The 121,896-nt window shown below is 36.0% G+C and overlaps 4 protein-coding genes and 2 long non-coding RNA genes across 14 annotated transcripts; 2 read left to right on the top strand and 4 right to left on the bottom strand.

Moving 5' to 3' along the window:
• Positions 1–239: 239 nt before the first annotated feature.
• On the bottom strand, positions 240–14,118 carry mmaa (metabolism of cobalamin associated A). Of its 3 annotated transcripts, none has more exon segments than NM_001105112.1 (7): positions 240–790; positions 6,712–6,861; positions 7,308–7,393; positions 7,497–7,667; positions 10,617–10,739; positions 10,835–11,258; positions 13,938–14,118. In NM_001105112.1, coding segments are annotated over 6 exon segments (1,212 nt in total). In that variant the 5' UTR covers positions 11,229–11,258; positions 13,938–14,118; the 3' UTR covers positions 240–502.
• Positions 14,119–14,720: 602 nt separating this feature from the next.
• Positions 14,721–18,040, top strand: LOC137490024 (uncharacterized). Of its 4 annotated transcripts, none has more exons than XR_012407177.1 (9): positions 14,721–14,929; positions 15,099–15,262; positions 15,607–15,659; positions 15,762–16,113; positions 16,212–16,304; positions 16,432–17,395; positions 17,504–17,564; positions 17,674–17,755; positions 17,830–18,040. It is a non-coding gene; the product is annotated as an uncharacterized lncRNA (long non-coding RNA). The 4 variants fall into 4 exon arrangements; XR_012407181.1 differs by having other exon boundaries at positions 15,607–15,668; XR_012407176.1 differs by having other exon boundaries at positions 14,721–14,982.
• Positions 18,041–19,614: 1,574 nt separating this feature from the next.
• On the bottom strand, positions 19,615–21,239 carry tceanc (transcription elongation factor A N-terminal and central domain containing). The gene has a single exon (XM_005159976.6). The coding sequence runs from the start codon at positions 20,992–20,994 to the stop codon at positions 19,789–19,791; it is 1,206 nt and encodes a 401-aa protein (XP_005160033.2). The 5' UTR covers positions 20,995–21,239; the 3' UTR covers positions 19,615–19,788.
• A 13,405-nt stretch (positions 21,240–34,644) lies between these two features.
• Positions 34,645–36,157, bottom strand: LOC141386119 (uncharacterized). Its single transcript, XR_012407172.1, has 2 exons — positions 35,943–36,157; positions 34,645–35,344 (listed from the first exon to the last, which is right to left on the bottom strand). It is a non-coding gene; the product is annotated as an uncharacterized lncRNA (long non-coding RNA).
• A 1,456-nt stretch (positions 36,158–37,613) lies between these two features.
• On the top strand, positions 37,614–72,818 carry smad1 (SMAD family member 1). Its single transcript, NM_131356.2, is given in 7 exon segments — positions 37,614–37,701; positions 50,674–51,255; positions 61,246–61,524; positions 61,937–62,053; positions 66,626–66,847; positions 67,459–67,715; positions 71,292–72,818. Coding segments are annotated over 6 exon segments (1,419 nt in total). The 5' UTR covers positions 37,614–37,701; positions 50,674–50,855; the 3' UTR covers positions 71,436–72,818.
• A 21,763-nt stretch (positions 72,819–94,581) lies between these two features.
• Positions 94,582–101,990, bottom strand: si:ch211-194g2.4. 4 transcript variants are annotated; one of them, XM_021471219.3, is made up of 7 exons: positions 101,829–101,990; positions 100,618–100,749; positions 100,319–100,411; positions 98,340–98,462; positions 98,024–98,143; positions 96,551–96,685; positions 94,582–94,951 (listed from the first exon to the last, which is right to left on the bottom strand). In XM_021471219.3, the coding sequence occupies exons 2-7, from the start codon at positions 100,661–100,663 to the stop codon at positions 94,713–94,715; spliced, it is 756 nt and encodes a 251-aa protein (XP_021326894.2). In that variant the 5' UTR covers positions 100,664–100,749; positions 101,829–101,990; the 3' UTR covers positions 94,582–94,712. The 4 variants fall into 4 exon arrangements, with proteins under 4 accessions (XP_021326894.2, XP_073808656.1, XP_073808670.1 ...); XM_073952555.1 differs by having other exon boundaries at positions 94,583–94,951; positions 100,618–100,721; XM_073952569.1 differs by lacking the exon at positions 98,340–98,462 and having other exon boundaries at positions 94,583–94,951.
• Positions 101,991–121,896: the final 19,906 nt, after the last annotated feature.

Here is a 121,896-nt window from a genome sequence, read left to right as displayed (position 1 = left end):
ATGGCCTTTTCTTTTAGCTTCTATTATTAATTTATTACCATATATTAGGAAAACGTTTTTAATAGAAAATATTTAATAATTTTAAAATATTGATATTTCTAAAACAATCAATAAAAAAACTAAAAATATATAATTATGCTAATTGTCATGCTATAAGATATTCTTTCAAGCTTTTTTTTACTTAATCTTATCACTGTTGATGATGGTAGGCAACAAAATATCAAGAAATGAAAAAAATAATCAGAAGAAAATTACATTTTATTGTCAAGTCCCAAAATGTACATATTCCTCAAAAAATCCAACACATATTAGTCATTTAATCTCATCTACAGGACAAGATAACACTAAGACAATATTAGAACATAATCATCAAAAGTCACCAGTAATTAAAATCCTTTAAAATCAAGTGAAGCAACATTTGTAAGATTCAATCTTGCAATGATTTTTCCATTCAAGTAATCCCTAAAACAACCAGTTTTTCCCCCATAAAGCAGCCCCTCCATCACTGTGTGTCTGTGAAAACTTTGAGCAGCAGGTCAGCAGCGAGTCCAGGTGAGATTTCTCCACACGTGACTCTGCTCTCCAGCTCTGGGAGCTCTGCACGCACCGCTGGATGCTGTTGGAAGTGGCGGAGAGCATTCTCCTGGATCAGACTCCACATCCACACCTTCTGCTGAGTCTGCCGTCGGACTTGGAGCTCCCCGCTGCTCAGCATCTCCTCCCGGAAGTGCAGCATGGTTTCCCAAAGCTCCGGCACACCCTGCCCCGTCTGAGAGGATATGCGCACCACCTGACCACATGTGAAGAGAGCCAGAAAAAGGACGAATATAAATGTGTTGACAAGAGATCACCATCTGAAGCAGTGTTGATTGATTATCACTGACATACTGATGTTTATTAATAGATTAAATAGTTGTTTTAAATGTTTTAGTGATTTAGTTATTAAAATTCCACTATATTGCATTATTTTATTACATTTTATTCCCCAGTTAATGTTAAGGCACAATAAAAACCAGTTGTTTTTTGTTTACATTCTTATATGGCCCTCTCATAAAAAAATATTTCAAGGGCCATTTTTTTTTAAACCCTTTAAGGGACATTTTGTACATGCTTGCATGTTTTATTACTTTTCAGTTTTCCCAGCTAACATTAGATTAGAAGTTTACATTTGAGTGCTAGTAAACTATAATAAAAAGCTAAGGAGATATTTATAATTTTTTTATATGACTATATTTCATTATTATAGCCGTTTTTTTCAGTTAATCAAAAACAGCAACTATTATTTAGTTTAAAGCATTTATGATAAAACTTTAAAGGATTTCTTATTTATTAATTTTGCATGCCTACATATTTTAATATTTTTATTTCAGTTTTCAACAGTTCATGTTAAGCATAGCAAAAAAAGAAGTTGCTAGTCAACGATGATTAAATGGAATTTATTACATTTGTATTTGACTATAAACATTTTAGTATTATTTCAATTTTATTTTCAGTTAAATGTGAAAAAGAAAATGAATGATTTAAATTTTAACATTTTAGTGTCAATTTACTACATTATTCCTGCTCTAAAACAAATCAATCATTATCAATGTGTAATATAATATAAGAGCGATATCACTCGTGGCAGTGTGATTTGGTTGTATATCGGCACTGATGGGAGACGTGTGTTGCCTTAGTGTCACACAAGTGACAATATACAGCCCTATCGCACTGCTACGAGTGTGATATTGCATTTATACAACAGTTCCACGGCATAGTCGTGTATAAAAAAAGAAGATCAAACACAGAGAATCTAAAAACCCTTTTGTATGAGGAACTACTTTCTTTCTTGTGCAGTTGACGTCAGAACAGCAGAAACCATTGCTACATCACCAACATCACTGTAGAGCTAGTGCTTGAATGATTCTCTAGCGTAATGTCTAAAGTGAAGACAAAACAGCTGATTTTGCTCACAGTTTAAGATTATAGGGCTGAACGGCATGAAATGCCATCAGTCTACAGACATTTCTCAGTATTTCTCTGTTGCATTAGAAATTTCGCAATAATCATCCCCAAAAAAGTTAAAGCCACGCAAACACTTCCAGATTACTGTTGTGTTTGCGATAAGTAAAAATGCTAAACGCATGCGGGCATTTCTTCTTTCTTTTTTTTACTTAACTAGTCTGCAGTAACGAAAACAGGGGACGCATTAGAAACAAACAGATGGCTAACCAAAAAGTGATTCAAGGTTATGCAAAGAGTGGCCAACACAAAGTACATACATTACTGATATGTCAGTCCCATCTCACACTCAATACACCACAATTACTATGGTATAAATACAGCACTTTAACATTCAAAAAAGAGAGACAGAGTTTTATGATGTTTCGATCAGCTGTAGTTAGACATTGCGCTGAGTTTTTCTCTTCTAAGGGCTAACCATGTGTTCTCTGTTGCCATCTTGTGGATAGACAATGTCAACCGTCTTTGCTCAGTACGACTAATGGTTGCTTGCTCGCAGTATCTCTTAAATTATAAATATTTAAAATAGGCACTGTCTTTATAAATTAACTGCATAGTTGCTATTTAAACAACTACATTCTAACCTAAAAAGCCTCAAAAGTACATTATGTTGTCCAACAGCAGCAATATCTGTCAAACTGTAGTGAGTTTAATGATCTGCTGTCACTCTATGTGGGCGGAGTAATACACAAGAGTGAAAAGACTGTACGAGTTCTGATATTGCAGAATATTGCGTGGCTATCAGCCCATCAGATTCGAGAATCAGACAGAACTGTTGTATATAATATAATATTAAATATTTTGTTAAAATAGTTTTTTGTTGTGCTTTTGTGTATATACACATTACAATGCAGTGCAAACCCAATATAAAAATGCTGGGTTCTACACAATTCCACCATGTTGTAACAACACATCTTAAGTGGATTAAACAAAACAATTAAGTTGTCCCTCTAAAAAACCTAACAAATTGTGGTGTTTCAAATAATTTTAAATGAATAGTTTGAACAAGCAGCAAAGGTAATTTTTGAGCGCATTTTAAGATCTTATATTCATCTTGTTTTGAGGGAAAAAAAGAATGGAAGCAGGCAGTAGCTTTACATCCGAACAGCAAGAATGCAGAAATGTAAAGAGTGTTCGCCCACACATGTCACTCCATCCTTGGTTTTAGTAGACCTTTATACTGGAAAGTCTTTAGGGAGGGCAAAAAAAAAAAAAAAAATCAATATGACCGTCGCATCCTCCAGTACAGGAATGAAGCTCAGAAATCATGCTGCTAAGAGGAGACAAAGACTTTAGCGCTTCTCATCCATGTGGGTGGCCTCTAATCAGTGAAATGCATGAGGCAGCATTTGGCCATTCAAAGGGCTGCCTATGTTGGCTCTGTGCCCTGCGGGTAGAAGTAATACTGGGACTGAGGAGACAAAGAGGAAGAACTTGACAACGTAGAGCAGAGCATGATGGGAAATGACAGTAAAGACGACTTCACTGGACAGGATGGCTCTTCTAAACAAATAATAAAGGTATAGAATTAAAACGCTTTTAAAATAAGCCCCTATTATGCATTAAAAAGGGTTTTATTTAGGTTTTGGGGGTCTCCAACAACAGGCTGATATGCATGCAAGGTCAAAAAACATTTTCATTGTCTTATAATATGTATTTATTTTTACCTAATTATACCAGCGACTCCTATATGATTCGTTCAGCGATTTATTTGTTCCCAAACTTCTCCTCAGCACAACTGGTTTGATGACTCAGTCTGTTGTGATTTGTCTACTACGTTTAGCGCGAGACAGAGATAAATGCCAACCACGGCTCATCAACAATTTTGTTGTAGTCAGTGTGCAGAGTGTATGTGTGAGCATACCTGCCAACACTCCCGTATTTCAGACCCATCTCCCGCCACCCTCCCATTTTGTTGTTTCTCCTGGAAAACTCAAGTAAATTCTTCCCCCTCAAGCTCTGCAAAGTCCCATATAGTCTTTTCTGATCCTTTCTTTAACAAATGGCTGACAAATCACCTGTTGTAAGCATGTAGATTCTTGAAGCACTCGTCAAAAAAATGACGAGAACACAGCACAATGCTGGGGCTACAATGCAGAGGTATTTTTGCATAAATAAACTTCAACCACTGACTCTTTACAGCCTCATCTTTGGGTAGGAAAAATAACACAAATTTTCGCTCACACTTCAGAGCACAGCGTCTTTGCGACATGATTCAACCAGGGTCTGCAACAGTGCTTGTCTTCTTATTTTTAAAACTTTTTCAATCCTTTTAAACATGGTGCACTTTCATATTTAAGCCTTAGCTGGATATTTTACTTTTCACTTAAAGCTCTGTTACTGCATGAAAGGTCATTTTCAAAAACCCATAATAGAGGCTGTTTATTACTTATATGAAAGGGTGGCAAAGAAGAAAAAAGTTAAAATGAGGACAAAGATATATAAACACTGTTGATTTTTGAATGATAACAATTTAATGTTAATAAAATAATGAAAAAATATACATTAAATTATTATCAAATTAAATAGAGTCCCTCCAGACCGGTGGAAGTCATCTTACATTTTATACAGTTTATGGGTGATGAACATGATGCAAGTGAGTAACTGACTGCATGATGGAGCCTATAGAATGCTGTCGTATGAGCCTAAATTCAAGATACTGAAGTCAAAACGGCCTTAATCTTGCCAACAAAAATATTAAGTCAGAGCAGAAGTGCATCTCTAATACACTCTAAACCAGGCATGTCCAAACGAGGTCCTGGAGGGCCGGTGTCCTGCAAAGTTTAGTTCCAACCTCAATCAGACACACCTGGGCTAGCTAATCAAGCTCTTACAAGGCTATCTAAAAACATCTGTGCAGGTGTGTTGAGGCAAGTTGGAGCAAAAACCTGCAGGACACCAGCCCTCCAGGACCGAGTTTGGACATCCCTGCTCTAAACACTTAAATAAATGAAAGAAAATACAAGTATATAAATTAAACCAACAGATTTGTTCATTTGCAGATTAATCCCTTTTGAATCATTTAATTTCTATTCATACTCATTTTCTTAATTCCTGAATGAATCAGCATTTTGAATGAATCAAATGAATAAATGAAAAAAAAAAATCTTGACATTCTAATATAAAATACAAATCTTTTGTAACTATTCAAAATCACTAACTTTTCACTTTTTCACTTATATATACGGTGGTCCCTTGTTAATTGCGGAAATTGCATTCTAAAAATAGCCCACAATAGGTGAAATCCCTGAAGTAGTCCACTATTTTTTACTATTATAGGTGTTTTAAGGTTGTAAAACCCATCACTACACTATTGTCTCAGATAGGCATTAACATTTTCACACTATTCTCTACTTTTAACTTCTACCTTCCTTTAGCATGTTCAGAAGTCCAACTTTTTGTGTTATGGTTAGCATCTTCCTCTGCCTTTTGGGTGCTACTGTAGGTGCCTTTGACAGTGAAATGTTTTGTTGTTTTGTTGACATGGGGTTTGTTGGGAAGAAAACTTGCAAACATACAGTACAGAACTTCAGAGTTACACTACTAGCGAGCAAAGATTTATGCATTTGTTTAAATGCATTCTGTATTGTACAGGATACACGGCATGGAGATTGATTAACAATGGTCTACAGCCAATCAGGATGCAGAACACAATGCGCTAATCAGTAGGGATGTACAGATCCAATCACGTGATCGGAAATCGGACCTGATCAAGTGGTTTCAGACTCGATTGGAATCAGACGTTACCTCTTGATCAGGACTTGAATATATATGTTTACCATATATATTCTCACTATTTATAACACATCCATAGTAATGCAGTGGCACAGAGTTAGACCTCGTTCTCGCCTTCACACAGAAACAGCAACACGTGCGGCATGACATCACTTTGTTACAGAGACGCTATTGGTTAAATGCTGGCAAAGTAGAACACGGAAGCAGCTTGAAGCGGAAAGGGCGAGTATGTCTGTGGTCTGGAAGTATTATGAAGTTGATGACGTTAACATTGCCTAAGCAAACTGTGAGATATGTAAACTTGGGATTGCCTGTCGGGTATTTTAAGTTGAGGTACTCATTTACTCATTTACAGTTGCACTAAAGTCTAAATGTGAAGAATTTATTTTTTATTTATTTATTTATTACTCGATTGTTTAAGCTACCTCACAAAAGTGCTCTGTTTGTTAACAGAGTTGCTGAATATAAAAATAAGGTATATTAAATACAAAATAAGGAACATCTCGGATCTGTTTTTTCACTCTTCTTTATTCTTTTTTATTTATTATAGGAGTATTGGACCGGGTTTTGGTATTGGTAGATACTCAAAATTCAAATAACTTGGACTCAAAGCCAAAAAACTTGATCGGGACATCCCTACTAATCAGGGTGCAGAACAAAATGCGTTGTAAAAAAGCATGTCAAATTGTACTAAAAACATTTGCAAAAATGCGAGACCATGAAAGGTGAACCGCATCATGCGAGGGACCACTGTATGTACATATTAGAGAGAGAATCTACCAAAATCTGCTTGCTGTATGTTCAGCAATAAAATTAGCAACTATTTAATGATTCTTTAATGGACTAATATTTAAAAGAAATAGATCTGATGATAATGGTATAGTTCACTACAAAATGTGTACAATTAATTCTATGTGTTTTCTTGTACTTCATGTACATCATGGGTATTTAAACCATGATAATAATGTAACATACCTTTGGTTTCCAGACTTTGGACTTCTTTCGAAGCAGCTTCAGAGCACTGGTGTATTCTGCTTGTATCTTCCGTGCTGGAACAACCAATTCGCCATCTGATTTTGTAACCACCACCAAGTCAGCCATCTCAATAATTCCTCTTTTGATTCCCTTTTTGAAAATATCATTCATTCCATTATCAGCAAGACTGTTAGGAAGTGATGATCTTCACAATATAAGACTCAGATTCAGTTCTATGACAGACATTATCAATTTATTTGACTCTGTGGCAGAATTATTGTACATTTTCCAATTAATATTTTATAAAATAATTATATTTTACTCAAAATATCCACCAAATAAAATGTAGGGCTTCGAATAATTAATCAAATGTGCATTCATTCTAAAATTCCTATTGTAAGTGTTTAAGGATTTTTATAAAAGTCCAAGACACTTCTAGGTCTATGAATCAGACTTTTAAAACTCACATTTAAATCTACATTTTATTTGAAGTAATCTTGAAGCCGCTTTAGAAGTTTGCAGAGGGTATTAGTGGGAACCGGTCCCCATGTTAGGAGCAGCTGTCCTATGACAATAGATCAAGTAAATGTGCATACCTGTAGTTCATCGCCCCCTGCTGGTGGAATTAGAAGAACGAACATATCCACCATGTCAGCCACAGCAAACTCAGACTGACCAACACCTGTGTAGAGATTCAGACTTAGGGGACACGTACATTGCATACACAGAAGGTCAGTTATCAGACCTAAATACATAATTTAACAAAATCTAGAACAAAGTCCTACCTACTGTTTCCACTAAAACAATGTCATAGCCTGCACCCTCACAAAGAACGATGGCTTCGTTGGTGGTTCTCGTCACACCGCCAAGGGTTCCCGATGTGGGAGAAGGTCGGATGTAAGCGTTCATGTCTCTGGAGAGCTCCGTCATCCGTGTTTTGTCCCCCATCAGTGAACCTGCATTCAGAGTAACCTATTATTATGAGTTTAACTAATAAATGTCAAGATTATATATACAGTATTCAAGTTTATACCTCAAAAGTCTGTCGTAAATGAGTGATTTTATATGTATATACAATCATGTTAGGAATCATCTGATTGGTGTATCATGTGTTGGCTAATACGGGACCAGTCATGGTCAATCATAAGCACGTGATCCTCTCGAAATTAGTTTATAAATAAACTTCACAAAGTCTTATGAGTTTAAAGTCACAGTCACAGGTGAGTGAGAAAAAAGTGGAATAAAACAATGAAAGAAAGTGGAATAAAACAATAGCAATTTGAGTAAAATGGGATGAAACAAGATGATGTGACACTGATAAAATGAGCGATTGCTCCGTATTTAAATTTCTGTACAGAGAGGTCATGTTTTGATTGGCTTCTATTGGTTGCACATCATCTCACATATACAAATCACCAAATGCACAAACCTGAACTTTGGAATGCAGCAACATTCAAAACTTGTTGGCAAGGGCCCCCACAGAACTGCTTCAGAGAACAGTACTAGCAGGGGGCCCAACATTCAATTATTCATTCAAAGGGCTCAAAATTGCTTATAGTGGCCTTGCTTGTCACAAAAGCTTGCCTCCATGCAACCACATTCGCATGTGTACGAATTATTGAATTAATTAATACGCTGTGTAATGAATTAGAATAAGAATAAATGTGATTGCTGTTAATGCAGGATGGTCTGGTCTAAGTATTGCAGAATATCTCTATCCCAGTCAATGCAGTTTGTGGGAAAAAAATGCCTGTTAATACCTGAGGTCAGAAAAGAATGGATCGATGGCTGATAGGAAAGAGTAAAAAAGTTTTTTGGTTTAAGTCCCAGCTAGACCAAGAGGCCTTTCTGTGTTGAGTTTGTATGTTCTCCTCAAGTCTGGGTGGGTTACCTCCTGGTGCTTCGGTTTCCCTCACAGTCCACAAACATGTGGTATGGGTGTATTTTATCAACTAAATTGGCCATAGTTTGTGAATGGGAGAGTATGTGGCTCTTTCCCAGCACTGAGGGTTGTACTCTAGTGCTAACCACACATAGACTTTACTTGAGCGGGCCGCCCAGGTATATTAACGTTAACGGCCACCCAAGAATATTTAAAGACATGTTTTTTACTATTATTATTATCCTTTTACACTTTTGTATGCAACTATTTTCGTCTGGCCGGGGTTTCTAAATCTCCTAAAGTGCCTGCGATTCGACTTTCGCTTTCTAAAGCTGTGATTAATCGTATGTGTTTTTGCATTATCTTTTTACTCAAGCCCACATTCGCATGGCTGCGCAGCGAGAGCAAGAGAAACATCTAATAATTCATTCTTGAATCTAAACGACTCTATATATACTACATACTATACTATACTATATATATATATATATATATATATATATATATATATATATATATATATATATATATATATATATTCATTCTAAAATGTACATAATTAGTAATGGTTAATCAACGCATTTGCCTTATTTAATCTACATGTTTTAATCTTGTAATTATTATCATTTTTAGAGATGTTGTCTGTTTTTATTTCTTTTTCTGTCATTTATTTCATATTTGCTTTATATTTTATTTATTTGATGATGTCATTAGGCTATATTACATAAGCTATTATATATGCATATTTAAAATGCTTTGGCATACAAGTTTGCTTTGAAAGAGAGAGAAGCAGATTTGACCAGTCAGTGGGTGCACATGGCTCCTAAACAGCATAAAGATAAGATAAATGGTGTTTTTATTTTAATTCAACAGTCTTTTTTATTTAACCCATTAAAAGAAACAGTGTGTAACAGTGTCATAATAAATAAAATGATTGTCAAAAATGTAATAATGTTTTGTTTGACGCATATAGTTATAGTTATAGCTATTTATGTGATGTGGGTAAATGTTGTTTCAATCCGGCTATTAACATAAGTATATATCAAACCTATTGGAAGCACTGTATCACTGTACTGCTGAGTTGCAGCTGGAAGGGCATCCGCTGTGTAAAGCAATTGCTAGAGCAATTGACCTGATAAAGCACGAAATAAACCGAAAAAAAATGAGGATTTATCAATTGTGCATCTTATGACATGCATCAAAAGTCAAAGTTCAGCCAAGAACATAAATTCAACATCTACCCAAAGTCAGTGATTTGCATTAAGGCTGGTTTAGTTTGGATTGTTTAATGATGGACTTATGTGATTTTTTAAGCTCTAAAAAAGGCCACTACCCAACTACCACTACATTATACACCATGAAATAGCCAGGATAAAATCTTACAACTGCTCCAACTGTGCTCGACTGAAAGAAGAAAATTATATACACCGAAGAAGGCTTAAGGGTGAATAAATTATAGGGTCATTTTTATTTTTAAGTAAGCTACGACATTTATAATTTTGTGACCCTGGTCTTTTCACTTCACAGATATAGTTTAGGCAATACTTTAAAAAACATTATATGGGTCAAAAACTATTTATTTATTCCTTCCATTAATTCATTTAGTATATTTTCTTCTGTACATATATCAAAACATATTTTCATGCAATATGCACTGTTTAGAACCTAAATTGAACAAACTTAAAAAGGTAATAGTTAATAGTCTCAATAGTTAAGTTTTTCAAATCTTCAGAGATTCAGATTTTATTTTTGCCCCATCCTAACAAACAATTCATCAATGGAAAGCTAATTTATTCAGAATGATGTAAAAATCTCAATTTCAGAAAAAAAGACACTTATGACTTTGGTTTTGGCTTTTTGGTCCAGGGTCACATTTACAGATTTCTACTGCTAAACAATAACTGCTGTTCTTTTGTTTATTCTCTATATCACAGAAACCTAAAAAATAACTATGTTTAACATCAAGTACTAAAACAAAACCGACACCATCATATTTAGATGACAATTTGATTGGTCTGTTCACCTCCAGTTGTACAAGAAGATGGATCCACAGCAAGTACTGACACTTTGTGTCCTTTTCCTGTCAGCATCTTCCCGATGACTTCAATAAATGAAGACTTTCCAGCACCAGGAGGACCAGACAGTCCTGAAGTCACACATACGGAGAGGCAATATAAGGACTGAGGAGGACATTCACACAAACAGCAACCTCACTCCTATTGTTCACATCACCTTACTGACCAACTCTGAAGGCCACTGGCTTTCCACCGCTGCGTCTCTCCTGCTCCTGACGGAAGGCCAGCACTCTTTGAAGCAGAACCTGGGCTAACTCTTTCTTCCTCGGATGCTGGGTCTCTACAAGGGTTATAGATTCAGCAAGAGCTGCCCTTCGACCCCCAATAAGTCCATCATAAAGTTTAGTTAGTAGTCTTTTCTCCCTGTCAGTCAGGTCTGAAATGTGATGGCTTATGGCGGTCTCTGTTGAAAGAGATCTGGTCTGTTGGATGGTGCAGAGGGAGGCATAGCGCAGATTTACAGAAGGCTTACAAAGGGAATGTCTTAATGCCGTTGTACTGTGTATAGAAGAAAAAGCAGCAACATGGTGAAGAATTGAAAAAACTCTAGATGGACGCATCTTTCTTTTTTTCTGTTCTTAGCAGAACTTCTGTAAAAAAAAAAATAAAAGACAAAAGTCAATTTAAAATATATTAAGGAAAATATAGAATTAAGAAATATTACAGCACTTTCAATGAATACCATATAAAGTGGTGCTTACTGTAGAGTTAATCACACAACTAGAGCATGAAGATGTACCATTTATTTTCATTCATACATATTTCACACATACTTTCTCAATAAATCTTTACAAAAAGACTTAATTTCTCAAAATCAATTGGACTTTTAGGTAATTTTAGGTTAAAATGTTTTTTTCTCATTTCATAACTAACTAATAACTAATAAAGTTCAGCTGTACTCTTCAACTAATATTAACAGTACTTCTTTAACAAATGTAGCTGCTTCTCTAGTGACATAAGTTAATGCATTAACTAATGTTTACTAATGAGACCTTACTGTAAAGGACAACCTATTGAACATCCTTTTCCAGCTTGTTTTTTTTCTGATTTGTCGTTTGTTTTGAGTCTTAATGATGCTATTAATACTTCTAACTATGATCTCTAAACATCAGTCTACAAATTGTGAATTAATAAAAAACACATTGACCCTTGTGCACTGTTTAAACTCACCACTTTTTTGTTATGTTAGGGATGAAAACATCCACTGAATTAAACTGCAGTAAAAATGCATCAGACACTTTTGTTTTTGCATAAATCTGTTAATCAACCTTACTCCTGATCAAAACTACTAAATTGTTTAGAAAAAACAGGATTTTAAATCTTTATTTGCCATGTTCCTGATTTGGTGGGGAAAAAAACACAAAATGACATTTTCAATACAAAAAGTAATTGTGGACTGGATATTTTTACGTTTTATCACAGTCTTGGACATGTCAAAGATTAGTAACAACATTGGCTTTGATGCATTGTTAGATTTTTTTCACCCTAGTTTACTGTTGGTGGCTGTTTTTGCCCCATTAGCTTCTATTATAACCACATTTGATGGCGAATAAAAACACACAGTCTTTGTTTTTATTTACTCCATGTAGATCTGAGAGCTGAGATAGATATTTTTATTTTCTTAGACACTCTTTTCACAGGTCACTCTCACAGACACACACTCACTGACACACATATAAACACTTTAATTTGCTTTTATACTCTATTTAAAATCCAGAAACTAAGCTTTTTTGTTTGTTTTTTTGCACATGCCTATCTAAAGAGATAATGGTGCCGACTGATGATCAACAGTAAAAATTACAAGTTTTATCACTTGCCAACAGGAAAAACCATCAATAATAAAAAATGCATAATTATAAGGTTGTCATGGTTTTGTAATCAAAAAGATGTGGTTAAAATGAAAGTCAATGGGGCAAAAACCGCCACCATGAGAAAATATCTGGAAAAAGTAAAAATTAATCAAAAACAATGCATCAAAGGCAATGTTGCTTCACATGTACAAGACTGTGGTAAAAGGTTGAAAGAAATGCAGTTTCCAATTTCTTTTTTATATAGAAAATATGTTATTTTGTGTGTTTTTTCACCAAATCAGTAACATTGTTTATGAATTTGAAAATTAAGGAGTTAAAATCCTATAGTTTTCTAAACAATTTAGTAGTTTTGCTCAGGACTGTGGTTGATTAGCAGATTTGAACCAAAAAATGTATCTGATGCATTTTTACAGCAGTTTAATTCAATTGATGTTTTCATCCCGAACATAACAAAGGGTAGTAAATTTGCCCAGAGTGTATTGTTGAGTTTTGTTTTGTTTTTTTATTCAAAGCATTTTCTTAAAATATGTCTAAAAATAGATTTGTCACCAAAAATCATTCTGCTAGCTGAAACACAGGAAAGGTTATGGCTAAATTAAGACACAAAATCATCCCAGAGTGGATGAAAACATCCCCAACAGTACATAAGGGTTAAGAGCCTTGGGTACATATGAGCACATAAGTAAACACACAATTCTCCATTTCAAATGACCACAATGAATAGTCTGAAAGTAGAATACATAAAATAAAACAGATTAAGGCTTTTGAAAATAAACATTTAACTGACTGTATTTGAGAAAGAAAATAATAATATTGAAATAATATTTTTTTGCTATTCCCAGTTATTGTCAATTTTATATTGTAATAATAGTCAATCAGACAAAAGAGTAGGAAATAGATTACATTGTTGTAAATTACAATGTCTCTAGTTTGAGAACAAATGTTTGTAGTTAATGAAAAATAGATTTTCTGCAGTAAATCTTTCAGAGAATACAAAAAACTTATTTATTTGTTATTATATTTGTTAGGTTGCTTAAATTGACTTCAGTCCAACATTCTAGTAAATACCATAAAATAGCACTTTAATTAATTGAATTACTAGCTCTTTAAAAGAAGTCAATCAATACAAAAAAAATCAAAGTATAGGGGACTTAAAAGTTACCATACTTGCTTATAATTATTAACCATACAATAAACTTGCAATAATAATTTACTAACGTGCCAGCGGTAAAACTACACTTCTGATTCTCTTGGTTTTTAACAATTTCGAAATACCTTTAGTTCGTTATATATAGTTTACGCCGTTAAGAAAAACTCCCAAATATTATGGTGGAAAATAATAATTTCGACAACATCAGTTCATAACATGTAAACATTGCAGAAATGAAAGCGTGTTCAAGTCGTGTAAGACAAAACGACAGACAATCTGGAATAAAAACAATAACAGTCAAATCTCACCAACTTTTCTGACACCATATCTTAACCTTAATTCCATCTACACTCCAGGTTCTATCTTCATTTAGCGATATTGCTGAATTTGAGAAATCTTTAGTCATGTATCTCATGTGGTTTCTCCATGTCAGCTGTGACACCAGCGCTGCTGCTGAGGTCGTGTAAGCGGATGCCAATTTTTTTAAAAATAAAAGTTTTCTCTCTCCAAAGTTAAAGTCCCTTGTCGAAAATGGGAATTATAATAATATAATAATAATAACAATATATAAAAATATAATAATTACCTACCCGATTATTATTATTATTTTTTTAAATAATCCTAATGAATAAAGATGCTAACTTCTATGTTTTTGGTCAGATGCTCAGTTCTGTTTGCTTAAGTTCCACACTCTTTATGAAATAAATGAAATACGTATTTTGACGAAATCTATATGAAAATAAGTAAAATAAGTGATCCTTTTAAATTGTATTCTATTTTAACTTATCAAAAACATTTAAACAATTAACAATTGGAAAAAAATCTGTGGCATAAACATTTTGATAAAAACCTTTGGTAGATAGATTAAAAAATAGTTAGATTTATTTACAGTTTACACACAGTTTATCATGATTAATATGTGATTAATAACTACAAACAAATAATTTAATTCCATTTATTTTTAGAAGGAGCAGAAATAAATACAAAAATAAATGGGAAATTTTAGATTGTTACTGTCGGCACTGTTCAGATAACGTGATGTTTGGCGCCCTCAAGAGGTTGTAAAATGAGATGCAACCATAAAGAAAATCGCATCAAAAGAATCCCCTCCAGCTTGATGAGAGCTGTCCTGTTAGTGAGGAGGGTGCTAGAAGAGACCAGGAGGTAAGGAGACCGGGAGAAGTGGCGAAAGAAAAGGAGATTTTGGAAGAAGCTGGTCTGTTTCTCCTTTCTTCGCCCAAAACCTGGTAAAGAAAGCTCAGGGTGAGAATGGGGAGCAGCAGAGTGAGAGAAAGAAAAGGTAAAGCAGGAGGCGGAGGCAGAGGCAGAACCTTCTACTTGTTGTAACGTTATGTCAGTAACTAAAGTAATATAAATGATCGTCATAGCTTTAAACATTATTGTGTCTGTAAACATATGTATTATTAATAGCGTTGACGTGTTTTTGTGTGTGTTTTTCTTTTAAATAGTGATTTGTCAATTTCCCTCTTTGGATCAAACCATTGTACGATAACACATGCACTGTCGAGGATTGTGTCCACCAGAAAGGCACTTCATCAGTAGACCAGCAGATTCAGGAGCAGAGTGAGGAGGTGACGCAGGACGTACGCTGAGGCAGAACCTTCCACTAACGGTAAATCTCTTTATTTTTTGCATGACTGGACTTAATCACGAAAAAAGAAAACAAAATCAATATAGCTTTAAGCATTTGAAGAGTTCAGATGCAGTTTTCTCTGAAAATGTCATCAGAAATGTTCTTCTAAAATCTGAATTTTTCTTGGTCTCATTAGTTAGTTATCTGCCTAACTAACTATATTTATGTGTTATACTTTGTCTCATTTAACATAATTCAAGTTCTTATTTAAACGGTCAGACTAATCAAACATGCTAAAAATTCATGAATGAAATTTCAATTCTGAAAGGATTAATGTTCTGAAATAATATGCAAACTGTCACAAATTGTGTTCTGTTGATCAGGTGTTGGTCAAGTTTGCCTGGAAAATAGAGGGCATGGAATCTCCAGATTTTAAGTAGACTGTGTACTATATGTGATCTCTTTCTTTATCAATGTTAATCATAGACTGAAAATTATTTCTCAATAAACAAATCATAAACATTTTCCTGTTCCTCAGGAAATCAGCCTGACACTCAAAGCCAATGAAGGTCTCAGCTCATCCAACATCATCAAGTTGCTGGACTGGTAGAAGCTCTCTGACCATTATATTATGGTCTTGCTGCACCCCTTGTCGTAACAATGTCTCTTTGACTTTTTGGAGAGCTATAGGAGCATCTCAGTTGAAGCGTTTGCATGGCATGTGATGCGGCAGGTCATTGAGGCAGCTGAGACCTGCTGTAGACGAGGAGTTCTCCATAGAGACATTAAAATGGAGAACCTATTAGTGAACATAGACAACATGAATGTGAAACTGAATGATTTCAGCTGTGGCTGCCTGTTGGATGAAAAGCTATATTACACCTTTAGTGGTATGTACTGTAATAAAACGGTAGTCTGGGACATTAAATTTAGTTATATTATGCACAAACTAGTGCAAGTATTATGGATGGCTATCTGTATTTTCCAGACCACATTGATTTGGACAAGATTACAAACTGGCTGTGGTACAGTATCTGCCATCCTTGTCGAAAGATGAGATCTTTAAAAAATTTCAACAAATGTAATTGTAAATTGTACAAAAGAAGTAATTGTATCTTACAAAGCCATATGGCTCAGACATCTAAAATGCTGTCATTAGGTGTAAAGAATGTTTAAACTAATTATCAATTGTTATTCCCGTCTTTCAGAATCATCCTGATCCCGAAGAGAGGACTCCTCTTGACCAGATTCTTCTCCAGGACTAGTTCAGGATACCTGAGATAAGCAAAAACACTGAGAGTAATTTTGTTGACATAAACGAAAACAAACAGACTTCTAATGACAGCTGCGTGATGCTTTAATTTTTTTTAAGATTGAATGTTTTTGCATTATGTACTGTCATGTAATGATTTTAGGTATCAATTAACGTTATTATTATACATCACACGTTGTCTTAGTTATGGCATTAAAAATTATATAAAATTCTAATAAAGTTTTACCTTTACATTGTAGAAAATGATGAATCTGTCTCTAAAACTATATATTTTACCAGACATGTGCTCGAACTACAAGAAACTGAGGAAAGGAGTTGTTTATGCTGGAGTTCGTGCCAAGGATGGTCTTCCACTATATTTATATATATATATTGCATTATCTGCCTAACTAACTATTTTTATGTCTTACACAATCAAATTTCAATTTTCAAAATATGATTGACCTAAAGTAATATGCTAACTGTCAAAAATTGTGTTTTGTTGATCAGGTGGCAATCAAGTTTGCCTGGAAATTTATTTGTCTGCAAATTATTTCTCAATAAACTAATCTTAAAGGTTTTCCACTAGCCTGACCATCCGGAACCTGTTCCTCTGGAAATTGGCCTGACACTCCTGGCCAATGGGGGTCTCAGCTCACCTAACATCATCGAGTTGATGGACTGGCAGGACCTCTCTCACCATTATTTCATGGTCTTGCAGTGCCCCTCACAGTGCCAGAGTCTCTTCGAGAGTGATGCGGCAGTTCATTAAGGCAGCTGAGACTTGCTGTAGATGAGGAGTTCTCCATAGAGACATAAAAATGGAGAACCTATTAGTGAATATGGACACTATGCATGTGCCACTGATTGATTTCGGCTGCGCAGCCTGTTGTATGAAACACCATACAACACCTTTATTAGTATGTTCTCTAATAAAATGGAAGTCTTGAGTTTCATAACCCACAAGCTTCTGGATACTGAAGAAACTCGCTGTAGAAAATCAAACATTCAAATCTCTTTCCTTTCAGGCACAAAGGCATATGCCTTCCCGATACCATTGGCTGTGGTATCTGCCTTCCTTGTTGATTGGTGAGATCTTTAGAAATTGCAATAAATATAATTGTAAATTGTACTAAACAAGTTTTTTTTTCAAGTTTTAAGTAATAGTCCATCATTATTCCCACCTTTCACAATTCAGCCATTTGATCAAAGCCTGCATACATCCAGATCCCAAGGAGAGGATTCCTCTTGACAGGATTCTTCTCCACGACTTTCAAAAGGCAAGACATGTGTTATACAAAGGTCAAAGTCTGTTTTTTAGATAGTAAACTTGATTTTGTTTGTTTTTCTTTAGATCATTTAAGTTGTGGAGGCTGGAGCACCTTGTGCCGACCACCCAGGAGGTTCTCTTTAGTCATCTTACCAATGGCTAGCTAACACCAGTGGCCTCTCCATCCCTCCAATCCTTTGCGTCTTGCAAGGATTACAAACTCAGGTAGCGTCTGGTGTCTAGGGATGTATAGTTGTACATAGATTTCATTTAACAAAAATGTATTGTTGAATTGAATGTTTTGTTGGTGTCATTTTTGTACAATTATTAGTCTCCCCAATAGGTCGAGTTCAAATCATCTGTACAGCTGTATATATATTCATTCATTCATTTTCTTGTCGACTTACTCCCTTTATTAATCCGGGGTCGCCCCCGCCAACATATCCAGCATGTTTTTACACAGCGGATGCCCTTCCAGCCGCAACCCATTTCTGGGAAACATCCACACTCTGTGGGGGAAACCGGAGCACCCGGAGAAAACCCACGCGAATGCAGGGAGAACATGCAAACTCCTCACAGAACAGCCAACTAAGCCAAGTTTCGAACCAGCGACATTCTTTCTGTGAGGCGACAGCACTACCTACTGTGCCACTGCATCTATATATATATATATATATATATATATATATATATATATATATATATATATATATATATATATATATATATATATATATATATATATATATATATATATATAATAAGGGTATAAGCTGAATTCAGCTGAATTGCATTTATTCTATTTGATGAGGTTACATCTGTAATTCATTACAGACATTACAGATTAGCAGCATGACCTCTCTATAAAACACATACAGTCATGTCATTTCATTACAAACATATGCAAGAAATCAACTCGATGTAACAACTGATTAGTAAGACAACTAAGCACTTAAGATGTTTTATTATTATTATTCCAAGCAATCATAAAGCAACTACACATGCTTTCTGGATGTGGCACACTTTCCGTCACATTTGCTAAGCTTAGACACAAGATCAAATTTGAGCTGTTTCCTTTGTGTTATCCGAATGTAGCATGTTCATGTTTATGAATGTGATTACTGTCATTACAGAACATCACAGTTATACAGGGGTTCCCACTCTTTCATTAACAGCAGATTCAAGGACTTTCAACGACTTTTAAAACTGCCACCACCATGAAACTTCTTACTGTACTCAACAGTTCACTTACACTTAAAATTAACAATAATACTGTGTGCATAATGATGAGTTTTTTGAATGAAGAATTTTATTTTAAATAGCCATGTTCAAAAACTTTAATAAAATTTGTCGAATTCGATACTAATTAAGAATTTACCTCTTTTTTACAATTGTTTTTACAATTGTGGAAATAACAGCATAATCGAATTTCATTTAAAATTTAATTCACAAACCTTAAGGACCTGTTTGTTTTTAAGTACCTTCTAAAAGTGTGGGAAGCTTGTTTTAGTAAAAAAAAAAAAAAAAAAAACTGCAACAAATAGATGACGTGTAATGTACAAAACAATTTGATGTGAGAAGAGTTTAAGAAAAAAAGTTTAAAAACCAGTAAATACGTATTATAATAATAAATTATAAATGTATGTTTACAGCAGTTCAATAGTTATTCGTTTCCATATTTACAGACTTAACAGTGACTTATGGAAAATAATCTAAATATATACTTTACATAAGTTTTTGGAGGACAAATAAAACATCTAAAGTCAACATAAAAAAGTGTGTCTAGCCATACTGATACTTAGATTAAAACAGACATTAATTACCTTTTTAATGGTTACATGCATCTAAAACCAGTTTTTAGAGATTATATTTATTATTCTTGGTGTATTCATCTCTTCCAAAACAGACATGAATGCGCATTATACGGTTCACTGCACCAAATTGAAGACTACATAATTGACAATCTTAACATCATTGTGAACAAAAACTTCAATAGTACAGATCAAATAATACAGAACAATGTTGCTATCTTTACGCACTTGCTCAAAGGCAAACCCAATTACTGTGGTACCACTGTTCTCCACAATTAGCACAGGTCATAAAAGTCATAGAATCATTATCTGCACTGCCACTCTGCACCCAGGATGGCAAGAAAAGAGTCCCTCGTGAGATTTGAGTCACCCTGCAATCCATACTGTCACATTGCCTGCAGCGAACTTTATTGGTAGGGGTGCCTTCAACTGTTTCTGGCAACTGATGCTCACTGATGGCCAAATTAGTGTAAGTTTCTCTGAGCTGTCGAAGTTTCTCACCTGCCATTTCCTCTACAGACATCTGGGCAAATGCATCTGGAGTCAGTTGTCCTGAAATAAGGCCTTGGCGTAGGTGGGGGTTGTTTGGGTTCTTTAGGTTGGCAACCTTGCTCCTAATATGAAACTTGAACTTATGCTGGTTTCGTCCATGAAGAGCATGAACATGCAACTCAATGTTCTCAGCAAGGGCTTTGAGCTTGTTCATATGACCTGGGTCTGTTTGTTGGTTTGTGCCAAGAGCCTGAAGAATCAGATGGACACATTTGGATCTCAGTGCTGTAGAGTCACAGTTAGTTGTGTGCTGATTTGTGTTTTGAGGAACTGAGGTTTGAGCACCTTCCTCTGCATCAGATCTATTTGATTCCACGGCTGGAGTGAGGCTCTCTTGCTCAAGCTGTGGCTGGAGAGATTCTGCAGATTCAGTTGCTATACAAAGTTTTTTAGAAGATGCATTAAAGCATACATTATTACATTTTCCCTGGTTTGCATCCTTTGTTATATCAAGCTGCTTTGTGTTACATGCTTGACTCTCGTTCACTTTTTCATGTAAGGGCTGAAATCCATTGGTTAAAAATGGAAATCCCAATGGTAACTCAACATTAGACATGTTATGCGTCTCTGACTCTCTGTTTGGCGTCTCTAATTCCTTGTCCTCCCGTGTGTTTTTGTCATTATTTTTGAGTAATATTGCATGTGACAAATTGTACAACTTCTTCCATTTTGTCAGCAAGCTTTTTGCTTTTGTTTTAGCACTCAAAACAGGACAGGACTTAAGCAGTCTGTAAAGAACTTTTACAATATCTGTTGTCTGAATCTGCTCTAACGTGACAGAAGTGATGTCGAGTTCAGTCAGTAATGATATAACATCTTCATAACTGCCGTCCTCGTGCAACCTTTCGATTTGTGTAGCATAATATATGATCTCTCTAGTATGCATGACGTCTTCGAAATTAAGGAAAATTAAGGAGTAGCGTTACACCTGGAAAATACTGTTCTTGAAGAATCCGAAGCGTTAGCTTAGTTTTCAAGCGTAATAAAAATATGTCCGCTAACGTTATCTGAATTGCAGACAAACACGTATCTTCTTTATTAACTAAGCAGTAAAACATTTTTTACAAAGTCGCTACTTCTACAGCCATGTATTTCATCAACGCAATGCAGTTGTTGTTGTTGTTCTTCTTCTTCTTCTTGCAAACTTTGGCAGCTTTACTGAATTTCCGCCACCTAGTGGGGAGGAGGGTGAGGGGTTGATATAGAAAGGAATACAGAAATAGACCAAAGCAAAGAAATGGGGGGAAAAGAAAATGGTAAGCTATTTAATCAAATACATAAATTAAACTTGTCTAAGTAACAATGTCTTTTAAGATACTTTAGGTATACTTTAGTTTTTATTAAATTAACATCTTTAGTTATTAAATTTATTAATTCATTCACTAATTTTCCTTCAGCTTAGTCCTATTATTCATCTGGGCTTGACACAGCAGAATGAACTGCCAACTTATCCAATATATGTTTTACACAGCTAATACAGCACCTATACACCTCATAGCTTATACACCAAGTGCATGTCTTTTTCTGTGGGACAAAACTGAAGCACTCGGAGGAAACCCACGCCAACACAGGAAATACATGAAAACTCCACACAGAAATGCCAACGGACTCGAACTGGGACTCAAACCAGTGACCTTCTTGCAAGGAGGCGACTGTGCTACCCGCTGCGCCACCGAGTTGCCCGTTTATTTATTTAGTTATTCAATTTATTACTTCTTTAGTGTTAGATTTAAACTTCCTGCATTCTTCATTTCCTCCATAAGCTGAGATCTTTCCTCATTATAACTATGACAATTAAAATAACACGCTCAACTAATTTTGGATTTCCACATATACTCCACATACCTGTATCGTGTTTGCCAATTTCAAACAGTGATTGGTTTAATGCAGTGAGCCCAATTCGGAGGCATGAGATTGTCATCCCTTCTTTTGTCACAAACCTGTCATACCCAACTTACCTCATTATTTGATACAATTGTCTTCCCCTTTCTTCCTGAGTCCATGTCTGTCGCCATCTTTTTTTTACTGACTTTAATTAAACCCTACATTTCAGATTTGCCCAATGGGACATTAACATTTTAGAGAGTATACTTTAGTGCTTTCTTTGCCAACTCGCACACTATTTCATACTTTATACTTTAACTCCCAAGTGATATATTCTGTACAGAGTCTGGAATATTTCAATAAGAATGTCCTGTCTTGCTAGATACTTTTTTCTTTTTCTTTTTAATTAACAATGCTTAAACAATAACAGAAAAGCTTTAATACTTTTTTTTTTTTTAATTTACACAAAAAGACTGAGATGACAATCAATTTGCATTCACAATCTTTTCATTCACAATCTTTTCATTCACATTAATAATAACAATACACCATAAATAAATAAATAAATGAATGAATGAATAAATAAATAAATAACAAAAGTTAACAAACAAAATAAATAATTGAAAAAGTAGCAGGGGAGATGAAGTACTCAAATTCTAAAACCAATATGCTATCACATATTCATCTTTAAATACCACCAAAAATTAAATTTTATGAATATAGAATTGTAATAATGTCAACAAGTTATTTAATATAAAGTGCTCAGCATACACCCCTCACAAATTTATCTTTTAAATTCACATTTTTAATATGAAGCTATAAAATATCATATTTGTGCATATACATTAGATTAGTCAGCACTGAAGCCAAATCTTTAGCTTATCTAACAAAATAACTTACGATAACGTTCCAAAAACTAGTACACCCAAATTGATATGATATAGAAAAATATTAAAAACAAATTTTAAAAATGAGATATCAAGAAATTGAAAGTTTTTGTTGAAATTTTGTAGGTTGAATTTTTTTATTTAATTTATTATTATTATTATTATTATTATTATTATTATTTTGCAATATTTGGCTTGAATTTAAATGTATTATCTTTTACTTTCTAAATATGTTTTATGACTTAATCCTTTAAAGCATCTGTTTAATAAATCTGTTTTGTTTAAATGCACCAAAATACATTGCCTGAGAAATTCACTGAGAAATGGATACAAATATTCATTTTCAAAATAACTTTTTATCCTTACTATTAAATCAAACTTAAGAATTTTGCATGAGAAGATGAGTCTAAAAAGGATGAAGATGAAATTTTATGTTGTATCCAAACTAATTATCATACCAAAATGTTTGTACCAGATTACATTGGAAAAACAAATGATTAATTGTTATATCCAAATTACAAAACTGGCATACATTTAAGTCCCCAGTATTGAAATGTAACCTATAAATATGATTGACATGATTGTATAGTTGAATTCAATTATGGTTGTCATTTAATTGACAAACAGTGATGCTTGTGCACTCAAAGTTTTGCTGGTATATATATATATATATATTTTTTTTTCTAAACATTCAGTTTAACCAGTCAATAACAGATTATTAATATGTAATCAAACATTTCACTAAGCTTATACCTGTGCTTAGTACATAATGCTTTTGAATGTAATAAAATTTCTACTGCTAAAAATATTAGAATAAGAACTGTTCAATAACAATGTTTTTACTAACATGGTTTAATTACATTAATAAGACTCTCCATTTATGTAAACAAAGTTTATTGTCTTGACAATCAGTTTCTTTCTTTATAATACAGGCAGTTCTGTTATACTATAGACTAATTTAAATACATTATGAACACTAAACTAATGGATACAGATTTATTTCAATGCATTTTTGCAGAGCTGAGGAAGAATATTGAACCATACAGTTCAAATATAGGAACTAAATTATCATTTCATATCTGCAGAGGGAGCTGTTCGCACACTTTTAATGGTTAACTTTCCAACGTGATGCTGTAAATGTAATGTTTGTATTGTGCATTTTCCTTAGTCCCACATTCGCCACAGCAGAATGAACCGCAAACTTATCTAGCATATGTTTTATGCAGTGGATGCAATTTTAGCTGCAACCCAGTACTGGAAATCACCCATACAAACTCATTCACACACATACACTATACGGTCAATTTAGTTTATTCAATTCACTCATACTTGTAGGGGAAAGTGGAGCACCTGGAGGAAACCCACACGATCATAGGGAGAGCAGGCAAAGTCATCACAAAAATGCCTACTGACCCAGCCGGGACTCGAACCAGCAACCTTCTTGCTGTGAGGCGCAAGTTAAAATAGTAATCCATATGGTGTAGATATTATATATGAATAAAAAGTATTAGCAAGTGCATGATTACCAATTTGTATTTAATCTTTTGGTTCTTTTGAATTATAGACTCTTCTTTTTACCATTTTATGAGTATACATTGCATACCAAATTTTTGAAAGGCATTTCACAGCATAGACAAACTTTAGGTACACTGTAAAAAATAAAAAGTTGAGTTAGCTTAAAATTTAAAAGCAACCAGCTGCAAATAAATTTTAAGTTTATTAAGCTTCAGTGGTTGAAGTTGTGCCAAATAATTTTTAAGTTACTGAGAAGGCTATTAAGTCAAGTATACTTATACTAATTTGGCACAAGTTCATCCACTGAAGCTTAATAAACTCAAAATTTATTTGCACCTGGTTGTATTAAAATTTTAAGTTAACTCAGCTTTTTTATTTTATACAGTGCAAGTCAAATGAAGAAATCAAAAATCAAAGTCTCCTCAACTGATTTTTTTACTTTCATTGAACAAACAGTTCCAAACATGAGTAAACTGAACTCTGAGCTTAAAATATGTCCACCTTACCTACAATTTTAATCTGAGTAAACAATTTGTGAGTTGCATTTTTTAGGATTGAATTTTTATTTTAGATGGAATACTTATATAAAAAAAAATAAGCTGCTAGATTATTGATAATGATTGATTTTCTTATTTTATGATTATGATTGGCTCTAGTTTGCCAATGGTGAGCCATTCAGAAACATCTTTTTAATTTTTATTTAATTCACTTTTATTCATTTTAATTTAATTTTAATTCACTGTTTTTTTTAATTATTTTAAATTTCATTTATTACATTGCATATTGATCGTATAAATAACTTTGAATTAAAAATGTTATAATTGATATAAACCTTAGAAAAAACTTGTAATAAAAATGTTATAGAATGTCATAAGCATAAATAATTTATGTTATGGCAGCGAGTTTAAAATTTTTATTTGTAATGCCTCTTGACTAAAAAATAATCAAAATAAAAAGTGGCTATTATTATTTCAAAAGTGGTCATGATGGAGTATATGATAGTTTGTACAAGACATATTTACATAACACCCTATACAAGTTATGAAAGCAGTATTTTTCCTCTGTAACACTTTCGATTTTTTTTTAGCATGAATGTAATATTACTGGTTAAACTAAGTGGTTCATATTGTTGTTATTAAGGTACAATGGGAAAATTAAGTATTTTTTTATTAAGTAGTTCTCAGAAAGCATATTTCTGATGATGATAGCAACTAAAGAAATCCATATATGCAAAGAAATCAAATCCAATGAGCTTACAAATTTAGTTATGCGTAATAAAATGAAATGAAGTAGGGGAAAAGTATTGAACACCCTTCATCAGTGTAAATTGGACATTTCAGCAAGACAGTGATCCAAAACACAGCCAAGGAAACTCTCAAATGCTTTCAGAGAAAGTAAATCAAGCTGTAGAATGGCCCAGCCAATCACCTGACTTGAATCCAATAGAGAAATACAAAATAAAGATCGGATTTGATGAACGAGACCCACAGAACCATCACAATTTTTACACTCTGTTGAAGTGGGTGAAGAAAAACTTACACTTGAGCATTTCATTCTTCATATGAGATGTGTCTTTAAGCTGCCATCACCAACAAAACTTTTATATAAAGTATTAAATACATTTTAGTACTTTCTACTTGTCATTTCATTCTTATTACACACATTTTTTTTGTTTTTTAGATTTTTGTTTTGTTTTGTTTGTGTTGTTTGGGTTTTTACAAAAATCTGGTTCAATTCCATGTCAACAGCTCATTCAGAAATATTATTCAGGAAAAAAACATAATGTGTTCAATACTTATTTTCCCCACTGTATGTTCTGTAGTGGCATTACAATTGTTTATCATATTTAGCTTACCACTATTGGCAAATAACACAACATTTCAGCATAAATGGAAGCAGACTGTGCAGAGGTTATCATCAGAGAGGTTACTGGTTGGTTGTATTTGCTGTTGTGTTTTGTTTCAGTGTTTTCTACGTTCTGTGGTTAATTGCCACTGATTGAATGAAGGATGGAGAGAGAGAGAGAGAGAGGAGGACTGGAAGAGAAAGGCAGCTTCAACATCAATAAAGTGGGGTGGGGGTGCATAGTAAAACCTGATACCTACAAGCCCTCCCATAAATTCAATTGCTGGGCTATCTCTGTGACCTTTAACCCCACGCTGCTACAGTTACAGCACTGTAGCCATGGCAACGACAATCAATGAAGGGACAAATGTGACATCATTGAGCACAATGTCTTGCTCTCAGCTGATGATTCAAAGGAAAACCTTGCAGCTAGGATAGCTGAATTCACTTTTAAGCTGCGTAAAACATATGCTGGATATGTTGGCAGTTCATTACAGTGTGGGGACCCTTGATTTATAAAGGGACTAAGCTGAAAAGAAAATGAATGAATAAATGATGATTCATCTATAAACGATATCGGAGGAATTGGAGATCACGGTTGTTCAGTTTAGGATTGCCCACTTGTCCTTTACGCATTAAAATACCTCCAGATTCCTAAAATCTTTTAACTATATGCACTGTTGAAGATGAAAATTAGATGTCTTTCTATCTTTTTTGAGGAACATTATTTTTTAAAAATTTCAATAATTTTCTCACGTATTTGTTGGCAAACTGGCGATCATCAGCCCATCTTTGCTCCTATCACATTAACTCAGCAATTTTCATCCGTTTAGACACCATGGTATCCTAAAATATGACCATTCTGACACTGATGATGAAATTATATATGGATTTATGCAGTTTCTTGGTGACATATGTGAAAGAAAATTTATATATGAATCTTAAATGTCTATATGCAAAAAATATTTCTATTAAATAAGATTTCTATTTAGCTATTATATATACGGTGTATATATATATACAGTATATATATATATATATATATATATATATATATATATATATATATATATATATATATATATATATATATATATATAGCTAAATAGAAATCTTATTTAATACAAATTTAATACAAATATATATATACTATTGTACGGTTTGATTCAATATTATACACTATTTGTTATTTTTTATCATATTTTTAATCTATTTACTTTATTATTTCACTAACTCACTTCACTTTCTATAAACTTTCCTGCTGACATCCTATAGCAGTTTGAAAATTGTAGCTTTTTGAATAAAAAAATGCTGTTCATTGATTGTTCATTTTAGCTGAGGTCTGTTAAATAATAACATTTTAAAGATAAAACTTAATATTACACATTTTTGTTCTTTTGTAGTAAAATGATTTGGTAATTCATTCATTGACAGGCCATCCAAGATGTACATTCTTCACCTTAAAATTAAATTATAATTGGGGCTCAACCGTTTTTGATGATCCATAATATATATTTAAACAATTCTTTAAACAATCGTTTCATTTTTTTATTTTTTGAGTGAGCAAACAGTATTCCTTTAATTACAGTAACATGGAATTTCATTATAAGGTGTAACCTGCAGTTTCCAACAATTATCCCCATTTTAAAAGGCCTGGTATCTCTTGCTGGTTTCAGCTCAGGCTTACCTTGCATATATTTACATTTGCAGGCTGTAAATGTGTTTAACATGCTATGCGGATGGAATTGAGTTTAGGGTGGGTCTGGTTTTTGTTGTAATAGAAGCTTCATTGTGTAAATGCTGAGTTCTTCTCTTGCTGACTGTTGTAGTCTTCCCTCCTATGTTTTCTTTGGCGTTATAGCGCATGCACATACTATTATTCCTTTCTAAGAAAAGCAGATCAGACATGGAAGCTTTGTTTACAGCCAGAGCTATTTTCACCACACAGAGCTCTGTTTAGAATACTCCACAGGAAGGGATGATGTCAGTGGACTATCGCTTACAATATCTCCAGATGGACACTGCACCAGGGCTCTGTCTCATGGGAAATGATCTTACAATGTGGAATTGAAGGAACATCTGCGAGAGTGGAATAAAAATATCATTTCGTCTTCAAAGCTGCATGCTTGATGTAGGACAGGAGTTATATTTGCTGACAGTACCACCAACACCTGTCAAATAAACAGACAGAGCAGCTTTGCTGATGTGACTTAATATGTTTTCCTATTAATAGCTGACAATATTATGATTTCTGCGGGAGGTCGGTTAGCTGGTTGTGCAAGTTTGCTCTACTATCTGACGTCTTCTCATTATACCAGCAAAAATATCATTGTCAGTACACTCTCAGATATAAAGGTCACAGGGGCAGTACCTTTTCTAAAGATATTTGTCCCTGAAGGGTCTATAATGGTACCTTAAAGGTACTTTTTAGGTATATTTGGGCTCTAAAACGCACCTTCGAGGTACCACTGTGGACTCTTTTGAGTACAAATATGCATTTTTTGAAAAGGTTCTGCCCCAGTAACAGCTCTTGTACCTTTTTTTTCTGAGAGTGTGAAAGGTGAATATGACAACTGCTCAATTAAATTTGTGTGTAGAAGTAAAGCAGACGTTTAAACAATCACCACATTGTCAGCATTCAAGTGACCTCTATTTAACTGATGGAACAACTAAACCATAAGTTATCAATTTAACAATTTTATTGCAAAATTAATACTTTTTCTTCCCAAATTTAAGATGTAATAATACCACTTCTTTTTATTAAAAAGACAAATCACCATTAGTGTATTGTGCCGGTATAAGATTTTGACAATATGATAACCTCGGATTAAATATCATGGTTTCGCGGTGTTACAGTATTGTGATTACTGCTTCAAAAGACAGTACGTCTTGGTAAAATTCTAAATCTTTTTCCCCAATGAACACAATTTATTTTATTTTAAGCAACTTTTAGAGTATTTTGAATCTGTAAACATGTCAGGCAAAATAAATAATTAAAATAAATCATTGACTTCTCCTGTCTCCGTTAGTTGAAAAACACAGATTTCTTTACAACTTAAAAAGGCATCTTTGGATATCTTTTTTCTCTTTGGATATAAAGTAAGCAAGTTTAGTATGGGGGGCAGGGCAGTGGTGCAGTGGGTAGTGCTGTCGCCGCACAGCAAGAAGGTAGCTGGGTCGCTGGTTCGATCCTCGGCTCAGTTGGCGTTTCTGTGTGGAGTTTGCAATGTCTCCCTGCGTTCGCGTGGGTTTCCTCCGGGTGCTCCGGTTTCCCCCACAGTCCAAAGACATGCGGTACAGGTGAATTAGGTAGGCTTAATTGTCCGGACTGTCTGTGTGGATGTTTCCCAGGGATGGGTTGTGGCTGGAAGGGCATCCGCTGCATCAAATCTTGCTGGATAAGTTGGCGGTTCGTTCCGCTGTGGCGACCCCGGACTAATAAAGGGACTAAGGCGACAAGAAAATGAATGAATGAGAGTTTTGCATGCTGGGATGTTGGTGTATAAGTGATTTGATTTTAAAAATGTTGCTGAATCATGGGATGTTATATGGATACTTCTTTTCTGCTAGAGATTTTGTTGTCCTAAATCGCTGAATAAAATTTTTGTTTAAAAAAACAAAAAAAGTACTTGTACTATACAATCCCAGAAATAAATGTACGCAAGCTGTCACTAGGTTGGTACCTTTTCAAAAGGCATTTGTACCTGAAGGGTCCATTTTGGTACCTCAAAAGTAGTACCTAAAAATTTTAAAAGGAACACTTTTGTACTTTTTAGGAACTAATTTGTACCAGTGCAGTATTAATAAGGACCTTTTAGGTACAAAATTGTACCTTTCGAAAAAGGTACCACCCCAGTTAAGATCGTGTACCTTTATTTCTGAGAGTGTAGGAACGGTAGAACAGAACATTTGAATGGTTTTAAACCTTGACTTTTTTCCAACCACGGTAAACCTTGAAACTGATTATCGTTCCATAATCACCATGTAATTGCACAAATCACCACAGCTGTATTAACCTTATTCTGCAATGTTTTTGTAATTGTTTTAGTAATTTTAATTCAGTTGCCTATGGGAGAAATGACCAAAACCAAAGAAAACGGCCAAACTACTTGCTCTACAAACAAATGTTTGCATGACTATATAGACAAAGTGAAATAATATAATAAAAAAATAATCAACATCAAGCAGAACGAGCTGTTATTAACTTCTAAATATGACTGTAAGTGAATGAACCTGGAAGTCTCAGGCCAAAAAGATTCAAATGGGTGCATCCGCTCGTTCACAAAGAAGGTGAATAGTATAGTGCCAGTACAACTGCCAATGAGAAATGAGGACACTTAAAACACACAATAGGAGTCCTGGTTTGAGAATGTTAAATCATGGTTATTTTGTACAGTAGCTGTACAGATCTCCATATACTATAGTATATAGGCCTATTAACTAGTTTAGCATGCATCTTGTCACATTCGCTATAAGTAGATGTGCAAAAACAGCTCAATATGTCAAATGTATGTATGTATGTGTGTGTTGTGTGTGTATAGCACACAGCAATCTTTGAAACAGCGTTTACAACCCAGACTCATTCTGAAAATGTTCTGCTATATACATTTCTGGAGAGCGCCAAATATGTCTCAGGAGCTACGCTTTTTTGCAGTTTTTGTTTTCGCGAATCCACCAGAAGCCGCTGTGTACGCTTTTTGAGATCTCAAATATCTCTCGCAAGTGCCACTCGCACCTGCTGTTCTTGTGTAAATCCACCAGAGGCCGCTGTGTTTGCCTTTTGAGATCTCAAATATCTATCGCAAGTGCCACTTGCAGCTGCTGTTCTTGTGTAAATCCACCAGAGGCCGCTGTGTATGCCTTTTGAGATCTCAAATATCTATCGCAAGTGCCACTTGCAGCTGCTGTTCTTGTGTAAATCCACCAGAAGCCGCTGTCAACTGACTGTGATCGACTGAGCCATCCTCCTTCCCCAAACCCACCAAATAGTGTTCTCATAAGCACTGATTGACCCTCCCACCCACTTCCCTAAACCCAACGAACAGTTTTAAATAGCAATTAAAAAAATAGAAAAGCCCCTGCCTGATTTTTACCACGTTTCCAGATTTTACCACATTCTCACCCTGTTATTTACCTGTTTATTTTATTTTTTGTCTTACCCGCTTTCTGGAACCATTCTACGCTGGACTCGAATCCCGTCATTGTGGTCAGCACCTCTCTCCGTCTCAAGTCCGCTGACGTACATGACGAGCTAATTGGACTAACTGGCAACAGTGAGAAAGCTGTCCATACTGAGGTAAACGGTCAGCTGGCAATTGTGAAAAGGAACAGCGTCATACTGCCCCGTAGTGTTCGTTTTAAATACGAAAGCAGCCATATATACTCCTGGCTACATGATTCGCGATATCCAGAAATGTACATAGGGCTATGTTTTCAGAATGAGCCTATGTTGAGCATTTGTGTGCTCATTCATCATTGCGAAAAACCTGAAAAGTAATCCACAACTACATCTAATAACCATCCAGAAAGTTCCATGGTTTGTTGTTAATATGGTATTTGTGACAGTGGGTGTCTGCTTCTTTAGTGTCTAATGATTTGCTGTCATTGCTGCCATCAATGTGTTGTGTTTACTTTATTTGAACAGTGCGTGAACAGAGACAAGACACACTGTAAAACCCAACCGTCAACTTTATCAAATAAAATGAGTGTAGTTAACTCAAAATTGACTGAAAGTTAATTCTACTCATCTAAACAGAGTTTTGAACTGAGTGTTGAAGGCAATGAGTTAAATTAATACCTCATTACTTCAGCTTAAATGGAGTAAGTTCACAGTACTCATTTAGTTTTTTTTTTTAACTCAAATGGTTTGTTGCAATCGGTTTCATCAAACGGTTTGAGTTGATTTAACTTTTTGAGTTTAACAGCACTCAGTTGGTTTGAGTTCTCTTCATTTATTGAGTTTTACTGTTTCCTCAAATTGCTTCTTTTACTCAAATGGATTTGCTGTGTAAATATGATTTTAAACACAACAATTCATCCAGAAACATAACAAAACGTTAATTTCTGTACCTGGAAATTAATTTATTGAATACATGCTTGTACTGTATCTACAGTTACAAATTATATGATATGTCACCTTTTACTAGAAAAAATACATTTAAGTGTTTTTAAATGACATATAACATATACATACCAAATATAACAATTAACTAGCAGATCACAAATTTAAAGTTTTCACTGTTTGTGTTTTAATATAAACATGCATAGTTAAATAATTTAAAAACATATATCACAATATTTAAACACTTTCATGCACAAAACTATGTCCAATGTGCTTTTTATCACCTAAATACCACAGATGACCTTGGCAAATGCTTACACTAGCGTGGTCTTCAGTATGCAAGCCCTCCACCAAGTGACCATGGCAGCTGTTCCAGCCTCTTGAGCTTTATGCAAAGCCCCACAATTGTCCTCTTATTCCTCTCTCCACCTCGGGGTAAGGCAGACCACCCTCCTAGCAGCCATAGGGATTGGTGATGATGGGGAAAGGGGTTAACTCTAGCTAGGCCAGGGTTATGGGGTGTGTGTGACCGGGGGGTGGGGGGTATGGTCATCTTACATGCCGCTCATTTACAAATAACATATTGTCTATTTGAACAAATGCCAGTCAGCAAAGTTGTTATCCTATCAGGGAGGAAAATAGGAGGCTCAGTCAGCTGTCAAGACTGCTGTGCTCTCTCTCTCTCTCTTCTTTTACCCACATACCTCCAGAGCTACTGGTGTTCGTGTTCTCTAGGGATTAAAAACTGTGCTTTTTATTGTACAGTTATGGCATTCAGAGAACATCAGAGAAAAGGAATATTATAGTAGCTAAATCCACAAAAAAACAAAATAAAAAAATCCACAAAATATTGCTTTTGAAATAAAAAAAACATGATACAATACTATAAAAAAATCAAATGGGATATTTGTAAAGTTAAAACATATTGCTTCACTAACCACAATACATACATACTGTATATATATATATATATATATATATATATATATATATATATATATATATATATATATATATATATATATATATATATATATATATATATATATATATATATATACACTGTATATAAGCCCTGAATTTTGAGATCTTAAAGAGCAGGTTAGACTATAGCAAGACAGTGAGTTGGTTTGATAAACAGGAGCTAGATTATTTAAAGCTTTATAAGAAGCAATATTTTAAAATCAATACGAAATTTAAGAGGCAGCCAGTGTAAGGAGAATAAATTTGAGGTGATATGATCATATTTTCTAGACCAAGAACTCTGACTAGTACTGGGTTGGACCCACTTTTACCTTCAGAACTGCCTTAATCCATCATGGCAGAGATTTAACAAGGTACTGGAAATTCCTCAAAGATTTTGGTCCACATTGACATGATAGCATCACACAGTTGCTGCATATTTGTTGGCTGCACATCCATGATGTGAATCTCCTGTTCCTTTACATCCCAAATGTGCTCTATTGGATAGAGATCTGGTTACTGTAAAGGTCATTTGTCTACATGAACTTATTGTCATGTTGAAGAAACCAGTCTGAGATAATTCAAGCTTTATTACATGGTGTGTTATCATGCTGGAATTAGCGATCAGAAGATGGGTACACTGTAGTCATAAATGAATAGACATGGTCAGCAACAATACCCAGGTAGGCTGTGGTTTTGACACAATTCTCATTTGGCCCTAATGGGCCAAAGTGTGCCAAGAAAATATCCCCGACACCATTACATCGCCATCACCAGCCTGAACCTGTGATACAAGGCAGGATGGATCTATGCTTTCATGTTGACGATGCCAAATTCTGACCCTACCATCCGAATGTAGCAGCAAAAATTGAGACTCATCAAACCAGGTAACATTTTTCCAATCCTCTATTGTCTAATTTTGGTGAACCTGTGTGAACTGTAGCCTCGGTTTCATGTTGTTAGCTGACAGGAGTGGCACCTGGTGTGGTCTTCTGCTGCTGAAGCCCATCTGCCTCAAGGTTTGACATCTTGTGCGTTCAGAGATGCTCTTTTGCATACTGTAGTAACGAGTGGTTATTTGAGTTACCGTTGCCTTTTTATCAGCTGGAACCAGTCTAGGCATTCTCCTTTGACCTCCGGCATCAACAAGGCATTTGCACTCACAAAACTGCCGCTCACTGGATATTTTCTCTGTAAAATCGAGAGATGGTTGTGTGTGAAAATTCCAGTAGATCAGCAGTTTCTAAGATACTTAAACCAGCCCATCTGGCACCAACAAGCATGCCACGCTCAAAGTAACTTAAATCACCTTTCTTCCCTATTCTGATGCTGGGTTTGAACTGCAGCAGATCGCTTTGACCGTGTCTGCATGCCTAAATGCATTGAGTTGCCATATGATTGTCAAATTAGAAATTTGCATTAACGAGCAGTTGGACAGGTGTACATAATAAAGTGTATATTATGGCATTTTAAAAAATGAATGTGAAAGAACCATTTTTACAACACTGTCATCTCTACTCTAAACTTTTCATAAATTTGTATTTATTTTTTTAAGCACCTCATTGTTAGACTGCCCTAAAATGTATCTGTAATCCCAAAAAACAAACAGAGCATCATCATTATCAAATACTGGTGTGGCCCTTTTCTGCTTTGCAAGCCCATTTCTAATAATTAGAGGCTCTTGTGCCCCTCAGTGTCTATGTTAGTTACTGCGCTGACATACGAAGGTCTACTACAGCATAAATAAAAAGCCCTTGGAGACAGTATTTAAATATTACCACTCCAGACATTATTTCTAGAAGAGCAGGAGCACAGTGTCAATGGAGGCGCCTGTTTGAAATGCGAGCTGCCTGATTCTCTGCCATCATACTTAGCATTACTGAAAACACCAGTGCTGTGCCAAAAACCGCTGATGGCACCGAAGCACAAATGAGTCACATATGTAAGCAAACGCACAGCTTGGCACCCCTCAAAGAAATGAAAATACCACTGATTTTAAGTTTGAGTCTATCCTTCGATCAGTTCAGAGAGCTTTTCAGCACATGCGTCCGGCTCCATTGTGATGAGGGTGAATGAAGGCTCAGTGGCAGAGGTGAAAGGCTCTTCCACGACCTCTCCTCCCTCCTCAGCAGTGGGTGATACTGCTAAGACAAATGGACTCAAATTGAAAGTGCACCTGACAGCAGCTCAGTGGGACACCAGATGAGCATTGTAGTTTGCTCGCTCATTAAGAGGCGACATTATCTTTAAACTTTCAGTTGTGCATCATCCAGCATAACAACTTTCTTAAGGCATTGATTGGTGTTTGAAAATATGTTAATGTCTGTGATATATTTTTGTAGATCGTAAAGTTTAAATATGCTCAGCACAGCTGCCACTACTGAAAGTAATGATTTAACCCATAAGCACAGTTTGTTGGTGTTAATAGGCTGTGATTAGATTCATTCAGTTATATTACATATTAATTGGACTTAAAATCAGTTCATTAGATTGCAAAACTTCCTTTTATATAAAGCTGTTATTAAATTTAATAGCATGTTGTGCTTGCTAAGCTTTAACTATATTGCTTTGAGTACATGCTGAAAAACGTCCCACATTTTTACTCAAAAAAAGTCTGGTGATGTGAAGCCATGCAATGAAAAGAATAGAGTAAGATGCAGCATGTTTGCAGATCAGAAATAAAGGGGAAATAGGCTATAAATTGAAGGACAGATAATGGTCTGAAACTAAATATCTTACCATAATATAGTTAATATACGACCAATTTCTGACATATTCTAGCAGTTTGGCAATTCTGCACACTTCTTGAAACGCACTCTCAGCTCGCAGTGTTTTCCCAGATTTCACATTCACGTGCAGCTTACTCGCGCCTCACTCAGACATTCTGTCGCCAACCGCGTGACGTAATCCGCGCGAGCAGCACTTCTACTGTCGATGGTCTCCTTCCGCCGCCAAAAGATAATATAGTTCTATAAGCTCCAGCATTCATAACAAACATTAGATAACTTACAGGACTACTGATGAAACAGAATTTCAAAAAAATATATGTAGTTATACATCTAATTAAGCTGATTTTTACATTAACTTTCAACATAGTATCAAGGAGTTGGCTGATCACTGCCATGATACATTTATGCAGAAATGTATTTATTTATTTATTTTCATGATAATAGAATGTGGCATTGTCAGTTTTCCTTTCTAGTTGCTTCATAAAAAGCCCATGTTGCTTCATGAAGGTTTGTTCATCTGTTTTCTGTATTTTTCAATTGAAAAATAAACGAAAAATAATGTCATAATTTAGCTGTTTGATTATTATTAACAAAATAAAGAATTCTCATATTTTTAATGAACTTAAAGGTGGAAAAGTGAATTAAAATTGTGTTTTTTTCTTGGTAGTTGTGAAACGTATTAGGACAATTATAGGGGGCATTGTCTAATAATTTGTAAAAAAAAAATGTTTTAAAATATACAAATATAAATGGAATCAATATTGTCCTGTCAGTGGGATAAACTAAGCGTTGAATTTTAGAAATTTAGGAATTACCACCTACCTTACTTTACTGCACAGTAATAAATGACTTCAAAGATAAACCTCAAGCCTACAGTTTGCATTGAAATAAATAAATAAATATGTGTTTTCATTGTGTACAAATCTAATTAGACCAACTAGACTAATTCAAAATATACTCAAAAAATTGTTTGCTGTTTATTCAAACTACTTATTTAAAATGAGCTGAAATAACACAATTCTTAAGTTAACTTAATTAAGTTAACAACTTAATTGTTTTATGTTCAATGCACTTAAATTTGTAAAAACTAATATCTTAGTTCTCTTCTGTGTGGAACCCATCATTTTTACACAGTAATATTGCCTTGATTTACTTTCTTCTTTACTCCTTTTAAACCTATTTTAACACATTTTAAATCAGTTTAAAATTTATCTAATTTTTAATGTTTATTTTCTTACTTATTGTACTCTTTTAATATTTTTGTTTATGGATTAACTTTGAATTACCCTATAATTATGTATGTACTACTGTTTATAAATGATCTATAAACTTGCCTTGCATAATATCCTTAAAACCTTTCCAATCATGCTATAAAAACATGCACTCTAGCCTTAGAAACTGTCACATCTAAATTTAATTGCATCTGCTCAAAGTAAAAAAAAAAGATTGACAAAGAATCAGTTATCCCATTGTCCTGCCTAGGCCAGCACCATGATAGATCACATTCTAGCCTCCTTGGTCCCAGATTGAGTTGGCTACAGTGTAACAGTGTTGCATAATTTATCCCACAGTACTTTGAAAACGATGAATGTGTAAAAAAGTAGGACTTGTTAGAACTTGCGCGCCGCCCCTCGCTCACTCCATCCCGCGGCGTGATATGGGCTGAGTGCGGAGGGTGCGGCGGCCCGCGACACACTGACGCCAGGCGAGAGCACAGCGAGTCTGCTTGTATGAATGCTGTGAAGGATCGCGTCGAGGTGGCGCACAAGGTACAGTAAACTTTACTTTACTCTATTTAAACGCGTCAACAACCTGTGAGATTACTACTGACACGTTTGTGAATGGCTCTCAGAGGAACGCGCAGTTTACAACTTATTTCCAAGTGATTATCCTGTAATAAGAGCTGTAATGAAGCATCCAACTTGGCTGTTCTTCATAACAATTACAGAGAGTAAATCATTCAGGATCTGCTATATGGCTCATGTGGAGTGTCTGCACAACAGCTAGTTTTTCCTCATAGTTATGCTTTTTGTAAGGCATACATTATTGTCATTATTTATTTAGTTGTCACATGATGTGATTGTTGATGTTTTGTTTTCCAGTATAGGGTCAGCCAGCTTCAATAGTATAAATGTTTTGTTTTCATATTGTTTTATTTACTTCTTTGATTCTCACCTTTACTATTGAATCCACACAGATGTGCTTTATTCTTTGTTAGTTTTTTATTGTACATAATTTTAGTCCTTATCTCGTGCATTACCGGTTAATTTTGTTTATTATTGTGCAGTTGGAGGGGATTTAATTTTTTTGCTTGCTCAGAAATGCCAATAAATAAAGCACAACACTTACAGCGAATATTTGCCCTGTACATGATGCATGCAGAGCCTGTGAGACCTGAGCCAGATTTCCTGACATCATTGAAGATGACATATCAGATTACTCAAAGGACAAGAATTTGTCCTTGTCCATGATTTGCTTGGATTGTTTTATTCTCACTCATTGTGTGTGTGTTTGTATACGTGTGTGTGACATACAGAGAAAAAGACTGCCTGCAATTTTCTTATATCAGCATTAAACTTACCATTTTGTTTGGATGAGTTGTCTGCGGATGTAGACTCCTTAGTGGACATAGTGGACAGAGATGAGCAGTGACGGTATAGAATTGTGTGCTGGATTTTAAGGGTGGCCTACAAGTATATTATGTGTGCATTGATCATTATAGAATGTAGTCAATGTACAGAGACATTATATGTACATTATATTTTACTTTTAGGTAGGTGGGGCAATGAAGTATATAGCATATATAAGTACACCCCTCACATATATCATATTTTAATAGAAAGCTGTACAATATTATATGTTTATATACATTAGATTAGTCAGTACTAAAGCAAAATCTGGAGCTTATTTAACAAAATAACTTACGATAAAGTTAAAAAATTTGTACACCCAAATTTTTATGTCACAGAAAATATAAAATACAAATTTAAAAAAGCAAAAAGCAAAAAAAAAATAATAATAATGATTGCAATATTTTGCTTGAGTTTAATTGTATTATCTTCAAATTTCTATTAGATTAAATATTGTTAACAGTGTGCCTTTTATGCAATAAAAAAAAAAAAAAAATTGACATCATACAATAATTGCATTCCCCAAATTTTAACGCGATTTTGGAGAGTATTTGCATTTTGAGACTTGTTTGTATCTGCAAAAACTGCTTAAATACGTAAGGAGATAGACCTGTCATCATTTAATCACCATTAACTTGTTTCAAACCTTTATGACTTTATCCTTCTGTAGAACACAAAAGATGTTTTGAAAAATGCTGGAAATCTGTAACCATTCACTTCTATACTATTTGTTTTTTCCTACTAGAAAGTCAATGGGTACATGTTTTCTGCTTTCTCCAAATTATCTTTGTGTTTAACAGAAAAAAAGGAAACTCATTAAGGATTGGTACCAGCTAAATGTTAGTAAATAATGAGGAAATGTAATTATTTGGTGAAGACTATTTTAATATTTTAAATACTTTCATTATTTTTATCATTATATTATTGTTGGTAGTTGATATTTTTAACTTTAAGTGATTTTCTTTCACATAAAAAAGTTTTTATTTACCATTTTGCTAAATTCCAAAGCATATGATCATATTTTATATTCCTCCACAGTTCATAAAAGTGTAATTCCTCATATGAATGTAAACTCACACCCACTTCAAGACATAATGGAGGTGTCACATTCCAAATCCTTTTCAGTTAACCTGTGGAAACATTTCGTATATCACCCTGAACGATTCATTTTTGGATCATTGAACTTCATCTGTTCTTGAGCAAATGATTTAATGATTTAATTAATCAAATGACATTTCAAGATTCAAACAGATCCAAGGATGGGATATCCTCTGGTCCTTGTAGCTCCTTAAAGGATTCTGGGAAAAGTTAGTAATTAATGTAAAATATTAAATTAATATTTGAAACTTGAAATATTTAATATGTTTTTTGTTATCAGATGTTTTTAAACTAAATCTGCTGTGAAAGCTTGAGTTGTAAAAGACCATTGTAAGAAATGCTTTAATAAGACTATGTCTGTATTTGTGTATTTAAATCAGTAAGGGGTTCGTTTTATTTAAAAAAAAATAAATAAATAAAAATTATTCATGCTTCTTTCCCACAGATTTGGTAAATAAATATTAGATATAAAACTTGAATATTTGCATATCAATCATGTTTAAATGCTTTTTTTGTAACACTTAAAGTAACACCTGTTTTTATATTATTTATATTTATATTTTAGATACATTTTGTATCTTTCATCAATCAGTACTTTTTAATTTTAATTCTTTAGCATTATAATCATTTTTTGTTTGTTGTTATTGTTATAATATTGTTGTTATATATTATTGTTATTATATTAGTTATTGATGTTCTAGCTAAAAATAGCTAACAATAAAAAGGATGATCATCAACATCCCACCTTTGCACTCAATAAATAAGACATTGGACTGACATTGTTCACAGAACTAAAAAAGGTATTTTCATTTTCATTATTATTCTTAGTATTACTATAAGTAGTAGTAGTAGTAGTTGTTGTTGTAGTAGTAAGTAGCAGTAATGGTAGTGGTTGTAATAATAATGAGGAGGCAGATATCCAGTAAGAATAATAATACAACAAAACAAAAAAAAATACATTTTTACCTATCTGCTATGACTGGAATATTGCAATGACAGGAAACATTCATTCATTCATTCATTCATTCATTCATTTATTCATTCATTCATTCATTCATTCATTCATTCATTCACATTCTTCCTCTTATCTGGGGCCGGGTCACGGGGGCAGCAGTCTCAGGAGAGAACCCGCGACTTCACTCTTCCTAGACAGTTCCTCCGGCTTCTCCAGGGGTATCCCGAGGAATTCCCAGGAAAGCAGAGAGACATAGTTCCTTCAATGTGTCCTGGGTTTTCCCCAGGGCCTCATCCTGGTGGGACAAGACTGGACCACTTTCCTCGGTAGGCATCCAGGTGGCATCTGAAACAGATGCCCAAACTACCTCAGCTAGCTTCTTTCCATGTGGAGGAGCAGCGGTTACACTTCAAGCTCCTCCTGTGAGACAGAGCTTTGAGGGTGTGCCCTGCTACCTTGCGAAGAAAGCTCATTTTGGTCACTTGTACCCAAGATTTTGTTCTTTTGCTCATGACCCGATGTTCAGGACCATGGATGAAAGTAGGAACTGGATTTACAGACAAATCTCCTTTCAGCTCAGCTCCTTTTTTACTCCAACGGACCAATACATCAACGCATTAATGCTAGCACTGCACTGACCACACCCACCCTTTTGGCGGTGGAAACGCAAGCTTGATAAAGTTGACCCGTACCGTACCATACTGTACCTCTTAGTGGAAACAGGCTATAAGAGTTATCCCCTGGTTGGGTCTCTCAAGGCAAGGTTCAAAAACCCCTTCTGAGTAATAAAACATAGAGAACTGCAATGTCCCTTGTATGATGCAGCTGGGACCCGAAACAAGAGGTAGGCCTGGTGTTGGGGATCATATGCAAGTACCTGGTGGCTGGGTTTTTTTCAATGGAACCCAGCTGGGCTCAGCTCAAAGTTGCGATGTGGTACCATCTTTATTCAGGCCCACTACTTGTAGAAGCCGTAAGGGGCCGGGTGCATTGTCAAACAGGCAGGGGTCGAAGGTCAGGACCACAATAATTTATTTGTCAGACAGGAAATCTTCAAAAAGGAAATTTATTCAAATCACTGTAGTGTCCTTGTTTACAGTAATCATATTTGTTATAGATAGTAAATGTGTTCGTCACATGCTCAGGTCTGTACTGTATATGGACATATCACAAGGAGTGTTTTATAGTAATTTCATTTATAATAATCTAATGATCTAAATATGTCGTAATTGATGATAATGTAATAATATAAATATCTACAACCACCTTTGTTTGTCTGGTGCAAAGTTTCCCTGAAGCTCCACAGTCTCTCTTCAACATACTGAGAACATATGATTAGCTGATGCGCATCTTGTGTTTGGTATAAATATGGCATCATGTGGAATTTAAAGTGCATTTGTTCATGGCCTGAGTGTCTGTTTCTTTCACTCTTGCTATCTTTTCAACCCTTCTACATTTGTTCAACCCCCAACCTTTGTTTTTTTTTTATTAGAGAACATCGCAATTGAGCTGGTGCTTAATGGAGGCCTCAGATCCAGCCCTTGATAAATAATGTAAGTTCTTTATAATGCAGAGTCTCCTGGGAGGCCAGAGAGAGCATCATTACTGCCTCCTAAATTGATTAACGGCACTGAACCAGCGCAAAATGATACATGGAGATGATGCGGGGGGTCAAGGCTGTCAAAGTTGCGTGATGGGAGCCACATTAGCTCTGCCCGCTGCACCAGCCCTCAAGCTGATGCTAATATTTACATGCACTCAGGCCTGGAAAGCACTAGCAGAAATGCCCAATGATTGCATTTTAATGGCTGCCCTGCATTGCAAATGTGGAAACGAAACTGCCGCTTTGAACAATTTGTGCAATTTTTCAAGCAGCAAGTGCTCACTCCTGGTTCACCGACAAGACCCCTCTGTGCTCATCTTACAATAATTTTGTCTCCTCCAAATTTTTCATCCCAGGTCCATGCACTAGACATTTATCCCCTATAGTGAGCTTGCTTCTAAGCATCAGTTGTTTTGACTGGGCTCCAGGCAGCCCAAACTAACATTGTCTGAGTCAATACAATGGAATATTGACCTTTCATGTAAGTGTGTGGTCAGACTAGTGGTCAGATTTTATGAATCCTCAATAATATGTATCAATTCCCATCAGTCCAACGGGCTTAGTATGTCTTTAAAGTTCGGATGGTGGAATTGCTCTCAAAATGCCATTGAATTGAATTAAACAAGGCAGCTGGACAGCACATCTGAGGGCCTGTTTATAACTGATAGTAAGGTGCATTTTCATCTTTACAATCACACATGGACAATGCTTTAGACAGGTGTAAATAGGATTAAGATGTTTAAAAAATTGATTACTTTCAATTATTTCCAGAGTTAATGGTCAAAGGCATTTTAGTAGCATTTTACCTACTAATTTATGCTTTTGCTTGGATCTTGTCTGCTGGAAAGGGCGTTTAATGTACCAAAAATCTGAATTATTTTGTCATATTACTTACCATTGCTACTTAAGTATTTAGTTTGAAAATTTTTATTTGAACAGTTTAAAATGTATTTTTAAATATTATTAAAAGGTTTTAAATTGCAATTATAAATATAATGTTTATTAAATGTATATTATAATGTATATAAAATATTTTGAATGAAAATATGAAATTTTGGTATATACAGTACTACAGTGCAAATAGTTTTGAACAGGAAAAACACAAATATTTCAGGAATCTGGAAATAAATCTGTAAAACTTGTAAAAACTGTAGCCTTTGTCATTTATTAGGCAAATAACAAATTGGCAAGCATATTTGCTCTTTTAGCCGTCATCTAAATAATAATAATAATAATAATAATAATAATAATAATAATAATAATAATAAGACAGTATAATAGTATTCAAAAATAGTGTTAATAATAATCTGGCTTGATGATTTCTCCTGGTGTTCTTGAAAAAAAGTACATTTGAGAATCTATCTATAACAAAAATAGTCTCATTTTATTTTAGTGTAAAATGGACCTGACACTTTTTATTGGTCATTTTGTGTTCCATGTATAAAGTTCAAAGTTAAGAATGCTACTTGCAAAACATTTTTCTCTATTTAACATTTAAATAAAAGATGACCTCCTATACATTAGATCATTTCTAGGTATATTGCACATTTTGTTGATTAGCTGGATGTAAGACTCGTGAAATACTTAATTGCATTTGCTCAAACTGATTTGTTGAAAGTTTAATGGTGAACAGCAAGTGTTGTAGGCATGGGAAGATAACCGTTTTCAAAGTATACTGCAGTTTGGAAAAGGTTTGAAAATCGCCAAAAATGTTGTATGAAAAAGTTAATACCGTTCCTACGGTGTGTAAGAATTTTATTTTTTTTTGTGTGTGTGTTTTTTAGAACAAAAGTATCTCCAGCAGAAAAGATATCCAAAGATGCTGTTTAAAATTGTAAAGACATCTGTGTTTTTGAAACTAATGAAGACAGCAGAAGTCAATAATTCATTTTAATGATTTAGCCTGACATGTTTACTTTTTATTTTTCAAAATAAAAGTATATTGTGTTCAAAGGGGTAACTAGTTTTTGTATTTTACCCAGTCATTTTAAAAGAGCATATTTTATAGCAGCGATCACAACCATGAAACCATTATAATTTTTTCAAAGTTATCTTACCGTCAGAATTTTATACTGGCCCATGCCTAGTCACTTGCTGTTGAGCTGGAGCAAGCAGCCGGTAATGGATTCTGCTTGGTCCTAAAACCTTCTTTGAACTGCTTTTTTTTACCCCCCAATTTTTGATGGTATAGCAGTCAAAACAGCACAAGGGTGCTCGTATGGACCAAAAAAATGGACAAATCCTGGCATTGGTGATTGGTCTTTCCAAAATCCTGAACCCCTCTGACTACTGGCCTGTAGCACGATTGCTCATACAATCTAAAAGATCATACAAAACAAAAAAAAAAAAAAAAGATAAATTATAGTAAAAAAAAATTTATAGAAAAACTTAATAAAACCTGAACACAAAACACATTTGAATGCATGGTAATTGCAGGTGGAAATGGCAATGCATATCGACTTGTGATAGCTAAAAACATGTTGTCAGGCGGAAACAAGGCAGGAGACTTGTCATGACTCTAACTGAACCCACAAGAAGAGCTTAGGTCTTGGTGTGAGAACAGCATCAAGGGATGTTCAAGCAACACCTGCTGTGGGAATTCCCAATCTGTAGGTTGTTTGGGTTTAGGAAGGGTGTTTTCTGCTTTCAACATGTATGACAGCTTCCCATAAGGGAACAGCTGCAAGTGTGTTTGAGCTTGCAGTGGCCTAGAGGCCTTAACAATGAGAAGCTCAGGCTGCCTGTGATACAAGAAGATAAAGAGGCTTTAGTCTTGATGTGTCAAGGAGAAACCCGTAACGATCACATGGAAGAGTTTCTATGCCCTGACAAAGCTTTAGACCTCCTTTACAAATATAGCATTTTAATATGTTTCTGTTTTCAATGATCCAGTCAGGTGCTTTTAAATTTGTCTTTCATAAGCACTTATATTTGGATTTAGTTTTGACCCTTTCCTTTTATTATGTCACACTCTGCATCATGTTTTCTATAGTGCTTAGTGTGAGGCACAACAACTATTGAATAAAGCCAAGTTATGCAGCTCAAAATCAAGTAAAGCTAGTGAACTGGAAGCTTGTGGATTGTTTTGATTACAATCATTGTTTTTTGATACAGTAAAATGATGAAAACACCTTGTATTGGTTGGCTGTCTCACACAAGTGCTATAATGATCACGCAATAGGTCCGTAGGCAGATAATTGGTGGTCTTTTTTGGCTGTTTGTGGCACATTACATCACATACAAGTTTAAACTTTGAATTTTTTTTTTCCAGTGGATAAACTCAAAGCAATTTAATACTTGTAATCAGTTTCCTAAAATGATAATGATGCCTATTTGAATAGCACAAAAGTTTGATTCCCACAGCTACTATTCATTTTTGCCACCAACCAAATTTTTGGAAATTACTTTTAGGTAAAAAAAAAACAAAAACAAATTGCACTGTTAGTAATGTTATAGTTTTGTTTATTAGGCCTGTAAAGATTACGCCAAATCTGAAATATGTGGTGATGAGTTGAAAGAACTAACAGTTAAGTTAAATTGCATAAAAGAATAGTTCACCCATGATAAAAATTCTATCAACTAGGGCTGTGTGATTAATTGTAATCAAATTTCAATCGTGAATTAGCTAATCACAAGAGGCTGCGATATGTAATATGGGTATTATTTCATTTCCCAAACCCAAAGCAAATGCATGACTGCTGTCTGTGTGTGAAAGTCTTACTAGCCAGTTGAGTGAACACACTTTTATTCTGCCAATCAGAACTTTTCAATCTGCCTCTTATCAGCTTTGTTAGTTTGCTAAGTGTCCTTTATTTTTATAATTATTATTTTTGTTTGTATAATAAGTTTCATTATCTCCCTAATTTAAGTGGAACTTATTTGCACCAGGTAAGATAATTTTATTTGTGCTTACTGTTTGCTCTAGAGAAAAAATAGTTTAATTTCTGAATATTTAAAAACAATTTTGAATAAATGTTGGAGTTAGTTAATATCTTTTCAGTTTCTTTTTTTTAAGTAACACTTCCAGCATTTTAGTAGTAAGAAGTTATGATGCAGGTTATTGAGCTGAATGTTGGCTACAAAATTAAATCGCAAATCATATCACAATCTCAACATCTGTCAAAAAAATTGAAATTAGATATTTTCCCCAAATCGCACAGCCCTACTATCATCATTTAATCACCCTTTACTTGTTTCAAACTTGTTTTACTTTTATTTTGTTCTGTTAAAAAGTAGCTGTTTTAAAGAAAGCTGAAAATTTGTAACCATTTACTTGAATAATATAGGTTTTGCTAGTATGGAAGTCAGTAGTTTTAGTTTAGTTTTAGCTGCTTTTTTCAAAATATTTTCTTTACTTTGCAACAAAATAAAGAAACTCATAAAAGTTTGGATTGGAACAACTCAAGGGTGAGTAAATGGTAAGTCAATTTTCATTTTTGGGTGAACTTTCCTTTTAAAAAAACTTTATAGCAGATGCATCCACACATATTTGACTCATTGACAGATCTTCCATGGCAAGAAGTCTTTGCATGCTCACCTGTTCCTTATTCCGCAAGAAAAAAAATGAAAAATTCCCCACACATTCTTCTTTAACCCATCTGTTATATCCCATCGCTTGTCCTAAGAAGAAGCTCTGAGAAAAAAAAAGGGAAAAAAAAGAAAACAACATGAATTTGTGCTGAAAATTTTTAATATTTATTTAAAAAACAACATAAATTAGATCCCTTGTGTCAATTAACGTGAGCCCAAAACCAATCAGAATAAATGAGTAAATAAATCAAATCTATCTTGTAGGTTAGTTGTTGATGCACTTCCTACCCTTTGGTCATCTCCTCCCTGACAACAACCGGAGGTCCCAGGCTTTTAAATGAGCTTTTGGCTGCAAGATCACGCTAAAAATAGGAGCTGCTTTTTTGCCTCCCTGTTGCTGTGGTCCATGACAAAAAATACTACTTACTCCTTCCCAGTTAATAAACAGCACCTGTTTTCAATGAATGATTCCATCTCTGATGTGCAAAGTTCATGCTAGTTTAGACGGAAAATACATTTATTGTTGTTTTTGTTGCTAAGAACATGATAATTTTTTTTACATGAAAGACTTGAGTTAGAATATTATTGTGGAAAACTTTGTTTAAGTTTTTGTGTGTGTGTGTGTGTGTTGTGAATTTTTACACCTGATTGTAGCCTACATCAGACAAGCTTTCTGAAGTGAAACAGTAGCTAAGGGCAGTCACACTCACCGAGGACAACATTATTCTTAGCACTCAGCATAGTTCAAATAGCTGCTCTCTGATGTCACCTTGCTTATCTGGTGTTGATGGGCCAGAACAGAGTCAATGGATAACACTTACCTGCCATTCTGACTCTCATACAATGGTATTCATATCAATCACAAGAAATGAAACATAGATTTTTACAATGTGATGGTTCAGTTATCCTATTTGATGTGAAAGTGTCTAGCTATATAAGTGTATTTCAGTCCTCTTGCTTTATTTAAACAGGAATGCTATGCTGAATCATCTGAAATTCAACTTGAAAAGAAGGGTAAAGTCTTGCATTGTCACTCTTATTTCCCTTCTCATGATCGTGAATGCTGGCTATTGAAAAGCTGCCTTGGGAACTTTCTGAATGGTCACTTTTATCCTTCTCCCAAATGCATTTCCTCTCTATTCCCAGAATGTGGACAGGCCCCAATTGTTACATTTTTAAACTTTTTTTTACTCTGTTATAATCAGCTGTGTTCCAAAGCCTATATGGCGGCCTACTGCATGGCATCCTGTTATAAACTGTTGCATCTTTACGCATGAGGAAACTGATATGAGTCAGGACATTGTTCAGGGATATACAGCATCACTCAGCAGTGTGTCATGCCAGTATCATTTAGCGTCCCGTATGAACACATCCCACTTCGCATATGCTGAAACCATTTCGAGAACTTACCGTAAAGCAGATATAACCGGAATGTCTGCACTGTGACTCCATCGGCAGCCATTCCGAGAAGCCAAAACAGAATGATGTCATCATCACAGTGTTTTCAGGGTAATTTATTGCGTCATTGGTTATAGATTTGCAGGGCTAATGTTGGATACACTATACAATTTGTAAAAATTAAACCAGATAAACTTTGCAGTAAAAGGTATAATGACTGTAGTGTAGAGTGTAGAATGTTTTTTTTTAAATTATATTAACTGCATAGTCAGCAATAGGGATCAGTTACCATGTTTAAACAGATATGGGTTTAAAATCCATCCATAAAATAAACTTTATTAATGATGGATTTTTTGTTTTGATAGAGTATTCCAAGGCACAATGTCTAAAGGCTCTACCCTCCTCTGGTGAGGGGTGGGGAGCAGGAGCTTATTTGCATTTAAAGAGACACACCCAAACCGGAGTTGTTGCTTTCACTAAGCTATACTTACTTTAAAAAATGATTGACATCTTGTTAGACATAAATATAGATACTGCCACTTGCAGGTATTGAAAGATACATCTTCTCATACATTCTTGATTCAGTTGGCTGATGTTTGTTTGGTGTGTTCATGCACAGCATCTTGGTACAGATAGGACCGGATGCAGCTAACGTGGGATGAAAATGCAGTCGGTTCTTTAACGTTGGCTTGACGTTATAGTCTGTTCACATCATACACACCATGTCAGCAAAAATTGTGTCTAGTCTATGATTGTATTGAAAAAAGTCAGACTTTTTATTATTTTACAAATCCAATTTCTTTTGCATATAGGTAGCAAAAATATGTGTATGTCTCCCTTTGTATACTTTATAATGTAAAAGTTTAGATTTTGGCAATTAACTAAATAAAATATTAAATGAAGAGATACAGTGACACTGATAGCTTGTTTCCACCGAGTGGTACGGTATGGTTTGATATACTTTTATGTGAGTTTCCATTGTGAAAAGGTACAAAAAAAAGAATCAAACAACAACACTTTGGTATTGTTTCCAAAGAAACAGGTGCCAAAGGGTGGAGCTAGACACACAGCTGACTGCTATTGGTTTACAGAGAAACATCACTAGTGCATGCACAAGCAAGGAAAATGAAAATAAAGGAAGCTCCATTTTTAAATACACAGTCGAGACATAACACCGTAATAATATATACATATAATTGTGAGCCATGGTCAACCTGAGCTCAAACATTCCTCCATTATCTTAATGAACTGCCGCAAAGCCAAGAAGAAGCACAGAGTCTGTCATGTGTCTTGTTTTTAATTACAAGGTTGCCTAAAAGCTTGAGCGTTTTTACTTTCTCCAGAGAGCTCTATTTGCGTGCACTCGCCGCACATCTTAATTTGAAATAAACTTCTTGAGTTGATAATGATAACGTGCGCGTGATTATTGATGTGCTTCTGACATCCGATCCTTTCAGAAACAGACAGATGTGAGAGTGACATACAAAAAAACAAAGTAGAAGCCGAAAAAAACAAAGCAAATGATTTTTTCAGCAACCTAAAACAATGAACAAACTGTCATGTTTAACTATGATCATCACCTTTTGGTCTATTATGAACTCAGAATTACGGAATTACTTTTTACCAAGTTGTAAAGCATCTAATCTAAAGGCTATTACATGTGCTGATGAAAAATAAGAAATGAGTTGTTTGAGCTGACTGTATACCCAAACATGAGTACTTTCTGGGTATTTTTGTTTTTTTAATTGGTAACATTTCAGAACCTGTAGGACTCTGTATGTTCTTATATATGTTTTATTTAATTTTTTTATTTTATGTAATTGCAGACGTTACAGTACAATTTCACATTATTATTAATCTGCAGCTAACATCTAATCATGTTCATTGGAAAGGTTAGTAATTAACAATCATACACAAGTAGGCCTATTTGTGTGTAAAGACCATCTTTTTTGTATATGATTTGTAAATGTGCCATAAAGCTTTACTTGCAAGAATGACGTCGGCTGCAACTTTCTTGCGTACACCACATCCACCAAAAGGGTAGCATTGGTACCATTTGGCAGTGGAGACACAAGCCTAATAAAGGTGACCTGTGCCGTACCATACCGTACCATACTGAATGGAACCAAATCATTTAGTGGAAAGGAGGCATAACATGTATTGTTCCTTAACTCCCAGAGATTTCATTTAAAATTTAATTGAATAAATTTTATTTAATAAATTTAAATCATTGTTAAATAATGATCGGATGAATGTCTTCTGTTGATGTTTTGTATTTTCATTTATTTCTTCTATTTGAATTATTATGTGGAATAACCTGTTACTGATTAAAACAACCTGTGCCTATTTAATTTTTGTTGTTGTTTATTTATTGTATTGTCATTCTTTTGTTACCTTTCAATAAAAAGTTTGTTAAGAACAGAGTAGAATTGATGTAGTGTTGTTTCAGCCTTTAGTTTTGGTGTTGGAATATTTTGAACGGATCTTGCAGTATGTGGTTCTGACTGACCTCTCTGTGTCTTTGCAGGTACATTTGACAACCTGTCCAAACTAAGGAACAATAAAAGTTTCAGCAAATACCCCAGTTCATGTGCAACTGTGGCAGATTTTTTTATTTTTTGAGGAGGCACAGCAGAAATTACCTGTTCTAGTGAGCTGAATCTGACGGAGTAACTGAGACTGTGTTGACTGGGCGCACGTGGCGCCACAATGAATGTCACCTCACTCTTTTCCTTCACCAGCCCGGCGGTCAAACGACTGCTGGGCTGGAAGCAAGGGGATGAAGAAGAGAAGTGGGCAGAGAAGGCGGTGGATGCACTGGTCAAGAAGTTGAAGAAGAAGAAGGGCGCTATGGAGGAACTAGAGAGGGCACTCAGCTGCCCCGGTCAGCCAAGCAATTGTGTCACTATCCCACGCTCACTGGATGGGAGGCTTCAGGTATCACACCGAAAGGGGCTTCCTCACGTCATCTACTGCCGTGTGTGGCGATGGCCCGACCTGCAATCGCACCATGAGCTCAAGGCCCTAGAGTGCTGTGAGTTTCCTTTTGGATCCAAGCAGAAGGATGTGTGCATCAACCCTTACCACTACAAAAGGGTGGACAGTCCAGGTGAGCGTGGCTAAATTGTTAAATAAAAAGATCAATGTGCACTAATGATGTGGATTTTGACTAGTCTCAGTATCGCAAAATGTTTGAATCTATTTACCAAATATAATCATTCAAATTAATCCATACATTAACTCACACATTTACCCATTTACTTAAACAAAAGACTTGAAGGCATCATAGATTGAAAAAAATCTTATTTATTCTACTTATTACCAATTTTCTTATTTAGAGTTTTTGTCTATTTTCTAGTCAAAGTATCTAAATGTTCTAATATCAAGAAGCTTTTTCTAGAGAAAAAAAATGTCTTGTTTTCAGAAAGAATAAGTCAAAAATAAATGAGTTGTTTTCTTTTATATAAATATAATAAATATAAAGCTGATATAAGGGCACCCCCCCCCCCCTCAAATAACTGATTTATTTAATCTTTGCCCTGATGATTTTCAAGACACTACTGTACAGCTTAATGTGACATTTAAAGGCTTAATAGGTTAATTATGTTACCTAGGTAGGTTACCTGTATAATAATGGTTTGTTCTGTAGACTAAAAAATATATATATATAGCTTAAAGGGGCTAATCATTTTGAACTAAAATGTTTTTTAAAAAATTCAAAACTTTTTTTAATCTTGCTGAAATAAAACAAATAAGACTTTCTCCAGAAGAAAAAATATTATAAGACATACTATGAAAAATTCTTTGCTCTGGTAAACATCATTTGAAAAATATATATTTATATATATATATATATATATATATATATATATATATATATATATATATATATATATATATATATATATATATATATATATATATATATAAATATATATATATATATAAAAGATCAAAGGGGGCTACTAATTCTAACTTCATTTGTTTATGTGCGTGCATGTTTATGTGCATTTATTTGTATACTTTTCTAGTTTATTTGTCTATATATACAAATTTTTGTGCTTGTAAAAATGATCGTTGAGTTTACCTTATGTTCAATTTAATATTTTAGTATTGTTTAGATATTCTAAAGAGTCATGAGACCATAGTATTCAAAAGAAACTTCAGACACAAATGATCACTGTTACCCTGACGAAGGCAAGTCTTTGCCGAAATGCGTAGGCGCAGTTTTAAGGAATAACCAGGCCAAAAAAGGCTTTTAAATATTTGGTCCCACTTTATATTAAGTGTCCTTAACTACTTTGTACTTACATCAAAAAAATAAATACAATGTACTTACTGTGTTTATAATGTATTTGAGAACACGTGGTGCTTTTGAATTGGGATAGAGGTTGGGTTATGGACAGGTTTGGTGGCATGGGTAGGTTTAAGGGTGGGTTAAGTTGTAAGGGATGGTCAACAGTGTATATACAAATGTAATTACAAAAGTTAATTACAGATGTAATTACATACATGTATTTAATCAAGCATAAGTATACAGTAAATACATGTATTTACACAATAAGTACATTGTAACAAACTATTAAATCCTATGTAAGTGCATATTAGTTAAGGCCACTTAATATAAAGTGGGACCAAATATTTTTTTCCACATTTTTCGATTGCCTTGGACTGATTTTATTTTTTTATTCTGATGAAAATAAGATTATTTTGCTTACCCTATTGGCTGATTATTTTTCTTGTTTTAAGGAAAAAAATAAAAAAATTTGGACTTATTATTACTGAAAACAAGACAATATGTTTTATTGTGCAGAAAATGCTTGTTGATTTATTCATTTTCAGATATTTTGACTGGAAACAAGAAAATATGGGAAGCCATTGTACTAAGGGCTGTGCAATATGAAAAAATATTTCCAAAAAAAAAATCATTTATTTTGTGCTGTCACAAAATTGTTTACAGTAAAATACATTGTTTACAGTAATACTTTTTCTTAATTTATATGAGCGCAATATTACGTGCTATTACATGGATGGAGACAAAAACATAAATAACAGCATCTTGTGAAAGTTGCAGTCTAGTTCAATTTTTTTACTTTTTAAGTTGGACCTGTAACCATTACTTTTTAAATCTGTCTTATTTTATTAATATTTATTTTTTATTTTTGATATTTTTTATTAAACATTTTGCCCTTAAGTTCTTAAAAAAGTGAGAAATATGATCACAAATGAATGAGTAAGTTGATACTTTAAAATGTCAAAAGAAATAGTCACAAATACATGTAGTCAACATAAAATGAATAAAATGTGAGTTGATTGAATTGACAAAAATGTTACAATACCATATGTATCCTCGTCAGGATATGAGATGACTTAAATGGTGATATAAGCTTTTTCGGTTATATCACCCAGCCCTAACTCCACTATAAACAACACGCTTAAGAAATCTTTAATTAAAAAAACTGCTTTTGTTAATCAAAGGAACTGAAACATCTCATTTTGAATTTTGTCTCAATATCAATATGATTTGAGTGTGTGATGAATGACCGCATCCGCAGAAAAAGATCAATCCCTTTTTCTACATTGCTTCTTTAGATAATGTAGCAGGTAAGTAATATAAGGCAGACAAAAACACTTAGATTACATTAAGATTACTTAATAAAATGATAGTGATAGGAATTACAGGCTATTGTGCAGTGACATGAATAAATAGTATTTTTACGATTAATGTAGTCAAGCAATTTTAGTCACTAGCTTCTCTCTGCACATCAGCATTTTCAAGCTTGTGTGACAACTGTACATTGTTATTGTACATACAATTCTATAAAATGTATGTGCTGTTAATAAAAGAAATACATATTATAATTTTTTATTCATTTTTTCCCCATTTTTATTTACAAATATTGTGATATATCTTGAACGGTTTTCTTGTGATATATTAATATATTGCAGACGCGCTGATGTATCAATATTGGTAGCATAATATTGTGAGTTAACCTGTGATTTCCACCCCTAAAAAAATGCAGTCTTTGACTTGCTTTCCATGTGATTCTTACACCATGTCTACATGTCTGACTCTTGTTGTGTTGCATCACACATTCATTTTCCCCTACAACTCAAAAGTAGCACGAGTGCTTAGAGTAGGTCAGAAATAGATCAGGGCATGAGTTTACAGTCTGCGTTTGTCATGTCTCACCACACTGCATCCAGCGTAGGCAGAAATACTGAGTATAATGGCTTCTGTTTTCCTAACTTGCATCACACATTTTACTGCTTACTCCTTTTTATAAACACAACAGTTCAAACTGTAAAATAAAAAGAAATGCTGTGCTGACTGCATTGCATTGACAGTAATATTGCAACATGGAATTAATTATGGTGGCACAGTGGTTAGCACTGTCGCCTCATAACTAAAAGGCCACTGGTTTGAGTCCAGGCTGGGCCAGTTGTCATTTTGGTGTGGAGTTTGCATGACCTCCTATAGAGACAAAGAAAATAAATGAATGAATGAATGAATGAATAAACAACCCACCAAGCAATGTTGTGTTAAATAGTCATCTAACAATGATGCCTTGAATAAAACAAGGCTAAATTTGGTCTGTCAGAGAAAAATATTTGAGACGTCTAACAATAGGCCAAAAATAAACTATAGTCATTAAATAGACAGATTAGAAACACTTCACATTTCTGTCTATTTGATGGCTAGTCTATATTTGGACATTATTAGATTTTCACTGACAGCCCAAATCTAGCCAAGACATCTTTGTTTAGATTACCAGTGTTGGGTGAATTTACTTATAAAAGTCATATATTAATCCCAATTTTAAAGTAAATAAATAAATGAAAAATGAAAAAATAAAATAGCAAATACTTTCGTATTCCTTTTATTAAAAAGTAAGCTTTAATAGTAAGCAACTATAGCTTTTAAAGTGATTCAAGATTGTAACATATGGATTTTAAGAGTAACTATCCACCACTGTTTATCACTATTAAATTTTTATTTATGTTTATGTTTTTAACCAAAAATAACCCATATTTTACTTCGCAACAGCATCCATCTATTATTTTAATATGCAAATCTCCTACCCAGTTTACTTCAAAATCTTCCAGAACACCCATCAAAATGGTATGGTCCAATGTGAGGGTCAAAAACAGAAAGTAGACATTTAATTCTAAATTGTGATTTTATTTGTTCTTGAGTTACACTGTTAGACCTTACCAGGCTTTTTTACAGTAGAACACTGGCAACACTGTTGCCAGATACTCACTGTAAAGATTTGGTTACAGTAAGTAACTGGCAACAGTGTTGCCTGTTATTTACTGTAACTGAACCGATACAGTAAGTAGCTGGCAACAGTGTTGCCAGTTATTTACTGTAACCGAACCATTAAAGTGAGTAGCTGGCAACAGTGTTGCCAGTTAATTACTGTAATAGAGCAGTAGTGGTAACTAACTGGAAACTGTGTACAGTTAATTACTGTACTGTAGTGTTACAACTCACAGCATTATGCTGCATACACATTAATAGTATGTCATAGTGTTCTTAAAATTAATTAGCATTCTTACTTGTTATTAAAAATAGAAGGCATAAAAATTCTGACAAATTTATTTTATTGTTTTGGCAGCAAACAAATATACAACAGAAAATATATAACAAAATTAAGAAACCACCAGATATATCATCTTACATATTAATGAGAGCCACAGGTCTGCACAGTAAGGCTGTGATCACACTAATGTTTGAGTATGCGAAATTCTGTCATATGGCACTGCGAAAAGGAGTGGGATTAAACAAAATAATTAGAGATTGAATAAGCAAGCGACTGGTCCATAATTTTTGTTCAGAGAGGTCATAGTTTGATCTTTGATTGGTCTCAAGCAATCACATGATGCAGGTCAGAGTTCTCCAAGCTTGAGCTTTCCAATGCTGCGAACTGTAAAATTTGTCACATGAGGTTGCATTCCAGGTCTGCAGCATTCACATGCGTATGAATGGAAGTCTGTAGGGAGAAAAGTGCAGTGTGACCGGGACTTTAAGCTGTAACTCTAATTAAACAAACCTGATAAAACTAATTAAGGCTCGTTAGAAATCTACAGGTAATGTTGAATCAGGGTGGGAACTAAACTCTGCTGCCCTGCAGTTCTCCAAGAACTTGGAGTTTGACCCCCATGGTATATAGCAGGGGTGCTCAATCCTGTTCCTGGAGATCTACCTTCCTGCAGATTTCAGTTGCTACCCATATCAAACACACCTGCCAGTAATTATCAAGTGGTGTTTAGGTCCTAATTAATTGGTTCAGGTGTGTTGCAGTGAAATGTATTACTCTCTCCTCAATGCGAACCACGCATAAAAAACTGAACAGCAAAAAACACAAAATAATTATTTTATTTTTAAAATTATTTAAAAAAGGCGTATGAAAAGAACAAATAGATAGAGATATAGATAGAAACATGTTTGTCAAACACAGGCACATACTGTCAATTCTCAATAAAAAGTTAAAAATAATTATAAAAAAACAAAAATAAAGTTGGCAACACCGAATATCCAAAGGATTCAATCTTTAATTGTTATAATTATTATTTACTTTAAAAATCTCATGACAACAAACTTTTATATTGTTTCTAATAGAAATTCATAGGTGGAAACACTGCTCTGAAATCTGAAATAGCAACAAACTCACAACCTGGGACCTGACAGTAGAGCTTTTGTGTGTGGATGGTTATGTGTATCATGTTTTTGTGATTCCCTGTGATGATTTCTGTGCACATGTTACCTTACTAAGGTAATGGAATTTAATGGTTTTTATGTGCATAAAAACAGCTTATTTGCAAGAAAGATACATGAAATGTTAGCATCTGTACATTATGACAATATGCAATATCCAATAAATAAATATACTTAAATAAAAGTAATGTAAGAAGTTATATGAGGAGAGGCTAACTAGCTAACAATGTAGCTTTCAATACATTTCAAGATAACTACAATATAACTTAAAACACAGCCTTATTTTAGAAACCCTCAAAATTCATCTGAACACATTTTACTTACTCATTGTAGATTCTTATTTAAAGCCTAAACATATCAGACTCTACATCTGAATTGATGGACAGAGAATAGAGCACACAGCAGTAAACAAATCAAACAACTGGCTCCCTTAAAGGGCCAGCATTTTCTGAAAACCTTTTTCTAAAACTTTTTTGTTAAGAATAAGACAGCCTATGGGAGTATCTGGTGATGCCTAAATCATTGTTTTCTGCCTTTAAAATGCACGTCTCTATGATTAGCAACATAAAGCATCAGAGTAGATGGGACAGTACTGGTTGAACAGTAATTTGCCATTTATTGTCACAGTTACTACCTGTAATGTGTACGTAAAGTAAATTACTGTAATTTATCCTTTGCACTACACAATTTAATACAAACTCTACTCCTTTTACAGTAAAATACTGTTTCTTTCATTACAGCAAAACACTGGCTATTTTACAGTTATTTACTGCATAATCTACAGGGTAACAGTGCAGTTAAGCTTTAACCTTAATTAAGCACACCTGATCAAACTAAATCTAAAGGTAACTTGTTGAAGCAGGGCTGGAACTAAATTCTACTAGGCTGCGGCCTTCCAGGAGTTTGACACCCCTGGCATATAGCATATTTTCAAAGCAACTGCCTACATGTATCACAATTATGCACATATCGTTTAATAAAAACAATAAAAATATACAAATTTTATCCAAAGCAAAAAAAAAAATAATAATAATAAATAATCTGATTCTCATGTCGTTCCAAATCTGTAGTAATAATAAAAAACACAACAAATAACATGATTTATACATTTATTTAGGAAAGCCTTTATACTATTCTGTTAATGCCACTTTTACTTACTTCATTTGAAGTTTTCCAGACAAATTCATTGAGTTTCTGCAAAAATGTATGTGCGTGCTGTTTAAGATGTGTATATTTTTATAAACATTTTTACTAGTTATTTAGCAATGTTTGTTTATGGTTGAACAGTAATTTACCATTTATTATCACAGTAAATATCTGTAATGGTACATAGAGTAAATTACTGTAATTTATTCTTTGCACTACAGAATTTCATACAAATCCTGCTCCTTTTACAGTAAAATACTGTTTCTTTTCATTACAGCTAAACACTGGCTATTTTATAGTTATTTACTGCATAATCTACGGTAAGGGTTAACAGTGTATGCTATATTATAAGAGAACCCCAGAGAATATCAGAAGATAAAAAAAGGCATTTTATGACCCCTTTAATACACTATTATTAAAGGCACATAATAAATATTCATTCATTCATTCATTCATTCATTCATTTTCTTTTAGGCTTAGTGCTTTTATTAATCTGGGGTCACCACAGCAGAATGATCCGCCAACTTATCCAGCATATGTTTCATGCAACGGATGCCGTTCTAGCTGCAACCCATCACTGGGAAACACCCATACACACTCATTCACACTCATACAATAAAGACAATTTAGCTTACCCAATTCACCTGTACCACGTCTTTGGACTGTGGGGGAAACCGGAGTACCAGGAGGAAACCCACATGAACGCAGGAAGAACATGCAAACTTCACACAGAAACGACAATTGACCCAGCTGAAGTTCGTAATCAATATAATTCTATGACAATGGGAAGTTTACGGCACAAGTATTTCTTAAGTAGTAGTACCATATATTTCCCCAAACATTGAATGAAACATTGAATTATCTGAATGGCTGATAAATCAGGCCAATAATGCCTTCAAATGTAAACATCACCATGTGATGCTGACGTGGCTTGCTAATGAGATGCATGTTGTCGTTACTAAGCATAATTATATTCATTCAAAAACCTTCAATTTTAAAATTTCAATTTTATCTAACTTTTTAAAATGTCTTTAGAATAATAAGTGATCAAAATCATTTTGTCAGTGAAAAGTGTGTGGAAATATTTTCCCATATGCACCTTTTTCCACACATGTTTCTGAGTTTCCTTTCCCATGGAGATTCCTGCAGATGGTCTCTTTCTTTTTTTCTGTCCTTCCCCTTCCATATCTCTCTCTGGCCTCTGCCAGGTGCTTTTCTCATTTGTTTGATCCTGATATCGCTTGAGAGAATTTGGATGAATTGAAAACTGTGTAGTCTAAAACCTTCTGTGCTGTGTGTGTGTATCCTAATGGGAAACTAAAACTTTTTTATTTTATTTTTACCTCTGCTTATTGTGAAAGAATGAACTTCAAACGCACAGTCCTCTTTTTGTTGGCTAAGCAGAAGATGAGGGTCAGCTGACAACACAGAAACAGCTGTCCACAGTATGTGTGTGTGTGTGTGTGCACATTATGAGAGCAGGAAATTCCAGGCGGGGGCAGAATGAGGGCTTTGTTCAGGGCCTGTGTACACTTTTGTGTGTGTGTGTGTGTGGCGGCTGAAACATGCAAACATGTGGCGGTATAGAGGAAGAAGTTTTACAGGAACTCCTGTCACCCACACAGACAATAGCAGGAAAGCATGGTTGCCCGCCTTGCACACGCTTGTGTAGTGCTGGGCTGCGGATGACTGGACACCTGTCTTTCCCCTCCTCTTCAGAACAGCAACATGCTGTCCACATCCATTGTTTAAGAACACTTGTTCACTGAAATACAAGTTTCCAATCTGAGTGGAAATGTCTAGATTGTATCAAATATGAGCTAGTCTGAATGGAAAGGTGTGGGCAACATGAAAGGAAATATGTTTGCTGCTAAAAATCAAAACACCAGTTGCCACATTTTATCATTGTACTATTTTGGCATGGACAGGTGTGTGCGACAACTGTGAATATGATTCTTGGATGAGCTTGTGTGCATATTTCAGTTTCTCCAAGATTTGGTGATTGCTGAATTTATCGCAAAATTAAGCAAACTCTGCAAAATTGAGTGAATCTCATATTTTTTTCTGTTTTTGGGACTACAAACTTTCTATAATGTCATTACAACACGGAGTTACCCAAAACAAAGAACCCTCGCTAAGCAATGATTTTACACACATCGATAATGTTGGTGGCAATACCTTTACACTGGTATGTAACTCGGCATGTAAACAGACGAAGAAGACATTGCACATTAAATATGAGAAAACATACAAAGATAACCTAGAAAGACCTTAAAAAATTTGTGAATGAAATTACTTAAAGATTTGATTCGGGCACACCACATAACACAAGCATGGTCTCACAGCTCTTTCACACCAGGAGAAACATTGAATTTAAATTGGTTACATATTAAATATTAAAATTAAATGTTATTTTATGTTACAGAAACCTGGGTATACCCAGGGTCTACAGAACCCTGGGCCTAGGAGTAATGAAAATATATATAATAAATATTTTTGTCTCTGGTATATTTTTTACAGAAAGTCAACACAGAATAATGCTGAAAATATTGCCGCAAATTTAAGAAAAGATAAAGCAAAATCAGTCACACAAAATCCTGGTGGTTACGGATATTATACAAAAATACTGAAAATCGTGGACAACAAACTTAGGTATTCTGATATTTGTCACCCTCCTGGCATATTTGGGTAAACACTGTAGATATTTAGAAACTATTTTATAAACTGATCACTGAAATGGTTTTGGGGTATTTCTAAGGCATCAGTAGCTATGTTTCCATCTTGAAGAGAAGCAAATCTTTTCAAAGTTCGCAAAAAAAGACAAAATCCCAAATGGGAATTAGGTGCTTTTTCATCAAGTTGTTGGAGAGGTCGACTGTAGTATTGGTAACCTAACCAACACTAACCAAGGGAAGCATAAAGTAGGCGACTGCAGTCACATTGGTGTAATTTATTCTCATTTCCGTCTCCCATTATTAGCATTCAGCATTTTTTGCACAAACTCAAAACCATCTCAACCAAGCATAAAAACCTTTTTGCCAACTTTTATTCAGAATATCTTGTTTTTCATGCAAAAATGTGCATTAACACAGTGTGATAGAAACTGTGAAAACCTCTTTCATTAATAAGAGTGTGTATGATTATATTAAAATCTTCAATGGATTCTCTTCAATGGATCACCTATTCAGTTCTGATTCTTATGGTTGACATATTTCTTCCGTTTTCCTGCAGTGCTGCCACCCGTGCTGGTTCCACGAAACAGCGAGTTCAACGCTAAACTCTCCATGCTGCCACGCTTCCGTAACCCACTCCACCAGACGGAGCCCCCCATGCCTCAGAACGCCACCTTTCCCGACTCCTTCCCCCAGCAGCCAGCAAATGCCCTTCCCTTTACCCCGAACTCCCCAACCAACAGTTATCCCAGCTCGCCCAACAGCGGCACAGGCAGCACTGCCACCTTTCCACATTCGCCATCCAGCTCAGATCCAGGCAGCCCTTTTCAGATGCCAGGTGAGATCGCTCTTAACCTGCACGTTAATGGTGCACTAGAAACATTTATGAATATTATTAATGCATTATTACTGTGAGGAGTTCACCTACAGTATGTTTATAGTTGAAATGTATGTTAGTTAAATCTCATACCGAGCTTATTCACACACTCTTGTACTGGATTTAGCAAATTCATATTAGTTTGATTTTACTGTTCTGGCATTAAGCTATGCAAAACTTCTACAGCTTTTAAGGGAAAGACTGTACATTTGACATCTATCTTTTTTCTGACTGACTCTTTTTTTCCACTTAAGTTAATGTTTAACCCTCAATATTTCTAATGTGGAAATACAAAAATGTTAGTCATTTGTCAGTACATGTCGTCATTCACCTTTCACTGTGTTGCTTGTGTTTTTGGGTGTTGCTTCAAAAGAAACCCCTCCACCTGCGTATATGCCTCCAGAGGAGCCAATGACACAGGACTGTCCCCAGCCAATGGACACTAACCTATTAGCTCCAAACTTGCCATTGGAGATCAGCAACCGAACAGGTACCCTTCATTTAAATGCTAAAAGACACCATAAAATAAGACACTACTCTAAGCTCCAGTCACTCCAGCAAACATATTGCTCCTTCCTTACAGTCTGACATGGGCGTTTTATAGCTATCAGCAGCTGCCAACCCACACTGCAGGTGCAGGAAGTCCACACACAAACATACTCGCGCACAGCGTCACAGACAGTCTGAGTTTTTGTCCTTTAAATGTGTGTGGGGGTTCTTGCAGTACAGCATGTGGCATGCAAATGAGCAAAATAAAGTTAGAAATTGGTAAATAATGGGGTTCTTTAAAAACTGTGTTTTAGTTGGAAAAAGGGAGTCCATATACAGTTGAAGTCAGAATTATTAGCCCCCCTTTGTATTTTTTTTTCTTTTTTTAATTAATTCCCAAATGATGTTTAACAGAGCAAGGAAATTTTCACAGTATGTCTGACAATATATTTTTCTTTTGGAGAAAGTCTTATTTGTTTTATTTCCGCTAGAATAAAAGCAGTTATCAATTTTTTAACAGCATTTTAAGGACAAAATTATTAGCCACTTTAAGCTAATTCTTTATTTGATAGTCTACAGAACAAACCATTGTTATTTAATAACTTGCCTAATTACCCTAACCTGCCTAGTTAACCTCATTAATCTAGTTAAGCCTTTAAATGTCACTTTAAGCTGCATAGAAGTGTCTTGAAAAATATCTAGTCAAATATCATTTACTGTCATCATGGCAAAAATAAAATAAATCAGTTATTAGAAATGAGTTATTGAAACTCCTATGTTTAGAAATTTGTTGAGAAAAATCTTCTCTCTGTTAAACAGAAATTGGAGGAAAAATAAACAGAGGGTCTAATAACTCAGGGGGGCTAATAATTCTGACTTCAACTGTATGTATGCTTGCTGATCATTGTTATTCTCAAACAAAATCTTCATGGTCCAAAACCATTGAAGTATATATACACTCAGGGTACTGTATTTGGTCACAGATAAGTCACAGATGACCAGAAGTTGCAGCCTGTGTTTGCAAAATTGCATTGTCATAAGAAAAACTAAATAAGTGGTTGTTTTACCACTGCAACAAATCATTCACAGTGACCAGTATAACAGTTGGGCTGAACAAATTAAATTAAATTCAGCATAAGGAAACCTTTTCCACAAAGCTGAAAACAATTTGACATTTTTAGGTCACTTTGACTATTAAGTTCAGCTAAATGCTAAAAATAAATAATTATAATTGTAATAAAAAGTGACATATTCAGTTAAATGTACAGTATTATACACTGTCTGACAAAAGTCTTGTTGTCTATCTAGGTTTTAGGAACAACAAATAGTAACTTGACACAGAAGTGGCTTATATGAAAGGCAAAGGCCTCTAGATTACACTTATTTTACCAAAATAAAATATGATCATGCCTTGATTTTTAATAATTTATTTAGGACAGTAAGATCTGACTTTGCTTAGACAAAAGTCTGTGACTTAACAGAAATGATGTACAGTATAGAATATAGTCATGCTGCATGTATTGTTTATGACTCCAATAAGCTTGGAAGACTGCATCTATACACCTCTGCAATCACTCAAATAACTTATTAAAAAATCGTCTGGAATAACAAAGAAAGCACTCTTGCAGGGCTGGCCAATCCTGGAGCACCATGACTGTCTTTGCTTTCAGGAACGTTGATGTGGAGGCTAAAATAACATTTGTAATGTGATGGACACAAATGTCTACCTTAAGCTGTTGATGTTGCCATCCACCCTGCAGATCTCTTGCACGCCCCCATACTGAATGTAACCCCAAACCATGATTTTTCCTTCACCAAACTTGACTGATTTCTGTGAGAATCTTGGATCTATGCGGGTTCCAATAGGTCTTCTGCAATATCTTTGATGATTTGGATGCAGTTTAACAGATGATTCATTGGAGAAATCTACCTTCTGCCACTTTTCCAAAAGATCAACTAGAAAAGAAATCAAGTTATTTGTTGCTTTTACAACTGGGATCGAAGACAAAACCTTCGTCAGGGAGTGTACATTATGTGCAAACAATAAATGTTAAAAGTAGCTTGCTAACGGGTTTGCACAGTTTACTGCAAATCTGTAAATAAACCTTTCTATTCTACACAATTATATTGAAAACTGGGGGTAGCCACAGCGCAAAGTACTGCCAACTGATCCAGCATATGTTTTACGCAGTGGATGCCCAGTCTACATATAGTTGTCTACATATAGTGTGTCCCAGCATCCCACAGGAGGCGTGGGGGTGTGCATAGTGAAGAAGAACTGTTGAAATATTTGTGGAAGTTGTGGTACAGTTTTGGGATGCACACTCAAGCTGCATCCTGTGAACTGCTGTAGTGCACAACTTCCATTGTGAAAGGCTAATGGGAAAAGAGTAGACAAAACACACCTGTGGCCCAGTGTCACAGATCAGAGGAAGTCCACTTAAACAAATGCTGTAGATAAACATTTTACTCTCTTTGGGATTAGAATAGTTGAAGACCTGTGGACATCAGAAAGAGGACATTTGAATTATTTTGGTGACCCACAAACACTATGCAGTATTGCACTAAAGTGGGATTTGATACGGACAGTGATCTCACTTGCATTTTGCTGATTTTGTTGTATTTTGTTGGCCCTTGAATAGCGCAGGGTTATAGCCAATCACAACAGCCTGTTACTGAAGTGTTACCATTAATAGTCTAGCAACAGTGACCTCATAGAAATACCCTAGTAAAATCGATATGCCCTCTGCTGTAAGAGATGAGATGCGAGTCTAAATCTGTTAATCATATTGCTAAATCACTTTCAAAGACATAATGCCGCGCTGGAGGGACATGCATATGCTCCAAAACAAAACAAGACTTTTTTTGTGGTTGTCAAAAGTGTAAAGCAAGTAAAAAAGGCATGTGATAATCTGTGAATTTACAAACTTGTCTTCAAAGGGATAGTTCACTCAAAATTGGGAATTGTTCTTCTTGTTCCAAACTTGTCTGAGTTTCTTCCTTCTGTATTTAGTTATGTTTTAATGGCGACGTGGTGGCGCAGTGGGTAGCACGTTCTCCTCACAGCAGGAAGGTCACTGGTTCGAGCCTTTGCTGGGTCAGTTGGCATTTCTGTGTGGAGTTTGCATGTTCTTCCCATGTTCGCGGGGGATTCCTTCGGGTGCTCTGGTTTCCCCCACAGTCCAAAGACATGTGGTACAGGTGAATTGGGTAGGCTAAAACTGTACATAGTGTATGAGTGTGTGTGTGAATGAGTGTGGATGTTTCCCAGTGATGGGTTGCACCTGGAAGGTCATCCACTGGGTAAAAACATATGCTAAATAAGTTGGCAGTTCATTCCGCTGTGGCGACCCCAGATTAATAAAGGGACAAGAAAATGCCGAAAAGAAAAGGAATGAATGATTCAATAAATAGTATATTGACTTCATTAGTATTTTTCCTACTATGGGTGTCAATGGCTACCAGTTTCTAGCATTCACCAAAACAATCTTTTGTGTTCAACAGAAAAAAAGAAAAAAACTCATACAGGTTTTCATTTATGACTTTAATAAAATTTTTGACACTTATTTTTACATTATTATTTTACTACACTCTAATTTTTGGGGTCAGAATAAAAAAGAATTCTGCAATGATGCATTAAATTGATAATTTGAGGACTTTCTATTCATAAAGGTTTAAAAGATTCAAATATTTACACAAAAACAGTAGGCCACACAATTGTTTAAAAGACTTGTACTCATATATAAGAGTTGGTTCAAATAAAAATGCTAATTACTGCATGATTTACTAATCTTTGAGCTACCCTCAGTGTATATGACTTTATTTTTCATTATAATTCAATCTCAGTTACTTCAAAAAAATCTCCTTGGTCTTTTAAGCTCTACGATCACAACAGGTGGCTGTTTCCCTTCAACTGTTCAAAACAAGTCCAATTAAGTATGTACTCACATGACACCAGGGAGTTAATATAGGTCTCAATGTAGTGAATCTGTGCGTTCCACAGTGGAATGAACCACCAACTATTCCAGCATATGATTTACACAGCAGATGCCCTTCCAGCCGCAACCCATAACTGGGAAACACCCGTACACACTCATTCACACACATACTACTGCCAATTTAGTTAATCCAGTATGTCCATATTTAAAACTTTTTAAAAGGTGTGTGCAACTTCTCCTGACTGTAATACATGCATTTACATAGGAAGTTTGGTTAGCACATGAAGACAATTTAACATTTTATCCACTACACATACATCCTACCCCATCTGCCCAAAAGCAGTCTCTCATAAATGCAAAAAAAACCTCATATACACCTAATGCATTAATGGTGGGTAAATCATGGGCTATTTTTATTTTTGGGTGAACTCACCCTTTAAGTTATGTTCTTCGAGCAGCAAATTATCATAGCAGAATCATTTCTGAAGGATCATGTGATACTGAAAACCAGAGCAATTGAGGCTCAACTCAAAATTCTTCTTTTCTGTAAATAAATAACATTATAATATATGACAAATTTAACTTCTTAAGCGTATGTGCTCTTGTGCTTATTGAGTTTACAATTTTGTGTGCAGATGTTCATCCTGTGGCCTATCAGGAACCCAAGCACTGGTGCTCCATTGTGTACTATGAGCTGAATAATCGTGTGGGTGAAGCCTTTCTGGCCTCATCCACCAGTGTACTCGTGGATGGCTTTACTGACCCATCCAACAACCGCAACCGCTTCTGCCTGGGTCTGCTGTCAAATGTCAACCGGAACTCAACCATCGAAAACACCCGGCGTCACATCGGAAAAGGTTTGCTTTGTTTATACATAACTATTCTATGTCCAGTAGGATATACTAAATATTCTGCATTGACTTGCACAATTACATAGGATTACAATTTGACAGTAAGTCAGTGTGAAGTTTTATCATTTCTAGAGGAGCATGTGATTGTTCTGATGATTGATCGCGTCTGGTCTCTGGTCAGACAATAGTCAGATTAATCCAAACCTACAATAAATAGCCCATTTCACCTTACTTCCCTTATTTTCGTTTTTGAAGAGTTCCCCCATCCACCCCATCTCCCCCTTTTCCTCCATTACCAGAGAGCTCGGACCCCCTTACATGAGTTTTCCAAAAAAACAAGCTAAATAATCTTACTTCAAAGCAAAGAGAAGGTTATTTTGCTTACTCTGTTGACAGATTATTTTACGTTTCAACTGTTTGTTTTGACTTCGTTTTATCATTTATTATTATTTTGTTTAGAAAATGCTTCTTGATTTAATATTTTTTTGGATATTTAGACTAGAAATAAGACAGAATCTCTAAATAAGTAAAGCATTCTTTGCAGTGCATGGTCTGCTTTAGAAAAGGCTGTAATATTTGTCATAATGTAAACAATTATCTTTTCATACATTCTGCAGGAGTCCATTTGTACTATGTGGGAGGAGAGGTGTATGCCGAATGTTTGAGCGACAGCAGTATCTTTGTCCAGAGCCGCAACTGCAATTACCACCATGGTTTCCACCCCACCACCGTATGCAAGATCCCCAGTCGCTGCAGCCTCAAGATCTTCAACAACCAGGAGTTTGCAGAGCTCTTGGCACAGTCAGTCAATCACGGTTTTGAAGCTGTCTATGAACTCACCAAGATGTGCACCATCCGCATGAGTTTTGTAAAGGTAAGCTACTGTACACAAGATGAACACAAGGTTTACCTGGAAATTGAAAGTGTCATTCCTTACTCACCCTCGTGTGGTTTACAAGTTATTTGTATTACCCACTTCTCTAAAACATAGAAGATATTGTGAGGAATGTTTTAGCATTTTAGCTGCCTAATTTTTTTTGAATAATTGAGATTTTTAAACGTTGTGAAAAGTCACTTACCCTCATTAAAGCTGCATTTATTTGAGCAAAATACAATCAAAATAGCAGTATTGTGAAACTCTCTTCTCTTTCACATTTATTTTATTGATGTAAGTGTAGCGGCTTTCCAATTGCCGATATCGTTGGTAGAATGAGCAAGTTTTGTATGCATAACTGTTAGAGTCCAAAGGCAAAATTAACCAGAAATTAGCCAGAGATCAGTTATCAAGATTAACAGATCCAGGATCTGACAAATCATCTTAGATAATTTAAGCAAGCTACAAAGAACAGACCGCAGGATTCAGTCATCTGTATTGTACGCTACTCTCTTGTATGTTAATTAGCTCCAAACTCAATTCACTAAGCATTGAGCTCTGCAGCATATTTAGAGTTTTTTAAAGAAAAGTATCTTTCTAACCTCAAAAGAGTGCCCTAGCTACAAACTTTGAAGTAGCTGAATAAAACCTGTCTTATTTGAAAGAAAATCCTCTAAATTTTAAGATGCATTAAAATATTGCATATTTAGTATTTTATTAATTCATAATTATACAATAATCACACAAAAAAGTCAGATTTTTTTGTTATTTCTTATTTGATTATTCCATTTTTAGCCATCTGTTTATGTGGAGTTCTTTTGTTTGTTTCATTTTATTTCACCTGGTGGCAATAAAATGAGGAACATTTTTTTTTGCTATCTTATATGGAATAAAAATTATACAGATTTACCCGTTGTTAGGAAGAGTGTACTTTTAATTTCCATATTTTTGTTTTTTGCACATATGACATACCTAAATTTAAGAGCCTCCTACACATGCATACATTTGAATAAATGTATGAAAATGGTCTCATTTTACAGAAAACTAATAAAAAATACTTGTGGGGGAAACCAGAGCACCTGGAGGAAACCCACATGAACGCAGGGAGAACATGCAAACTCCACACAGAAATGCCATCTGACCCAGCCGAGGCTCGAACCAGCACCCTTTTTGCTGTGAGGCATACATACTGCCCACCGCATCGCCCTGCAATAATGAATTATATTAATATATTTTTCTTAAGCAGCACAATTATCTTCAACCTTAATAGTATTATTAATAGTAATATTAATAATAATATATTGAGGCATTAAAAGATAAATATTTGAAAATTTGGAATATGGTAAAATAAGGTCAAAAACTGTGTGATTCTTACCAATGCTCTTCCTTGATTCAGTGAAGTCTGTTATATAGTACCATGCTTCCACCTAGTGTCCAAATGCTATTCTACAATGTTTGGCTCGAATACGAAGTTGGCATGTATGTGATGGCAAAGTTAAATATTTAACAGTTATTACTCTAGTATGCAGTATTATGTTTTTAATTTATAATAAATACACAGGAGAAAAAACAGTACTTTACACTCTCAGAAATAAAGGTACACGAGCTGTCACTGGGGTGATACCTTTTCAAAAGGTACACATTTGTACTTAAAAGGTCCATACTGGTACCTCAAAAGTATATATTAGTACCTAAAAATTTAAGAGGAACACTTTTGTACGTTTTAAGTGCTAATATGTACCCTTGAGGTATTAAAATGGACCTTTAAGGTACAACTTTGTACCATTTGAAAAGGTACCACCCCAGGGACAGCTCGTGTACTTTTATTTCCGAGAGTGTACTGAACTTTAATGAACACAGCATCCATACAGGAAAGGGAGTTAAGGACATTTTTAGGGGTTAAATACATGAGGAAAGTCATCAGCGTAAAACAGGACCGGTGAGGAAATGAACTACTGTAAAAACCCAGTAAACTAATTAGAGATCTTGTTTTAGAAAACAGCATCAACAACAACAGCAACTACAACAGAGAAACATTAAACAGAACCCAAACAGCAGAATGTAACTAAAATATTATTTACAATTTATGTTAAAAAATATTTCAGTACTACCAATATTGTTTTAATTGTCATTGGTGTTTATACACATCCTATTATTTCCATTTCTGTTCTATTGCTGTTTCAAAATTTCACACTCAGATATTGCTTGATGCTATTAGCAGGTTTGGCATGCTGTCCCAGAAGAGAACCCTGGGTTTGGAGATAATTGACTAGGGCTGCTGTCTGGTCAATAAGCATATATAGGGGTCCGAGATCAGGTAGGCCTCGAAAGCTCCCCCTGGTAAAAGAAGGGAAAGGAGGAGATGGGGTGGAAGGGGGGAACTTTTCCAAAACGAAGAAAAGGTAGTACGGCGAAATCGGCCTATTTGTTGTAAGCTTCAATCAATTTGATTGCATTATTGCTGTTTACGAAGAGGCCAGCCACGATCAATCAAATCATGTGCTCCTCTTATAATTTGTTTGTAAAACTTCACGTATGTGTTCTGCGTATCCCGTATGTTTTTAGTTTTTCATTTCTGTGTTTATTGTATTTTGTATGTTTTGCACTCCTTAAAAAAAGAATAGACATGTTACTTAAACTGTCAAATTAGTAATTTTTAAACATTTGCTTAATAATATTGTTATAGTTTGTTAAAACACAAAACTGCGTGTATGTGAATAATTTGTATTATTATTATTTTTTTTATTATTGTTTTGTTAAAAAAAAACTGTTGTTTTATGTAACGTCACCTTGCTCAAAAACAAATCTTTCTTTATTTACTTTGCTCCAAAAACAATTTCACCAAAAATATTAAGCAGGACATTTATCTTCAACCTTAATAATAATAATAATAGTAGTACTAGTAGTAGTAGTAGGCAGCAAGGTGGTGCAGTGGGTAGCACTGTTACCTCACAGCAGGAAGGTCGCTGATTTGAGCCTTGGCTGGGTCAGTTGGCATTTCAGTGTGGAGTTTGCATGTTCTCCCTGTGTTTGCGTAGGTTTCCTCCAGGTTTCCCCCAGTCCAAAGATATGCACTATAGGTGAATTGGGTAAGCTAAATTGTCCGTAGTGTATGAGTGTGAGTGAATGAGAGTGTGTGGATGTTTCCCAGTGATAGGTTGTAACTGAAAGGGCATCCGCTACATAAAACATGCTGAATAAGTTGGCGGTTCTTTCCACTGTGGCGACCCCTGATTAATAACGGGACTAAGTTGAAAATAAAATGAATAAATGAATAGTAGTAGTAACAGTAATAGTACTAATAATTTATTTTTAAGCATTAAAAGATAACTATTGAAATATCTGGAATATGGTGAAATACTGACAACAGTTCACAACCTTACTGCTTTGCTGTATTTTTGATTAAATAAATTCAGCCTAGGTGAGCATCAGATAATTTTAATTATTCTAGTCATATAAATAGACGCATTATGGAACCTTCTTACCTTTATGAAAGGAAAAACCATTAGACGCTGAAGTAAATTCATTTTTGTTTGTAAACAAATCTTTCAACAGACATCTGTTGTTGTTTTCCAGGGCTGGGGTGCAGAGTACCATCGGCAGGATGTGACCAGCACCCCGTGCTGGATTGAGATTCATCTTCATGGACCCCTGCAGTGGTTGGATAAAGTCCTCACCCAGATGGGATCTCCTCACAACCCCATTTCTTCAGTGTCCTAGATGGAGCTGACCATAAAGCCACTGCTGTTGCAACCCTGTCAGTCTGGGTTCACATGCAGAAGCTGATTGGTTGAAGGGAGGGGTGGGAGATGACTAGAGGGTTGGCTTTGTGTACTACTTGAAGGCAGTTTGTTAGGGTGGGGGTCATCGAATCTGGCTGAAGAGTCCTCAGTTTTCAGCCCGTGAGAATCTGGAAGATACTTGACAACTCTGTGTGACCAAGCATGTTTAATGATGAGGCATCATACTTGTGGCGAGTATCCTCCTCTGGTCTTGTTCGTAAGAAGTTTGACTTTTTTAAAGCCAATTTGTTTGTTTTCTTTCTATTTCTTTTGCATTTCTCATCCTTTTCCCAGTTTACAATCAGTATTCCATTGACGAAAAAAAAAAGATCTGCATCCTAGCTTAGAGACTAGAACAGTGTTGTACAGAGTAGAGTAGCGTGAACACGTCTGAAAGACCACAACATAAATCTTGTGCAGAATTATAATGCTTTAAGTGAACTGAGCGGCATGAAGCTGTGAGAAGGATAACGAGGTTATTAATGCAACATTTCTCACAGCTGGAAAGAAGAAAAACATGTAGCAAAAACAGACAAAAATGTCTAATGTAGAATGAAAAATGCATATATTTGAATACGAAAACCGTTGAATGGGATAAATGTATGGGGAGTTGGGCATGTAAGTAGTGGGTAGGGAACTCGTGCAAATGTTGCGCTACTTTCATCACAGTTGCGTTCGACTGATTTTAAAAGTGGGTGTGTAAATGTACTTATTATTAGTAAGGAAAGTGTTGTGCAGTCTGTTTTTTTTTTGTTGTTGGTTGTTTTGCAAGTGTGGTTTGATCCCCGGGATTGTAAGTTTGATGTCTACAAATGAGAGCAGAAGCAGGCATCGTTTACTTTGTCCATGTACAGTATTGTGGACTCACCACTGAGCTGCACAGAAGAACGTCCTTGTTACTTTTATTCTGAAATAGCACGAATATGTTTCATAAAACACCTTTAGAAAAGCAGGAGGAAAAGCTTACATAATGCCTGTGCATTTTTAGAGTAAACTGATTTCTTTTGTGTTGACTAAGATTTAAATGGCACTAGTGATATTGTTTTGTTAAAAGAAATTGTTAATTTTTGATTAACTTCCTCTAAGATTTTTTTTTTATCCATAGTGAAATCCCATCCACTGTTAAAATGTACACATTTTTGTATTTTTTGAAGAAAATATATAATGTTGTTCCTTCATATTTGCACTTTCTTAAGTGGCTTCTCGTCTCTGTCCCTTTTTTTTCGTGCTGTTCTTGCTTACCTGTACTCTCAGAAAGCAGTTTTATTCCATGAATATCAAGTCTCTACTGGAAGATTCAATTAAAGTGTTTCATTATCACTGTCTGTTTCTTTTCTTCATGTTTAGAAGCAGAACATTTAAAGCAAGCACTACATTTAATGAGTAACCTATTATTCAGTGGAGGTAATGCTGTTTATACAGTGGGAGTAATGCAAATGATATCAATGTAATGTGTGATATACTGTTAAAACCTGATATGAAACCACAAACGATGTATAACCAAATAAAATAAATAATAAAGTTATATAGTTATAGGTCTATGAAGAGCAAAGGCATATTTGTTAAAGATACAATTTCATTGAATTTCATGGACTGAATCGGAAAGTTGTTTAGGCGGAAAACAGCTCCCTCTAGTGTCGTATTTGAATCTGTACGTACAACATATACAATAAATTCAAACGCGCGCGCGCACACACACACACACACACACTGTCAGCACATCAGAGTGTGGAAAAACTACCTTAGATACAGAAACAATATTTTATTGAGGTGAATTATTTATCATTGTAAAATTAGTTATTAACTTATATGACGGCCCAACTGTGGAATGTTCCAACTTCGCTTTTGAGGACGTGCTGAAGTGGACCATACACTTTAAGTATCTATTTTAAGATGCTGTAATGCGAATATGTATGCTAACAGAAATATTAAATAGACACCTGTTTACGAGAAAACAAAAACAAACAAACAAACATATACATAAACAACTGTATAGGCTACATAAACAGAGCTATTTAGACAATGTCTAAACGCTGCATATATAGCCTATATGAATTAAACTCTGACACCATTTGAGATAAATCAACTGTGAAATTTTTCTAAGTATTATTCTCTGATGCACAAGACCTGCTTTTTTGTTTTAGTTATGCCTTTATGGTATCGAATCCTTATTTTCAGTATATCTAGCCTACTAATCGCATTAAATAAATTGTACTCTGACACCATTTAAGATAGAGGAATCAAATCAACTGTAAAATTGTCTAAATATTATTCTCTATGATGCACAAGCTTTCATTTTTTACAGTTATGCTGTTATTTTTATTTACAGTACTGAATTCATATTTTTAGTAGGCTAGGCTATATCGCACACACTAATTTAAGATAAATAAATCAAATCAACTCTACATTTTTTAAAATATTATTCTCTGTGATGCGCAAAGCTTTGACTTTTACAGTTACGCCTTTGTTGTTTTTATATAGGGAATTGAATCCATATTTTCAGTAACCTACATCGGACACACTTTAAACACTTAAATGAACTGTGACACCATTTGAGATAAAGAAATCAAATCGCCATATTTTAAAGTTAACTATTAACAGTTAGTTTGTTTGTACTGTTATTTCTATTACTTATTCAATTTCCCATTTATTGTATTTATTTAACGCCTCCCAAACCTAAACCCAACAGTCACAATACTGTAAAAATATTAATTATTGTTATACTGATTATATATTGATGCGCATATCGCATGTCCTGCCGGCTGCGTATTCGATCTAGACTTTATCTCATACCACCTACATACCAAAAACACACATCTGTACAAACTTCAATTCCAGTTAATACCTAAATTTGTATCAAGGCTATTATTTATGCTGTTAAAATACTAATGGCCTACTTATGAATGTAAAAGAAATTCAATATACAGTAGTTAACATCTGAAGTGGATCAAACAAGTTTTTCAAGAATTGACTATCACTGCATTCCTGGACTCTTCATTCATTCATTTATTCATTCATTCATTTTCTTGTCAGGTTAGTCCCTTTATTAATTCAGGGTCCCCACAGCGGAATGAACCGCCAACTTATCCAGCAGGTTTTTACGCAGCAGATGCCCATCCAGCCGCAACCCATCTCTGGGAAACATCCACACAAACATTCACACTCACACTCATCCACTACGGACAATTTAGCCTACCCAATTCACCTGTACCGCATGTCTTTGGACTGTGGGGAAAAATGGAGCACCCGGAGGAAACCCACGCGAAGACAGGGAGAACATGCAAACTCCACACAGAAACGCCAACTGAGCCGAGGTTCGAACCAGCGACCTTGTGGCTGTGAGGCGTATTCCTGGACTCAAAACTAGTAATTGTTTAACATTTGTTATGTTATTTTATCCTTCAATAGACTACATCTTCAGCCATTACAATATCTGTGATGAGCTGTGGAAAGGTGGATTTGGTGTATTATATGAAGCGTTTGGATGATGGTCTTAAGGTAAATATAAATAACACATTATCAAGCAGGCAAATGTTTGCTCTGCCATATCTTCATCCTCTCTAAGCCATCTTAGTGTTCATTTTCTTGTTGTACATCAGGTGGCTGTGAAATACGTCACCAAGAGCCAGTATACAGAATGTATATCTTTTGTAAGTACAATGCACTGTACAAAACACATACAATATATCATATTAGCATAATTCACAGGGAACCCACCTCCATCTAAAAATGATAACCCATCTACATCTTTCAGGCCGACCATTCAAACCACATGCCAAAGGAGATCGCCCTCACCATCCCTGCTAATAAAGGGCCCAGCGACCCCCACGTCATTAAGCTTCTAGACTGGCAAAACCTTGAGGACCATTATATCTTGTGGCGGAAACACAACACATCACATCATGCAGCAAGCAGTTTATGCTGCTAACCTGTACTGCCAGAGGGGAATCTTCCACCGTGACATCAAACTGGAGAATCTACTAATAAATAAGGAAAAATTAGAGATCAAATTTACTAACCTTTCCTTACAAATGTATTTCTGCCGCGTGTCATGCGCACTTTAATCCACATGTGAGTCCAGCAGTGCTCTCATAGCGGGAAATGAATTCTCATGAATTAATGCTGCACACTCAGAGACGTCACAAAGTACTCCCAGGTACAGACATCCACTCTCCACACTGGAATACACACAAGGATCTAATCGCCGTGACTCAGTTTCAAAAACTTGTTTCAAACTGGAAGAGTGAATTTGCTCCTAACAACGCAAAAACAACCAATTTTCCCTTTTTAGTAAAATATATGTATCCTAATAGTGTTTTTAGCAGGGTGGGACACATATATGACCGTCAACAGCTCAAAAAATGTGTTTTGGTGTTTCGTGACCCTTTAAAACCTGACTGAAAATCTTCATGAATACCTTTATTAAGCTTTATTAATAAATTGCTTTATTAAGCAATTTATCTTAACAATATCCACAGTACTGCAATATCAAATTTCAGGCAATGTAAGTCAAATGCCAGAAGAGAAAATGCAGTTAACACTATAAGTTTATATTGAATAAAATCTGAACCTTTTTTGTGGTGAAAAGGGAAAAAAATCATGCATTCTTTATATTATTTATTAAAAGATGGTTGTCATAATGTTCAGTTAACAGAAAGTACTTTTTTCTTCATTTAATAATTTTCTTCTCGGCTTAGTTCCTTTATTAATCAGAGGTTGCCACAGCAAAATAAACCACAAACTTATCCAGCATATGTTTTACACAGTGGATGCCCTAGGTGCGACCCATCATTGGGAAACATTCACACACACTCATCGTGCAATTGTGCTATCCACTGTGCCACCGTGTCACCCTGCCTTTTTTCTTATTAAAAATAAAACTTTTTCTACTTCAAAAACTAAATATTCAAAGATTGTACTCATGACATGCACACTTTTTAATTGTTTGGAAAAAGCATAATTCTACATTGTTGTCAAATGTTTTTAATAAAGATGATTATGTATAACAGATATAAAAAAATGCTTTTATTTTTGACTTGAAATCACAAACGTTTTCTCTGCCACTCCACAACTGAAACACCCGCTGTGACAGCATTAAGAAAAGCTGAATAAAAAAGGTTTTCATTACTTTTGAATTGCTCTTTTTGCTTGCAGAATATAGGCCTACTTTTTTTCCACAGAGTGCCTTGAAATTATCATTTAATTGTGATAATTCAACCTGCTCTACACTCTGTTTCTCAAAAGTGATTGACTTTGGATGTGATGATCTGCTGAAAAACTCTGGAGAATCTGGCTATTACATGGAGCCTCCTGTGTATGTATATTAGTTTCAAGATAAACCATTTCCCATGGTCCAAACCATAGACATTATGATAGAAAGCTAGACACCCCATGGGCCACTGGATAGTACATCAATGCCGTCACCATCTTAATCTGGTAACCCAGTCCTACTTCGCTGTTGTATCTCTAACCGAGACTGAGTAAACATATGTTTGATCAGACCTCATCTGCTCCACCACCGTCACACTCAACACTGGTATACCACAGGGCTGTGTGCTGAGCCCCTTCCTCTTCTCCCTTTTTACCATCGACTGTAGGCCTGTAAACAGATCCAACACCATCATCAAATTTGCAGATGACACCACAGTGATTGGTCTAATCAGCAATAATGATGAGACTGCCTACAGTGAGGAAATACAGCATCTAGCCACTTGGTGCACAGACAATAATCTGCTCCTTAACACCAACAAGACCAGGGAGCTTATTGTGGACTTCAGGAAGGGATGAAAAGGCTCACATGATCCCATCCACATCAATGGGATGGCCGTTGAGCCTGTCTCATCCTTCAAGTTCCTGGGGACCCACATCTCAAAGGACCTTTCCTGGACCACCAATACCTCCAGCCTGATCAAGAAGGCCCACCAGCGCCTATTCTTCTTAAGGCAACTTAAGAAGAACCAGCTTTCATCAGCCGTCTTGGTGAACTTCTATCGCTGCACAATAGAAAGCATCTTGACCAACTGCGTCACAGTCTGGTATGGAAGTTGCTCTGTTGCTGAGCGTAAGGCACTGCAGCGGGTGGTGAAAACTGCCCAACGCATCACAGGGACCACACTGCCAGCCATGGAGGACATCCAGAGGAAACACTGTCTGCGCCGAGCACGCAGTATTCTGAAGGACACCTTTCACCCGGCTCACAGACTGTTTTCTGTCCTGCCCTCCGGCAGGTGTTTCAGGCTCCCCCGGACAAAAACTAGCTGACAGAGGAACAGCTTTTCCCCCAGAGCTGTCTCCCTTCTGAACTCTGCCCCCCACAGACTCTTTTGCCCCGCCAAAACACCCCCTACTCTCCTCTAACTTATACTCCTCACAATAACTGCACTGTTTGTTTAACATTTGCACATTTAAAATTTGCACATATTCATTGCACCACATTGCACTGATTCACTTATTTGAACCGTACATACCCACTGCACATGGACATTTGTAATTATGTACACACCCACTGTACATATACGCTTGTAATCATGCTTATTTATCTGCACACTACTGATTATTAATAGCAACCTGTACATATATTCATATATTGTAAATCTGTTAATATCTGTTCACTGTGCTAAACACACAGCTATTCTAACTACTGACACCGTCTACACTGGATACAATATACAGGTGATCATGCTCATTCACTTTTTTTTATTGTCTGCTGAATACAGGGCAAACGAAAACAGAAGATGATTAGTTTCGTGTGAACTACTCGTTTATGTCTCAGACGTTTGGAGAAATCTTTAGGAATGTTCAAGTATATGCAAAGGGATTATTTTTTAATGTCATCGTTGGATGATATTTTGTTAGAAGAATTTAATTGCAGCTGTTAAAAAAATAATCTTAAACCAGCCAGGCTGGGAGATCAGCCAAACCCAGCTATGTCCAACTAGAATAAGCTGGTCATCTCGAAGCTAAGACCAGGCTGAAAATGACCAAATCCTGGCCGGTCGACCAGCTAAAACCTGCCTAACGTTACCAGCTTAAGCTGTTTTCCCCTCACTATGTTTTGTAAACGATTCAGAGTCAGCAATAAACGTTTGTTTTTGGAGGGTGAGAAGAACAATGTCAATATGGATATTTCTAGTTTAGCACAACCAATGGAAATCTTCATGAAAGTTCTTCTCGGAGAGGAAAATTGTTACCTACCATGAAGCCCTTGGCCTGTACCGTGTAGCAACAGCAGAGGGCAGCAAAGACCTGGAATTTTCCATCTTAAACTCCAGGTAAGTAAGATTTTTTCCCCCCCAGTTTTAACCGCGTTATTTTAACGAGTATTTTAGATTGTATTATGATTGCTTCTTGAGTTGTTTAGCTTGATTTTGATTTTAACTGCATCAACATTTGTGACATAATTTTTTTTATAACATGAGTTTTTTAGATGAATTATTAATTGATTTGATATGTTTGTTTTTATTTGAAGCGGGGACAGAAAGCTTCAAGGTCTTAAAGTTTTGTCATTGTTATTTAACATAATTTAACACAAAAAAGACGCGTATGTATGTATGTAAAATACATTATATATATATATATATATATATATATATATATATATATATATATATATATATATATATATATATATATATATATATATATATATATATATATATATATATATATATATATATATACATATATATATAAAGTCTTAAAGTGTATTCTCCAAAAATCATATAACATGTTCAACCGAGGGTGCTTTGGGAAGTTTAGTGTGGTTTTAATTTATTTTGCTTATATATTATGCTTATATATTATGCTTATATATATATATATATATATATATATATATATATATATATATATATATATATATATATATATATATATATATATGAGATTGTGTACAAAAAAGGCCTTTTTAAGGCTCATATTCACTATTAACTTAATACACATTTTAAATGTCATTCAGGTCATTTACCACAAGAGGCTGACATTTCCTTAAAATGGCCATCGAGTTTTATTAACATTTGCTTATGGACTATTTGGTTTAATATCTCTCCTGCATGTTTTGGCCTGACTTATTAGAAGTTATGATTTTTTTAGAGGGATGCAGTGATAAGCAATTGTTTGAATTCTGTTTGTAATGTTTCTTAATTCAGTAAAGAAACAGAATTGTATCAAAGTGATTTTTGTAACATCTTTGTCAGGACGGGAACCAGAGCAGCAGCAACAATGCTTTACTTCTCACTAACAATCTACACACACTTGCAAGTGCAACACTACAGACATGTTGTGGTTAGTCTTAGCAAATACAAAACATACTTTGACTACTCTACTGATAATCTGATTTCTTAACCAATCTCAAAACCACATTGATAACTAAACTTTATCATTGCACAATTAATTGTGCCTGTTTGTTTTGTCATTACTAGTTTGTGCAAGTTGTGCAAGTTTGTCAAGGTATCGAAGTGAAAGGAAGTTGGCAAGTGATCCAGCATTGGATGATGCACATCTAACAGATTCCCAATGTCCTATATACTCCAAATGCATGTTTCTGTGATGTTATATCTGTAGTTTATGTTGTAAAACTTTACAAAATCATATCTATACCAGATATGAGAGAATAGTAGAATTGTGCCACATCTGTCATGCTCCACAATACTCACATTTTCTATTATGTGTACAGTCTAATATGTTGTGCTGCCAGAAAATATCCACCTTTTGACTCACCAGCAACTGAACTATGAGTTTATGAGTTATTGGCAGGGCCAGATGAAATCTCCTGAGGCTTTATACTATTACCTAAATATCACTACATGTTGAATTATTTTTTTTATCCCTGGTGGGGACAAAATGTTTCCCCGCAGCAGCATAGCCATTATTGTTTTTTTTTTCTTAAAAAATTGTGAAATACTGTTAGAGCAAACAATAATAAAACCAAAAATAAAATTTCACTATCAAAGCTCCCAGTATATGACCAGCTAATGGTCAATCACAATGTCAGCATGAAAAATACAACTAGCCAAGTAAGAGTAAAACAGCTGTTAGATGAGCTGTCAGATTGTCTACTGAATGCCTTCCAGATGCATAAATTATTTCCCCACCATCAGACTCCCTATCGTTCATGGCATTTTGTTCTGATACCTCCACAAATTGCCCTCTTTTACTCAGTATGACTTTATTTGTTTAGTATAACCACTAATTAAGTGAGTGAAAGGGAAAGTCATTGCCGAGCAAGTTCAAACAAAAGCTACGCATAAAAACAGCCATTATAGATGCCGCTTATCTGGTTTATCTAACAATGGATAAATCATTGCAAATCCCAATCATATTACAGTCAATGATTGGGAGGCCTGAATGTTTTATTGAAGGTCTGTAAAGTACATTTGAAAACAGTGACAGGGATTTAGTGCAATGAACCATTTTCTCGCTGATGGTAGAAACAGAATGAACGTGCTAAACAGCTTCTGTTAATTTCAGCAAACAAACCAGGGGTTACCTAATTCTCTGCGCAAAGAAAGAAAAGAGGTGCAACATGCTGCAGGTGATCCTTGCACTGGAAAGCAGAAATATATAAAACACCTAGTTACACAATTGACAATACAAAATAAATATATTTTTTGTAAGTGCAGTGTTCAAAAATGTAAATTTGACAAAAGTCTAATAAAAGATAAAAATTGCTGTTATATATAATTAATATATTAAGTAAATAAGTAAATATAGTGAATTACAGTCTCAAAAATCTGTGGAAATCTACGCACACATTCTGTCTGGGCTTAGTTAATGGCCAGTTCTTAATTAGTCCTAAATGTATTTCATTTAAGCAGATTTAGGGCTGTGATCATACCCCCAATACTGAACATTTTGCATGTCTTCATTCATTCATAGGTAGAACCTTGCATGGAGACATGCAAACTGCAGTGTTGAGAAAACTCGAGAACTTAAATTTGGAAGCCCCATTAAGAAGCTCCCATTAAGTTTGATTGTGTTAAAAAGTCAGCAATCACAAGAATCAATGAAATTTCTGTGTTTAGGGAGCTTTTACACCTTCATACATTGGTTTGGTTGTATTGCACTAGAGTTCATTTTCCGTTTTGGTGCTGTTCATTTGGGCAGGTGTGAAGGCAGCTTTACCATTGACTTCTGAAGTGACTTACGATATGCTTTCCTCCATTTTCAGTTTTCATTTTGGTTCATTTCAACTAGTTTAGCCCAGTCTAATTAGTGTGGTGTAAAAAGTAACTAAAAAACAGAGAAATGGTTCAATATATAATTTGTTGTTTGTGGTCCAGACCAAATAAACCCTGTAAAAGCACCCTCACTATTTATTTGAGTGTGTGACTCAGTTTGTGGGCATGCATACACAAACATCAGACGTGAAGGATATCATAATGTAATATTGCTATGTATAAATGCATACAGCAACACCGTGGCTCAATGGTTAGTACTATTTTTTCACAGCAAGAAAGTCACTGGTTAGAGTCCTGGCTGGAAAAGATATAACTTTTCTCTCGGTCTCTTCCCCTTTTTTTTAAGACAAAGCATTATTTCTCACCTTAGCCTTATGTTTCCACCCACCTATTTTAATGCTCATTTTGGATATGCACATAAAAATTGGTTGATGGAAACGCCAAGATGCACATAACTTTTGAAAATATAAAACATATGCTGAGTAGGACAAACTTTTTATTCAATAAAAAAGATGCGCATAAACTGCGATGGAAACACTTTTACCAAACAAATTCCAGTATGTGTATTAAAAAAGGGTTGCTATAAGAGATCATATGATGATGAAATTGTGTGTGAATGGACAAACCAGCAGGCTGAGCACACTGTAAAACATCTGAAATGTTGTTTTGGTCATTCTAAAATGCCTGACCATTTTAGTATTGGTGTTAATATATAATTAATTACCTCCAGAAAAATTGGAGTGTGTCAAGAGTGTCTGTTCGTCGTGTCTCATGGCTTCAAATGCCACCAGGTGTTCATTGTGTGTTGGCATTGTCCTCTGAGGTGAAAGTCATTTATTAAATAAAGAAAAGGTTGATGCAGCTTCTTCTACTGCAGTAAATTCTGTTTTTATTGTTTATATTCGGCGCCAGTTAAACAGGAAGTGTCGATGGAAACGCAGCTTTATTTGCACATCTTTTATGCGACATTACAGTTTTATACATACGTTTAATTGGCATTTTTAGATGAAAACATAGCTATTGCCTACATTTCAGTCACACAAAGAACAAAGTCATGTATGACAATGGCTTGTCTTTTTTAATTAATTAGCCTAATATTACTGACCTTCGACAGGGATTTACACTTTAACTAGAGTAATGGGATTATTACTTTTTCTCAAAACAATTTTTAATACTGCTTACATTCTAAATGCCATATCAACCTCTACCACTTGATCAATAATAAAGGCAGACACACAAGTGCACTTTTAAATCTATTAAAAACTCAGCTTTAGAAATGTTATCTTAAACTGATCAGTGTGTGTAAAAGTGTGAACCTTAAATTAAACATTTCCACTAAATATTGAGTTAAGGTTATCTGCATTCTTGTTTTGTCAAATTTGTTGTAGAAACTACACAGAAGCCTGTTTTATGTAATTTAATGCAATTAATCTGAAATAACTTTTAAAATTACGGCCAATTCCCCACCCTTTTCAAGTGAAATTTAATAAACATCACACATTACATAACTTTTTTATTATACGGAAATATTTAAATACTTTAAAAGTAAACTTACACATTAACTTGAGCAGCAACTGTATGTTTTCCTATGCTAACTCTCTCTTTTTCACTGATGCAGTGATGTTACTTTTTAAAATATATGCTCATATTTGCTATAACTTTGCATGAGCTCGTCAAATTCAGCCGTAGAAAGAAATGCTGATCTCTTTTTTCAGATGTTGCCATGATGATTTATAATATCCGCGCTCCATTGATAATGCCTTTTTATAGTCGCGTGTGCACAATTAACTCTGAGTTAACTCAGAACTAACTCAGAACAGCTATTCTGAAACCAAAAACTCTTGGGTTTTAATCTCTCTGTAAGTCAAGTTTAAACTCAGAGTTGGTTGAACCTCCTTACTGAAACAGGCCCATTATGTTGACTTCCATATTCACTAACAATTTGTTGTAAATTGTTGAAGACGGCAGAAACAGTAACATTGTTCACATTGAGTGCATGTACGGCAGGATTAAAATATATATACACAACTCTATCTTTACCAACTGTAAAAAAATGTTCGCTACCTTCACATACAAGAACAAACCCACAGCGGGTTTGTTCTCATATCAGGCAATGTTTGTATGTTAATAAAAGCGTAAAATCTGTTCAGCATTATAAAATGTCTCTCCAGAAGATAAACGTCATATGGATTACATTTCTAGAGTGTTTATGAATCTTTATGAAGCTATCTGTATCTACATATCTTGTAGCAAATTATTTTTTTGAAATGGCCATAAAACTTAAACATTTACGTTCTTTCAAATTGTTTCTATTTGGTTAGCTTTATTCTTTGAGAATGATTAGTGTCCAGTGCAAAAAATTAACATGGCAAATGTTTATTAATGAAAAGAGACTGGAATTCTAACAAATGATTTTGCATTAAGACTTTTTTTAGTTTTATTTACGTATATTTATATAATAGACGCAACAGCTTCATCCCATGTGCTAATCAAACAAACCCCATAAACGCCTCTATCTCAAATGTGCGTTTTAAGCCCCAAATCCTGTCCATGTGTCACATACTGTTCTTGTGACACAATATTCATCATCAGGATTGTCTGTGAACGTCTGTGCATGAGAAGAAGCGTGAATGAATGACAGATGCACAGTACCTCCACACATGCACCGTCCTCATAAAAAGAAAAAAATTTGGATTCAATCTGCGCTCATTTGTGGTTTATTCTTTAAAAGCTGTGTGGGCATGTGTGAGAAAAAGAAGAGAGGCTGGGACATTACACTTTTTCAAACACTTTTTTTTAAACGATAGTGATTTGATAATAACTAGACCTGGTTTAAACGCTCCTCGTGATGACACTTTTATGCAGCAGTTTGGATTGTTTTCCTGTTTCAGAAGTTGTGTTTGTATCTACAGAGGAAAAATGTTTTTATTGATTATTTGACTTCAGTCTTGAGTTCTGTAAAGCAGGGCTGGGTGATATTGATTGTAAATCATGTGAAAGGGATGAAAAGTAAAAAAATATTTCAGTATTTCTATAAAATGGAGTAAATGTTTACTTGCAAATCAAAGCTTAATGTGACGTGTCACAATTACATTTGTTATAGACCATTTCAATGCGATCATGTCATTGGCGCATGAAGATTTCCTGCTTTTAGTTATCAAACCATTTCATAACTGTAACGAGGCAATTTAATCATATCTTCATGTTAAAACAGCTATCGTAACATTAGTTATCAACATGTGGCTCTTTTTGGATTCTCGGAAGCTATAGAAATTAAAAATGCAAAACAGGAAATACTGTACATTGGGACCATTGTTTTTGCTTACATCCCACAAAGTGGTATACACTGGATACAGTATACAGGTGATCATGCTCATTCACTTTTTTTTCATTGTCTGCTGAATACAAGACAAACGAAAACAGAAGATGATTCGTTTCGTGTGAACTACTCGTTTATGTTTAAGACATTTGGAGAAATGTTTTTGGAATGTTCAAGTATATGCAAAGGGATTATTTTTTTAATGTCATCGTTGGATGATATTTTGTTAGAAGAATTTAATTGCAACTGTTAAAAAAAATCATCTTAAACCAGCCAGGCTGGGAGACCAGCCAAACCCAAACCCAGCTTTTCTTCCTTATTTGAAAATGTATGGTTGCAAATAATATTATCATGTAAAATATAAAAAAAATTATAATAATAAAAACAAAACAATAAACAAAAAAATTGTTTTTTATTGTTATTAGACACACTATTGGAATCATGGCTGTTAGTGAAATAGAGGCTCAGTGGTTAGCACTGTTGCTTTACAACAAGAGAGTCTTTGATTCGAGTCCCGGCTGGGCCAGTTGGCCTGTCTATATGAGTTTGCATGTTCTCCCCGTGTTTGCAAGGGTTTTCCTCCAGGTGGTCTGGTTTCCCCCACAGTCCAAAGACATGCGGTATGGGTGTAGGTATAGGTTAGCGGATCATTCTGCTGTGGCAACCTCTAAAATAGAGAATAAGCCATAAGATGAATGAATGAATCATGGCTCTCATGTCATTGCCATCATATCAACAAGACATCACTGCATTAAAGGTGGGAATGTTTAAGAACTTCAAGAAATGATCCAGTTCTGATTCTGGCAGTGACAATTCGATTCCAAAACGATTCTTGATCTAATTTTTTTTCCAATCTCTTCTGCTGTGCATCTTTACAACTTTACATTTTAACCATATGGTTTCTATGATTTTGTTTATGATTGTAAATAATCTATGAATGACAGTGTCGCCCACTCAAAAATTGTTTATTTATTAACAAATTTATATTTAGGATGAACAAGCTCAAATGTAACATTGAAAGGCTAGATTATAAAAAGCAATTATAAAGAACAAAAAGTTCAGTTAATTACAAAAAGAGAGCATTAGATTATACCAAGTTTGTCCATCATTATCCAGATTGTTGTCAACACTTGTTAATTTTCTGTTTCACAATCTAATTTGAATACAGAATCCATTCTAAACTTTTTGAGAAACCATTAAATATCACATTACAGTGATGACCAGAATTTATTTCTCCCACCCCTACACTGCATTAACAGTGAATCAATTTAAGCTTTTTTAGGAGCTGTTTTTTTGGTTAATGTCATGCTTCTGTGGACAGGACTATAGGCTACATAACAAGGCAGGAATCGAACATGGGTCAATGTGACTGCATGACCTGCTACAGTGTGTCGACTCCTGATGTCTGGAGCGATTTGCATAATTTATACATATTAATATTACATATATTACTATTTTGCATTGATTACAGACAATATGCACTTTTAGCGACACGGTGGCTTGGTGGTTGGCACAGTCACCTCAAAGCAAGAAGGTCGCTAGTTCGAGCCCCGGCTGGTTAAGTTGGCATTTCTGTGTGGAGTTTGCATGTTCTCCTCATGTTGGTGTGGGTTTCCTCTGGGTGCTCCGGTTTCCCCCATTGCCTAAAGACATGCGCTATATGTGAATTTAATAAGCTAAATTGGCTGTAGTGTATGTGTGTGAATATGAGAGTGTATGGGTGTTTCCCAGTGCTGGGTTGTGGCTGAAAAGGCATCCACATCGTAAAACATATGCTGGATAAGTTGGTGGTTCGTTCCTCTGTGGCGACCCCTAATAAATAAAGGTACTAAGTCGAAGGAAAATGAATGAACGAAAATGCACTTTTAGGTGGCACAGTGGTTTGGAAGGTCACTGGTTCAATTCGCCAGCAGGCGTTTCTGTGTGCATATTTGGTTTCCCATCCAGTCCAAAGACATGCAGTATAGGTGAACTGTGGAAACTAAATTGGCCGTAGTGTATGCGTGTGAGTGTGAATGTGAGAGTGTATAGATTTTACCAGTGATGCATGGTTGTGGCTGGAAGGGCATCTGCTGCATTGAAAATATGCCAGAATAATTGGTGGTTCATTCCACTGTGGCGACTCCTGATAAATCAGGGACTAAGCTGAAGGAAGTGGCAATGCTGCCTGACTGATAGTATGTGCAGTGAAGCACTCGAGATGTGCAATGCAGCTTCAGCCAGTCATCCCTGAGTTTTTCTCTGCACACAGGATATGGAGTTGACTTGAGTTTGCTGTTTTGGCACAGGTAAACTTATGATAGATTTGTCAGGCCTCAGTTCATGTGCAGAGTGAGTGAAAGAAGGATACACACTGCCTGACACTACCATACACACATCATTCACCATGGTGCCTGACAGCTGCTTAAACTACAACAATCCTACCCACCCATATCCATATTTATTGTCTAATCCCGTATTGGGTTGAAAAAAAATATTGATATATCTCTAAGACATGATATACTGGCCAGCCCTGCTGTACAGTACATCCTGGCACAAAAAGGTAAACTGAACATCAAAGAAGCATACCATTCTAGATTAGTTTGAAAATCTTTCCTGCTCTTGCTGGATAATCCTTGTGGCATTGTGCTCTGTGAACAAATCTTACATCATTACAGCTTTCATATTCAGGCCGGTGTGACCGCTTCACAAGTTGCAGGTCTGTGTTTTTTTTTTAAAGGAATGATTATTAGCTCAATAGTAGACTTTGTGGATGTCTGGATTCCCTCTTAAATAATATGTTCAATTTAATTAAATTCAATTCAGCTTTATTTGTATAGCGCTTTTACAATGTAGATTGTGTCAAAGCAGCTTCACATAAATGGTCATAGTAATTGGAACAGAGTAGTTCAGTTTTTAGTGTTTAAGTTCAGTGCAGTTTAGCTCAGTTCAGTGTGGTTTAAAATATGGTGTGTGCTAGAGTTCAAGGCAACTTGCTTTTTGTCCTTTATCACTAATTATTTAGATGACATGATTTGGTCTTTCAAAAGATAACGACTTGGTTTCTTGAGTTTACATAAAGTGTTCAAACTAACCCAACTGATTAAAAAATCTAGTAGATCTTACATGTGATATTTGGAATTTCTTCATTCTTTTTTAACACAAAAGAAAATATTTTGAAATATGCTTGTACCTGGCACCTATTAACTCCCATTGTAACTTTCCCTACTATGGAAGTTGATGGGTGTCAGTGGCCGGCATTCTTCAGAGTACTTTCATTCGAGTTAAAAAATGAGAAAGAAACTAGGGCTGGGCCGATAAATGATATTATATCGAATTGTGATGAAATTTATGTTAATAACAACGATAAGCCCTGCACTTTTCACTCTATATTGGTCTAAGAGCCAATCACAAAGCAGAAATGTGCAACAATGGCAAGTTAAAAGTGTGCTGATATTAAAGATGTATCATCAAAAATTTATCAGCCAAAAATATGTTATACCATTTAATGGACCCTCCAATTAGTCTGGCTTCAGTCATTGTACGCTTTTAAATCTGGAAGCATTAACAACTTACAGTTTATCGAAAGATATATCGCTATTGTTCAGTATGGAAAATAATTATCGAGATTGCATTTTTGCCACATCGCCTAGCCTTAGAAGAAACTCAATTAAGTTTTGAACAAGTGAGGGATGAGCAAATGGTAACTAAATATTTGACCAACACATTTGATGATAAACTCATAAAAGTTTAAAACCACACAAGATATGCCTTTTAATTTACCACATTTGTTTGGAATTGGAAACTTAGCTTTTTTGTTTTACTCTATATTTATCATTTTATTTGATATTTTCTTCAATACAATTCATATTTTTTTAAAAAGTTCAGTTAAATAAAAGAAAAACAAGCACACAAAAATATAATTTAGTAGGGTTCATTTATCCATTACATTTAAAGGTTCAGACACACTTTACATTTTCACTATTCAAAAACAACAATAACATGCATGGATCACTGCTTAATATAGCAGAGTGAAATTTGAACAAAATTTTTTTTACTAATGTTGATTATTTGTGCTTTTAGATTCAAGTGCTTTTTGTTTTACCAAAAAAAGAATATTGAATATATAAGAATATATAAGAATATAAGATTTTGACCCACTTAAGTGTAGGTTTTTAGGCTGTGCAATATAGGGTTAAAATGTCCACATTACAAGCCTTAGTGTCACAACAGGACGTACTTTCAGGACTTTCAGGAAATGCTTAAGACTTGTAGTACTTTCTTCTATAACCGGGCAGGTGGCCACTTCAATCACTAGGCTAAGCTCTCGGAAACAGCGCGTTACGTCTCACAGAGTGGGTGCGTGCCGGAGACCAGTCCCCACCGGGAAACTTGTAGTGCAGCAGTAATCGTGGAAAGTCTTGAGGATGAAAAAGGCTGTTTGTGATCACCCTAAGTGAATGGGACAGCACGAGTAATACAGGGGTCTGTGTGGTTTTATAGTTCAGTGCCTGTGTTTTGAGCGTGCGCTCTTTTCAGCAACGTGGGTGGCGGGTTACACTATCATCCCTCCACCCTCCAACTCCCCTCAGCTCTGTATTGTCATTGGCTCTTTGCAGGCCTTCTACTCATTACTCAGCTGCTTGGAAAATGGTAATATTGTTTTTTTATATAATGAAAGCCGAGCTGAGGGCTGAATTCCTAAATAGATGTGGCCAAAGAGTTGCTGGAGCTGCAGATGTCCAAATTAGATTTACATATTAATTATTTTCACTTAACTTAGCAGCAATAGCAGCAAGCAGTGTTACATTAGCACAAGTGTCCGCCCTTTCGCTCTGCCCAAGTGTCACATAAACAGAACTGAGAAAAATAACTAGAAAGACAGAGAGAAACTTTCCACCGCTGTGTGCGTTTCTTTTCCTCCCCAGGTTGATTTTCACTCCCTCCTTTCCTCTCGTAGCTTCCTCCACTTGTTTGCTTATTATTTGTAGTGCCAAGCTTGGCGTTAAATCTTATTTTTCGGTAAATAAACCAGTTTCTGGTAGGAATTACATACAACTTGGTGTGAGGTCTGCTTCATAAAAAGGGGCCTGGAACCTTTTATCTGAAATGTTTTCTGTTTGTGTCCTTTGTATAGATGCTTTCTGACAGCTTTGAATGAAAAAGAGCAGGTTTTATCGCGTTTCTTGTGGTGAGTTTGTGGAATTTTTTCCCCTCTCCAGGCATTGTGGTCAGAATTATTCGACGTGGCTCTATGTTCCCCCATTTCATTCCTTTGTTCTCGGCTGTCCCGTAAGTAGTTCCAGGGTTTGGAGTACTCTCTCTTTTCCTGTGAAGGTCCAATGTGACACCTGCTGTGGTGAACTTGAATTGAGTAGTCTACAAGTTTAAGAGTCTGGATGCAGCTGCCCATTCCCACTTCTGCCAGTGCTTTCAGCATAAAAGCAAGTCTTATATTTTATTCTTTATTTCCTTAATGTTTTATTGTCAGCTTGTCTATGATTTCTGTACTCTTGAATGCAGAATTCAGATAACATGAGATCTATGAGATAAAGGGTTTCATTGAAACATCTTGATAAAGGGTTAGAGAACATCTTTCCACCAGAGGTCAGTATTTTACTAAGCAGTACTGATGTCAGGCGCTATTGAGGGAGTGCAATATGGAGTAGTTTTCAGTAATTAGACACTTCCCCTTAAAATAAATGTTATGTATTCAAGTGCACAAAGTGAAAAAAAAAAACTTGTGACCAAATCCAAGGTTTTAATTATGCCCTTATGTCCAGACAATTATATTTCAGCACCCTGGGTTGCCTTCAGGGGTGTCAAAATGAATTGTTTCTTCGGTACACCAAGATGTGGACAGTTTGGTATCGGTTTAGCAATAGATCATAACCGGTTATTACGTATTGATGTCATTTATCTGATATGCACTATATTGCGGTAGCTTACTATGCTGAGGGAGGCGACAGCGAGTAAAAAAAAAAATGCTTCAACTACTTACACTGTCACTGAAGGTACAGCAAAGCCCCTATTTCACTGCGATTGAGAAAAAGAAGGTAAACTCCATCTTTGTCTCTCTCACTCTCCTTCTCACTGTGGGTATTTGACCTACTACCGCGAGGGAACATTTCCTCTCCTCTTGGCTGTTAAAGCGATACTTCTAGATGTCTCCAGAGCGAATTTTCTCCTTTGCGTCTATGATCACCGCAGCTGTTTATTGTTCATTCATTCATTTTCTTGTCCGCTTAGTCCCTTTAATCTGGGGTTGCCACAGCGAAATGAACCAAACTGAGGCGAGGATCGAACCAGCGACCCAACGACCTACTTGCTGTGAGGCCACAGCACTACCTACTGCGCCACTGCTTCGCCCTGCTGTTTATTAGGGGTGTCAAAATAAATTGTTTCTTTGGTGCACCCCGATGCAGACTCGAATTCGGTAATTCGGTATCGGTTCAGTAATAATCATAACCGGTTATTATGTAGTGACATCATTTATCTCATATGCGATATGGCAAGGGAGGCGAGCGTGAGTATTTACAATGCTCCAGCTACTTAAAAATGCAAAAACTGTGCACAATTTCACTGTCTGTGTGTTTGATGGACAGTCTTTTACTGACACACAGCAGAAGCCCCTGCGATTGAGAGAATGAAAGTAAACTCTTATTTCTCTCTCTCTCTCACTCTGGCCCATTTGACCTGCTAGCATGACTTTTCCTCTCCTCTTGGCTGTTACAGCGATACTTATGAATACAGACACGAGCGCGTGCCTGCAGAGTTTTTTCCACATCATGGATCAGCTGTGATCGCCGCTGCAGTTTATCAGTATCACTCATCTCTGAAGAGCGCAGCGTGCAAGAGCCAATAGCAGCCTCTTTTGTTGAGCGCGTGACCAACCAAAGGGATTTATGAGAACTTGGTAGACAAGGATTAGAAAGCGATCGGGATCTTTATATTTCTTTATATTATTTGCTATAAATGCTCGTGTTGTTTAAATGTACAGTTTATATATCTGACTGTTTGTATTAAAGGACAAAATTGTATTACAAATCGTATATAACTATAAATATATATCTTACACATAGGGGTTGTAAGAACTCACTAGACAATGCTCAGAAAGTGAGCTGGATTATATTTACATTTGTTTATTTGCTATAAATGCTAGTGTTGTTTTGTCCATGTACTTAAAAGTTTTTAAAGGTGCAGTTCATATATCTGACTGCTTGTTTTAAAGGACAAATTTGCATTACAAATAATATATAAATATATTTATACATTCTGAGACAAGAATTCCGGTGCTGTAAAATTGTGTATCTTAAGCATCATCAATGCTTATCGAATTAAACCAAATTGATGGCATGATAATCGTAACCAAACTGAACCATGAGACCAGTGTAGGTTCACACCTCTAGTTGCCTTGGTGGAAATAGCATGTTACATTTCAGTCTTGATGGCTTTCGATGTTTATTGCTCTGGCCGAAAACACGTGCTCTGGAGGACACAGTTTCCAAACTGACACATTAAGAGTTATAAAAATCCACATGAGGTGGTTTTTAATTTGGAAATAATAGAAATTTTACAGGCGAGGCAGTGGCGCAGTAGGTAGTGCTGTCGCCTCGCAGCAAGAAGGTCACTGGGTCACTGGTTCGAACCTCGGCTCAGTTGGTGTTTTTGTATGGAGTTTGCATGTTCTCCCTACCTTCGCGTGGGTTTCCTCTGGGTGCTCCAGTTTCCCCCACAGTCCAAAGACATGTGGTACAGGTGAATTGGGTAGGCTAAATTGTCCGTAGTGTATGAGTGTGTGTGTGAATGTGTGTGTGGATGTTTCCCAGAGATGGGTTGCGGCTGGAAGGGCATTTGCTGCGTGAAAAACTTGCTGGATAAGTTGGCGGTTCATTCTGCTGTGGCGACCCCAGATTAATAAAGGGACTAAGCCGACAAGAAAATTAATAAATATTAAAAATGTAAATATTAGCTGAGCAGGTTACATTGTAGCACCATGTCCTAACAACACACAATACAAGATTTCAGCAACAAGCAATTTGTCTGCCTGTACCAGATTGAACATGACAGAAATATTATTAAATTATTATATTAAATACTGCCATTCAGAAGTGCAGAACATTACACTGCAGGGTTTAGAATCAAATTAATATATATTAAACTGACATTGTTGACATTTGTTGGTTTGCACCAAGTCACAGTTCTAACATTGATTTTTAAAATGAGTTATAGGTTTGTTTTTTTTAACTTTCTGCTCATGCTATCTGTGTAGCAATAAATGACGCATAAAATGGTATTCAAACTCACCTTGGTGTTTTCGGTTATATTTAATACTGAATAAAGCACATAATCAGCACATGTGAAGATCATTGTTAAAGTAGTTTATACTGTTGTTCAGCTTTAAGAAATAGAAACTATTTCTAAACAAAGGACAAAAGGACAAAAACACCTTTTAAAATGGAAATATTGCTTTTGGCATGTGTTGTTCTGTGTACTAGGACATGGTGTTGGCTTGATAGGCAGGCATTCTCTAGTTGGTGTTGTCAATCTGGCAACCTGTATTTGCATGGAGTCGCAAAATTTCCATCAGTCTCAGAATAGCTCAACACACTACCACTAGATGGTGCCACCCAAAAGTGCAGTGCTCTCATTAAAGTATCACATGTAAAAATTGAAGGGCGAGGCAGTGGCGCAGTAGGTAGTGCTGTTGCCTCACGACAAGAAGGTTGCTGGGTCACTGGTTTGAACCTCAGCTCAGTTAGCGTTTCTGTGTGGAGTTTGCTTGTTCTCCCTGCGTTCGCGTGGGTTTCCTCTGGGTGCTCCAGTTTCCCCCACAGTCCAAAGACATGTGGTACAGGTGAATTGGGTAGGCTAAATTGACCGTAAATTTAAGGAAGGGCATCTGCTGTGTAAAAACTTGCTGGATAAGTTAGCAGTTCATTCCGCTGTGGCGACCTCAGATTAATAAAGGGACTAATGAATGTAAAAATTGTATTTGAAAGGCCATGTATTTTAGTCAGTCAACATCTCCATATGCTGACCTCTTCTTCACCAGTTTTATCATGATGATTCCTGTTGTTACAAATAATAGTACATCGGTAAGAGTGTCAAGTATAAGAGCCTCTACTACGTGCTGTGTGTACCATCACTTGCAGAGCCATGCAAATGTATAAATCATTCTTAAAGAGAGAGGTATAAAGCACTAAAAAGGCATTCAATCAATGACGACTGTAAAAAGCGAAGTGGAAATCCCAGTCAAACGCATTTTTAAGTCCTTTGTGTGAGGAAAAAAGAGGACGTATGGTCATCTTTCCTCAGAGAAGGTTTCCCATTTGTAATTTAGAATTGAGATTCGCCATGCTTTTTGACCCAGGGTTATAAAATCCTTTTTTGAAGCAAAATTTTTACTGCTTTTGGTGTCAGTTTAAAATGATGTTACTCTGTTGCAGGTTTATTCTTAGCAATTAATAGCCAAACGTGTCATATTCACATGATTTTGACAGCTACAGAGGCGTAGCACATTGTTAAAGCAGTGTTTCAGCATTTGTGTGGAAAAATGTCAAATGTAAAAATAAATAAATAAATAAATAAATAAATAAAAACTGGAGGAAAGAGTTTCATTTTTACATTTATTTTGCAAAAATTCCATTCAGGGTAAAATTTGGCAATGCAAATAATAAGATGTATAATATCAAAGACCTATTTGCAGGACACGATGAAACATATTCTAACTTTCCTTTTAAACCCTATTAACAGCCATCCTTACGCTGCTGTTAAAGTGGTATACTGGCCTTATGTGTTTGAAGTGTTTATACTGTAAGTACATAGTCGCCAGTGACCGTCTGTTGTTTTTCTTCTGGCATCTGAAACCATCTCCAGCATAGCCCTTCTCACACTGGCAGATGTATGAGCCTTCAGTGTTCACACAGCTGGCTTTGGGGCTGCAGCGATGGTTGCCAGTCAGACACTCATCTATATCTGTTTGTAACATAAGAGAGAAAGATGGATTTATTTACTTATTTATTTATTTATTTATTTATTATGTGAGCATGATTATGGTGAGTACGCATATGCAGTATGAATTTTGCCATTTTTGTTACAGCCACAATATTGTTGGCTCAGTCAGCACAAATTGTAAACAAATCATTTGTGAATAAAACATTTTCTCTGAATTTAAGGTAATCTTAGTAGCTAACAACACCATAGATCAGTGGTTCTCAAACTTTTTTCATCAAGTACCACCTTAGAAAAAAATTTCCTCCAAGTACCATCAAAATGAGCAGTATTGAAATATACAGTAGCGTAGTACACCCAGTAAAGCAGCTGCAACTCTGCACAGTTAAAAAAACGTGGCAGATTAGCCCAGAAATATAGGCTATATGTCATATATGGCATATGATATGCATAGTTTTTGATAAATTTTGAAAAGTGTGTTGCATATACATGACATTTTTCATTCCTCCACGTACCACTAGAAGGAAGCCTGCGTACCAGTAGTGGTACACGTACCACAGTTTGAGAACCACTGCCATAGATGATTAGTATTTTGTCACTGCCCTCCAAGTCATGTCATAGTATTATTTTGTCATTCATTCTTTTTTTTTTTCTTTATATTTTAGTCACTGACTGGAGTGATGCTTGATTTGGTAATATTTATAACCAACATTTTATATTATTTTGCATCCAGCTACTTCTTTCATTTACAGTTTTTTTTTAGGTTGTTTTGTTGCAGTTCTCAAAAATCTGCTTCAAGCATAAGAAATTGAGCAATGACAGAGTTTCCAAGTAGACAATGTATGTGGCAAACATAACATCCGATCAGTGTTTGTGTGGTCAATGAATATCTTCAAACACTTTAAGCTGCCAGATGAATCCTTACATCTATAAACTCATGTTTTGCTGTGACTAAAGAGAATAATATTAAGGCAAAAAATAAAAATAAAATAAATAAAAAAGATATATATTTAGGGGCGTCATGGTGGCGCAGTAGATAGCACGATCGCCTTACAGCAAGAAGGTCACTGGTTCGAGCTCCAGCTGGGTGAGTTTGCATTTCTTTGTGGAGTTTGCATGTTCTCACCAAGGTTGCATGGGTTTCCTCCGGGTGCTCCGGTTTCCCCCACAAGTCCAAAGACATGCACTTTAGGTCAATTCGGTAAGCTAAATTGTCTGTAGTGTTGTAGTGTATGTGTGTGAATGAGAGTGTATGGATTTTTCCCAGTGATGGGTTGCAGCTGGAAGGGCATATGATGGCCATTCAGAACTGTTGGCAGTTCATTTTGCTGTATCGACTCCAGATTAATAAAGGGACTAAGCCAAAAATAAAATAAATGAATGAATGAATATATTTATTTATATACCAAATGATGATAATAATACAAATTATTCCTAAAGTATTCATTTAAGAGCCAACACTATTTTAAAAATGTAATACAAATGAAATGTGTTATGTTTTTTGGACTTGAAATTGAAACCAAATACTTCCAAATGTGTTAAAATTGTTAATTAATGAGTTTAAAATAGGAGTGGTAAGAAAGTTCTAGCTCCTTTTTCGCAGTCGCTGAGTAAAGACAATACCTCGGCAAGTGATTGTGTCTTGGAGTGTTCCCAAGATAAATCCACCTTTACAGACACAAGTGTAACTTCCAAAAGTGTTCTTGCAGGACTGGTGTTCTGTGCAGGTGTGTGAGGGATCATCACACTCATTGATGTCTACAAAAAACAAACAAAATGTCACTGATTAGGATTTAATTAGACACAGTTACATAATATAATTAATATTTCAGTAAAATATTGGAATTATGTGTGGTGTCTTTTCAAAGACGGTGATGACATTTTAGATTAAGATGTTCTCAAAAATGTTTATAACATTCAGTTTAAATCTACTAAGTTTGTAAGGTTTTACTTATTTGCATAGAGAATACTCTCTCACCAGCCATTTTGAACACTGTTTATTCATATCACACATTCAAGCTGTGTTTAAAAACCGGTAGCCTCCCTGAATTCAATCAAAATGGAGATAAAATTTAGAATACTAGCATTTTGATGGCATTAAAACACAGCATCTGTATATTGAATGTATTAGCAGCGATTGATTGTTGTTTGCCTTGCCATCTGATAAAGCGAACTCATAAATGTGTCATAAATGTGTGAACTTGATTGCTTAAACTACTGAAATGTGCATCTACTACAGTATGATAACAACAAGGTTAAATGCCCAGAAGATATACTCTTTAAACAAGTAAATTAAAGGCTCCCCGAAAGTCTGCTACCGCATTATATATATTTAATTAGACGCTTTTTCTCATTGTTGTTTTCTCATTTGTGACCTTTGCATTAAATGCTCATCTTTAGAGTCATAATTAAACACTATGGCTAGTAATTTCCATAATAAAAAGAACAAACTATGTTTAAAATGACTGTGCAGTGACAGAAAAGGCTTAAAAGTAGCTTAAAAGCCCGACTTTAAATGCTAAAAAGAACACTGACCTGCCTTATTCTATTTTTCAAAAGTTGGAAGAGCACTTATTGATTGCTAAGCTTGTTGTTCAACTTTAGAGATCTTTTGAGATGTTCTGATGATTGTTGTGGTCTAGAGGAGAGCATCATGAACATTAGGCTGAGAGATGCTAATGACAGACTTTCTGGCTGTGTAGGTAGGAGCCATTAGCCTGCTATGTGGGAGTTGCTGACATGTCCTGTGCTCCGCATGGGAAGCGGTCTCCCTACCTGTTCTCAGTGGATGCCAAAGTCATATCTTTTGGCAATAGCTGCTACACTCACTCCAACAATTCTGATAGTTCAGGAGACTGTTTCCTACACCTTTGCCTGTCTAACAACCATAGCCTTTTTTCCCCAACTCATGTAAAAATGGCACATTTTTGTAATAGTGCCATTTATGCTCCTGTTACTGGCCTAGTAGTTCTCACTGACCAGATGTTAAACTATTACATGTTATTGTAATTTAATAAAAGCTTTATTAAAACTGAAAATTTTATATAAAAGGGTGATGTCTATAAAAGATATTTAAACAATAGAAGGTGAGATCACCTTTGCAGGTTCTATAATCTGGTGCAAGTTGTAATCCTGGAGGACAGACACAGCCCACTTCATGATTTCTGTCAATCTGGCAACCAAACTGACAGCGAAGGGAGATGCAGTCCAGTTTCTCTAGAAAGCAAATTAAATGCAAGTATTAAAATCAGGTATATGCAACAGGCATACACATTTTGGTGCATATAAATGGAAAAAAAAAGTAAGACATGTAAAAATTGTAAACAATGATTTTATTTAGTTGTTTTTCTCTCATTAAAAACATGGCGATCATTTCCCCAAATATAGTTTAATGTCTTTTGCTTTGCCTTACTGATGCAGGATTTGCCATCAGTGTCCAGAGTGTGTCCATTATTGCAGAAACAACGGTAACTTCCCATTGTGTTCATGCAGCTGTGTGAACAGGGCCTTTCTGGGAGCCCACACTCATTGACATCTGTATTGAAAAAAAAAAAAATAAATGAATAAAAATATTTGCAGACCACAAGCCAACTGATCACAATATAACACATTCTGATGCTTGCAATACTTCAAATGTTTCATATGTTGAGTCTAGGGGCTCTATTGTAACATTTGTGTCATGACCGAAAAGACAAGATCTCAGATACAAGCAGCCAAAATGAGTTACTTTCGCAGGGTGGCAGGGCACACACTTATAGATAGGGTGAGGAGCTCTGTCACCCGGGTGGAGCTCGGAGTTGGTGCAAAGTCTAAAGCACATAGTGCAAAAACATTAAAGATGTGTCCAAATCCACTTTTACTATTTTTTAAGGATGGAAAAATACATTTGCGCCAGAGCATATGGTCTAACATGGTCGAAATTATTCTCTTAATGAGTTATGGGTGTGTTTTGAGAATAAACTGATCACATTTACATTTACATTTAGTCATTTAGCAGACGCTTTTATCCAAAGCGACTTACAAATGAGAAAATGTGCTCAGACTCTCATCTCCCATTCCTTTAAAAGTCAGTTGTGTCGCACCCATGGCACATTTTCTATTTACATGGCAAACATGCAAAAACTGAATGCTTCACTAGCAACAGTTAAACAGACATCTGGAAACAGTTAAACAGACATCTGCAGTGCGATGATAAAGAACGAGCCTCTTTCAATCAGCCTCTTTACTTTCTCTTTCTCTTTATGTAGAAAATAATACTTTTTGTAACATTCTAATCCTTTAAATCTTTTCGTTTGGAAAGATATTTGCATATTGCTGTACGTCCTGTGTGTACTAAGCAATGTGTAAGCGTTTAAGGCACACAACAAACGCACTCTGTGCTGGACCTTCAGCTGATCTATTGCACTTGTCTATTTTAGTTCCTTAAAATAGCAACACGCCAACAATGCGCCTTAACACACCTCCTTTTTAGACCGGCACACCCACAACATGGCGCAAAAGCAGGAAAATTACAGTTGTGATGGTCTGAAAATAACCACACATCGTGCCAAACATGTCTTATGCCTTATTGTGCCTGGTGTATGATAGGGTCCTACATATATAATAGTCATATATTTCTCTTATTTCTGTTTTCCACCTCACTTTATCCCAAACAGTCTGTGTCCATATACATGATGGCAACAATAATAGAAAAAACAATCAATTTTAAAAGAGCTTATAAAATTGTGAATGCATTCAGTGTTTTGAGGGTTGGAGTTTTTAGGATATAGCTGCAACACACAAACTATTAAAGTGTTTTATTATTTCTATTGTTAACAATTTTCCTGGCGGCACGGTGGCTCAGTGGTTAGCACTGTTGCCACACAGCAATAAGGTCACTGGTTCAAGCCTCGGCTGGGCCAATTAGCATTTCTGTGTGGAGTTTGTATGTTCACCTTGTGTTTGTGTGGGTTTCCTCCGTGGGTGCTCAGGTTTTGCCCCACAGTCCAAAGACATGCACTATAAGTGAATTGGGTAAACAAAAATGGCCTTCATGTATGAGTGCATGCGTTTGTGAATGCGAGACTGTGTGGGTATTTTCCAGTTCTGGGTTGCGGCTGGAAGGGCATCTGCTGCGTAAAAAATAATGCTGGAATAGTTGGTGGGTTATTCCACTGTGGTGACTCCTGCAATGGACTTAGTTGCAGTAATAATCAGGACTTAGCTAAAGGAAATTTAATGAATGAACAATTTTACTCTTATAGTTAGTTCTTCTAGTGTCAATGTCACTCTTTCTTTATTAACCCCAGCATGACAGTGTACAGAAGAAGCTTATCATAAATTTATTTAGTGTAAAGCATATATTCTCATTACTCTTTTACAGACAATGCTGTTTGAAATATTGTATCTTACCTTCGCTGCAGTCTTTGCCCTTGTAGCCCTCCATGCACGAGCATCGGTCAGGCCCAATACAGAATCCATTCTCACAGGGTCTCTTACATATAGCTGGGTGGCAACAATTATATAATTTTATTATTTAATTAAAGTCACCAATTAGAAAGTGTTTTTAAATAAAAAGGCCATCAATACTCATGAATTGTATAGGAATATAATTCATAATTAGTCTGTGTTACCTACAGTATATCTTTACTCTATAAGGATCATGTGTATGATTTAGCTTGTAACTCAAGTAAAATGATCCGATTGCTCACGTTGACAGACACCATTAATGTTCCTCCATCCATAGCAGCAGGTCATAGACGGCTCTAGCACACAAACCCCAGATGCCCTCTGTTCTGATAGCAGTGTCTTCAGTCTGATAGAAGATTGAGCACCATCAATTTCTACATGAAAATCAGAGCTTTCAGAAAATGAGAAAATTTGCATTGTATTTTTGGATGGTTCAGAATTTCTACTTACAAAATATTTGTGGAGATTTTTTTTTTCTATTTCAAAAAAAGTATGTATTTTCAAAGTGTAAATGGATAATATGGCTGCATGATATTGGAAAAATATCTGATTTTGCCATTATTATTATTATTTTTAGATAATTATTATGAATACAGTTTCAACAGATGGTTTGAATTGTTCTGACAGTTTTCTGGCAAGTCTAACAGTGTCCAGGTAAAGAAATGTAATAATCACATTGGGAAAAATTATTTTCTTACATAGTTTTTTTTCCTGGTCCAAATATATCAAAAATATCAAGAAGTAAAAATATTGTTTTGTTTTAAATTTCAGACGAAATGAGTCAAAATTAAGAGAGCATTTCCTTAAAAGAGGCAAAATAAGATATCTGAACTAGAAACAAGACAAAAAACGTTTTTTTTTTTGTTTTTTTTTTTTGTGGTGTAAATGTAAAATTACACTATATAGTCATCCTAGTTTAAATATTCAATGTAATTAATCATTGTTACACCTCCAAACATCATAATATCCTTTGTCCAAATGTCTCTCTTGAAGTGCTCACACATTGACAGGACTTTAAAACACATGCAAAACTTTCCATTTATTTTAGTTAAACTTTGCAGTGATTCTACAAATCACATGTGTTTGGTGGTTTCTAGTCAACTATAATTCAGACTCAACATTGCAGATCCTGTGATGTGACTTTTGCGGATGTACACATTTTGATACTGATGCTGAAACAATATATTGTGCAGCCCTAATGCACAGTATAAACTTTCACATGTCAACAACGTCAATACGTCAGAGACTAGAATTTGACTGTAGAATTGGCATATATTTACTGTTTAGGACAATAATAATAATAGCACCATCTAACAACAGCTTGTGAATAGTTTGTTACAGCTATCTTATTTTAGTGATTGAACTGTTACAATTAAAAATAGATAAACTCATGTAGAGATCTTACAAAGCCACAAACAAAGAACTTCATGATGGAAAAAAAAATTCTACTTACCTTTGAGGAATGACTGTATCAGGAAGTACAAAGAGAAGTCCAATTATCAAGACTTGTAGATGGACACGGCCCTTTATATAGCTTTTAAATAGCATTGTATATAGTATATTTTGAAAATGTTTTGTGTTTGTCTAATAGCTCTCTAGCAGGAGATGCATTTGTGTCAGATATGACACAGTACAGTCCCTGATGAATAGATGGGAACGGTCTTTGTTTGTGTGCAAGTGTAGACAGGTCATGCCACCTGTGTGCAGATGAAAGGAGACTCTGTCCGGTGGGATGTGACTGTGTGTAGTTAGTTAACCATGGACATCCAGTTTGTTAAGTCTGCTATTTACAGTAAGATATGTCAGCACATGTACTGTATTTGGGTAATATGTTCTGTTTTAAAGCCTTTTCGAAGTAAAGTGATTTATGTTTTTTTCACCTTACCCAACTTTTAGGGTATATTGAAGTTGCTGTGGTTTAAACATTACGTAAAGCACAGCGATGACAAGAAGAATCTACTTTAGAACAGCTCATTCTTTTCTTTTTTTTGGCCTTTTTTGCCTTCATTAAGTGGATAGGACAGTATTTCATACAGTAAGCTAAGTGGGAGGGAGAGAAGAGGTAGGGATGGGAAATGTCCTCGAGCCAGGATTCGAACTCAGAACGCCCTGAAGTGCTACTCTTTAGTAACTGTTGTTACGCCCGCAAGCTTTCACGACTGGCATGTCTATTACAATATGTATGTGGTAGTGTTAGACTTTCCAGGGATATAATTGGTAATTTTTGGTGAACAGGTGAGATATCAGAGAAAGCCAGACAAAAAAGCACTGCAGTATGCATTACAGTGGTATATTCACAACATAAAACGCAACCGATTAGAAAATAATTTAATTAAAATTGAAGCTGGGTTAGCCTAGCCGCCTCATATGCTGATCATTCAACAGCTTAGTTCATGCACAGCAGGAGAGGTGAAATTTTTAAATAATCTAATAGTAACAAATTAAGCCGTGATTTCTCTATTTTTAGCCAAAAAGTCTGAAAGACTAATTGTTGTGCAATAAAATAAAGCATTACTAACCGACGAGAAAACACACAGGGACATTGCTTCCACATGATTCATTCATAGAAAGAACAGACAGAAAGGGGAAATTGATGGATTTGTGTCAAATATTAGCATCATTGACCCATAACAATATACAGCGCTTATAACTGTCATATTTGTGTGCTTTATCCACTTTCTATTCTAATTTGCAGTTAAGTGGAAAAAATAAATTAAAAAGCAAATCAAAGTATAAAAAGCAGAAGTGAACAAACAGATTTTCCCTACCAGCAAATATTAATCCAACATCAAATGTAGAAGCAGACACTAATCTGCTATAATGTTGTCACCAATGACTAAATACCCAAAAGACCAAAGAAAACATCTGTGAATTGTAGCTCTGACATGGACATGAGGATTATAAATTACGGAAAAACAGCTGCGGGTGAAGTATATTAATTGCAAGAGCTCATTTTGTGATCATATCTCTGTTTTGTTTTGTTAATATGTAATCCAAAAGTTCATAGCTTGAAACAGATGGAAATATGACTGGATCGGGCTGCTTTTACAGCCCCTCATACAGCTTGATCCACACTGGCTTTTCTCCCCTTGGGTTTTGGTTTTGGAAAGAGATAAACGAGATAAAAAGAGATAAAAAGTATAAAAATTCCACCACCCTGTCCAAACTTTTACGCTACCGGGTATCAGATTTGCACAATCCATATGCACAACACTTTCACTTGTTTCCCTAGCTCGAAAGCTTGACAGACCTCCCACGCATAGCTACGGTTACTAAGCCACAATTGGTGTGTGACGGTTTTCGAGTGTGGCTCAATTATGGAAACAGTTAGAGAAATTTTTGACATAGAGCATCTGAAATGACAACAGTGTCATTGCTTAGGTCAGGTCTGTTTAGTTTGCATTCTTTTCATATTAAATAACATTGCAAATTTCATTTCATTTTTGAAGCATGTTTAGTTCACATGAAAATCAGCAGTTCCCCAGAGGAAAGGGAACTTCAATGCTATGAGAAAACTTCCACTATGGGAATTTTGTCAGAAACCAATCATTTGAAAGAGTAACAAGTGCAGGCATTGACCCAGCTGCATGAGGTTGGTTCTGACCCAGGTCTTATGCACGAGCTCCGCTCTGAAACGGACCATGCTCTGCGTACCATAATGTCGACTGCAAGTGCCCTGGGGAGGACAATGGTCACATTAGTGGTCCAGGAGCGCCACCTCTTGCTAAACCTGGCTGATATGCATGATGTTAAGAAAGTTTGCTTTCGTAACACACCCATATCCCAGGTGGGCCATCGGGAAATTAACCCAGGAATTCACAGTTGTGAAAGAGCAGTCAGATGCGATGGGTGAAGTCATCTATTGGCGGAACCGTAAGACTGCTCCCCCCACCAAACCATCCACATCAACTGCTCCTCGCAGAGGGCACCCGCCTGCGGCTCCAAGATCTGCTTTGCTGCCCCCGCCCGCAACTCCCTGGTTGAACCCTCCTATTCTGTGCTGCCCCACCTTTGGTGCGTCAACGATCGTGCCTGTGATGCCACTTGTGTGGGCTCTGCCAGCCTGGTTAGCGCTGGTCAGCCCGTCGCAATAGCTCATTTAAACGATTAGACTCAGCTACGCGATTCATTTCGCCAAATGCCCTCCCAAGTTCACGGATGTGTGTTTCACCAGGGTCAGCCCTGCATCTGCCCCTGTTTTGTGAGAGGAAATTGCTGTCTCATACTTCATTGTACCCAAAAAGATTGGTGGGCTACGGCCAGTCCTAGACCTGCGCATTTTGAACCGCTGTCATTACAGGCTGTTGTTCAGAATGATCACGCAGAAGCACATCCTTGTGTGCGTCCGTCCTCAGGATTGGTTTGCAGCAGTAGACCTGAAGGATGCGTATTTTCATGTCTCCATCCTTTCATGCCACCGACCATTTCTTGAGTTTGCTTTTGAAGGCTAAGCATGGCAGTACAAAGTCCTCCCCTTTGGGCTCTCCCTGTCTCTGCAGGTTTTCACTAAGCTCGCAGAGGTTGCTCTGGCGCTCTTTTTGTTCACAGGCATACGCATACTCAAGTATCTTGACGACTGCATGATTTTAACTCATCAAAGGAGCAATTGAGTATGCACAGAGACGGGGTGATCCAGCACCTCGACCAGTTGGGGCGTCAGGTCAACTGAGAAAAGAGCCAGGTCGCCCCCATGCAGAGCATCCCTTTCCTCGGGTTGGAGCTACATTCAGACAACATGACGGCATTCCTCAACCAAGAACATGCCGGGCTGGTGCTGACCTGTCTGAATCAGTTCGATAGGAAAACTGTGGTCGCACAAACTTTTTCATTAGCTGCTGGGGCATATTGCATCCACATCCACTGTCACGCTTCTCGAACTGTTTCATACAAGACCACTTTAGTGCTAGGGTTCGCTTCACGATCAGGTGATCATCACCGATATCTGCACAAGATAGCATTCAAAATGCTTGCTTCTCACCGAGAAGCCCCCTAGACATGCCGAATCAGTGTTGTGCTTACCTTCCTTAAAAATAAGTTGGAGTGAAGGCTGCATCCCTCTACATCAGGGGTCACCAATCTTGTTCCTGGAGGTCCGGTGCCCTGCAGGGTTTAGCTCCAACATGCCTTAACACACCTGCCAGGGTGTTTCAAGTATACCTAGTAAGATCTTGATTAGCTTGTTTAGGTGTGTTTGATTAGGGTTGTAGGTAAAATTTGCAGCACCGGCCATCCAGGACAAGTTGATAATGATCCCTGCTCTACACTGACGGTTTATGTTGCTGCCACCTCTGCTCATAATGACACAATAGATGGCAGCACACTTATAAGGCACAGGCATCTAAATACATTCTGCTCCCCTCTTATGCCCTCTTTGGAATCTCACAGTAGCGCTAGCGGGCCTACAGAGAGATCTGTACCTTTGAGATTTCTGTCCTTGAAGACAGCTCTGCTGGTTGTGTTAGCTTCGATCAAGAGGGATGAGGATCTGGAGGCATTTTCTGTCAGCAAATTGGCTACATGCCCAAGGTTTATACCGCACCATTTAGAGACCAGGTAGTGAACCTGCAAGTGCTTGTCATGAAGAAGGCAGACCCTTCCATCTCATTGCTGTGTCCTGTTTGTTCTGTGCTTTGTGGACTGCACTCAGGGTTTAAAATCTTCTAAGTCTGTGGGCTCCATCTGGTGAACCCTACAGGGTTTCTTCGAGGCCCCCATTGAGTAGAGGAGCCAGGTCCCTGACCCATTTTGTTTTCAGGAAGTCCCCCTGGATGGAGAGTTTTATTTTAGCTAGAAGTGAGTGAGCTATATTTTTGCTACTAGAGTAACCTATTTTGCTCTTTATTTGTGTTGAAGAGAACCCCAGACTTCCCTCTTCCCAGACACTTCCACCAGCTTCTCTTGGGAGGATCCCAAGGCATTCCCAGGCCAGCCAAGAGACATAGTCCCTTCAGTGTGTCTTGGGTCTTCCCTGGGGCCTCTTCCTAGTGGGACATGTCTGAAACAGGTAGGTAACTATGTAGGTGTCCGGGAAGCATCTGAAACAGATGCCTGAGCCACCTCAACTGATTTCTCTCAATGTAGAGGAGCAGCAGCTTCTACTCCGAGCTCCTCCTGGGTGACAGAGCTCCTCATCCTATCTATAAGTGTGGCCTGCCACTCTATGAAGGAAACTAATTTCGGCTGCTTGTATCCGAGATCTTGTCCTTTCGGTCTTGACCCAAAGCTCATGAAAGTATTAATCATGAAAGTATTACTCCTGCAAAAATTTACCTGTCAATCTCACATCCTTTTCTCACTCATAAACAAAATCCCAGAATACTTGAACTCCTCCACCTGGGGTAAGGACTTTCTTCTAACCTGGAGATGGCAAACCACTTTGATACGTTGGAGCACCATAGCCTCGGACTTGGAGGTGCTGATTTGCATCCCAGCCGTATCACACTCAACAGCAAACCGCCCCAGTGCATACTAAAAGTCTATGTTCGATGAAGCCAACAGAACAACATCGTCTGTGAATAACAGAGATAAAATCCTGTGGTCACTGAAAGGGACCCCCCTCCAGTCCAAGGTTATGCTTTGAAATTCTGTCCTTAAAAATTATGAACAGAATTGGTGACAAAGGACTGCCCTGCCGGAGTCCAACATGCACTGGAAACAAGTCTGACTTATTGCTGGCACCAACCTCCTACTCTGTTCATACAGGGACCATCCTCCCAGAGCAACTTCCACAGAATGCCTTCTCCAAATCCACAAAACACATGTGGACTGGTTGGGCATACTCCCATGAAGCACCCTCGGGAGGGTATAGAGCTGGTCCAGTGTACCATGGCCTGGATAAAAACCGCATTGTTCCTCCTGGATCCTAGGTTCAACCACTGCTGAGCTTCCAAACTAACTCAGTGACCTCAGCTTGGGTGATGAGTCCACTCCTGCATCCCCAGTCTCTGCTTCTTCAATGAAAGACATGTCAGTGGGGTTGGGGAGATCATCAAAGTATTTCTTCCACTGCCTGACAACATCCCCAGTACAGGGGCCACATGTACATAGACTAAATAGTTGAATTAATACAAAAAAATTGCATACGGTCAAAACTGTACTGTAAATGCGTACGCAGTAAAAAAAATCAGATGTGTGAAACACTGCGTACGCGGAATCCCATGCATTATTCTCTTTGTACATCCAAATTCATGTTAAAATTGAGCTCAACATGCACAAGCACAAAACCTCTCCCAAACCAAAAAGCAATGGCAAAAGCAAGCAAAAAGAGAAAACTCTACAGAATGTGAATTGGACGTGCTCCTATCAGTGGTAGACAGGAGAAATACTGTGTTATTTGCAAGTTTATCCTCTGGAACTAACAACAAATGAAAAAAAAAAACACAGTGGGAGAGTTTAGCTAACACCGTTAACGCAGTGGGGTCTGAACATCATGTGAATGATTTTTTTTTTTTAATGGTTCGATGTAAAGGTGCAGGTTAGGAGGAGAACAACGGTGCACCGTCAAAATGTGGACCAAACAGGCGGATGCAATCTCTTTCCAATGTTGGACCCAACACAGCAAAGAGCTCCAAGAGGATAGCTCTTGGAAATCTTAAACAGCTAATAAGCCAGACATCATCGTGGGCCAGAAAATCACAGTGATCCCTAATACGTGTTCCCTTCAGATTCCACCATTGACAATGTCCTCTTATAAGGCCAACACTGCCATTGTCATAGTCTAAGGGCCCTATCATACACCTGGCGCAATGTGGCACAAGGCGCGACACAATAGTTGTTTGCTAGTTTCACCTTGGCGCAAGAGTGATTTTGACGTTTTGCGCCACGCTGTTTAAATAGCAAATACATTTGCGCTCATATGTGCGCCCATAGGTGGTCTGGTCTAAAATGGAAGGCATTCTGAGGTGCATTGCTGGCGCGTTGCTATTTTAAGAAACTATAATAGATTTTTCAATAGACCAAAACATAGCCAGTCTATTGTCAAATGCAGAGCACGTTTGTTGTGTGCCTCGCTTACACACTGCTTAATACACACAAGATGTAGAGAAATAGGCAAATATCTTTACTTTACTTTACTGAAAAAGAATTCAAATATTAAGGATATATAAAGGATATAAATATAGAGGATTAAAATATTTCAAAACATATTATTTTCTAGCCTACATAAATATAAAAAACACTTCATGCCTTCATCTCGGGAGGCTTTTTCAGTTTATTTGTGACAATTTGCTTTTTTATATTGTTATTATTAGTAGTATTATTTATTATATGCATATTTGTATTTGTTTTATTAAAAACAAGATTAGATTTGTCCACCTGTCAGGTTTTAAACCATATTGGGCATGTATTTGAATAACACTCAGGTTTTTGAACACACTTCGTTATTATTGTTCATTTGTTCATTTGCTGGAAATTAGAACTGATATTAAAAATAGTTTTGAAACAAATCTTTGCGCTTAACAAACAAAATTAATTATTTATAGGCTAATTGATGTCTGTACGTACAAGGTTTCTCTATCCATGAGAGCGAAAGTGAAAATTAATAATTTATCGTTCATTCTCGCGTTGCAGATGCTCTGTTTACCTGTTTTCTTACTAGTAAAATGCTCAGTTTTTCCACTTACACTTACTTTAGGTCATGTAAATAGCAATTGCGATTATGGCGTGACACAACTGGCTCTAAAAGGCAATGGAAAATGAGACTCTGATTGGTTTATTCGCAAAAAACACCTATAACTCATTAAGAAAATAAACTCAACCCTTTTAGATCATGTGTCACAGCGCAATACAGATTTTTCCGCATTCTGACACGCCTTGAAAGCGTTTGCGCCCTGCGCTTTGCACTTTGCGCATGGACCGTCAAAATAGAGCCCTAAGGGTTGTATACATTTGCAAATGCTTTTAAATGTTCTAAATCAAATAACTGGTAAAAAATATTTATTGTCAATTTACCCATTTGATCAATTATAAATTTATAGCAATGTTTTTCACATGTGTTGGTGCGATAGTTTGTAGTGTGCAATTTAACATAATTGCCTCTTGGAGTCGCTAATGGAAATAAAACAAACACATAACAAATACACATATGCCAGACATCAAGTTGGCGTGGACCAACACACATTTTCATGTTAATTTATCATTAGTAAATCCAAATGTGAGCTTAAAATCTTGCATACGCAAAGCTTTTTTGCGTACGCAGCATTGATACATGAGGCCCCAGGTCAACAGCTCCCCAATTCCACTGTAAACGGTGTCGGTGTGGAACTGTTTTTCTCTCCTGAGGCACAGGATGGCTTGCCAGAATCTCTTTGTAGGCGATTGGTAGTCTTCCTCCATGGTCACCCTGAACTCTTCCCAGGCCCGAGTTTTTGCTTCCACAACCGCCCGGTTTGTAGCAGGCTTGGCCTATCGATACCCATCAGCTGCCTCAGGAGTCCTGCAAGCCTACTGAGCCCTGTAGTACTCCTTCTTCAGCTTGACATCATCCTTGACATCATCATACAGGATTCGTGGATTACCACCTCGACAGGCACCACAGACTTTACGGCCAAAGCTCCTCACATCCGCATCAACAATGGAGTTGGAGAACAAGGACCACTCAATCTCAATGTCTCCAGCCTTCCTTGACATCTGGTCAAAGCTCTTCCAGAGGTGAGAGTTGAAAATCCCTCTAACTTGAGGTTCAGCTAGATGTTGCCAGAGGACCCTCACAATACGTTTGAGCCTGCCAGGTCTTTCTAGCTTTCCCGTCTGCCAGCAGATCCAACTCACGACCAGATGGTGATCAGTTGATAGCTCTGCCCCTCTCTTTACCCGAGTGTCCAAGTCATACGTCATAGATCTGATGATACAACCACATGATCATCGACCTCCACCCTAGGGTGTCCTGGTGCCATGTGCACTAATGGACACCCTTATGCTTGAACATGGTGTTTGTTATGGACAATCTGTGATTAGCACAGAAGTCCAACATTAGAACACCACCCAGATTTAGTTCAGGGTAGCCGTTCCTCCCAATTATGCCTCTCCAGGTATCACTGTCATTACTCACATGGGCACTGAAGTCTCCTGTAGTACAACAGAGTCCTCAGTCACCTTCCAGCAATCCTCCCAAGGCCAGGTACTCTGCACTAGTGTTTAGCTCGTAGGCACAAACCACAGTAAGAGACCTATCCCTGACCTGAAGTCTCAACAAACGGGTTGTCGTAGTCCTAACCTTCGACCACCACATGTTCCACAATGCACCGGCCATTCACGACGCCCCCTGTGGGTGGTGGGCCTGCAGGAGGATGGACCCACATTGCTCCTTCAACCTGAGCCGGACCGGGTTTTGTGGGCTAAAACCCAGCCATGCATACCCAGGCGCTTGCATTCGAGCCCAAACCCTAATCTTGACTCCAGGTTGAAGCCCCACCTATGCCATTATGGGCCATGTCACTGTCCTTGTTGTTGTTGTGCTCAGGGGTTTTTTGATCTGCACTTAGTCTGACCTGTTACCTAAGACCTTTTTGCCTTGGGAGACCCTATCAGGGGCACTAACCCTTACAACATAGCTCTTAGGATCACTCAGGCACTCAAACCCCTCCACCACGATAAGGTGGCGGTTCATGGAGGAGTCAACCTACGTATTTGTTACATATTTTTCATAAAATATTTTTTATCATAAAATTAGAAAATAAGTTTATTGTTGTTGTTTTTTCACTCTAGTAATCTAATTTGGAAGCGTTGTTTATTACAAACTACAGGTTTGTTTAAAACTCAACTTTCTTTAAAATTTAACTTTCTTTTACTGTATGTTAAAGCTTATTGCCCTTACAATAGAAAAGGTGAAATGGATTTTAAATGTGAATTGCGACAAAGGAAACCTTAATTTAGGGTGCTTTCACACCTGCCTTATTTAGTTCGATTGAATCGCACTACAGTTCGTTTCCCCTTTTGGTACGGTTAATTTGGGCAGGTGAGAATGCAGCAATCGTACTCGAGTGCGCACTAAAAGTGGACCAAATAAGCGTACCGAGACCTGCTTGAAGAGGTGGTCTCGGTACGCTTTCAAACGAACCCTGGAGTGGTTCGTTTGTGGTGAGAATATGATCCGTACTAAGACAGGTCCAACCGCAAAAAGTACTGCGCGTTTTGGACTAATTCTGCTACCGTAGGCCGATGCCCTGTGCATTATGGGATATGGAGAAAAAATATTTGTTGACAGTGCTTTACCAACAGAGAGAGAGGGAGGGGAAAACATTACCTGATGGATCGTTGGTAATATTTCCGCAAGATGAGCATGTCGCAGTTTAGCTAAATTAATTCACGGCTGCTCCTGAAGTGACGAGCGATGGATTAAACACTGTTTTCCAGCCGCAGCCGCGCTTCCTTTTCGTAATGTATAGTTTGTCTAAAGCAGGGATACAATCAGCCAGCGCAGTCGTCCCTCCAGAGTAAAAGGTTTTGTTTACCTGCGGGAGTTCACTGGCATTTTCCCGCACGTGAATTCTGACCAATCAATAAGCAGTTTAGGAAATATGCTCAACAACATCTGGCCAATGAGAGATGTGGATTTTGTCAGATGATTGCATTTTGGTTAATTTCAACTGGTTCGGACCAAAGCCAGCAGTGTGGTATGAAAACGACCCAAAGACGGCAGAAAATGCAACAATGGATCATTTATTGCCCGGACCAAATGAAGCGAACTACAGATGTGAAAGCACCCTTAAAGGAAATTTAGTGTAAAAATATTACTTTTTTTTTCATTAGCAAAAATAATCTTTGCAAGTTTGTTAACATTACAAGTTTGTTAACAGAGCCAGGTCTATTACACTTCAGACTAGAGGTCTGCATTCCCGCGGCTGTCCCGCGGGCGCCGCACGACCCGACCAGATTTCTACGGCGCGGGTATAAATTTCCGAATAAATCACGGGAACGGTCGGTAACAGGTTTAATTTGGGACGGGAGCGGGCTGTCTAGCAATATTGCTCCCGACTCCCGAGTGAGCACGCGTATGTATGTGTGTAAATGAAATAGCGTGATGCTGTGTTTAGCTTGTTTGTTGCAGTGTGTGTGTGTGTGTGTGTGTGTGTGTGTGTGTATGTATGCGTACGCGCGAATGAGAGATGTGTGTGTGTGTGCGCGCTCGAATGAGAGAGAGAGAGCTTTGCCTGTATGTGTGCTTGGTGCTTATAAGTGTGTGTTAGTGGGCGCGCGCGCGAATGAGAGAGAGAAAGCTTTGTCTGAGTGTGTGTGTGTTTATACAGACAGCTTGTTATAGGCTGTCTGGACTGTATAACTGGGTGATTATCGGTTTTGTTCTCCCCCCGCTCTTTAGCGGGATCGGGCGCGGCGGATAGAAAACGGGGCGGGTCGGGCAGCGGGACAACAAGTGCTTAATATAAGCGGGAGCGGTCGGGTTCGGGCTAAAACCTGGCGGGTGCGGGCGGGAGCGGGATTCAAAATTTAGTCCCGCGCAGATCTCTACTTCAGACCTATGTATCCTATGTAATTCCTGCATTGAAATGAATTGAAAATTAAAATTCCACTTATAATGGTGTATCACCCAGATAAACAGCTTTAGTTTAAAGTGGCAGCAGTTATTAACCTCTATACATGCACAGTGATGTACGACACGACAGCGTGAAGTACAAAACCACTATGTCTGATAGAAATAAGACCAAGCTAAAAGTATAAAAGGTCATATCCATGATCACAAACTGGTAACATTTTACAATGAGGTTCCATTAGTTAATGTTAGAGTATTTACTAACATGAACAAACAAAGGACAATTTATTTTAGCATCTATATCTGAAGTATAGTAATTAAATGCAAATAGTATGAGGCGATTTAGTATACTATTATTATAATATGGTTATACTACAATTTGTATTGTTTTATATAATATGTTAAATACTATATAGTAAGGAAGTATAATAGATTGGAAAAATAAAATATATTTGTTTCTTTATCTGTGAATCAAGTAAAGAGGTCAGTTAGAGAGAGAGATAGAAATGTGTTTGTTGTCTAAAACATTCAGATCACTCAAAACAGAAGACCAGTACCTGAACATACTGTTCTCAAACAACAAATGCTTTTGTACAAATTACAGTTGTTTAGCCTGAAAGGGGTAATATAGCTTCAACAAGTATAAACCTTGTGTAAATTACACATCTTTATCACTGAATGTGTAGACGTGCATAGAAGTGACAGTGTACCATGCTAATAATGAGATTACTGCAGACTCACCCTTAAGGCACAACTCAAATCAGTCTCAAATGGCATTGTAAAAAAGCATGTGTGGCATTTCAACCACAAGCACCTTTTTTTACTCTTTACGACACAATCAGTGCAGAGGAACAGCACTTTTCGGATGCATTTCACTGTGTGTGAAGCTTTGGATTTGTCAAGTGCACCGTTGCACATCACTGGGTGGGTAGAAAGACCTGTAAGCATTATCTGCCTTTGACACTCCGCCAAACCTCAGAGCCTGTTCATCGTGATAACGCAATTAAACATAATCCTGGTAGTTGAGCGAGTGTGTTATCATGCAGAGGCGATACTAAGCTCCTGGGTTGTCACAGTGTGTGGTTAGAAGATTGATGTGATGCCACCCACAGATGATTTTACTATTTGCACATCACGTCAAATAACTAAACAATAATGCATCATTTTAAATGGATGTGAGTTTGTGGAGTCAGAAGGTCACTCATTGAATTCCTTGTGCTGATGATAATGTGATTTTCTGGCCAAAACAGCACACAAAGCAAATGTAAAGAAAACAAAAAAATGTGTTTTTGTAAAATTTTCTGATTGTATTAATGATAACTGACAGTTTTTAACCAATAATCAATTGCAAAATGCAATGAATGTGTCTTAATATGCTAATAGATTAGAATGATAATAAAGATGTTCAAGAGTTTAAGTTTTTTTCACTACACTGTTAACCCTTACTGTAGATTATGCAGTAAATAACTGTAAAATAGCCAGTGTTTTGCTGTGATAAAAGGAAACAGTATTTTACTGTAAAAGGAGCAGGATTTGTATGAAATTGTGTAGTGCAAAGAATAAATTACAGTAATTTACTTTATGTACCCATTACAGATAGTTACTGTGATAATAAATGGTAAATTACTGCTCAACCATTATTACCCCATGTACTCTGATGCTTTATGTTGCTATATATATATATATATATATATATATATATATATATATATATATATATATATATATATATATATATATATATATATATACTGTTCAGTTTTGGTATGTGAATGGTCAGTATTGAGGAGAAAGTGAGACAATGCATTGATGATAAGTTAAATTTCTCTGCAGCCATGTGTTTTCTTTGGTTCCCTTTATGTTTTTAACATTGAGTATCAGGAGTCAGCCAATGTCAATGTCACAGAGCTAATTAAAAGGTAAAGATATCGACGAGATGCATTTAAAGGCAAAAATATTCACACAGAGCAACCAAATTATCACAATCATTTTTATAACTTTGTTTACTTTTCTATAATTAATATAATTAGCCTAGTTTAGCCTATAGTTAAGCTTTTAAATTGCACTTTAAGCTGAATATTAGTATTTTGCTAAATAAAAATGTGTTATTTAAAAAAATTCTTAAACAGCACGTACATACATTTTTGCAGAGACTCAATAGTTTGTTTGGAAAACTTCAAATGAAGTAGGTAAAAATGGCATTAACAGTATAGTATAAAGACTTTCCTAAATAAATGTATTAATCAGGTTATTTGTTTTATTATTATAATTTTTACTACGGGTTTGGAACAACATGAGGATGAGATTATTTATTTATTTATTTATTTATTTGCTTTGGATGAAGTTTATATTTTTATTGTTTTTATTCAATGATATGTGCATGATTGTGATAAATGTAGGCAATTCCTTTGAAAATATGCTAGGTACACGGGATGTCGAACTCCTGAAGGGCTGCAGCCCAGCAGAATTTAGTTCCAGCCCTGCTTCAACACACTACCTTTAGATTTAGTTTGATCAGGTGTGCTTAATTAGTATAACTGCACTCTTACTCTGTAGATTGTGCAGTAAATAACTGTAAAATAGCCAGTGTTTTGCTGTAATAAAAGGAAACATTTATTATTTATTAACACATATTATTTTACTGTAAAAGGAGTAAAATTTGTATGAAATTGTGTAGTGCAAAGAATAAATTCCAGTAATTTACTTTATGTACTCATTACAGAAAGTAACTGACAATAAATAGCAAATTACTGTTCAACCATTACTGTCCCATCTTCTCTGACGGTTTATGTTGCTTTTTATAGAGACGTGCATTTTAAAGGCAGAAAATAATGATTTAGGCATCACCACACACTCCCACAGGCTGTCTGTCTTATTCTAAACACAAAGGTGTTAGAAAGATTTTTCAGAAAATGCTGGCCCTTTAAGGGAGCCAGGTGTTTGATTTGTTTACTGCTGAGTGTGCTCTATTTTCTGTCCATCAATTCAGATGTAGAGTCTGAACTGTTTTAGGCTTAAAATAAGAATCTAAAATGAGTAAGTAAAATGTGTTCAAATGTTTTTGAGGGTTTCTAAAATAAGGCTGTGTTTTAAGTTATATTGTTGTTATCTTGAACTGTGTACTTGAAAGCTACATTGTTAGCTAGTTAGCCTCTCCTCATATAACTTCTTACATTACTTTTGTTTAAGAATATGTATTTATTTTATATTGCACACTGCCATAATGTACAGATGCTAACAGTTGTATGTATCTTTCTGGCAACTAAGCCAAAATTAAATTCCATCATCTCAGTAAGGTAACATGTGCACATCATCACAGGGAATCACAAAAACATGATACACATAGTTATCCACACACAAAAGCTCCACTGTCCAGTCCCAGGTTGTGAGTTTGTTGCTAAGTATTTTTCAGAGCTGTGTTTCCACCTATGAATTTATATTAGAAACAATAAAAAAGTTTGTTGTCATGAGATAATTATAACAATAAAAGATTGGATCCTTTGGTTTTTTCGGTGTTGCCAACTTTATTTTTATTTTTTATAATTATTTTAAACTTTTTATTGAGATTTGACACAGTTTTTAATTATTTAAAACTTTTAAAATTTAAAATAATTATGTTGTGTTTTTTGCTGTTTATTTGCTGATCTACCTTCCTGCAGATTTCAGTTGCTATTCATTTCAAACACACCTAAACCAATTAATTAGGACCTGAACACCAGGTGATAATTACAGGCAGGTGTGTTTGATATTGGTAGCAACTGAAATCTGCAAGTAGGTAGATATCCAGGAACAGGATTAAGCACCCCTGCTATATACCATGGGGGTCAAACTCCAAGTTCCTGGAGAACTGCAGCGCAGCAGAGTTTAGTACCCACCCTGCTTCAACATTACCTGTAGATTTCTAACTAGCCTTAATTAGTTTGATCAGGTGTGTTTAATTAGAGTTACAGCTTAAAGTCCCGGTCACACTGCACTTTTCTCCCTATAGACTTCCATTCATACGCATGTGAGTACTGCAGACCTGGAATGATAGCTCATGCGACAAATGTCATAATTCGCAGCATTAGAAAGTTCAAGCTTGGAGAACGCTGACATGCGAAATCACATCATGTGATTGCTTGAGACCAATCAAAGATCAAAACATGACCTCTCTGGCTTGCTTTTTCAATCTCTAATTATTTTGTTTAATTCCACTACTCGCTTTGTTTAATTCCACTTCGCAGTGCAGTATGACAGAATTTTGCATGCTCAAACGTTAATGTGACCGCAGCCTTACTGTGCAGACCTGTAATATGCAAGACAATATTTATATCTGCTGATTTCTTAATTTTGTTATACTTTTTCTGTTATTTATTTGTTTGGTGCCAAAACAATAAAATAAATTTGTCTAAAAAATAATATGCCTTCTATTTTTAAATAACACCTAAGAATACTGATTAATTTTAGTAACACTACAATAACTATATATGACATACTATTCATTTGTATGCAGTATAATGCTGTGATTTGTAACACTACAATACAGTAATTAACTGTACAGTTTCCAGTTAGTTACCACTGCTGCTCTATTACAGTAATTAACTGGCAACACTGTTGCCAGCTACTCACTGTATCGGTTCAGTTACAGTAAAAAACTGGCAACACTGTTGCCAGCCACTCACTGTAATGGTTCAGTTACAGTAATTAACTGGCAACACCATTGCCAGTTACTTACTGTAACCGAACTTTTACAGTGAGTGGCTGGCAACAGTGTTGCCAGTTTTTTACTGTAAAAAAACCCAGTAAGGTCTAACAGTGTATATATATATATATATATATATATATATTGAAGAAACATGACACAGTTGACTATAGACTATTGACTATAGACTACACACTGTTTAAAATACTTCAATAAATATGTAATACTGAGTAATAAATATTTAATACATCATTTTGGCTATTCATTAGTTTGTTTTTTGCTTCACCACTAAAAATAATTACAGAAAAAGAAACATTTTATAACACACAGAATAAGTTAAAAGCAAATTGTTAGTTTCAGTGAGTTCTGATTACTATGAACAAGATGCAATGCATTTACCAAAATATAATTTTATGTTTCACAAAAGACACGATGTAACACCAGTTTAAATTAAAGTGACATTAGGCTGAAATAATTATGACAATAATTTTCATTAAACAGGTAAACTATCACTAACTAACTACACCTGGTGTGCCTACAGGCTGGTGAAAGTTCTCTCAGAGTAGTTTGGGTTTTTGTGAAACAGGCATCTGTGCAGAGTACCCAACTGTCTTTGAGTCCTTAGTAGGGGCACTAGAACATGTTCTGTCTAGGGATGCCTTTGTTGGCAAAGACAGTGAAAAGTGGTGTCCTGTTAATGAATTTCTATGCTATTAACAGTGTGTCTGAGGCAAGTTAAGAGTAATGGCCCATTTACACAAAGTGGTACAATGCAGTGCGGTTCCGTATGCTTTTATGGCCGTTTCCACTGTCATAAGGCGTATCAAACCGAACTGTATCGTACCACTTTTATGACAGCCTTTCAAAAGGGTACCAAACACGAGAAAGGATACCAAAAGGTGGAGCTACACGCGCAGCTGAATGCTGATTGGTTACAGAGATACGTCACAAGCTCGTGTAGAGCTAGCCAGAATGAAAACAAAGGAACCGCCATGTTTTGAATACACAGCTCATACATACTATAATACTATATACATATAATAACCAAAAATGGATGACCCAAGCTTTAACAAACCTTGTCGTTGTCTTGATGTACAGACACAAAGCCAACAAGAACAAAATCTGTCATGTCCTGTTGTTGTTTTACAAGGTGGTCTAAAAGTGTGAGCGGTTTTCGCTTTCTTCAGGAAGCTCACAATCGCATCTATATTGATATGACGAACTTCTTGAGCTGATGATAATTATGTGTGTGTGTGATTATTGAAATGTCTCCATCATCTGATCCTTTCAGAAAGAAAAGGACAAATGCAAGAGTGAAGCACAAACAAAGCAGAAGCCTGACAAAACACAGGAGCAAATTGTTTCAGCAACCTGAATCACAAACAAACTGCAGTGTTAATCTTCGCCTTTTGGACTATTATGAACCCGGAATGACGGAATTACTCATTAACAGAGCTTACATGTGCTGGTGAAGATTACAGACACAGGTGAGTGGTGGGCTATGTTGCATGTTGTTTTTGAACCCAAAAAAGGACTAAATGTATGTTGTGTGTAGTTTTTTCTGTAATTGGTAACATATTGGACACTGTAAGAGGTTGTATGTGTTCATATATGTTGCATTTATTTGTTTATTGATTTATGTAATATAATCGCAGACTTTACAGTAGGCTATTTCACACATCATTGATCTGCAGTTATAATCAAAATATGTTCATAGAAAAGTTGGTAATGAACATTTCTAAAGAAGTATTTACATGTGTAAAGCATCTGTTTTATGAGAAGTGCTTCTCATATGATATGTGTACAACCCGTACAGCTATACTGTAGACATTTTTTCAAGCAAGAATGACGTCGACTGAAACTTTCTGTCGTACACCACACCACTAAAAGGGTACCATTGTTAGTGGAAACGCAAGTCTGATAAAGGTGACCTGTACCGACCCGTACTGTAACGTCCTGTACCTGTCAGTGGAAACGGACCATGAGGGTGTCCATCAGTGCAAATGGCACCAGGACACCCTAGGTTGGAGGATGACCATTTATGTTCTGGATGATTATCTGATCTCTGACTGTCTTGGACACTGGTACACCTGATGGTGAGTTGGATCCGCTGGCAGAAGAGGAGGCCAGACATGATTGACAGGCCCAAAACATTTTTTTAGGGTCAACTGTGAACGTCTGGCTGAACCAGATGTTGGAGGGATTATCAACTCTATGAATTTCAATTTTGGGTTAACTATCCCTTTAGCTGTCCAAAATTTGGGTCACTGAAAGAACTATAATAACTTGGACAAGGACTGCCACCATCTGTTTGCCTTAAAAAAAATCAAAAAAGCTTGCGTGCATGATGATTACTTGCAGGCAAGGCTTTGATCTGCCGCAGTTTATCCTGGAATGCCTTCACACTCCTTATATGGATTGATTTATGTCATTTGGACATACTGAATATGACATATTACTCAAATGTTGTGACATTTCAAAAAATCCTTCCCTTACAACCTGTTGACCTCATGTTGAAAGTCTATTATGTGAAGGGCAGAGGTCTCTGATGTGTTCAACAGGTGCCAGGGAGTGATGAACACAGCAGGGTCAGAGGTCAAAAGGAACTGGGCTTCTTCCAGGTGTTGGAGGCCATAGGTCAAGCCATGGGGTTCAGCGGGTGTGACAAGACACCTGCAGAGGGGCTGAGGGGGCATCAGTGATGCATATCTTTGTGACACATTTGACACACCAGGGGTGGGGGACCAAAATGATGAGCTCCTGGGTGGGTCATAGATATAACATCTCAAAGGCAGGAAGACCCTTTGTTCATCTCCAATTCACTTTCCATGACATTCTATACAGGACACCTGCGGCAGTGGGGATTTATTGTATTCTTTCATTGATTATTTTGATCTATTCAGGACTGTTATGAGACAATTTTATGTATGCATTGACAACAGAAATGCTTCTGACATGCTGTTACTCTTATTTTTATTGTCACATGTCTTGCTTTTATGTATTAGCAAAAAAGCAACAAAAAAGTCCAATAACTTTGTTTTCTTCACATTGTAATGAGAAGAGCTTCAGCAGAGGGAGCCTCTGTCTCACTTCATAAAGCACTTATTTTATCAACACAGTTAAATATGTTTCTCAATGAAAAGAGGTCTGGTTGCACCAGGGCTCTATAGAAACTCACAGTTTCAATGTTTTGTCAGTTTTTCTTTTTTAAGCAATATATTTACTTTTTTAATTAGCAATAATGGGTTTGATGTGTGGGGGTTGCCTGAAACAACAAAAGGTTGTGCTTTAACTGTAAACAGAAATGGAATATGAAATAAGTTTGGGTCCAATTGAATGGTTCTTACCCCTTATTATAAGGAAAGCATGCGCTGTAATAAATCCATAATTTTAGGGTTTATTTCCGGCAGCTGGGGTGCTGAAAAAAAAAAGTAAAATAGCTGCCATTATATTACAGAAATTTACCGTAAATTAATGGATATTAAACTACAATATTTACCAGAAATTTAAATTTAGGAAATGTCTGTAATTTATTATTTGTTATTTTACGTACCAATCAATATCAACAACCAGATCTATCAATAATTTACATTTTTTAAATGTTGAAAGTGTCTAAAATAAGTTTTGATATTGCTTTGTGTAATCTTTAGTCCCTATATTTGCTGTGCATTTTAATTGTTTATGTCATGCTGTTTCACTTCTGCTTTATTACATGGCTTATGCTGTAAGGATAACGCTTTTTTTAGCTTACTGAATTTGAAGCTTTTGTGAGGAATGTAGTTGCTAGCAAGTGGCAAGTTCAAATTTAATGGAAGGGGTATCAAGCCTCTTATTGGACATAATAATACCACCTAAATACAGTAATCAGGAGGAAAAGAGATGTGGAATATGAACCAATACCTTTTTTTTTTTTTTTTACTTATAACCAAATAGGTGTATACAAAATGGGACTGTGTTTATATGACAATTAAGTAATTGGAAACAAAATTCTGATTTAAGATTTACAAATGTATTAGATCAACCATGAAATACCAAAGTCAATTATCAGGATGGTGTGGATAGAAAAACTGCCAGTAGTAGGAATTTTATTGTAAAATTAACCTGATATTGTGTTCCAGTGGTGGGGAAAAAAGATTTGTGCGACCTGCGTTATTTCACTGATCATCCTTATGCTTATTGTCTGATGCCATTCTAGTCTTCTGTAGTATTTGTTTAATGATGTAACTGTACTTTGAAAAAGAACAATACACTTTTTCTTTTCATTTTCACAAGTAGAGACATTGGAAGAGTCACTACCTATAAGCCAAATATATAGTCAACAGAAAGAACGAGGACCATCCATGTGGTATAAAC

This window comes from Danio rerio, chromosome 1 (assembly GCF_049306965.1).
Source record: "Danio rerio strain Tuebingen ecotype United States chromosome 1, GRCz12tu, whole genome shotgun sequence".
Classification (NCBI taxonomy): domain Eukaryota; kingdom Metazoa; phylum Chordata; class Actinopteri; order Cypriniformes; family Danionidae; genus Danio; species Danio rerio.
The sequence above is the reverse complement of the archived record's forward strand: the minus strand, read 5'-3'. Positions and strand labels throughout refer to the sequence as shown.

Bases quoted from the DNA above. Each gene is read 5' to 3' on its own strand.
- mmaa (XM_017355297.3), bottom strand. From the start codon at position 11,228: ATGCGTCCATCTAGAGTTTTTTCAATTCTTCACCATGTTGCTGCTTTT. The intron at 10,740-10,834 runs GTCAGTAAGGTG...GTGTGACTTCAG, and splicing joins GCCAGTGGCCTTCAGAGTTG to GACTGTCTGGTCCTCCTGGT. The intron at 791-6,711 runs GTATGTTACATT...ACATGTGGTCAG, and splicing joins CCAAAGTCTGGAAACCAAAG to GTGGTGCGCATATCCTCTCA.
- si:ch211-194g2.4 (XM_073952555.1), bottom strand. From the start codon at position 101,923: ATGCTATTTAAAAGCTATATAAAGGGCCGTGTCCATCTACAAGTCTTG. The intron at 98,463-100,318 runs GTAAGATACAAT...TTTTCAATACAG, and splicing joins GGGCAAAGACTGCAGCGAAG to ATGTCAATGAGTGTGGGCTC. The intron at 94,952-96,550 runs GTATTGTCTTTA...TGTTACAAACAG, and splicing joins AGACACAATCACTTGCCGAG to ATATAGATGAGTGTCTGACT.
- tceanc (XM_005159976.6), bottom strand. From the start codon at position 20,994: ATGCATACTAGAGAGATCATATATTATGCTACACAAATCGAAAGGTTG.